This window comes from Lonchura striata, chromosome 2 (genome assembly GCF_050655825.1).
Source record: "Lonchura striata isolate lonStrDom1 chromosome 2, ASM5065582v1, whole genome shotgun sequence".
Taxonomy (NCBI): Eukaryota; Metazoa; Chordata; class Aves; order Passeriformes; family Estrildidae; genus Lonchura; species Lonchura striata.
The window spans coordinates 139,396,761-139,502,147 of record NC_140704.1 but is presented as its reverse complement, the minus strand read 5'-3'; the positions used below and the strand labels follow the sequence as shown (position 1 = coordinate 139,502,147).

At 39.1% G+C, this 105,387-nt stretch overlaps 4 protein-coding genes across 7 annotated transcripts; 1 reads left to right on the top strand and 3 right to left on the bottom strand.

Moving 5' to 3' along the window:
- Positions 1 to 1,505: 1,505 nt before the first annotated feature.
- Positions 1,506 to 19,607, bottom strand: EBAG9 (estrogen receptor binding site associated antigen 9). Of its 2 annotated transcripts, none has more exons than XM_021546464.3 (7): positions 19,449 to 19,607; positions 12,583 to 12,680; positions 9,153 to 9,231; positions 8,772 to 8,930; positions 7,011 to 7,118; positions 5,903 to 5,994; positions 1,506 to 2,038 (listed from the first exon to the last, which is right to left on the bottom strand). In XM_021546464.3, exons 2-7 carry the CDS (start codon positions 12,663 to 12,665, stop codon positions 1,918 to 1,920), a joined length of 642 nt encoding a protein of 213 aa, XP_021402139.3. In that variant the 5' UTR covers positions 12,666 to 12,680; positions 19,449 to 19,607; the 3' UTR covers positions 1,506 to 1,917. The 2 variants fall into 2 exon arrangements, with proteins under 2 accessions (XP_021402139.3, XP_021402137.3); XM_021546462.4 differs by lacking the exon at positions 19,449 to 19,607 and adding an exon at positions 13,588 to 13,761.
- Positions 19,608 to 30,179: 10,572 nt separating this feature from the next.
- Positions 30,180 to 34,699, bottom strand: ENY2 (ENY2 transcription and export complex 2 subunit). 3 transcript variants are annotated; one of them, XM_021546572.4, is made up of 5 exons: positions 34,617 to 34,699; positions 34,100 to 34,193; positions 32,206 to 32,276; positions 31,340 to 31,414; positions 30,180 to 30,411 (listed from the first exon to the last, which is right to left on the bottom strand). In XM_021546572.4, exons 2-5 carry the CDS (start codon positions 34,165 to 34,167, stop codon positions 30,335 to 30,337), a joined length of 291 nt encoding a protein of 96 aa, XP_021402247.1. In that variant the 5' UTR covers positions 34,168 to 34,193; positions 34,617 to 34,699; the 3' UTR covers positions 30,180 to 30,334. The 3 variants fall into 3 exon arrangements, with proteins under 3 accessions (XP_021402247.1, XP_021402245.1, XP_021402248.1); XM_021546570.4 differs by having other exon boundaries at positions 34,558 to 34,641; XM_021546573.4 differs by lacking the exon at positions 34,617 to 34,699 and adding an exon at positions 34,395 to 34,443.
- Positions 34,700 to 34,849: 150 nt separating this feature from the next.
- On the top strand, positions 34,850 to 70,510 carry NUDCD1 (NudC domain containing 1). Its single transcript, XM_021546568.4, has 10 exons — positions 34,850 to 35,041; positions 44,389 to 44,543; positions 53,761 to 53,946; positions 55,678 to 55,858; positions 58,221 to 58,406; positions 61,041 to 61,248; positions 63,294 to 63,438; positions 64,738 to 64,863; positions 66,564 to 66,723; positions 68,380 to 70,510. Exons 1-10 carry the CDS (start codon positions 34,924 to 34,926, stop codon positions 68,670 to 68,672), a joined length of 1,758 nt encoding a protein of 585 aa, XP_021402243.1. The 5' UTR covers positions 34,850 to 34,923; the 3' UTR covers positions 68,673 to 70,510.
- A 20,826-nt stretch (positions 70,511 to 91,336) lies between these two features.
- On the bottom strand, positions 91,337 to 103,367 carry TRHR (thyrotropin releasing hormone receptor). The gene is made up of 3 exons (XM_021546424.4): positions 102,173 to 103,367; positions 95,967 to 96,347; positions 91,337 to 95,231 (listed from the first exon to the last, which is right to left on the bottom strand). The coding sequence occupies exons 1-3, from the start codon at positions 102,965 to 102,967 to the stop codon at positions 95,226 to 95,228; spliced, it is 1,182 nt and encodes a 393-aa protein (XP_021402099.3). The 5' UTR covers positions 102,968 to 103,367; the 3' UTR covers positions 91,337 to 95,225.
- Positions 103,368 to 105,387: the final 2,020 nt, after the last annotated feature.

Here is a 105,387-nt window from a genome sequence, read left to right as displayed (position 1 = left end):
CTCAACAGTCAAATGCGTTTTCAAGATGTATTCAGGGGCTTTGTTTGCAACTTATGATTTACATATATTGTCTCAAAAATAGCAACAGTAATCACTAATTTTCTAAAAAATGAGACAGCTTCCAACAGATTTCACTTTAAACAGGGAGCAGATAGCCAGTTTACTTGACCTGTGTCAGTAATAGTTAAAAAGAATTGTGACTGGTATCTCCTTGCTTCTTGAGTGCTGTTAAAAGGACAAACACAGATTGTTATTAAAGCTTATTCATAAACTTTCTCATCTCCCATCCCTTGTCAGATACTTTGGAGGTGTGTAGTAGGAGCAGATTTGCTTGCTATACTGCTGCACTGAAGTCTACACTTGAAGTAATCTGTTCTACTCCAGCCAGCAGACTTCTGCAGAAAACATGCATGGCACTGTTGGCTTCAAAATATATTTCAAAATTTAATATCTGAAAATTGCTGAGTTGTGCAAGATTTGAACCTGTATGTCAAGCATACTTAACATTTTTTAAAACACTTTTCTCTGCAACTAAAGCAATTAAAATTAATTCTTACTGTCTTGTTTTCTCAATTATGTAGACTCTAAGCAATATTTGTGCCAGAACCTACTAGAACTTAGCTAAAAATTCTATTTTTGTAGGCAGGAAAGATCTAGTCACGTGCCCCTCCTCCCCTTCCCATTATCTTACAATTGACACTTCCTGTGCTGTCCCTGGATGAACACAAAACAAGTCTCGTGCAAAATGTGCCGACACATCTGCCGTAAGGCAAGAAATCCATACAACCCATGAATCAGGGATAACACACCCACACAACTGAACCTGGAAAAAGCATTCACTGAAGCACTGGGCTGGATGAAGCACACAGACCTTAACCCCCTCCCATACACCTCTTTCCAGCAGACACTGAACTTCATTAAAGCACTGCTGCCTTCTACTGCACATTTACCTTACACACTTCACCACGGGAATTACAGAGTAAACAAATACAGTAAGTGTGCAAAAAATGGAGTTTGAAAAGTGCTTGTAACTGAACTGAGACTTTTCACACTAGCTTTATTAGCAGGAAGACACAATTTTTCTTCTCAATTACGCTAACTATGCAAGAACTGTAAGATGTGAGGATTCCTATCTGTAGGAAAAATTTCTGCTAGAAATACAAATTTACCAATACAAATAAATTATTAAAATGCTCCCTTATATTCACATCAGCCTTTGTAGGTTGCACCACTCTTGTATAGTGATGCCACTGCTGGTAGTCATTGCAGTGTCACATGCAAATGGGAGCAAAGGAAGCTGCAAGTGACAAAGCGACAAGAAATCCACTTTCAGTGTTCAGCTGGATAACTCACCAGGAGCACATTTTGATTTGCAGGTCATCCATAATAAGTCATTCTCTTCTACACAGGTCAATACAATTTCCCATGGAGAACTTTCAAGTGTTTACAAATACTTTCATAAAAGAGCAAAAGCAGATTTTTTTTTATCAGACAGGAAACAAAGGTTCTTTAAAACTGTTTAATTACATGTTTCAGGTAAGCACAGACAATACAGGTAGATTTCCCACCACTCAATATTTACATTCTTTTCTCTAGGCTTGAACTGTTCATTAAGAGTGTTTTTCAATCAACATCCTAATCAATCACTTTTGCTGCAAAGAAGGGTGCTGGAAAATAACTATTGCAGGAACCATCCCATCAAGGCATGATATTCTGTGGCGCTTTTCTTCTTTAAGAACTACTTACTAGTAGTTCAAGATATTTTGAGAAAATCCTGGCTTCCAAGATGACCTGAAGAATGGATTGAAACCAAGCAGTGTGTTGAAGTCCTATAAATAGTTAAAATCAATACTAATACGTATGTTGTGGAGCTGAAATTCTCTTTCCACTGGCACTGCCATTGCTGCATGGCTTCTGTTAGGACAGTTTTACACCAATTTTGTTTTGTTCCTTTTTCATTAGCCTTTGTGCCTCTTTCTCCATTTTCTTTCGTTGCTGTTCTGCTGCTCTTTTTTCCCTCTCTGCTATCTTCTGTTGTCTGTAATTAAAGAAAACATGAACTGATAAAAAACACACACACAATTTTCAGCATGGTCATACCTTAAACTCCTGTCAATACATAGGTTATTACAATATATAGGTTATTAAAACCAGAGCTCCAGTTTATTGCTATTAGGCTTAGAACAGTCCTTTTTCTGTGCTGAAGTAAATGTTCAGATTAAACTAGAACTGTAGAATATTCTGAGTTTGAACCCGCAAGGATCATCAAAGTCCAACTCCTGGCCTGCACAAGACCACCCCCATGAATCACACCATCTGACTGACAGTGTTGTTGAAACAGTTCTGGCAGGCTCAGTGCTTTGACCACTTCCCTGGTGAGCCGGTTCCAGTAATCACACTCTAGGTGAAGAACCTTTTCATAACATCCAACCCAATCCAATCTAGTTTTAGGCATTAATATGTGTTAAATTATTCTGCAAGTTAAAAGCCACTAGCTTCTCAAAGATTCAGAGTAAGTGAATCAGTGAGAGAATAGGACAGTGGAAAGCCTAGAGCAAAAACTAAAAAGCTATCTAATACTTTCAGCAGCAGCTCAAAATTTTGAGGTTTTGCTGTTTTTTTTTTTTTTTTTTTGAGATTGTCACCTATTATTGTACATTTCTACCCGACAGCTGACAGAGCTGTCAATCTAGCAATACGCAGGAGTAATAATATTTGCCACATTACAGTGGCAGATTTTTATATTTCCCATATATCTGAACTGATGCAGAAGTGCTATGCACACCAACCCATATAGAGACAGTAAAGTTCCAGAAATCCACATGGTGTTAATGGTGCTGTTCACGTGCAGTTCTGAAGGGAGGGATCGTGGCAGCTCCTGTTTCTTCCCCCAGGATGGCCCGCAGGACACGGAGCTCCTGCACACAGCAGCGGCTCTGCGCCCTCTACAGTCTGGCATCCTGCACTCAGCTCTGCCCAGAGAGACCCTCACCTGCCTCAGACACAGCAACTGGCCGACAAAAATACAAGTAGCTGCTATAAACTACAACTGTGTGAGCTCAACTGCTTCCACTGGCATAAAAAACTTCATTGGTATTATAAAGTCTGGAGTTGTAGACAGGTATCTAAAATTTGCAGAAGAAACTAAGTTCCAATTAACTCAAGTTAACTGAAAATGCAGTTTATAATCCACTACATCAATTCATTACTGACTGGAAAATTTTAGTGCACCCCAGCCCAGAACCTGCTGGAAAATGGGGAAAAAAGAGACTATAGAAACTTCTCAGGCTCTGATAGCCTACTCTTGATCACTGTCTTTCTTCATGTCTTAATTCCATGGAGCATATACTGACCTACTATATGTGCTCATTTCAATTGTTATGCTTATACATAAACCCACCAGAGAAGCCACAGGACAGAGTGAGCCTTCACTGCCAGTTAGCAGGACACAGCCCACTTCTGCATAACTGATCTGCTCTCCATCGCTACACAAAAATTATTCTGGTCTTACCGAGCACCCACAGGTACCAGACACAGCAGACTAGGGAAGACCCTTGCTCTTTCTGCACACTCATTTCATTCTCAAAAAGCACCACTGGAGTATAGTCAGCATTAACACTCTGAACATTAGGGGGACTCTGTCCTCTATTTGGCAGTCTGAAATATTATAAATATTATACAGGCTTCTTCCAAGTGTTACACTTATGCATTAAGTCACCAGAGTGGCCACAGGATCTTCAAATCATTTTGCAGAACAAGATGCAGACATCTGTCATCAAAAAGAGACTCCAAGGCACTTCATTACTACACTCTGTTGAAAACAGAGCCAGGCCTGTGCAGTACTGTACTTAAATTTTATGTTAAATGTCAGATGTTAAAGACAGCAGTGATGTCTACTGCAAGAGAAACTAAATCCAGTCAGGATTTTTTATCAATCTTGCTAAAAATCAACCAGGACTCGACTAATTTACAGATAAACATTGTTATTTCTGTGTCATGAATAAAACAAAGATTTTACTTCACCCAGCTGGGATACAGCTTACATAATGACCAGCTGTATTGAGGTAGCCAGCCATAGCTGGACAAGTGGTAAGCCACAGACAGCTGGAGTTCTAATCATGTTTTATCTGCTGGAAATATTTAGACACACATCCCTTCTATAACAACTGCAGTTTGATAATTTTTAGTGAGGCCAAAAAGAAATCCTGTGAGAAGTAATCATTTGAGTTGAACCCTTTCAACAATAAAGGTGGTAAGTTGAAATCTTTAAGATAGGTTCAACCAAATATCATGACACTTTGAAAAATTAAAGTTTTTGAGAAACCTCACTGCTATCACCATGTAAGAGATCTCTCTTCCTAAGTATTCTAGAGCATGAACCTGACATTTGGCAAACAATATAACTTTGACCATCCTGGAAATTTTGCACTCCAAAAGTAAACTGGTATACACATACACTAGGTAATTTTTAGTAGTTAATTCATATACGACAAACCCCTGCTTCAGAAAGTCTGCATACTACTTTTGATAGTCCTAAGACCATCTGTAATGGAATGTGGCAAGGGCTAAGTAAATACAATGCAGCCTCTGCAGTAGCAAAAACAGGTGTTTCATTTCTCCATAAAAAAACAAACAAACATTTCATTGTCCTTCATTTAAGTCTCAGCAGACTACAATCTAGCTATTAAAGATCTTAATAAGTCTATTGATATTCTTTACAGGAAAAAGTACTATCCATGGAACAAAAGCAGCCCAAAAGCACATCTTTCATATCACAAAGCTTGTACTTCAGTACAAGACCTGAAATAGTAATGAAGTTTAAAAAAAAAAAAGACAAGCAAGCTATTGACCAGAATGTACACATAGATAACAGATAAAGTTTACAAAAATATTTGCATTACAACCCTATTCTCACATGTTAAGCTGCTGCAAAGCAAGACTGACAGAGATAATAAATTGAATAAATTCTAATTATGATTAGCACATTGAAAATGAGCTAGTAACTTCCCTCTTGTCTTATTCCACAGATTGAAAATGTAAATTTTTCAAAACATTAAAATAAATACTTGATCAGATTCCTCTTTTCTTTTCCTCACAATACCTATTTTCCTTAGAATGATTTTTGACTATATCACACCTTTATTTCATATTATCATTAATGGACGATGAAAGCCATGCACTTCTGATTTAGTGAGTAGAATTACGACAGCCCAGGAAGCTAAAGCTATCTGAGGCTGGTTACCTGATGATGTACCAAGCAATAAAGTTTGATACAACTGCAAATCACTACCAGTTCAAATCATTGTGTATGATAAACTTCATTTGCATCTCTTTACCCTCCACACCCCTTAAAGGAAAGGAAAAAAGAACACAAACTGAACGGCTGAAGTATTCACATTAACTTGTGCAAGACTTTGATTTTACATTCAGCCTTATCAGCTAGTTTAGTTAAGTTAGAAAAGCCTAGCTCCTACAGGGATTCCAAGCACATACTTTTCACTTCACCTTCTATCCAGAACTATTTTTACCTTAAACACATGGTTGTGATACTTTTCATGAGGACATCAAGTGGTATTTTACTTAATGAAGTAATGTGATCTGAACATAATAAATCGTTGGGATTGGCGCAGCACCGTTTTTTTAGCACCTGCATGCACGTGTTAATATGTTGTTCCAATGTTTCAGTCATTTTCAGATTTCCTCTAATATCTCATTTATTAAATTAATTAGATCCAAAATGTCTTCTGGTGAGTACCACTTACACAGAGATTAGATGCATAAAAATAATTTGTCTTAAGAGGCATTTAACAATTCTTGGCACTTACCAGAAAGATGTCAAATAAACAAATGTAATTCTTTTACATGTAAAACCTTTATACAGTACTATATTAATTTCAATTACCTAAGAACTTCTTCTGCCTGCCAAGCAGCGTCTTCCTCTTCTTCCCAGGCATTTGTATTTTCTTGCCAAGTATCCAAGTCTCCCAATTCAGGCTGAAACAAAAGAGAAGTTCTAAGCACATGGAAAAATTAGATAAAACACTAATTTGTGACTGACAGTGGCTCCTGATGACAGCAAAGTTTCCTTAGGATTTATGTTTAATCTTAATTCTTCAGACTTACAGAAATATTTGAGGTATGGCAGTGCTTCTCATCTTATTGTCCATGTTTCTTTTCCTGATGTAATACTGAGTTTTTTCAGTTGTCAAAGGGTTTTTTGACCAAAGACAGGAAAGAAGTAGTGGAGGGCATTTTTAGCAAGAGGAAGACAGATTGAGCAGATTATATGAATAGATAGTGTAAAGAGATTTCTGGAAGTTGCATGGACAAACCAACACATACATCCACATTTTTATGTTCAGTATCAGTTCAGTGACACTTTTACTGACTAAAAGTCCTTTCCTGAACTATTTTCATAAAGGACAGTGCAGGGAGGTGGTATGACCATTCTGTACTGCTTCCTGCCTGTACCCTTTTGTGCAAAATATTTATCAAAAGAGAAACACTGTTAAAAAAGGCTAAGGGCAAGGGAGGGAGAGTATCTCCTGCTAACTGGCCAGGCTGTTAGGCAACTAGACAATTTTTTCAAAGGCTAAGGAGCAAAAATTAGGAGACTGCCACATTACAATCCTTACAAAAAGGAAGGGAGAAGCAGGCTAAAAATGGATTTAAAACAATAAAGCAAAGGTAATTTATAAGCTTTCAAAAAAGACTTCTACTCTTTTATTAGTAACTTACAGTGTAAAATCCAAAATTATAGTTCATTGCTTTAGCAGATTTGCAAGCCCATAAGTATATGGAAACTTCCTACCTTTTTATCACTGATCTATCAAGTTTCTCAGCAGAACATATTGGACTACTTCATTCTTCATTCAAGTTTAAAACAATTTACATTACTCCCCTACTATTCCAATTACTCCCCACATTGCACACCTTAGGCAGACTATTCCTTCCACTAGAGAACATAATTTAACTGACAAATAAAAGATCAATACTTAAAGCATACTTACAGATTGGTGAAGAAAAGGAATATCTTGTGTGGCTGCTAATCTGCTAGAGAATCCTGTGTTTCCCTCTGGAATCCCAAAATTTAAAGGCTCTCGTTTTTTAATAATTATCTGAAAATATTCAAAAAAAGAAACAAAAAAGTGGTAGATCAAAGCACTGCAGGGATTCCTTGGTGATCATATAAGTCTGTGCCTGTGAAGGTTCAGCTACACAACACCTCACTGTATCTTAAACCTGGCCAGGTTCTGAAAGCTGCACAGCCAAATGAACTTGTAAGTGAAAGATAAATGCAAAAGATAAGAACTCCGCCTCCCCTCACTAGATTTTTCTTTAGCCACATAGAAACCTGTGACTGTATCAAGACAGAGAATGGGCACAAAGAATAACAGATCAAACAGCCACATCTCTCAATACGCACAGAAGCTACCAATTATGTGATATATTGCTTGGGGAAATCCTGCTTCTGTGGCAGGTCACTTTGAGGTACTTCCTTTGAGTGCTGTCTGCACAGTTGTACTGCACTGTAATGTCAGCTCTCTCAACTACTCCAACAGCGTTTCTGTGCAGTTGCAATAGCTGCAAATTCTCTGTCAACAAAAACTAGTAAAGCTCTGTACTGGTTTGGCTGAAAAGCAGTGCTTTTCCCAAAACAGGTGCTAAGATCACATATCATTTTCACTTGTCTTGACCTCAAGACACAAACTTTGTTTAGCCTACTTTGAGCTTCTTCTGCTTCCCAACGAGGCAGATCCACAGTTCCACTACCTATATGCTTGTACCAATCCAAGAAAAGATACAGGACTAGACAATCTTATTGAGCAATGACAGACTTATTTGACTGAGGTTCTATTTCCAAACAGATGAGTATAGATGAGTGACAACACGAGTAGACTGTACCTCAAATCTAAGGGTTTATATTGAGACATTCAGTGGAAATAAACACAAATTCACACTGAATGGTATTAACTTGACCAAGTTAACAGGGATGTTCTTTGCAATGCTTGCAGTCATCCCTAGAGATATATTAAAACTAAACCCAGTGTACAGTACTCAAACAGCATGGACTCTTCCCCAGTTTTGTTCTGAACCTATGAGGAAAAAAATGTCAGTAGATATAAAGGAGAAATCTACTGCACATCCTCTCTGATAACCTATAACAGTACTTGTGAAGTTTTTCCCATTGACTCAAAGACATATAAGTACCCAGCTGAAAGATTTGCACATAGAAGCAAAACCTGCAATCACCAGATTTTAGTCAGCATTTATTTACAACCTTGATGCTACTGTAGAGATGCCCTCCTGTCTTGTCTCCATAGTAAAAATGGATATTTGAAGAACAAGCTATTTTGAAATATCAGTTCCCTAATTCCAGCCTCCCCAATATAACTTGGTGAAACAAATAACCAGTGCTCTGAAACAGCAGGGCTGCTCCCTCAGACTTCAACAGAGCAAGACATTTAATGTCGTTGCTCAAATAAGGATATGAGTACAAATGACTAAAGGGTTCTCACATTATACTTCCAAGAACTCTTAGAGTATGAAACTATTCATAAGTTTCAAATATTATGAAAACTAAAGATGCAAACATGTGATAGCCTCACAACTGTTAAGATCTCAAAGGTCTTAACATTAAACATGATAAATTACACACCAGCATCTATTCTCATTTACCAATAGCACCTTCTGTAAGTTGCCAAATTACTTGCTTTTATTTTAAAGCAATGAAAACCCTCCATAAGTATAGTTGAAAATGTAATACTTACTTTTTGAGTTTTTCTTATAGTTGGTGCCATATCTTTGAAATAATCAGGCTCCATTTGTTCCAAAGAATTTTGCTGAGCAGCCACATTACCATTGCCACCTTCAATCTTCACACTTGTAGGTGCATCTTCATCCCATGAAGACCAGTCTTCTACTTCAGGCTGAATATAAGAATATGGTACAAGTTAGTATTATCTGCAAGTAAAAACTTGTCTTTTGATATCTTGCTAAGATATATACTTAATACTGAATCATATATTATTATATCTTTTGTATATATCACATTATATTATATCTTTCTTGGATATATACCAATTCAATATTGTAGGACTTCTTTAATCACCTTGTTAAGGGATTAAGTCAGCTACCACTTTAACAATTACCTGCTTAGGAACAGATGAATAATCCACTGTGGTTGGCAAAGTTATTTGGTCTCCACTTAACTTTCGCCCTCTTCCAGACCTGAAAAAAAAATGTAGGATTCCTCCAAGCTCTGAAAACATGAGCACTAAGTTTAAAAAAAAAAAAAACAAAAAAGGAAGTCTGAGAACAGCACTACTAAAAATAGTCATGGCTAAAACATTTAGTGCTTAGCAGTAAGTCTGCTAAGCAAAGGGATTTCATCATGAATTGAAAGTTGTGTTCACAAGAATATCAAAGTGCAATTTACTTTTCTAATTACAGTGAAATAGAGGAGAAATACTTCTAAGATATATGAAAATGGACTAACTCGTCTGCATAATTCAGTCACAATTTTTAGACTGTCAGTGCTTATGAAGCAAGCACTAGGGATCTATATTTGCCAAAGAGCCATTTTACTATAAAATGAGAATATTTTCTATTTGCCTTAAATTTTATGCTATATCTAACAAATAGCTTTCTGAGCTGCTTGATCTGAAAGCCCCTCTAAAGCTTTTTTCTTCAAAGTCTAAACAGAGGTAATGCAAGATTATGCAAATCAACAGCTTTAATTCAATCCATGCTTCTACTTAAAGAATACTGTTTCAATGCATTTCAGCAACTATATAAAAGAATTTTAATTGAAAACAACACTAATGCATTGCAAATAAACTACCTAGATATTTACTTCATTACAATGCTCAAAGATCAGAATAATAATTAAAGTATTCCTAGCTAACATCCACTGTATTTTGACACCTTAAAACACAAAATAATGCAATTCAGGCTCACACTTGTGTTTTCCACAAAGAATGTAAGCTCCTACAGCAAAGCAGTCATGTAACTGACCTTATGTAGCTTGCAAAATATAATGTTTTTTTCTTACTACTGATGTGAATAAACTGGGAAATTTCTATTTCTAGTTTCTATCCATTAGTTCTAGTATTAGAGAACATACTACCAACTGACAAGCTAAACTGCTTGTAATAGCACCTCTACTGTATGCTGGTGAGCGACTAGATATATCTTTTCTACTCAGGACCAAACAAACAAGGTCAGGTGCTAACATCAAATTTTCAAGTTTTATATAAGTAACTCTACTCCCTTTATAAACAGTTCCTTTAAGTTGAAAAGAAACAGATTTTAGGGGTAAAAAAAAGGTGAAAACACTGTGTCCTCAAACACATTAGACTTTTGGTTTGATGAGATTTACTTGACATCTCTAAAGGAAACCCAAGCTTAGAAATATCCTCCTTCAGACCTCTACAACATACACACCCTTAATACTGCTTACATTTAATACTAATCTTTAATACTAATTTAATACTAATCTTTAATGCATCACTTCTGCAATGACTTGCTCCACAAGACAAACAAGTAGCTTGTAACAAACATTAATCAAGTCAAAATGGTTACAGCAAGAGGGCTGAAGGTAGGAGGAAAGAGCTTTTGTCACACAACATCAGAAAAGAGGTGGTACACAGAGCAGCACCAAGGAAGGCTACAGATCTCGACTTCCTTTAGGAAGGGAACAAGATGCTCACAGGAACAGCTGCTCCACAGCCATCATTAGATACTGATCACTGCTCTGCATGCCAAATGCCTCACGAATTATTGGATTTGTTTCACCTTACTAATAAGCAGCATCCAGATTTCCCAGCTGGAGATAATTAGAGATTTTAAATGGAAGGAAGTTTCATCTTTTTATATTTACATGTTTTATTCCCTGAAAACTGGATTCAGGCAGTCTGTTGTTTATCAAGAGAATATTTAACTAAAAAAGGACTAGTAGTGTATGTAAGCTCTATGGTGCCTAGAAAGTTGCACAATCTCTATAGGCACTTGTTCAAATGAAACCTAACGTAAACTATGTTATCTATGTAAGTACTAGCTCATGTCCATTGAATTAAAATGCATGTTTAATTAAATCACATTTTCTGATTATTAGGAATAGCTATATAGAGGGGTGCATCACAGGAAAACAGAAGTTATCAAACTACACTTTGCAGATGACAGTGAACAAAAGAAACATCTGTAGCTAGTGGTCTGAATTAATGTGATCCAGTGACTTGCTTATGTGAAAGACTTAATTTTCATTTCTTTGACTAATTTTTAGTAAACAAATATAGGGTTTTCTACTTTATGTACTATGAAGCAGTTTCTCAGCTGTTCAAGATCATAGGTCTTTCAGAAGTTGGGAAAAAGAATGAAAATACTGTCATTACACCCAGAAAACAATTATCTGCTTATAAAAAGTATCTTTACACTTAAGTGAAGGATCCACCTAATATAGAAGTTATGATCAACTCAGTGTTTTGACTTCTTTCAGAACTTGAACAGCAAGTACTCTCAATTCTCGAATCACAGAACTAAGGTTGACATCTATATAACTGTATGCAGTGTTAAAATTTATCTTTTTAATGCTTCACTAAATCTGTAAGTGAATTTACCAACAAGTCAAGAGCTTCCTCTTATTCTTGGAATAAATAAAGGTGAAGAGGAAATAAACAGTTATTTTGTGTCTACTATATATTCTGCATACACTTTAATCCTCACTGGAAAAGTAGTTATCATACAAAAAAAGAGAATACATTTCTCTAGATTGGTAGTTGTTTATGTAAACAACATGCTGCAGAAGTGGTAGGAAGCACAGAATTTCATTCGACAGCACAGTGCCAAGACTTGCCTCAGGTACTCTACTACTGTATTATTGAACTCTACTACTCCACATTAGCTCTTGAGGGTTTTTAGACTGCTTCTAAGTACTATACTACAACATTAATGAGCCTACAACTCAAAAGGACACCAGATATGACTTAAAAGAGTGTAAAAAATAAAACATTCTTCATCATTAAAAAGGAAAAAAAAGCCATTCCCTTAAACTTAACCACTAGCCTCCAAACTTCTGAAAGAATCTTCAATAGGTAGAAGAATCTGAAGTCTCAGGCAATTCTTTTTTGACAAACAGGATGAGAATTGCCTACATTTGTAATGACAGCCTACTGAATGATGACAGAGTAGATGCTACCATTAACTGAATCTCTTAAAACACAAAATATCACTTGATAAGTACTTTTCAGAATTGTGCAGCACAGCTCTTCTTCAAGTTTGACACAGAACAGTTTTAAAAGCCATTTTAAAACCCTCTCATAGATATTTCAAAAACCTCATTCAGCTACCATACAACAAAATACACTCACAAATACACTACACAGACTTTTGGAACTCTGAACAAATACACAAATTAAAGAATTCACTTGATTTTGTTTTCATCTGTTTTGATTGTTTTGCAATTAGTAAAATCAGAACTGGCAAAAGTGGTGGCTGGGTGCTGGGGGAAGGGCAGAAGTGCAAGGACCTGTAATTGCAAAATTGAAAAAGAAAAGGTAACCAAATTAAGTAAGACTTGTTTACCTGCATATTAACTTTTTAATGAAAGAAAACACTGCTGCCAGGCAAGTACAGACTTTAAAGAGTCGAAACTGTGTTATGGCCATGGTAAGAAACCGTTCCTGCAAAAGAAAAAAGTTAGATGCAGAGGATTTTACAACTTTATACAGTACTTAAAGCCAATTACTTTAATTGCTACTAAGCTAGGAGCATTCCGTGAAACAGTATTAATGCAAGGAAGAGAGCAGGTACCTGGAGCAAAGATGCTACCTGCCTACTATCAGGGTATTTCACTGATGCAAATAATACAAGTATCTAATATATATAGCCTTTAAAGAAACAGCACAAAATCACAGGTAAAATCAAAGTTAAAGACACTCTTAAAGGGGAAGTGTAGGCAACCATCTGCAGTGTCTGTGCAGCCGATCCATTTCAGACACTACCAGTGGCATTGAACACTGGCAGTGCAGAACAGAATAATAATCAGAGAAAAGCTCTTGCTTGCTTGAGCATATCATGCATATACAAATTACAGATTTAGTCATTAAGTGAAATCCCAAAATTAGCTGCTTAAATTTACCTTCCATTTTGATGGAAATGTGTGATGAGAACACTGCTTATTTTAGAACTAATCTCACTGAAAAATCATAATTAAAGGGAGAGTGTTCATCCTGTGTGAACTACTGCACCAGCTAACCCCCAGAGCTACTGATATTTCTATGCCTGACTGGATCATGACAGCAAACACAGAAAAGAAAAAATTCATCTTTGGCTGAGGCCACTCCTGTTTGTAGCTATTTTTTCAATGACAATCTGATAATCTAGAGAATTTATGTTCATCATATCACATCATTCCAACGTACCACCTTGATTAGCTACAGACTGACTCAGAAAAATCTGCTGGAATCCCTTTTCTCTTCTATAGGTGAACATTTCAGAGTTAAGAATAAGAGGTTAGGCTTCACAAGTAGCTTTTAATTATAAACATCTAGACTTGTAACAACATTTTCTGTTGCAAGTTTAACATACCTTCTGGTGAGAAGAGAAGGCAGCCCTGTGACATTTTCCTCAGGCCATGAGTATTCCATGGAAGGACAGCTTGATTTCAAATATGCTATGGCATTTAAATCACTTTTTATATTCCAGGCTTTAATTAGGAAGAGTCAGGAAGGTGGATGGTAGGTAGGCTGCTCCAACACTGTCCTGAGGATTTTATTAAAAAGGTACACAATGGGATTTGTGAGCTTCATGGAGCATAGATGTATTTTTATTGGTGCTCATTTGCTAGATAATGTAACCATTATTAAACACTATATTAATATAGTACCGGAAATATTGCTTTACATGTAGTGCAGGACAGGACTTTCTGCTACTGAAAAATTATACAGAAGCTATTAAACAAACAGGTCCTTTAACTGCAAAATGGAAGGCTTAAGTTAGTAGTAAACACCAAATTACAGACTACACTACCGAGCTGTAGCTCAGGAAAAAGGCTTCATAGGACACGTATCACCTCTACCTCAACATTTGTGTTATCTTATTTCATTTCATGGGCGACTTAAAAATGTAGAGAACTTTATACAGGGTTGGATTTGGCTCTTCATCTAACATAATTAGAAAGCAGTCAGTTCCCACAAAGAAGCAAAAACAGATATGGTCTGACATATTTAGCTTTTAGTTTAAAAGACTGGACCATCATTTCATATTATGCTCAAGCACTTCCTTACCTTTCAGAATAAGCAATGCTGACAATATCTAGATGACAGAAGAATCCATCAGTCAAGAATTTGAATGATTAGGAAATAATCCAAGTTAGTGAAAGAAGAGTGAACAGGGCTAAGAGGGAAAGTTCTCGATCCTAAAGGTAGAAATTATGGCAAAGTAACACTGAATTGATGAAAGAAAATCTTATTTTTAAGAGAGGCAGCTAGAAGTTATCTGCCTGGGATGTGAGGCATGAAGAACATGTGACCTGCTGAAATGATTATAAAGGTACATCTTTTCTGAAAAGCTTGTTTAAAAGTTCACTCCACTCTACCAGAATTCACTCTTTTATCAGCTTGGAGGGGAGGAGGGAAGGAGTAGAACAGTACTCAATATTAGCAAGACTTAAGCTCTTTTCCCTTGTTCAGGCTATCTAACTGCTACACTGGACAGTACACACAGACCCTAAATTTAAAAACTCCTAGCTACTGACTGAGAAGGTTGTTTTAGGAAGCCACCAAAAATCTTTGTAGACTATACATTAATTATGCCTAAAGCCAAGGAACTAGGAAGATTACTAAGTGCAAAACTAAAACCAGAACAATGTTCAAGTGTGTCAATCACCAATATATATATTTATATATGTAAATATAAATGAGCTCAGTTTTCAATTCATCCTCATTTTTTCAGTATACTGTACTGAGTTCTCAATAGAAAGTTAAACAATTGAAAAAAAAACATAATCCACAAGAACTCTGGCTTGCAGAGTCAGTGGACTTGTGAAGCCCACAAGAACTAATCACCAAAAGTTAATCAAATTCCCAGGTCATTCCCATGTAAGAGTGACTACACTTCCAGTATCATCAGTATGCCCATTTGGCAGAGTTCAACAGTTATCATTATGTCCATGACAGCCAGATAACTTACACCTCTCCACTTTCCATGTGTCAGGCAAAGATTTCAGAATCACAATGAGACATATGGCCAGTTAACATATTTGTGATAGAGCTGCATTTCATTTCAGCTGAGCTAGAACTAGGCCCTTCAAGGGCTGACTTGATGACCTTGGAGGTCTCTTCCAACCTTAGTGACTATGATTTAAGATAGTAAGTACTATTTTGCCCACCTCTTTTCTCAGCATTGATTGCAGTCTTCCCAGTAAAGCTCCCTACACTATAAAATGTCAAATGCACAACCAGTGTTTTGTCAACAACATTCTATTAGCCATAGTAGTGTTAACAATCATTTACCTTTAAAAAGAACTTTCCACAATGTACCTGCTTTTTATACTGCTATTTATGACATGAAGCAGTATATATGTATTTATATAATGAATATTATTTTTATAAATTAATTTAAAACACAATCTTGAACCAATTATTGTCTCAAGGTAAGGACAAGTCAAGCATTTTCTGCTTTGTCTGAAACAGCACTTGAAACATGTGCATTGCTGCTCTAAGAACAGCACTACCTGAAAAGTTAAACATTTGCTAAAGGTTTTGAGTTTTATTTGGTGTCTTTTGGGGTTGAGTTCTTTTGTGCTTGGGAGTTTTTTTTATGTTAATTACATTTGTCAAGGTACACAGAAACCTAATTTTCCTCAGTTCACTGCAAACTTAATTCACACAATACCATTATACTAAACTTGTGAAGTGAAACAAGTTTTACATCCTTTTCTTGTCCATCTTTCTCACACATTGGAAAGAAGCACAGCCATTTCTCTTTCTCCTGGGAAAAAAATATTGAACAGGCTAAATGGCAAACCACAACGTTCTTTCTTTTCTTAAGCCTTTCCTTGATAAACAATCCCAAAAGAAACCATAACTGTATCTGCAGTCACTTATAAGACAGGATGACAGAGACATAATGTAAAGTTGCAGCGCTACATCAAGAATCCTAAAACATTTCTTAACAGATAAGAGTTAAATGTGAAACACTGGACTAAAATTCAGAAAATCTGGTAAGAGCTGTCTGCCAGCCTGATACATCCTTCGGCATATCACACCTCAGCCTCAGCTTTCCCTTTATAAAATGGGATAGATTTCCTTCTCCCACTACTGGAATTGCTTTGTTACATTTATGAGACTTAGGGTCAAATGAACTTCCATTACAACAGATATAAACAAGCAAATAAATCAAGACATAAATCCTAATCAATTTAATACTTGTGGTCAACTAAACAATTCAGTAACAGACTCCAAATTTAGCTGGAGATTTTGACTTCTGCATCTCATACTGCCTTCCACTGGGAAAAAGGCACAACAGGTGTTCACATGGAACATGAGCCCAGAAAGGACTAAAAGACAACAGCCACAAGATGTTAAACACTTTAGAATCAAGTCAGAAGAATGAGGAAACGTAAACATTTTAGGGACCCATAAAGGAATCAGAAGGGAGGTAAATTTCAGAATTTTATTGAACATTTTTACTTTGCTTACAGCTTGGAACAGCAGCCTCATTAGAATTCCTGGCACCTCTGATTTCACTGATAGTAGCCAGCATAGTCCACCCTCAGGTGGATTGGTCAATCAGCTATGGTGCAATAAGCAAGATTCTCACTGTTCATCGTTGTACAATAAGCACACTGGCACCTGGAGAAACACTTCCTCTTTCATATCTAACCGTACACACAAATACCACTTAAGCAGGATTTCTACAGCTAGAGCCAATTCTAAAATAAAGTCAATTTGGGGCAGTAAAATTATTTTAGAAACTTGTTTCCTGCTAGTGAACTCATCTTTTACTGTCACATCAGCTTTCTTTCACATCAGCTCACATGTAACTCTGGAATGTAAACACAAACACACCTTGGAATCAGTGATTTCAGCCTACATTAAACACAGCTAGATAAATAACCAGATGATGGTACCTAAAATAACTTGTCTGAAACTGAAAGGCTCCCCTCCAATTTACATAAGAAGACACAAAAAAAGTTTCACCCTCCTAAAGCAAAACAAGAAATTAATTTCCTAGCACTAAAGACTAACATGGCCGTTACATTTGTCAGCACCAAAAATCCATACTGGTCCAGTAGTGCTTTTGGGCTGTCACTTGAACAGCTGACAATACCCAGTAAAGTTTCAGTGATAAGGACAGAATTTCTTAAAAGGGGATCTTGTATGAAGTTCCAGTAGAATGACCACATCAAAGATCGTAAGTAGGTTTATAGGGAGATGGAATTTTATTAAGATTAGTAGATAGAGATAAAAAACCTGTTTTCAAACACATAAACCCTCCTCCAAACCATGTATGTTACAAGACATACAAAGACACTTTGTATGTTAAAAAGACAAAGCAATGATTCAAGAAGGGCTTTCAATCTGGTACTGAAAGACAAAACCAGCACTTCCTGCATTTCAAAGACAACAACCATGATTCTGTAGCCTACTGAGAGGGTCCACTGCCCTATTCCTGCTTGATTTGCTTGGTCTCTTGGTTTTTTCATCACTTTACACAGAAACATAATATTTGGAACACATGTGTGGAGGGAAAAAATCCTGTCTTGATCACTGAGCTTGATAAATACATACATTAAGTGGCACCATGACTGAACCCTAAATCCACGCTATTACAGCATTAGGGAGAGAAGCAGAATGAAAAGAGAAAATCAGTAGGCATCTCCTCTATCTAATTGTAGGTAAGTGTTGTGGGATGTGTGTAAAAGTATTGTAGTTTCAGTACTGATCTTCCAACTTTCATTGCAAATACCCTAATTAGGCAGTTGAAGTAGCTGGGACAGAAGACAGCTCACTCACATTAATCACAGACAGAGTGAAGTCATCAGAGGCACTCAAATCCAGAAAGAGACACTATCAAAAGCTGCAGAAGATACCAAAAGTCAAGGCAGAATGTCTGTCTCTCTAAATAAAGGCAGCAAAAATTGGTGACTGCTGGCAATTCCTGAGTTATTTCTAGACACTAAATACTCTGACATACAACATACAGAGTTTCAACTCTTTTTTTAAAGATGTTACTCCCAGACTCATACTCTGTAGTAATACCACCACATCTCACCCCTTCCTCTCCAAGAAACTAAATTTAGATACAAACTCACTAATGTGAACTCCTCAAGCTTTGTTTTGAATTAGAATAAATTCTGCTCTTCAAGGCAGTATTAGTTAAGACAGAAAGTCTATGTCCACTGAGTGATCAGTTACTCTTTGAGAATTCCTTACCTATATATGCCACTGTCTTGTGAAAAACAGCATACAGAACACCACTTGAAGTAATGCAATCGTGTGAGACCACACTATAACTTCATCCACCTTTACAACAAGTCTTTTACATGATGCACTAGTTCATGTAACTCACTTCACAAAACTGAAATTCTCATACATAGAACTAGAGTTTAAGGTAGCGAAGTTTTCTGTAATTACATGGAATGCCAGAGACAACAAATTAACACACATTCCTTGTTACTACTACAAAATCATCTTGCAATGCCTGTCTTGACTAGAACCAGCTATTTACAAACAATGACAGTATAAGACGGCTTGAAGAAATCTCTGCAGTGCACACGTGCATTTCCACAGAGCTATAAAGCTACGAAGAGCTATAAAGCACCAAGCTACGCCATTCTTCATTAGATATGCAACTCAGGCGCTTACACTGTGAATTCATGACCAAAAAGCAGTACCCTACCATTTTACTGACCAGCCGAGTCTTGAATTTTATTAGAGACATCACTGAAGCCAAATAGAAGCACTTATTTTTTCTGTGAGCTGTTAGAGATTCTTAAGTATTTAAAAGCGTGCTAAGAAATTTTCACACGATGTATTACTAAACGTGCCCGTCAGCGCGAACAGTAGGTAACCCCAAGCCATGCCGTCGCACCGCGAGCTCTGACAGGACAGGCGCCCTCGCCCTTTCCACAGGAGCGAAGCCGCTCAGTCCCCAGACGCCGCCTATCCACCTGCTCGCCACCCCATGTCGTTCCAGCCCATCACCCATCGCCCCGGAAGGGCCCGGGCCGGGCGGAGGCCGCGGGCCTGGCGCTGTCGGGCCGGCCGAGCGGCTCCGCCGCGGGGCGAGCGCGGCGGGGCCGGGGACCCGGGCGGGGCGCGGGCGCTGCCGCGGGAGAACCGCGCGGGCGGCTCGGCCCCGGCAGGGAGGGCGCCGAGACCGGGCCCCTGCCCGGCACGGCGGAAGCGGCACCCGGCGGCGCAGAACCGACCCTTCCCGCTCACCTGCCCCGCGGGGGAGGCCGCGCCGGGAGTCGCGGGGCTCCAGGGGCCGAGGCGGCCGCTGCCGCAGCCTCCGGCCGCCCCTCATCCAGAGCCGGGCCCGCGCCGCTCCGCCGCCGCCCCGCGCGCCGCCATCTCGGCCCCGTCACCCGGGAGACGCCCGCCCCTTCCGGCCGCGCCGCCGCCCGTGCGCTCCGCTCCGCCCGCCCCGCTCGGCCCGGGGCAGGGGCACAGCCGCGCCGAGCCGCGCCGAGCCGTGCCGAGCCGAGCCGAGCCGCGCCGGGCCGAGCCGCGCCGGACCGGGCCGGGCCGCGCCGAGCCGCGCCGGGCCGCGCCGAGCCGAGCCGGGCCGCGCCGAGCCGAGCCGGGCCGAGCCGCGCCGGGCCGGGCCGCGCCGCGCCGAGCCGAGCCGGGCCGAGCCGGGCCGAGCCGAGCCGGGCCGAGCCGGACCGCGCCGGGCCGGGCCGCGCCGCGCCGAGCCGAGCCGAGCCGCGCCGGGCCGCGCCGGGCCGGGCCGGGCCGCGCCGAGCCGGGCCGCGCCGAACCGAGCCGCGCCGAGCCGAGCCGCGCCGAGCCGCGCCGGACCGCGCCGGACCGGGCCGCTCGCGGCGCTCCCCGCCCGCGGGCTCCCCTCCCGCCCCAATGGCCGGGCCGTCTGAGCGGCTCTTCGGGCCTCCGGGGAGCTGCGAGGGAAAGGCGGTGGGCTTGAACCGTGCCGGGTTACTGCACACGTGGCAGTAAAGGTGTTCCTCTGTGGCCGATGGAATGCTGAGCTGTACATTTGGATGTGACTGAAAAACAAACATTGTTTGAAGTTGCTTGTGACAGGTGCTGCCCCAGTGTCCCGGTTTGTTCACCAACTTCATGTCCCTTTTAATGTCTGGTAAGAGATTTTAAGGTTAATGCTAAGGCATTCCAGAGCTCTGTGTAAACCCCCAGTTGTGCTACACTCGGTAGGTGAGGTAAAGGGGGTGTTTGTCTCTTTCTCCCATGGAAATCCGGTTAGTTCTAGAGCAGCACTAACACGGCATTCCGTTCAACTCGACTCTGTGGTCTTTAAATAGTTTCCAATAAAGACTTCGTGTTCTGCCACTGGATTTACTCAGCTGCTGTGTTCCCTGTGTGTATCAGGGCAGTGAGAAGATGGATGAAGAGTGATGGCTCTTGTGAGGAGGTACTAGTATCAGATAGAGTTCCTTAATTTCTCTTTTCCCATGTCCTAACAGACATCGTGTTCCACAGCTCTTCATCAGGAAGCAGGCCCCAAAGGGACAAGGAGCCAAACATGATACAGCTGACCATAGGGCAAGTACCCTTCCAGCCAGGACACGAGCAGGGTGATCTGGGGGCAGCTCAGAGTCCAGACTACCAGGCAGGTTTCTGGTGATGAGGCAGATCTGAGGACAAGCCAGTGAGTCTGCACTGGTCCAAGATCAGTAGAGTTCATAGCAAGTCAGGGCATGGTTGTAGCCAAGCTTACGGGCAGCATTCCTATGATCTTGTTGAGGTGGGGATTGACACCCTTATGCCTGCAGAACCCACCTTCAATGAGAGAAATCCATATGCAGTGCTCATTTTAATTTCAAAACTTTAATTTCAAAATTTGCTACACAAATGGTTTCAGTATAACTTTCTGTCTAAAGCAGAAACTGGAATCTTCATCTGCGTTCACACAGAAAAGCAAAACTGCAAGTGTGACACACTGGGTAAGGTCAGGTTGTGGAGATACCCAGTTACATTTCTTTTGAGAACACATTCAGATTTTGGCATTGCAATCTATATATTCAGTAAGGAATATGCCACAGTGAGAAGGTAACATATGCATATAAACATATACACTTAATATAAAAACTGACAGAAAGGCTCACCTACACTATCCACCTAAGTGCACAACCGACCTGTGTATGGCTGGTGCATTAATGAAAAAAGGCTGGAAATTGTCTGACCACTAATGGAAAATAAGTCTTCCCTAAAAACATAATTATGCAGTCTCAAAAATAGTAATAATATTAAAGTATCTTAATTTCTAAAAGCAGTGTTCACAGAGATAAGTACTTCATTGTTCAAAAATGTCATTAACCCCCAGCTCTAAAGTTTTAAACTTGGATTCCTTTGTCTCATTTAATTTTCCTAAAGAGAGCTCCTGTAATCTTGGGTATTTCATTGCCATATTGAATGCAGTACTGCTACAGTAAACTAATAAAGTTTGTTAGAGAACTATCTTTTACAGGTATTAAGACTTAAACATGTTAAATCTCATTATTTGACAATTTGCAAGTGTGCTAATGTCACTTCTTTTACATCTATGGCAATTTCAATCACTTCAACGTTTGATAGTTCCATTATCCTGATATATTAATGTCTACTTAATAAACTCATTCCATTTCTAAAAGTGATACAGTCTATTTTTCTATATGAATTCTCCCTCCTATGGGATGTTTGCTTCATTTGTTTGTTTGCTCTCTCAAGTGGTTTATTAAAGCTACAATTTAGCTAAGATTTTCCTCAACTACACTCAGTTTTACATTTACAGAATAAATTAAACCTTCAATAAGTGTTCGATTCTGGTAAGAGTTTTCTAACCTCAGATTATAATTTTCTAACCACAGAAAAAAATGGCAGATTTTTATTGTTAATTTTAGAAGTAGTTTTATACGCTGCTGCTAAAAATTTAATAATTAAAATGTCTTGAGACTTCAGATGAGAAGAGGCAGTTCCATTGTTCAATGCATTTTTCATTCCTTTGTAGTGTTGCTGAATACATATTTTGGGTAATATCTAAGTATTGTCCAATAATTTGCCTAAGTTTAGACAAATATGTATCCTAGCCAGTGTGAAAATATGACCCAAGTAAGTAGCCAAGTAGTCACAAAAGCCCATTTTATTCTCTAAAGGTCTTCCTGGCTGAAACTGTACTCTTCTGCCTCTGCTGGCATGTCTTAAATTCCTTCCCTTATTCCCACTCAGACTTGATATACCTTGTAGAGGAAAATTCCAGACCAGTGATCTTGGTTAGAGGCCTTTATAAGAAAATTCAACTGACTTTTAGCAAGCATATAATGTATAAAAATAATAATTGTAACTTTGAAATGGAGCACATTGCAAGCAGCTTTTTTTGGAAGCAGTGGCCAAAAGAGACCAAAGAGTAGCAGTGACTGCCTACGTCTCCCTGAGCTCAACCAGCTGTGTAGGTCTGGTCTTCTGCTGGACTGGGCAGTTTCATTGCACCGCTGAGAATGTTTCAGGGTTCTCTCTCCTTTAAGCATCTCTCTCTGAGGCACTGATGTTCACACTGGAGCCTGGCCAGCTGACAGGACCTTTTACAGGCAGAATCCCCAGTCAGCCTAGAGGAATACCTACCCCAGGTTGAAACAGACTGGTTTTTTCAGTGTTGTAAGAACTCAGGCGATAAGGAATGTGTGATTTTTAGCCTAGTGCTGAGTAATTTCCTCAAGAGATTATCTTGGGTTCTCCTCTCTGCTGACAGCATCAGCTCCTACAGAAACATCTGCTAAGATGTTTCTGTATTTAATATGATGAGTTAATATGCAGCATAGATGGTAGGAGTGGTACCAAAATCCAGTTTTCTTTGTCCCTGCAATATTACTCCTATTTCTCAACTAAAAATTCAGGAGAGGATAATGGGACCTCTTTTTTTATACAGATAATTTATCACTTCATTACTGAACAGAAAATCTTCCTTCCATCATGTCATATGCAGCCATTAAGTAATCTTTCTTGACTTACACAGCCTGCCTTTTGTTCTTATAAGGAAAAAAATGCATTAAGCTGAAGTTTTCAGAAACTGCATCCAAAGCACCATGGTAGCATTTAAATTAAAATCCTCTAAATACTGGAGTATCTAGCATGTTGCTTTATAAAAATATTTATTTACATGGATGTGTTTGTGTGTGCATGCCTGCAAATGTATTATTTGCAAGAAAACAGGAGACAGGGCATAGCATGGAAACAAAACATTATGAAATTTTATTGGAAAAAGCATTTAGGAAAGCAAAGGATTTTCTTCCAAGAGCTGTTTTTGGTTATTGGTTGGTTGGTTGGTTGGTCGGTTGGTATTTGAAGTTGTTTGTTTCTTCGTATTTCAGCATTTGTTAGAGGAATTTCTACAAATTTAGAAAATTCAAGTTCCTTTAATTCATGCCCTTTGCAAGATCAAATGGTCTAATTTCAAGCAGGAATACTCTGGAGTCTGGAAAAGAACTTGATAGAAAAATATTCATAATGAGTCCTCACTCTTCCCATTTTAAAACAAATCAGTTCAGCAAAAAAGACCTATATTATAGCCCAAAAACTTCAACTTGCATTCTTATCTGAACACCAGTGTGCCAAGACTAAGTGATGTTGGAAGTGTTGAGTTCCCAACATTTGTCTAAAAACAATGCCAACTTCAGACAAACATTACTGTCTCTGTAAAATTTGGACTGGGAAACTAGATCATTGTTTTGATGTGGGGGAAAAAACCAACAGCTCATTTTGAATATAACTGTGTAACCTCATGTACCAACAGTCTTAAGAAAAGAGCAATCAAAGAAGGGATATGAGGAAGTAAAATAAATACCTTTTTTCATTCGTTATATGACTTCCTCATATGAGGAGAAGAGGATGGGCAGACTCTGACCACTTCTCTGTGATGTCCAGTGACAGGAGCTGAGGGAATGGCCTGAAGCTGTGTCAGGGGAGGTTTAGGCTGGATATCAGGAAAAGGTTCTTTACCCAGAGGGTGGTTGGGCACTGGAACAGGATCCTCAAGGAAGTGGTCACAGCACCACTGACAGAGTTCAAGAAGAATTTGGAGCATGCTCTCAGACACATGGTGTGATACTTGGGGATGGTCCTTTTGAGGGCTAGGATTTTGACTTGATGATCCTTGTGGATCCCTTCCAACTCAGCTTATTCTGTGATTATCAAGATTTCCTGTGCACTTTCTGATGGTGAGTAAGCATTTTAAGTTATATTTATCATTACAGCAGTCAGTAGGCTGCAACCAGGCTTAGATCACACTCTTTTTGGTCTTTATTCAGCAAAAGAAGAACAGTCTTCTTCTGGCTATTGACTATTTCATGAAACTCCTCCTGCAAAATATGCATCAACAAATATTTTGAAATATAAGATAAACAACTCAAATATTAGCAAATTGATCCAGAGTTTGGGCAGAAACTTACCTCAGAGTGAATTGTGCCTGAAAATGTTAACAGATAGCTAGAGACAGCATTTTTCAATCCCGGTTACAAAAAAAAAAAAAAAATTTTAAAGATTTTGTAATGCTTAACTTTTATTTCCTCTTCCATTGTAGCTTCCAAGGACAATGCATTCCACCCAGCTACACCTTGTTTGAGAGCTAACAAGTTGTGCTTGTGTTCAACTAAAGCAGCATTTCTCTTTGTGGTAAGTGTTTATTCTGGCTTTCCTTTTTCTTCTGGAAGAAACTGAGCAACTGCTGCCAGACTCAGGGAGCATAAATAGGCAAGTACTGTATTCTCAGAAAGCTGGATTAACTCTGAACTAAAGCAGTTCTTTCTTAAAGGCATGTTGTACTCAGGAAAGCATTGAAAAATGAAGGATCCACCATACTTCTTCACTGTTTGTTCTAATGATTAAGCAGTTGTTCTTTTAAATCTGGATTTTGACTTCTATTTTCATCCATTCTTTAATCCTTTCTCTCTTAAAGTTTTCTTTGTTTCCTTCTTTCTCCCTGAGAAGATTATGACACATCACAACCGTATTTTGTGTCAGCTTTCTCTTCAATAGAATAACACTGCGAGATTTTTCAAGCTTAGCTAGCAGAGCTACCCCTTGATAATTCCCTGCTTCCTTTCAAAATTGCAAGTGGAGCATCAGACTCACCAATGCAGCATACAAAGCTAGGATCAGTGTTGTGCTCATCTCTGCTCATATGTATTCAAAGAACCCTTGGAAGCAGATGCTGAATTTCCCCCTGCAATTCCCAGTGTCATTGCTCTCCAGGGGATTGTGTTGCTTTTGCCCTGAGCACTGGCTGCAAAAACCAACACTGTGCTGACTTTGTACACAGACAGTGGAAGAGAGCCAGGCAGCAGAAGAGGCCAGTTTGCTCTGCCCTTGTCAGTGTTCACCCACAGGCTGCCAAACACAGATTTGATCAACAACAACTTTACATCTTACCTCAGGATCAGTGATTGACAGAATGGATGCCTCTTTTCTAGTGACTCCAGCAAACAGAAATTAGCAGGGACTTCTTAGAGGGGCATTTTTTATGATCTGTTATTAAATCACTAGTTAAAAACTAAACATAAAAAACATTTTTGAGAATAATACTGTTCAGATGGAAAGCATCATGGTAACTATGAAATATAAAGTGAGATTAGGCTTTTTATTATTCCAAGCAGAATATCAATTAACCTATTTATTACATTAAGGTGGTGAAATATAAATTATTTATGAGGAAAGGAATTTGTTTTTCCTCATTTTGAGCTCCAGTCATTACACATTTGGCTCTGGAGCCACAGCTGTTTCTTTTTTGGAAAATGAATAGCTGAGAAAAACAAGCCTTGTAGAACACAACTCAAATTTCAATTGCAAATACTTAGAAATTTAAATAAAGCCAAAGAGACCTAGCAGGTAGAAACACTCAATATTTTTCATTGCTCCAGTGAAAACCCAATCACTAAATTAAAGCCAAACTCTCAAGGTCCCACAATTGCTACAATAAACATATTCTATAAGATGATAGCATGGATGAGATAGTGCAGAGCTGTCACCTCAAAGGACCCTCAAAAGAGGAATGAGAAGCAGCAAATATTTTGTAATAGCACTGATGGAATCTTACTGGATTTAAAAAGACTTCAGATGTACTTGTTCTCCAAGTGATAAAGAGACATACTGAAATATTATGGCAGTAAACAAGAAAAAAGAAGGAATGGGGAATAAAGAAGACAAATAGTACCCCCCCAAAAAAAAAAAAATGGAAAAAACCTATGATAGCAAAATCATTCTATCTAAGATGTGAATAAAAGTTTGACATGCCAGCATAAATTATTGATGTCAATGCTTTTTAGCATTTTTTGACTGGACTATGTCAATATAGAAAAGTATTAATGGGAGAATAATTATCAAAGAAATTAGAATCAAACTAATTAGAATCAAACAAATTTCAGCTCATTGTGAATTTCAGACCCCTCAGGGCCTGACTAAGGGATAGGCTGAGCTAAATTTTTTCCACTGGCCTTCCATTGACAGCAGGAGAAATATTCAATTTGCTGTCACATAGAATTTGTAGTAGTGCACATCCAGAGCTATATCAATTTACTCTAGCTGTTATCCAACCCATTATTTCCATGTCTGTTTACAAGCTGCTTTATTTTTTGCAGACTTGTCTACAAAATAATGAAGCTGAACCAGCTACTGGAATGTATATGCACTGGGCTAGCCAAAAGAAATATATTCCCACAGCTGAGGTAATTCACATCAATCCTGAATTCTCACTTCATGGCTGCTTAGTTCTGGGGTTTTAAGTGCATTTCCTGACATTGAAAATGTGGAAATTTTGGTGAAAAATTAGTTAATGCATCTATCTGCCTGTATATGCTGGAAGCATGGAACCTTTAAAAACAAAAATCATTGTATTTTTCAGTGGGGGAAAAAAAAACCTCAGCAGGATAATGCTCTGACTGAATCCTAAATGTTACTGTTTTCAATACTCAAACAAATGAGTAGAAACTGAGCCTGTGCAGGGAACAGTTTGCAAAACAAACCAGCCTATGCATCTGAGAATAAACCTGCAGTTAAAAAAAAATAGGAGGCCACAAAGAAACCATGTCTTATTGCTGATATCACCCCAAATCAAACTTCATTCTTGGAAGATTCATCAAGATACCTCTGATCAGGAGAATCCATGGATCTGCACATGTTGTCCAACATGCTCTTTGCCTGGCTACTTAATGGAGGCTGCCCTGATGTGATTAACAGAACTCAGGTGGGGAACAAGTGGCTTTGGGCTGCTTACATCAAAGAGCAGCCAGTGGTACCCTGAGACAGGAGCCACTGGTGTATCTCTGGAATGCAGTCACTCTCCTCTTCCTTCTTGGTCTCTGAACACGCTTGTATTTTAAACCAGTCTGGGCAGAACTTTACAGCTTATTTTTGGCAGCATGTGAAAGAGTTTGTTGTCAAGCCTTTAGCTTCAGATTGGTCAGCACAATTTTTCTGAAAATTTTTACAGTGTTCAGTCTTTATTCTGTGCCAAGTATGAGCTGACTGCAAGAGGACTACGTTGCACTTACAGCAACTACACTTCAGCTGTCATGTTCTAGGTGGAACGTCAAATACTTAAGAGATAAGACAAGTCTTCCACAGTTCAGGGTATGAATACCATAAATTTGGCCCTCTCCCACTACAGTGAAGGAAATCAGTCGGTAGCTCTGGAGCAAGTTGACTGCCCATGACATGTTGCAGCCATTCATTAAGCAAAGACCTTTAAAGTTATGTGCAAAATACTGAAGAACATTAGCAAAGACCTCTAAGAACAAAAGGGTATGACTAATGATGCTAATTTACAGCTCTGACATATGAAAAACACGCTCAGGTAGCATATTTTCTGCTAGATTGTGTGAAGAAACAATGTACCCCAAGTACTAGCATTAAGTCTGGAATGAATAACTCATAAAAATTTTACATATATGCAATTCAAATAGAACATACAGCTAATAAAGTTACAAACATTGAATTAACATACTGTGCCGGTTTGGCTGAGATTCTTTATAGTAGCTATTACAGGGCTGTTTACAATTTGTGCTCAAAATATGCTAAGATAGGGCTGTTTTCATTATTGCTAAGCAGTGCTTACACATCATCAAGGCCTTTTCTCCTTCTGACCTACCCCACCAGTGAGGGGACTGGGGATGCATAAAGACTGGGGAGGGGACCCATCCAAGACAGCTGACCCCAGCTGGGGGTGAGCACATAAAGCTGGAGGAAGGAAAGGAGGAATATTTGGAATGGTCGCATTTGTCTTCATGGTAACTTAAATGGGATGGAGCCTGCTTTCCTGAAGGTATCTGAGCATCTGACTGCCAATGGGAAGTGGTAAATTAATTCCTTGTTTCATTATGCTTGTGTGCATGGCTTTTACCTTACCTATTAAACTGTCTTTATTTCAATCCACGTGTTTTCTAACTTTAACACTTCCGATTCTCTTCCTCATCCCACTGGGTGTTGGGGGGACTGAGTGAGCAGCTGTGAGGGGCTGAGTTGCCAGCAGGGGTTAATCCATGATATATACTGAATGCAAAAACACATTTTAAAAAACAAGATGGATCTTTAAGTTAAAGAATTGTCTTCTTTCCGACCTCCACCATTATTTAACAATATAGAGACAATGACATACAGGAAATACACTTAAACTGACATGAAGGTAGATTTAAAACAGCACAGGAGTATCTGCAGCAGACCCACGATCTTGGCTCCAGCATTGTTTCAGTCTTGGCAGGAACTTGCTCGTTGTAGACAAAAGATGTTGGTGACCAGTTACATCTTGTCCCGTTGATGTTGGTATTGCCCTGTTTATAGCAACTCCTATCTACTGCCAGACTTCACCTTTGGCTGTTGCCAGATTGCTGCCAGACCTGTTTCCCCGTGGAGCCGGCGCTGGAGCCCTCTCAGGCGGGCACTGGCGCTGTCGCTCTGCCCGGCCCGCGCAGGTGATGCTGCGGGCTGAGCAGCGAGGGGAGCGCTCCCTGCGCTGTGCCCGAGCGCCGCAGCTCCGCCGCAGCGCGGGGCAGAGGGACCGGGAGCCGCCGCCACCCTCCCGTGCCAAGGGCGCGGGGCCCCGAGCGGCGCCTCAGCCGGAGCCCGCAGCAGCGGCGGAACACAGCTCACTGGCACAGGAACGGCTTTTTAAGTGGTAGTTTTCACAGTATTCTTCTAATTAGGAGTATGCATATTATGTTGAGTCAGTAATTTTTCACAATGGCCACTGAGTCACAACAGTATCTGACTGCTCATTCAGTTTTTGCTCATGCTTGTGCTTCTACTCCACTTTATAGACAATTCTAAAAGATGGGAAAAAATTAAACATTCTCACTTCAAAGCCTCTTTCTTGATCCTCTGTATTCATCAAATTTATTTCTGCAGTTATGCATAGACCTGGCTGATCTTACAGTTCCAGATACAAGAATTAAAACTGCATCATGTTAGGAGACTTAGAGTGGCAAATTATTGAACTATACTTCAGTTTCAAAAGGCCCCAAAGATCCACACAAAGAATACGAGTAATATGGGCAAAGCTAGAAAACAGCAGTTGTTCAGAATTAGAATAGCGACTCAAAGTAAATGTGAAAAGAATTGCTGAGGGATTATACAGCTGATTTTTTCTTAAAGAATTCAACCTCTTATGAATTGCTGAGTAAATACTTGCAAACCATGTCAAAGACTTCAAACAACTCATTTGCTAGAAAAGTACAAAAGGAATTTCACCAACAGTTTTATGTAGTCTTAAGTTTCTCCTGCTTACTCTGGCAAAATCAGAAAGGCTATGCTCAGCAGTATGTCATATCCCATTCTCCACACTTTTTTTTACACCTTTCTGCATTTCTGGTCAACATACTTGTTAACTGTGCTTCTTTTCTGAAAATCTTTGCAAGGTTCCACAGTTGTATAAAATTACAGATTACTAAAAACTGGAACAGGTGACACCACATTACAGTCCACCGAGAGAGAGAACCCCCTTAGAACCGTGAGTCCACAAAATTTTTTATTAAAATAACACCAACTTTAAGAAATTGATGCAGTGCAAAGAAAAATTAATGATTTTTCATCTTAAGTATGTAAACTGCATTCCAATCCTGACATGACTGATGTAATGCAGGAAACTGTATCCCAGATGAATGTCAAAGTTAAAGACTGGCATGCTGAGCAAGGAAGGTTCTTATTCTTTGCAAGAGCTCCTTCTTTACACTATCTGGTACCAAAGCTGAAAACACAAATAAGAAAGCAAGAAGTAAAAAAAGACAGAAAGTATGCTAAAACCATACTTTTACAACAGCCATTTCTATTCTTTTTGTTTATTATTATTATTCTATTGTTCTTGCAATCCTGTTAATACCTAAAGTAACTGAAACAAGTTGATTTTCATTTACCCCATCTATATTTTTCCCATATAAAATAGGCTAAAATTGGGATCTCTTGAGAACAATGTTGTTACTGGTCAGTTTTTTTGCCTATTCATAGTCCAGAAAATTGCAAAGTTTGAGAAAAATTATTATTTAACAGGAAACAGGATATAATCACCAGAACAAGTGTGATTATCCTACTTTTTTCTTCACAAATTTAAGACAAAAAAAAAAAATCTCAAATCTGGTCTCTGAGTAAGGGTCTTCAGCAAGCTATTTTGAAGGCTTATTTTTATTTAGAACTTAATGAAGTTTCTACCACTAACATCAAACCCTGCTAGAGAGCCTAGAGGAACAATATAGAGAGGACTTCAGTTTCCTTAAGTGATTTCATTTTTTTGTATCTGTATGCTATGTTCTTTACTCTTCCCATTCCCATTACACTTGAACTGTTAGTTCTGATTTTCCATCTTAAAATATCTGGAATTTTAAAACATCTGTGTTGCATACACAACTCAGGACCACTAAGTCAATTATAAAAATGAATATAGACATAACTAAATAATCTGCAAAAGTAATCTAAAGGCTGCTTCACAATACAAATTCACATGTTTCATTGGTAGTTAATATTAAGCTATTAACATTTCATTTGTCATTAATATCAAGCTATTAGCATTTTTCCTTGAATCAAACACAGGCAAGCTCATGATGCTGCTTTCAAAATACTAATTAAATAGAGGTAGGCATGTTTATTGATGTACTACTCCATCCACTTTTGCATTTTCTTACCTCTGCCTTTGGGAGTGATTTCTGCCACCAAATCATCAACAGTAACATGCTCTAGTCCTTTTTCTTTAATGACATCTGGGGAAGACCAAGACCGATACTTTGAGTCCTTTAATCCATTCATAAAATGTCAGAACCTGGCTGATGATTAAACAAAACCTACCTACGTAGTTATGGGAGAATACAAAGTAGCATGGGACCTAAATATGGGTTACTAGCTCAGTACCTACTGCATTGAACAGTGAATTTTAGTCTTTCACTCATGCCATAGGTTTAAGGATGGGAACTTGTCACTGCTGATCATCTTGATCAGCTCATATTTTAAAAACAAACATTAAATTGTTTTATCTCATCTGAGCATTACTAAATGTGCCTGTTACTGGAGTGTTGGAGCAGTTCACAAGTTGGCTTACTTATCTCTTAAAACACATTATTTACACAGCAGTAAGAAAGATGCAACTGGAAAAACACTTAGGAAGATCATAGATAGTAAATCCTTATTATTTTTCCAACTGGTTTAAACAAGATTTCTGTACATATTTCAGCCAAGTCAAAAGCATATCAGAGAGAGAGAGGAATAAATCTATAGCAAAATAAAGGCTATCATTAATACACATCAGTATGTTTCATCAGTATGAAACAGCTATTTAGACTTATAGTGCCTTTCACACTACTGAAAAATACAGAAATCAAAGCTGAAAAGGAATTTCAATTCAGTGGCATGTTAAAGCATAAATGTCAAGTTGCCAGGGATGCATTCTTCTTGCCCATGTCTTATTTAAACCGTCAGTAAAACCTTCATCTGAGACTTTTATTTGGCCAGAATCTCGGTTGACTACAAAGGAAATTAATAAATTGACCACTGTTACCTTTGCAATGTGCCTTCAACTGATCCTTCCAGCCACATTCAATTAATTTGGCTCTCAGCAACTCTTTAAGGCTGTTAAAACAATACAAAACTTGTTAGAACAGCAAACATTTCTGGAGCTTAAATATGCTCCAGTTTCAAAGTCAGGCCTACAATTACTACCCAAGAGCTCTCCAGGCAGCAGCAGAAATGGCTGAAGAGCAGGTGAATCCAAACCCAAATGAGTTCCAATTTCAGGTTACCATGTTGGACTATGAGGATTTGGTGCCTCTGGAGCTAATTCACAGAACTGCTTCAGGCAATGCTGATGCTGCAGCCAGGGAGAAGCCCTTGAATTACTCAACCTGACTCAGTCTACTCTGGTAGCAGATGTATGCAAACTTTCAAACCTGGGAATATTTCCCCTGATACCATGTCTTTAAAATAAGTAAAACCTTCTCCCTCACCTTTCAAGAAGAGTTCTGCACTACTCAACTGCTGGTTTATCTCAGCAGTTACACATTACCTTGTTCTGGGTGAAAATGAAAGATCCTATATCCTAATCTTCCTAAGCATGGTTAACTATGTAAGCTTAAGCAACAAGGATTCAGACATAAATGGAAAAGACACAACAATCTGCCACAATGAAGCATCTACTCATATATCAAAATTGAATATTGAAAGTTAGCTAAAAATTGAAAATTAGTACTAAAAAAAAAGAAGGGAAAATTAAAGTAAGATATGATAAGTAACTTTAATATCTTTTACCCTTTTCTCCATTAGCTAGGAAGCCTGCTTATCTTGTACTATCCTAAACAACTCTAGCAAAACCCTGTGTTTATGAATGAAAGGATTGTAGCAAGAGACTGAACTGTGTAGGTCTAATCCCTTTTACTCAGTGAATTCTGTAGAGGGCAGATGAACTGATGACAAAAAGCAGAGTAAAAATACAGGTAAAATTTGCTGTCTGTGGATATTTTTCAGTTCAAGAAATCCAAGCTCTGCCTCTGATCATGGTACAGCTCTGATACAGTCTGCTTATAAGACAACTTTTGATGTCCTGATAAAACCCTTACTATTCTTATATTAGCATAAAATAGATCTCAATACCATTTCAAGAAATTGCTTGCTTTTCTCTAGTTCTGTGCAATCTTCAAGGGGATGGTCACAACCAGGAAAGATGTAGAGCACAGACACCAGGTCAGGCTACAAAAGGTTACACCAGGCACAAGGCTATGCCATGACCCAGGAAAAAATTTATTCTCATACAGGCCTTTAAAAATGAAGGAAACAGAACTTTTGGTGCATGGTGTTGCAAGCACAGTGAAGCAATGAGTGTCATAAACACTCTAGTGAAATGTAAATAAAAATAGACTGAAGAGACAACAATGGGCCAAACAAATTATACAATTTACTTGTTTGCCTTGAGTGGGATCTCTACAATGACTTGCACAAGTGCTGCTTTATGCATTCTGTATTCCACAACATATTGCTTTACATAACAAGAGAAAAGCTAGAAATACAAGTAAAACTTAAAAGCAAAAAGTAAAGTTTTGTTTCCTTCTCTTTGTCAGGAAACAACAAGATTTAACTGCAGCAAATTGAATGAAATGATGATTCTTACATGAATCTAGGGGATTCCAACACAAAATACCTGTGTAAGAGAAAGCTTGAGAGTTCATAAGCCAATTATCCCATCCTTATTTCCTCACTATCTCTTTTCAATTGGAAAACTAAAATAAAACTGTTCAAAAGGCATTTTTTAAATTACTTTATATGACACTCCAGACTTCCATGTGCAAGCATTTAAAGAATTTAAAACTAAGTTTACTTTATGGAGTTTACGGTACTTCTAGGTATAGTGCAGTCTGATGTATTTAAAGCCTCTCACGGCATGGAGTAGGAAGTCAACTTACCGTTCTCGCTCTCCTGTTTCTATTAGCTTTTGGTTAATGGTTGCTCTCATCTGCGCATCTTTATTCATTTTGGAAATCTGGGTTTTCCACAAACCTACACAGAGCAAAGTAGAGTTTCGACAAATGCTGGTGTCATTCACTGAACAAAAAAAAGTGACCAGAACAGAATGAATGACATGAGTGTTCTGTCCACTGACACATCCCCGCGGCTAATGACCGGAGCACCGGCGTGTGACCGGCTCAGGGGTGAGCTCGGCACGGCACCCACCCGGCTGCCCGGGCTCCGGCAGCTCACCGGGCCCCGGCAGCTCACCGGGCCGCCGCGGGCACGGCCCACCCTCTCCGCAGCCCGGCCCTCCCGCCCGGCAGTCCCGGCGCTCGGCCCGCCCAGCGGCGCCGCGGACTGAGGAGCGGCGCGGGGGAGGCTCGGCCCGTTTCGCTCCCGGCTCCCGGTTCACCTCCCGGCTCCCGGTTGGCTCCCAGCTCCCGGCTGGCTCCCGGCTCGCTCCCGGCTCACCCCCGCCGCAGCGCCGCCGGTCCGTGCAGCAGAGGCGGAGCCGCCGGCAGGACGCGCCGCGCGCCACCACCCTCAGCCCTCCTGGGCGCGGGTGCCGCCGGGAAATGCAGTCCGGGCTCGACGACTACAGCTCCCGGCGCGCCCCGGGCGTGCGGCCGCCTCCTGGCCCGGACTACGGCTCCCAGCATGCACTCCGGCGGCCGGGCTCCCGCGCGCCCTCCTCCCGTGGTGCTCCGCGTTCCCCGCCGCGTTCCCCGCGGGCCCGCGGAGTTGGCGGCGCTGCCCGGAGTTGTCCCGGGGCCGCGGGATGGCGGGCGCCGCCCACTGCTCGCTGCAGGCCAAGCGCCTGCTGCTGGACCCCAAGTTCGAGGGGTACAAGCTGTCGCTGGAGCCGCTGGCCTGCTACCAGCTGGGGCTGGACGCGGGTGAGGAGAGGGCGCGGCGCGGGGCTGATCCCGTGGGCATCCTCGGGCAGCGCGGGGACGGATCCCGCCGCGCTCCCTGCGGCGGCCCGAGGTGCAGGAGGCCCCGAGCTGGGGCAGCCCGGCCCTCAGCAGCCGGAGCCCGAGCGCTCCGTGCCGGCTCTCCCCGGTGTAATTGCTGCGGCTGGCCCGGGCCGGCCGGCGGCCTCCCCGCCTGGCGGCTCCGCGGTGCACCGAGGGGTCTGCCTTGTCACCCCTCTGCCTGAGCCTGCTCCTGCTGCGCTTAGCTCCTAAACGAGTACGGAAACCTGTCCTAAATCTGCTCTTGCGTGTACAGGCGAGGTGAGGCCAGATGACCGGCTGAGGTAGTTCACAGCGGAGCGTGACAGAGCACATGCGTTTTAGAGAAATCCGTATGAAATTCACGTCTTGTACAAACTTCAGCAAATTAGCTGTTTTTCTTTCTTACTCTGCCCAGGTGGATCTTCATGCCATGCATTCCATGCCCTGCTTTCTCTGCCAAGCATCATTAGTATTTGAGATGCTGGTCCATTAACAGGCTAATTCACTGAGGAGTACATTAGCATAAAGTCCTGTTGGGTATGTGCCTACAGTCTTAGCCATGCCCTGAAATATCTCAGCAATCTGCATTTACTGATTTGAGAAATTCAGGTCTTTTTGCAAGGTGGATAAATTAGTTTGGTTTTCTTTGTAAAGCTGAGACACAATTTGTGTGGACTAATCTATATCTCTATATATTTACAAAATAATATACCTGTCTACAGAATGACCTATTACAAGCTACTTTAGTTTTGTGTAGAACATATTGTATTTGTAGTAGATCAGGAAGGTATGTTTGCCATGCTGAGTTGTCAGCAGTAGGAAGTTTTTAGATAAATTTCATATTGACGGTTAAGTGAATGAGACTGTGAGTGCATATATGGTAGGACTGGAAAATTTAACAAGAGTAATATTTTTACTGTAAGACTGCTGTAATGGTCAGCTTTCAAAAGACAGCCAAAAAGCAGGTGAGTGTGCTGCAGTTGTGTCAGATAGCAGCAGTGTAGCATTGGTGCACTCCCTGAGTTTGTCTCTTATTTGCTGTTCTGCCTATGGTCAAGCAACCGTTGTGGTTCTTGGATAGTCAGTTGCACCTGTTCTAAATAGGTGAGGGTTACAAATCTTCATGAAAATACATGAACAATGGAGTTGCTAATGGAGAGATGGATCTACTCGGTTCTTGTCTGTACAGATATTTTATAGAGGATTGATATGTGTGACTGTGTTATTTTCTTTTCCCACTTCCCACAGCACAAGACCTTGACTTGTTTCTGTCAAACTTACTGAACTGTTCTACAGAGTCACTAATGCTAACTTATACTTCCTGTTCTGTGTGTGCATATATAGATATAGATACTGGTCTTCTAAAGAGTGGTAAGCTTTCATTGTTGTTCTTGTGTTTTGGAATTAGTAACAGGAAATGTATCAGGCCTTGTATCTGTGTTCCAGGTGTTTTGATTGCAGCTTGCTCTTCGGCCATACAGCTGTCTCTTTCTCCTTTCTGGTTTTCTTTTGTGTCCTTCAAGGCAGTTAACTCACAGTGCAGAGGTGTTCTGTACCTGACTTTTGTATTTCCTAGTGCCAGTGGTCTATACATATGTTAGATTTAGGGTATCCTTCCAAAATTTGATTTTTGTGTTGTGCAGGAGTAATGGGTTGAGTTGTAGAGACTGTGGGCGGTAGTGGATGTGTAGGCTGTGGCTTTTTCAAAATACTGTGTGGGAGAAGAGACCAGTATTGTGTGGGAAGGCCAAGAACTTCTGCTTTCCAGCACACTTGTGTGCAGATTCAAAGCTTCTAGAACATGATAGTTGGTAGTTTTTGGATTATTAACTAAATATTTGCCACTGTGTGAAGAATTTGATTTAATTTCCTCAAAGTGGGACTGAGTACAATAGCTAAAAAAGTCAAATGTTTAGGGACACTGTCAGTACAAGTATTTCTGATTTTATTCACAACTGTTTGCAAAAAATAACACAGTAGAATCTGGAAGATTAATATAAAAAGGCTCATAAAGTTCATAAGCCAATTATCCAATCCTTTATTTCCCCACTATCTCTTTTCAATTGGAAAACTAAAATAAAACTGTTCAAAAGGCATTTTTTAAGCTACTTTATATAACACTCCAGACTTTCATGTGCAAGCATTTAAAACTAAGTTTACTTTATGGAGTTTACTGTACTTCTAGGTGTAGTGCAGTCTTGATGTATTTAAAGCCTCTCACGGCATGGAGTAGGAAGTCAACTTACCGTTCTCGCTCTCCTGTTTCTATTAGCTTTTGGTTAATGGTTGCTCTCATCTGCACATCTTTATTCATTTTGGAAATCTAGGTTTTCCACAAACCTACACAGAGCAAAGCAGAGTTTCGACAAATGCTGGTGTCATTCACTGAACAAAAGAAAGTGACCAAAACAGAATGACATTTTTTTTTTGTTTGTTTTACAGAAAAAGATTGAATGAGTGTTTGTCTCAAATGACCTGAGATTTGTAGTTCTGCCTGTGTGGCATCCCAAATTTGGTGGCAGGGAGAAGAGGAATAATGTGAGTTTTAGAGTACTTGGAATACATAACAATAAAAATAAATAAGTGCTTGTTCTTAAGTAGAAGTGAGTTTTAATTCAGCTGTAGTTGAAGTATTTGAAGTTGAAGTTATTACAAACTTGCATAGTGGACTTGGGCGTATCAATCTTCTCTCAATACTTCTATCTTTGTTTTTATATTTATCTATTTTCATGAATTTCACTGCTAGCTGTTAAATAAAATGACCAAAAAACTATCCTGTGGAATTGATGCAGTCTTCAGCCTCTGGAGCGGGTGGATAGCAGCATGTGGTGTATGTCATGTTCCTGAGGACTACAGTGAGCTTCATTTTCTGACCATCATGAAAAACTTAGTGTTCAGTTCTAATATGCCTTCAGCTGGTTGACTGTGGTTGTCAGGAATTTGCTGTGGTCAGATGTGCAGCTGACAAAGAAATACATTTTAAGAAACAATTTATTTATTAGATCTGTGATAGAAGGTGATTCTGTAGTAAATTTCTTAAAATGTATGGTCTCAGTGAAGAAGATTGGGGGAAGTAAGATACCTTCCCTTCTCATTTGAATACTATGATTTGCATGTTTTTCTTTTATTTCTTCCTTATTCCATCCCATTCTGACCTAGTTAATGCTAAACTGTCACTTGTTTTCTCATCTCTCTTCCTGGTAATATATTTCAACTAGTAATGAGTCCTGTATTATGCTTTTAATTCCTAGCTCTTCACTGTAAATTTTGTCTTTCTCCTTACCTTTTAAAGATTACTTCCATACCTTATTTTCAAATGTTTCGTTTGCATTGAGTTTTGGAAAGCCTTATTTTTTAGGTCACTGAACGTTTAGGAGGTACAAATGGTTATCTCTTCTGCTCTAATCCGAGCTCAGCAGAGTCCAAAGCAGAGATTGTGGGACAAATGCTTTTCTCCAGCAAGGAACATGTCCAATTTGCACAACATTTTTAAAGGATCGAGGCCTTTGCTGTTTACTGGTTAGATGCCTCATAATTCCTTTTCCTTTCAAGAGTCTTGGAATTTATTCAGATGTGGATATCCCTGATCCCCTTCCTCTCTATCTTGTCTGTTTGGCAGGACCACTGTACCTCTAATGTAGTAGTGGATGCTTTTCAGTATCGCTTCAGCTGGAAGGCAGAGTAAGCATTGGCTCAGAGATTGAGCTGCTGATGTAGGCCAGTAGCATATAGGGAGAATATGTTCCTTTGATCACAAAGTGCATTTGTCAGTTTTGTCCCCTTTTTTGAAATAGGTTGTAATTCATGCTGCTTAGAAGGCCTGCTTCAGTGAAAAGTTGCCCATTAGTAGTGCTACATGGAAAACATATTTGTGACTTTTCATGGAGCAAAAGGCACTGGTATGTTTCAAACATTTACAGAGATTTTCATTTGCATTTTACATTTGCATTTGAAAATTTAAATATTAAAAAGAGTGTTTAAAGTAATGTATGGGAAATAGTAGGAAATGGTGAGCTTTTTGACACATTTGCAGCTGTAATTCATAGAAGTTTAGGTCTCAGGCACATATTTACTCAACAACAACGAGATGCTGCCTTTAACAATGAAGGTACATAAAAACATTGTTTTTATAACTAAAAGAAAAAGTGTTAATGCAGGGTTAGAAGGATCTTTGAATACTGATACTAGAAAATAAATTATCTCTTCCACTAATAGACCAGTGTGTCTGCAATACAAAATTGCTTCCACTGGGTGGCAGTGCAAAATAAAGCATGGCATACAAGCATATATTTGATGCCACAAAATATGGTGGTATAATTACTTTGCACGTTTTGCAGTTTTGTAAAGTTGCTTTGCTGTATTCAGGAAAACATCTAAAAATGGAGGGTCTGTTTGGTTGTTCTTCATCCTTTTTTTCTCCGTGTTTCTTTTTTTTTCATCCCAGTTCTGCTTCATAGTGTTTGGTGGCAGATGTAAGACCTCTCTATTCATTTAAAGTATAGGTTCCTTGAAGGTGTTCTTTATTCAGAGAAGAATTTTTTTTTTTTTTTTTTTTACATTGCAGACTAATAATTATAATAAGATCTAACTAGGGATCTTATAGTAACAGTTAGGTTAGGGATAGGTTACTTCTTCTGTTGGTTCTCATGAATTGCTTTGTTATTAGTGCTTTTGCATTTAAGTAAAGCATTGTGAGTGCAAAGCTTTATGTTTAAACTAATTTGAGTCCAATTATTCTTTCAAAGCATGGAACTAGTAGAGATAAATACATTTCTAGAAGATAGCATAGTTTTCTTTATACTGGTCCAAAATATCCCATGCAACTAGGGTGTTGGGAAATAACATTAAAGCTGAGATTTAGTTTATACATTCTGTATACTTACTTTCTTTTCTGGTATGAATAGCAGTGTATGAATCAATGTTGCTGGGTTATCACGGTGCAGGTGTGTTTATCAGAAATTTGAAAGAGACCATGTTCTGTTAAATAGCTGGCATTGACTGCTGCTTCTTAATTGAACCCAAACAGACTAGTGAATCCATTGAGACTGGTGCATTAGTCTGACTCTTAGAAATCATATAAAAAAAAAAAAAAAACCAAAAAAAACACCAAAAAACCAAACCAAAAACCCAGGAAAAAAATTTAAAACCTTAATACATACCCTAAAACAAACCCAAACCAAACAACAACAAATCAGAAAAAAATCCTGATAGAGCAACCAAATTACAACTCATAAAACTGTGTAACTGTGAGATTGAATAAGGTGATGATCTGATCGAAGTATTTCTTCTTTTCCATTTATATTAACTTACCTTTCTCTGAATTTACTTTATTAAAAGTCTCAATTTCTTTTCTCTTTTCTCCTTTACTTTTTTGCACTCAGCTCTATTGGTTTTCTCTTTCTTTTGAAGGACCATCAAGAAACCTTGAATCTTGAAAGCTGTAGAAAGGAAGGAATGAATTTCACCCTAGTGTAGAATTTTCTATAAACTGTGTTAAGTACATGGTATGTGATAGCAAATTGTAGTTGTGTACAGATTTTACTTGGTCACAGTATGGGTTTCAATTAATGGAAAATGGAATAGGTTCTTTAATTGCTTCATCTTGGCAGAGCTACACATGTGTATGATACGTTCTGAAAGCAGTTGGCTACCTCATTTGAAGGGTTTGGTGACAAGACAGGACACATTTGTCAGATTTCCTAGTTTAAAATCACCTATGTTTTATATAGTTTCTGACTTATGTTTATGTGGAATTAATTACATGTTGCAATAATACAAGGGATTTGGATTTCCTATTCCTGACCCCCTTTATTATTCAGGGCTTATCAGAACTACAGTCTAGAAAACTCAAGGACAGAGGGCTCATATTCTTCCAGATTTTATAAAGTTTATCACCTTACAATCTGCTAATCAATAACTTATTGTTCCAATAATCTTCATGAAAAATTGTACATTTACTTCAGGAATCATCTAGTTTGTAGTATCAAGACTGTTTAGTTACAGTTCTGACAGGTGTAACATAACTAGGGGAATGGGGAGGGAGAAGTGGAGAAAGGAAGCCTTACCATTTGAAGGGTTTTGTGCTAAAAAATCTTTACATGTTTTTACATGTATATTCTAATTTCATAGGATCAGCTATACAGGAAGTAGATGATACATGCTTGGTTTCACTGAAAAGAAATATCCTAGATTATATTTGGTTTGGTCTTTAATTGTTTACAAACATTCATATCATTTCTTGTTGTGTTGGGGAAAATATCTCTTTGATAAAGCTCAGTTACACAAACAGCTTTAAAATGCATTTTCGCAATATATTCTTTTTTTTTTTTACAGTGTAATTTAGAGTAAAATATTCTAACTAATTAAAGTAGGAGTTGGAATGAATAGCAGTCCCTGCTATTAAGGCAGGTGTATTTTCTTCTCAGTCCTTTGTTGATATTCTAGCTTGTTTTGACGAACCATAGCTTGTGGAACAGTAATTTATTAATTGCAGAGGTACGGAAATCCCTCGTGTGTGGTGAATATGAATAATGATTTGATCTGATCTGGGTGGAATTAAAACTGATGGTTTGCAAATATCAACAGTGATTAGGAGACTAATTGCTAATTATGCTGGCATTTTGCAAGCATTTTGTATAGTATGATTGGATTTTTTTATTAATCAGGCAGTATAATCTTGCATAGTTTCCTAAAGCCACTGCTATGTTAATAGCCAGTGTCTCTAATGGGGCCTGTTCAGAACCGTATAGGGATGGTCTGGTTGGTGAGTTTGTGATAGCTGTCCAATGGCACTGATGGCACTGCCAAATGAGCTGCTCTTCGCAGGAATTGGTGTTCTGCCACAGTAAACTACTTGTGCTGCAGTAGGGTTTAAGTAGATGCTAAAGAAAAGTAAGAAGTCTGAATGCTGCTGCAGAGAGTTGTGAATGGTCCCTGTTAGGGGGTGGGCTGGAAGTGAAATACTGGAAGTAGATTTGCTCTGTTTCTGTGCAGAAAAGGGAAAAAAGTAGAAGTTGAAAGATTAGGAGCTACAATAACTGTGAACTGCTTCTATGAGCAGGATTAGCCTGAAGTGCTTTCCCCATGCTCTGGGCTTGAGCACTAATCATCATGGACTGACAGAGTTTAGTGTAACTTTCTATAGGATTTTTCTTGTGTGAAGTTCAAGGTAAGTTCCCTGCAGGAAAGCTAAGAATCCTGGATTGACTGTATTGGAGAATGAAATGGAGTTCTGGTCTATCTTAGATTATTTACAGAACAATAGACTAGACCTCTGCTAATGTATTTTGAGATGTTTGGACTACAGCTGCTTCATCTCTGTATAGATATGGAATAGGAGGAAAAAAGCTGCATGTAATCTAAATAAAATCCTGGTTAGTCTTTGGCAGATAATCCAGTTCTGATTACTGGTAGTTGAGTAGATGTCTTCTGTTCAGAAAAATCTTGCTCAAGTGAATTACTGTAGGTAGCATGCTTCTTGCCTTGAAGAAGGTAGTATTCTAGTGAACAGCCATTCTTCGCAGCCTTTTTCAGTTAGAAAAACTTAGTCTGAAATTTTGATTTTATCTTGGACATTCTAGAAATTTGAACCTCAGGGTGCTACTTTGTTTTGTGCTTTTGGTGTTTTTTTTTTTTTTTTTTTTTTTTTTTTTTTGTAATTACTGTGAACTAAGTCTGCTTTGTACAGTTTTAATCTTTTGCCTTGCAAGTGTTAGTAGAGTAGTTCAGAATTTAAGACCATTAAATCCATGTGGTTTTATGTAATATTTCTTTTGGCTGCTGTTTTGCTAGAGTAACTATAGAGCAGACTTTTTTTCCCTTACTGTAATACAAAGTAGGTTTGACATTGTTGTTGCATGAGTGTAGAGGTGTGTTTCATCCTGTGAGGGTTATTGATAAATTGGACCTCAACACATGCTGGTGAGAGACAGGGTGGAGGTACTGGGTTTGCATGGCAAGGTTTTGGTACAGGGGGGCTACAAGGGATGGCTTCTGGGAGAAGCTGCTAGAAGCTTCCCCCACGTCTGACAGAGCCAATCCCAGCCGGCTCCGAGATGGACTCGACGCTGGCCAAGGTGGAGCCCATCAGCCATGGTGGTAGCATGGAAAAGTACTTGGAAAAGTATAGAAAGTTGCTGCACAAGAACTGCAGCCAGAGAGAGGAGTGAGGATGTGTGAGAGAAACCACTCTGCAGGCACCATGGTCAGTGAGGCAGAAGTGGAAGGAGGTGCTCTGGGTGCCAGAGCAGAGTCCCCTCAGCCTGTGGTGAAGACCACGGTGAGACAGGTTGTTCCCCTGCAGCCCATGCAGGCCCACAGCAGAGCAGAGATCTGCCTGCAGCTTGTGGAGGACCCCATGGCTGGAGCACGTGGATGCGTCTGACTGAGGCTGTGATGGCATGGAAAATCCATGCTGGAGCAGGCTCCAGTAGGACCTGTGACCTCATGGGGAGAGGAGTCCACACCGCAGCAGATTTGGTGGCAGGACTTGTGACCCCACTGGGTACCCATGCTGGTGTAGTCTTTCCTGAAGGACTGTGACCTGTGGAAGGGAGCCACTCTAGAGCAGTTTGTGAAGAATGCAGCCTGTGGAAACAACTCACTTTAGAGATGTTTGTGAAGGGTTGTCTCCTGTGGCAAGGACTCCATGCTGGAGCAGGAGAAGAGAACGAGGAGGAAGGAGAAGCAGAGAGGTGTGAACTGACCTCAACCTCCATTCCCTATCTCCTGTGCCACTGGAGAGGGGAGGAAGGAGTGACCAGTGGGAGTGAAGTTGAGCCTGGGAAGAAGGGAGGGTTGGGAAGGGAATGTGTTTTAAGATCTGTTTTTATTTCTCATTACCCTAGTCTGATTAGCAGTAAATTAAAGTAATTTCCCCAGATTGAGTCTGTTTTGCCTGTGACAGTAATACGTGAGTGATCTCCCCTTGTGCTCATCCTCCTCATGAGCCTCATGTTTTCTCTCCCCTGTCCAGCTAAGGAGGGAAGTGATAGAGTAGCTTTAGTGGACATCTGGCATCCAGCCAGGGCAAACCCACCACAATAGGCCGCTGTAAATGGTAATGAGATAATCAAAGCAAATTACTACATTGGCTTTCAGGGTGGATGACTTGCTTTCCAAGTTTATGGTGAAATTTTAAACTACGTATACATAATGTATTTTTCTTCAAATAAAGCAAAACTATGAAATGAAAATGGAAGAATTCTTTTTAAATTATTAGTTTGAATTGTAAATTACTAAGTTGTAAATAAATAATTGTTAAAATAGTCTTTTTCTCTTCCCTCCAGCTGTAGCAGAAGTGCAGCTTCGTGATGATCAATATACCCTTGACCACATGCGTGCTTTTGGCATGTATAATTATCTTCACCTTGATTCCTGGTACCAGGATAATGTCTACTATGTTGATCAGTTTGGAAGGGTTATGAACCTATCAGTGACTCTGGTAAGAATAAAATCTGTTTTTAAACCACTGAATTGGAAAATATGGGAGCAGATGAGATACAAAATATTGCAAGTAAGATCAAAATGCAGAAATTGGGGGAAGCTATTGTCAGGAAGATAAGTGGAAGATATTTCAATAAAAATGCATTTCACCAGGAAGAATAAAAATATTTTAAGTGAAGTTTCTGACTTCCTTGTGTTAATACTATTGCATTAGTGTTGCTGCAGTCTGTGTTGCAATAGCCCTGTCTGCTGCTTAAGGAGACAGCAGCACTCAGGAGTGGAAGATGCTTATGGCCAAAAGGAATAACGAAAGCCAGAGAGTTCACAAAAGCTTACAGAGTTTTGTAGTGAGTTTCACATTTGGTATGGAAATTGAAATGTTAGTCCCTGACCCCTTACTACAAGCACAGAGCAGTGGGCTGATGGGATGTTCAGGGTCCAGGAGGTGCTGCCTGGGCTTGGTCGTGGGGTACCTGCTTATGGGTTATTTTCTACACTTGGAAAATAGGCGAGCCACTTTCTATACAGGTTAGTTATCATGTAAAGTTTTTTCTTTCAGTCCCTTCTGGAAATAGGTTGGAGGGCTTAGGGGGTCTCTGGTGATATTACCTTCTTCCTGCAGTCCCTGTCCACATCCACTTCTCCACACTGTTCCTGCATGCTTGCTGTACAGTGCTGTGCTTATCTCTAGGAGCCAGAACAAGGACATTTATCCCAGAAAAGTGATGTCCTACCTCTGTGTGGCCCCTGTCTCCAGCCACATCCTGTTCTTTCTCACAGTGTGTATTGCTGACAAACCTTGATTGAGTCCACAGCCTATGGCTATCACTGCTGGACACATCACCTTAGCTCTTTTCTTTTAGGCTTGTACATAGAGTTACATCTGTTTCCATTCTGGGCAAGATGGACATGACAAGCTGAAGGATAGGGAAGATGTTTTTTTTCTAGTTGCTTTTCTCTTTCTCCCTGACATTACTTGATATTTGTTTGTTAGCTTGAAAACCCAGTTATTGTATGTATGTTAGAATTAGAAATGCTTAATCTAGACATCATTTGTTGGAGGTAAAAAGATGCTGGTGGCTGTGAGGGAAGTTAAAATATTGTAAGCAAGCTAGACCAAGTCTGAAATTTCTGCTTTTATACTGGTGGTCCTAAGTAATCAAACTGTATTTCTTTTAAGCAATTTTAATGCATGGATGCTTTTATTTCCTTTACAAAACTATACTTCATTTCAGAGAGGGGAGGACATGGTTCTATGGACACCATGTTTCTGGCACATACAGTTGTAGTGCTTGGGCATTAAGAAACAAGCGACTGTATGGAAAGGAAAGTACACATTGTCATACTGCCAGAGTTTGACTTGTAACCCTGTCAGACAAAAGAAAACACAGGGCTATGTGTGGGTTTTTGAGAGCATGTGGCTTAGCCTGTGCAAGGTTCTGGGGACAGAAATTACTAGGTCAGGACTAAACTAAGAGAAATTCTGCAACTATAGTTTTAGATTTTCAGGAAATAAAGGTTTCCAGAGGATGGTAGGGTGAGAACTGAAGCTGCAAGATATTCCTTTGCTTTTCACAGTATATAGCAGCTGGAGACTTTGGCAGACTCTTACTGTGACAAAATAATCTTCTAGGACTCCTTCCAAAACTTTTGAGATGATCTGGATTCCTAGTAGAAACATCTAAAAGAAAGCCTTCTCTTACCAGTGGCTTGTCATAATCTCATTTTTTGTTTTATCCTTTTATCCCTGGCTTGCTGCTGGATGCCCACCCAAATACTCTCTCATGCTCCCTATTCAACAAGATGGTGAGAAAAAAAGAGAGAAAAGCTTGTGAATGAGCATAAAACCAGGGAGATCACTTACCAATTACCACGAAAGCAGACTTGAGCTTGGGGAAAATTATTTAATTTATTGTCAATTAGTACTAGTGTAGGCTGGCAAGAAAGAAGGTCACACAAAGCTTGTACCAGGAACAAGCTCCATTGTTCAGAAACTTGTACTTGCTCCACTGTGTACTTTTTCATGGACAATAGTGTAGATATCTGTTCTCTGTGGGTTTTAGGAGGACAGCCTGCTTTTCCATGGTCTGCTCCAAGGGCTGCAGGCAAACCTCTGTTCCACACCACTGGCTTAGCTGACAAGCTCAGCTATCTCCAATGGAGAGTCCAGTGGACCCAGCTGGAAGTGGAATGTGCACTGGGCAACCCTGGCCCTTCCTCACTGAGGCCACCCCTGCAGGTCTCCTCTGCCTGCACAACACAGACACCCAATACATTCCTTCATTAGGAGGGCACTACCTGTTTAAATTTATTTCTTAGCAGATAAAAGATTTTACAACAGCCAATAAATTGACCTTAAAATTATTCTTCCCTAGGACCTATTTCGTGATAATGGCATTTGATTAATATCTGGTCACAAGTTTTGGTTCCACCTGAAGGGGGAAATAAAACTGATTAAACTGTGAAATAAATAGGCACCATCTTCTGTCCTAATACACGATACTGTGCTGTTTTGCAAAAGAAACATGTTTGCATATGAATAAAAAGGAATGTGTGTTCAGAAACGTCAACAAGGTGTCTCATTACAAATGTGCCCAGCCATATATTAGTCAAATGTATATTAAAAATAGCATTGGTTTTGGCCAAGTACAGCTTACAATTAAAATTAATGTCAGTCTTCTTTAAAACAGAAGATGAAACAGGGTAATGTGTTCATCCTAAAATCAGAGTGAAAGAACACATAGGCTTTCTAACATCATTATTTCTGGTTTTATTTCTTATTTTGGTTGTAGCTTTGGTTCTAATATGACAGTGGGTTGGCTATCCGTATATCATGAATTATCCCTGCAACTTAGATGTTTAAACAGATGTCATCTGTGAAGGAAAAGAAGTGCACATAACATCATGCACTTAAAATCACACAAAATTGAAAAAAGAAAAGTGATCAACAGAAGCAGTTCTTCTGTATTGATGGATGAGTAGTATTTAGGTGGGTTTTTATACCAGCTTGAGGAAATTGTTACCCTTACTTGGCTGGAAATGCTGTATAATAGGTTTAACCTTCTCCTGTTACAGCTGTTGGATTTTTTTCATTCGGTATGCCAGCAGCAATCAATACTTTGCTTTAAACACCCAGTGGGCAGGGTAGTGATGGGATTACTGATTTGAGATTTTTTAATTGGTCATGTTTTTATGCATCTGACTCAACTTTTTTGATTGGTGTTTGCAGCATTCATATATAGCTGCAGAACATTCAAAGTTTTCTCCTTTAGCAGCTGGACTTGGTTTCTTGACCTTAAGCTCTTCTTGCAAAGACAACTTGGTTTCTTTTTATGCTCAGATAATCAAATTGAAAAATTGTGGCAATAGGAACTCATCTCACACTTAATCAAAATCCTTAATGGCATAATCTTTTCATCTCTTTAATTTCCAATAAGAATTAGCTATGGAATACTGTTTCTGTAATTTTCAGTTAATTTCAGTTCAGAACAACTGTTAGTGGCACCAGACACAATGTGGAAATTCTGCTTGAAACAAGACAGGATAAGAAAGCAAATAGAGAACAACAAAATCTTTCATTGTTGTGTTTCAGAGTGTTAAATACTTGTCTCTTTGTTATTCAGAATGCTGGGTAAGGACATTTTTTTTCAATTAAAGAGATGTGTCAAATGCCTAGGTATTTTGATTTTTCATAAAAACTTTGTCTTGTATTTGTTACTTCTAATTTGTGGGAATTGCCACATGACTTAAAACTTCTCTTTTTCCCTTTCTTTTTTATTCCTTTATTCCTTACTTATTCCCAGTTATTTCCTTGAAAAAATTAATTTTTATTTTAAATCTTTTACAAAATATCCCATATTTGTACAGTATTGTCATTTAGCCCCAGCTGACAACTAAGTACAATGCAGCTGCTTGCTCACTGCTGCTCCTCCATCCCCAGTAGGTTGGCAAGGAGACCAGAAAAGGTAAAACCCACACACTGAGGTAAGAACAGTTTAACAATTTATATAAAGCAAAATTTAATAATAAGAACAACAAAAATAATAGTTATAGTGAAAAGAGAGAACAAGGGATGGACAATACAGTTGCTCACCAGTGCTGACCGATGCCCGAGCAGTGTCAAGTTGTTTTAGCCAGTTCTTGCTGGTATAATACATGACTACAGACTCTCACCATCCCCTCATGCTTCTAAAGCAGGGAGTTACTATGACCCCAGTTAACCACCTAGTGAACAAGGAAACAGTCAGTCAGAAAGCTAATATGACACAAGGGGATTTGAGAGGAGGTTTTGTTTCATCTTCAGGGAAGTCCATTATTTTCATTGTCAGAATGAGATTAGAGACTGTTCTAATAAATGCCTAAAGTTAAATTAGTGAACAGAAAGGTTGTGAAGAAGATAATTTCCTTTCTTGCCTATTGAAAGAAAATTTGAAAGGTTTGTAGTAAAGATTGTTTATAATTTTTTCAGGAGATTTGAGTTCTGAAATTCCTGCTCAATGCTGATAATTCTGATGTGAGCTTTAGAAAATTAAGGAGTTGATAATTTTTTATTCTAATTGCATCCAAAACTAATTGAAGCTTATTGTTAAAATGCACTTGAAGGCTGACAAAAGTGTGGTCTTCTGTAATATTATATAGTATGTCCCTATAAGTCACTGTTAAGAAGAATGATGCTTCCTTTTTCCATGATTAGATACGCAGGATTTTGACTTTTTTTCCCTCGGGTCAGTAATCATTGCTAGTTACAATGGAGAATTTTCTACTTTGTAGGGAAAAAAAAGCCTTTCAGTGAAATGTGAAAATTAAATAAAATATGAGGAAGCCAAAATTCATTGTATCTAGTGATTGTGTGATACTTTTTTGGGTTTTAGGTTTGGTTTATTTTGGGTTTTTTCATTTCAATTCTTTCATTCTCTCCTTCTGAATGTGTTATAAATTAGCAGAATAGTCCAACGGGTGTAGGTGACACAACTGACTCCAGAAACTGACTCTGAATGCTTCTAATAATTAAAAATTTGTGAATTTTCCATTGCAGGTTTCACAATCATCTTGTTGCATACAGTAATCTCTAATAGCAATTTAAGTAGGCCCAAAAGGCAGGTGGCGGGCAGACTATCTGTTTGTTATCTGGTCTTTTTTTGCTGTTGCTTATTAAAATGGTACTTACCCAAATGCAATATCTTTTGCTTACCTTTCAGGATGTGTTAAATGCACATCTGATTTTACTAACGTCTGGAAAATAGGAATGTTTTGAAATGCCCTCAAAGGCAGGGTTCTCAATAAATGAGGCTGCTGAACGCTTTACGTGCAGTGTGCTCTCTCTGTACTGCATTGACGTGCACAAGTGCAAAGGACTCTTCTGCAGATGGTCCTTTGTATGTATATTTTTGTCTGCTTTATTTCACAGGGCAGAATGAGTAAGTTTCTTTTGCTAGAAGTAGATTATTCCCCCCAAGCTACTTACTGATTATTTGAATGAAAATAGAAGGACAGAAGATGCTTAAATTATTTGTGGCTCAATATTTGAGGTCTATAATGAGACACAGTTTTAATCTTGAATGTTTTCACTGCTATTTCTTAGTCTCACGCCTTACTATGTTAAGGATGGACCTGAGACTAAGAAACATTTTCTGTTAGGGAATCAAAAATTACTTGTTTCCCACCCAGGTTATCAATACAAAAGTATGCTTCTGTTTGTGCTTCTTTTTACATACTTGTCAATATCTTCAAAACTGTCCCTGTAACATTTTTCAAATTTGTTTTTCTATTTCTATAAATACATTTCTTTGTAAATATATTTTCATCTTAGTGACAGCAATGCTGATTTTTTAGTAATGAGGGAAAATTTTCCCTCTTGTTAAACAGAGGTTTCTGATTTGTGGACCTTTAGAAATAATTGTAGATCAACTGACTCGAAATGAACCTAGTAAAATAAAACAAAATATAGTTTCATTGGTTCTATAACTTTTTTTATGTTTTCAACATTGTCTATCGGTTGTTGGATTAAGAAGATAGATTGGGTTTAAAAAGGGATGATCTCTAAAGATCAGTCAGGCACCTCTTTTTTTTCAGAAATTCAAATACCTGTGGTTACACTAGCTTGTAAAGTACCTATGAATTTATCTAATTTTGCTTCATATATGATACATATATATATATATGTACATACATACATACATATATATATATAAACACTGTAAATTAGGGGAAATAACCATAACTTCCTGTGAAATGTTTCCCCAAAGATACAGCAAAGAACAGGAATTGCTTTTCCTTGTTACTACTGAAAGACCTCTTTGAAGAAAGCAGATCAGATTCTGCAGTCTATGAATCTATAAGAGGGACAAGGTGGTGAATATGGTGTAGGTTTGGAATTTTTAAATTATATTTTTTGTTTATTTTAGAATCTTAGAACAGCCCAGATGAAGGGATCTCAAAAGATTATATAGGCCAAACTTTCATGGTGAAAGGAGCCTAGATGAGGTTATCTAGCACTCTGTCCAGTTCTGTCTCGAAAACCTGATGGAGTTTCTGCCATGTCCCTGGGGAGGTTGTTCCAGTCATTGATTTATGTCATTGTAAAACTTCTCTTATGCCTAGATGAAACCTCTCCTAATGCAACTGTTAGCTGTTGTCCATTGTCTTCTCTTCGTGGCTTCTTGTGAAGAGAGAGCCCCTGACCTCCTTGTGGCTACCCTGGAACACTGTGGTGGTGTCTCCCCTGAATCTTCTCTAGGGAGACAAGGCCTAACCCCTTCAATCTTCTCACAAAGGGGAGTTTCTCCGGTCATTTGATAGTTTTCATGGCTGTCCTTTGCACCTTTTCCAATCTCTCCATGTCTTCTTACAACATTACTCCAGGTGGGACCTGACAAGCACTGGGTAGAGTGGATGATCACATCTCATATCTCTGGCAGTGATACTTGTGCAGATGCAGCCCAGGATCCCATTTACCTTTGATGCTGCAGCATCGCCCTGCTGGCTCATGGTCAGCTTGTTATCCCTGTTGCCCTCACCAGGGCTTCTTCCTGCCACACGGATCCTGGCCGGTTCTGAGCTCTCTGGTTGTTCCATTCCAGGTGCTGGACCATGCTGGTCTTTGCTTATTTTCCCAGTATTCTTGCTGCCTCATTCTTCCAGGCTCTCTGGCTCTCTGTGCCACATGTTTCCCTTGAGGGTACATGTCTAACCTAGTTTAGTGTTATCAGCAAATGGGGTGAGGGTGCTTCCCATCCTGTCATCCAGGTACCTCATGAAGATGTTCTGTGTGTGCCTGGTATCAATCCCTGGGGACCCCACTTGTGACAGACTGCCAGCCCATTTTATTTAACAGCTTCTTAGTTCAGTTGAAAAAATTCAAATTACTACGTTCTATTTCAGTTATTTAACAGATTATAGAGATGTGACTGTGATGTTGCTGAATCTCCAGTTTGCTTCTTATATTTTTCTGTGAGAATATTTTGTTTGTGCTCTTAATGCTGCAGCCTGGTCTACTTCATAAGTAGCTGAACAAGTTGTATTGCTAATAAAGCATGTCCTGATTGTTTTTTAAACTGTGACACTAAATCATTTTCAAATCATAAAGATTTTGTTAGAGTTTTCTTTTAACCTAACAAGCCTTTTGGGTTTTTGGAGATTACTTCAACAAACAGATGGAAATAAATCTTAGTCCTAAGCAGGCAGCAGCATGGCTGACATTCAATTAGCCAAATAATGATCAGAAAGTCAGTCACAAAGCCTTATTCAGCAAAGAAAGAGCTGTATGTGAGAGTGAAGGCCGAAGATAAAGTATAATCCCTAAAAGATGTGCTGGAAGACGTGCCACTGTACTTAATGAAAACAGTTGGAAATCCAATTTTAAGCATGAAAGCAGTTTTTTTTCTGTTAGAATTATCAGGAAATTAGGAACACAACACAGAACTAAAGCAGGACTTATGGGAACAGTTACTAGAAATATAGATGAAATTGTTAATATAACATCCATTTTGCACTGTTATTGAATCAAGCTGATTTGTACAAAATTAGAGTAGAAAATAAGTTTTTTTTTTTTTTTTTTTGTAAAATGTAATGTTATGCATAATTTAAAAAAAAATGTGTATGTCTTGATTGTTTACTGTAGAATTATATCATCTGTGCATTTTTTTCACCACAGTGTCTCTGTTTATTCCTGCTCAGAAGCTATCTGTAGTTCAGCTTAAAGAAGCTTGCAGTGTGGCACTGCAATGGAATGCCATATAAAGCTATCCTGACATGTAGTAGAATCATAAAATTGTTTAGGTTGAAAAATCCTTTTAGGATCATTCAGTCCCACTAGTCACCCAGCACTGCTAAGTCCATCACTAATCTGTGTCCCTAACTGCCATATCCACATCTTTGAAATATATCCATTGATAGTGACTGCACCAACTACCCTGGGCAGCCTGTTTTATAGGTTTTCCTGTTTTCCTTCTGGTGAGGGCAGCCTGTTTTATAGCCTGTTTTCCTTCTGGTCAGGAAATTTTTCCAGTTATAGTCTAAACCTCTCCTGGAGCAACTTGAGGACATTTCGTCTTGTCCTGTCACTTATTATTAGTGAGAAGAGACCAAACTTTAACTGGCTACAACCTCCTTTCAGGTATTTGTAGAGAACCATAAGGTCCCCCCGAGCCTTCTTTTCTCCAGGCAAAACCCCAGCTCCCTCAGCTGCTCTGCTCCTCATAGGAGTTGTGCTCCAGATCCATTCTTGGCTCCACTGCCCTTCTCTGGACACGATTCAGCCCCTCAGTGTGTTTCTTATAGTGCAGGGTCCAAACCTAAACCCAGGACCTGAGGTGCAGCCTCACCAGTTTGAGTACAATTCTGTGTGGCTTTATTTCTTTTTAAGTCTCCACATTTTTCCTGGGACTAGAATTATTTGAGGTAAGTGATTATTATATAGGAATGCTAGGGGAAAATAAAAGCCTTTTATAATGCAAAATATAGTTACTGCTTAAAATTGAAGAAAAAGAGCACTGAAATATGAATTCGAAAACACTCAGAGCCAATTTGATGAATTTCCACCACCTTTTCCGCATATGTGGGAATTATGCTTGCTGCCCGCTTTTTTCCAAATATGCTCAATGATACACAACACTGGTACATTGCTACTGAGATTTATTATTTTTAATTTGCCTCTAATATTTACTGAAATTAATAAATACTTCATAAAGGCTTAGTTCATGACTCTTTATTTATAGGACACTGCTCTGCAAAAACCAAGAGAAGTTTTCAGGCTACCAACAGACTTGACTGCATGTGATAATCGCCTTTGTGCCTCAATGCATTTCTCATCCTCCACGTGGGTTACCCTTTCTGATGGTACAGGAAGACTGTATTTAATTAAATCAGGCAAGCGTGGAAGCAGTGCAACTGAAAAGTGGGAGGTATGTCCTGCAATAAATAATATATTTAGGAGGTCTACACATATCCCTATCAAAGTTATCTAACTGCATTAATAATGATATTTGTTATCCTGCTTGGACATAACAAATACAATTGTTGCATTTCTGCCTGAAGTTGTGAGTCTCGTGTTCTGTGGTTAGTTCCTCTATTTATGAAGGTGAAGCTGGTAAAAAGTGCCTGCATTTTGTATCTGTTTTCTTTATTAGAGGGTAGTTTCCTAAGAAATCACAGATGTTTTAGTATTGACAGAAACATAGGTGTATATACTGAAGTGGAAGATTTCAACATGATGGATTAGCTCCTTTCTCTACATCTTTTGAGAGTTCAGTAAAGGAAATTAATCATCCTTTTTCTAGATGCTTGGTAATAAATAACACCTAGTTTTTATTCTGTGTGAGAATGCTGACACATTAATAAGTTACACTGAAGTTGTCAGTATAACAAAAATACAAGATTTATATCTGAGGTTCTGTCATCATTTAAATTTATTTGTTGAGTATGTACAGCACACAGTGGTTTAGAATTGTTTAGAGTAATGTTTAGTCACAACCCTATAAATTCTCAAACTTTATCAGGTTTCAATAACAACAGCTGGATTGAGTCTATATTCATTCAACTGCTGCAGCTTGAATTCTTTGTAATTTATTCTTTCATTTGTTCTTTCATTTTTATGTGTTAATCTTCTAGCAAATAATGCTTATTTTCTTATTTTTCTTCTCTGTTATTTGGATTCATTTTGGTTTTATCTTCTTTAGTTTTTTGCTGAATGAGTACTTTTTGAAAAAATTTGAAATACATGGTTTTTAGACTTAAAACTTCCAACTATAGGTACAAAATGTTTCATGCTATAAGATACAGAGTCTTTCTGTATGAAATAATTTTCATATAATAGAAATATTTTTATTAATTAATGAAATGCATAACTTTAATATCATAATTAATGACATTTTATATTCACAGTGGTGCCTAATAGCCTTTCAGTATGACAGTAATAGTTATTTATTCTGCCTACCTACCTCAAATATTGGATGGACTTTTCCAATCCATGTACATAAATAAAAACTTAAGAACTTCTAACCCTAGCTTCTCCTGAACATGAATATTATTCTCCTTCATTTCATTTTTGCTTTTTATTTCTTACTTCATAGAGGAGGAAAATGAGATATCTTTGCAAAGCTAAATAATGGCACGTTTGATGATTGAACACTGGCAATGATGTTTTGGACCTTTATGTCTTCTTTGCACATGTCAAGGTCTACAAAGATTTTCAGAATGTTGAAGTATCTAGAGAATTAGTGAGGGCCTTGGGAAATGCCTGCATTTTCACCTTGAGTGTGAGACTCTTTGCCCAGTTGATAGGCAGTGTTTATAGACCCTCTTGTTCTTGTTAGTTGCTGTACCTCTGTTAATTGCAGTGCTAAACAGCCACAATGCAGACAGGTTTGGGGATTTTTGTGCTTTGTTTAATGGGCTATTACAGTGATTGTTCAATATAAACAATAACGTTTAAAAATATTTCAGTACAGCAGCCTGATAGCCACAGAAGGAGAACCAGTAATGTGTGACATTTGTGGGTTCATATTGGCAGAGAGATTTGTGGGAAACAAACTGTTACTGATTTGACATTCCTGAAACCCTCCCCTGCTTTCTGTAAAAGAGCAAGGCTTCCAGCTGTAATTGTCTGACTTTTTAATTATGTTTTTGTCTTCTAGATTGTGTTTAATGAAGAACTAGGAAGTCCATTTATTGTAGCACACAGTGTTTCATTTGTAAAATCTGATGCACATTCAGTAGCTGTGCTGCTGCTTAGGGTAGAAAAAGATGAACTAGACACAAAAGGAAGTGGATTTCATGTTACTTTGGAATGGGTTACAATTGCAAAAGGAAAAGAGGGTAAGTGTTTTTCATCTATATTACTGGTGAGTAATGTTTAAAAAAATAAAAATGTTGTTTTTATTCTTTGCTTTAGAAGTTATTTTTGCACAGGTTCTGATATTTCTTTTCCACAGCTTAGATTTTACATAGGTAATTTTTTCTTATATTTTGAGATCAAGTTATTGGTTATGGACCTAAATTTTGACAGACATTTGGAAAACAGGAAGAAGTAAAGTTTTGCACTTGCGTCATTAAGACAATTAGAAATCAAGATAGCACTTTACTTGAATGTTATGAAATGCAACTTTTGTTTAGTTTGGTCTTGCAAAATCGAGGTTATACGGAACTATTTCTAACTAATTCTATTTTTTAAAATATTGTACAGCTGGATATGGGTCTTAAGTTTTTTTTAGTTGTTTTTTTTTAGCTTCCAATTAATGATGTAGGAGATTGGAAGTAGTATGAGATAAATGAAAGACCTATAGCATAAAAAGTAAATACTGCATATTTTAGGGTTTCCTGCAATAAGAGTATGAAGTTATTCCATTAATTTTTGACAAACACATTGAAAACATACTAGTATATTAATACCTACTAATTAATATTTTATCGTAATGAAGTTTTACAAATGATACTTTATATGTTCAGTATGACTGTGATATGGTCTTCCTCATTATGTTCCAAGAAATAAAATTTTGATACTGACAGAAACAAGATTTTAAACTAGTTGAACTAAAGTATTTGAGGCATACTGTCATATTATTAGCCAAATGTTCTTCCATCTCCAACATACATGTTATGGATAACATAGCATAGAACAGAATAATTCATTTGGAAATGACCTACAACTGTCATCTGGTCCAAGAGCCTGACCAGTTAAAGCCTGTTGTTAAGAGCATTGTCCAAATGCCTCTTAAACACTGACAGATGGGGCTTTGACCATCTCTCAAGGAAGCCTGTTCCAGTGTTTAACCACTCTCTCAGGAAATAAATGCTTCCTGATGTCCAGTCTGAACCTCATCTGGTGCAGCTTTGAACCATTCCCATATGTCCTGTTCCTGGCTACCAGGAAGAAGAGCTCAGCACTTCCATCTCCACTTCCCCTCCCTAGGAAGACTGTAGGTTGACCCTCAGCCGCATTTTCTCCAACCTAGACAAGCCTCAAGTCCTCACCTAGTCTTGACAGGACATTCTTTCCAGACCTTTCACCATTTGTGTTGCCCCCAGTGGCTTTAGTTGTTTCCTGCTGTTGAAACCTTGGATGATGGAAATATTTCTCAGAAGGCCACATGAGACCAACTGCCTTATGCTTTTGTGGCAAGCTAACAATAGAAAGAAACCTCTGAACATTACTGTTTATAACTTAGAAGAAAAACTAAATCAATAACATGGCCAGTATAGAACTGAAGACTGTTACTCATGAGAGCACCAACACAGACTTTTATTATATTTTTAATACTGTACTCTTTTGTAAAAAATTCTTTTTTACATTGTGTGTTTTATAACTTATGACAAATATTCTTGGAATCCATTAAAGTGGATTTAAAAATCTTTCAGAAAGTCTTGCCAGTCCTCCAGCATTTCCAGGGAACAAAAATTGTTTGAAATTACTGTCACTAGAGATGCAAATAACAAAATTCAAAGTAATCGTTAATTATGAAGAGAGAAATAAATTTTTATTTCGTTTAAACAAACATAGCACAAATCAGACTGCTGTATGAACCAGTCTCAAAGATAAAAGTTGTTTTGAGGAATTAAAATACTCTACAATCTCTTTCATCAGTAGTCATTTACTGTTGCTTGCCTTTCCTTGAAACTTTCTATTAATGCATTTTATCAAATCAGATTTTAATAAAAGTAAGTAGTTAATCAACAAGCCATTTATTATATTATCAAAATCTATGCTTCATCAAAGCAAAGCTTTAAAACATGGTTGTGTCTCTTTGACACCAACAAATGTGAGATCTCTGCCCTGTTTGGCACACTGGACAAGGGGATCACACTCACCACTATTGTTTTACCAAAGAACAAAAAAAAGGAAGCATGAAAATAAGTCAGAATGGGGGCAGTGGTTAAGTCTTTTCATATCTTCTGTGGTACTTCGGAGAACTGTAACAAAGGTATACCCTTTCAAAGTTGGTTTTCTTTTATTAATCAAACTTTTAGGAATACTGTTTGTACAGAGGATGTGCTGAGCTAGCTGTGATCAGCAAAGACATCATAATAATAAAAGGCAGTCTTAGATTAATCTAGCATATGGAAAACCATGGTACTGTGATTTAACAGGTAGGAGTGCATAATATTTTTAAATATAATGAGTTCCTTAGATAATAATGTGTCTTCTAGAAATATATTATGACTTTAAAATTTTATTTTATAGGTGATCATAGATATGAAATCATTAAAAGGAGAGTTTTGCAAGGAAAATCAGTCCCCCATTATGCAGCAATAGAGCCAAGTGGGGATGGTCTAATGATTGTTTCCCACAAACCATTCACATCTATGCAAAGTGAAAGTGATGAATTAGAAGAAAATGATGAAGCAAATGTATCAAATGAAAAGAAAGGTAAGACTTAGGCTTCTCTCTTCTTTGACTCAGGACAAATCTTGTTTAGCATTTATTTGGAAACTATAGAAATAAATGTTTTAATATCTGTCTTATGGACAGATTGACTTTTGTTTGTTTGTTTGCCTTTGCTGTTGCAAGTTGTATTGTGCATAAACCGATATTAGGTTCTTTTTTATGGATAGGAGACCATTAAAGAATTTTGTTGTCTTAAGGAAAGGGATATTTTGCAGACAGACATATAATAAGTTTTTGGTATTAGTTGGATTGCTAATGTTTAAATTTAGGTATCTTTGTGAAGTACTCAAATTAAGAAGACAGTCTTCCTAGATGGGAGGGGTGCCTGGACCTCCCAAAACTGTTACTCATCAGAAAGCTTTTTGATATGTAATTTATTCCAGCCTTTTTAAAATTTAAATAATTATTTTGAAAAATATTTTTAAGGAATGAGATTCCTCTAAAAGATTCTCTTTTCTCCAGTGGGAAAGCAGTTCAGAAAAATTTCAACGAAATGCATTCATACTTTTTCTTTGCAGTCAAAACAAAGTATGTAAAAATCTATTAATATAGTTGTTTATTCCTAAGTATCACTAAGCTGCATAATGTCTATGTTTATGTAATTATGTTGGATTGTTTCACATTTGGTTTCTGTTTCTGCCTATGTGGCATTGGTTAGTGAACAAATTCTAACTGAAGAATAGTAGCACAATCTTTGTCAATAGTGTGAAAATCTATTTGGAAAACAATTCAAAAGGATCAAATTTCTGGAATATGTTAATGTCAAACACTGTGACAAATGTGATGTTTTATATTTTATTATATTTTATTGTTTGTTTATTTATATATATTTATATTTATATTTATTCTATACATATATTGTATATATTACATGCACATATATGTATATTATATATATCATACATATACACATTTTTATTATATATACATATATAGTATTTATTATATTTATATATACATATATTGTATATAAATATACAGTATATTATACTGTATATTTATTATATTTTATTGTATATTATATTATATTGTAATTTTATTAAGAATAGTTGTACATATAAATCTTGAGGTGAAGAAGTTCTTCAGTGCACTGAGCACCATGATATAGTTGCCTTTTGCTGAACCTAATGTAGGCTCTAGTTTTATTTGCACAGTTATATAAAATTGCAGGTAAAATGGACTTCTAATATCAGATACAGTTTGTGTCAGTGTTCACAATTTTAAAGGCTCTCATGTCTCAGACAATGATAGTTTCTGGGGAAGTATAATGATAGCACCTGTGACTGATCCATTGCAACCAGGGCAGTTGTGGCAGCAGGAAACAGTGCAAGAGTCCTTCCAGAATCACAGCTGCTGGAATGAGGTTTTGATCAGTGGAATCTTGGGTTGGGTTGTGACAACTTGAGGGCCTTCAAGGGGAACCCATACTTTACTTTTTCTCAAAATAGAAAGGTAACTTTTACAAGATTGCTCTTTTGAAAATATATTCATCTGTATTTGTATTTTCTGTGTATTACCCACTCATGGCTGTCATAGCCTTCCTTCTGTATAAACATTTCTCTTAAAAGGCCATTTCTTCTAGCAGTTTAATAATCAGACAGCTTCTAAACACAGTAGTAGAAGTCGAACCACTACCTCTGGGCAAGCAGTTCTATTTCATCTCCATTAGCTGAAGCAGATTAAGACTACCTAGTTTTATAAAATCATTTCTATTGAGTAGTCAGCATAGCTATATAAGAAAGAAGTTTTCACATCTCTGAATGATTTGTACTTCTAGCATGCAGTAGCTTTTCACAGAATGACTAGGTTGAAAGAGACCTTTAAGATCATCGAGTCCAACCCAGCCCTAACACCTCAACTGAGCCATGGCACGAGTGCCACATCCAGTCTTTGTTTAAACACATCCAGGGATGGTGACTCCACCACCTCGTCAGGCAGACAATTCCAGTACTTTACACTCTTTCCACAATAAACTTTTTCCTATCCATCCTATATTTCCCTTGGCACAGCTTTAGACTGTGTCCTCTCATTCTGTCAGCTTCTGCCTGGAGAAAGAGACCAACCCCCACCTGACTACACCCACCTGTCAGGAAGTTGTAGAGAGTGATAAGGTCACCTCTGAGTCTCCTTTTCTCCAGGCTAAACACTCCCAGCCCCTCAGCCGTTCCTCACAGGGTTTGTGTTCCAAGCTCCTCACCAGCCTCGCTGCCTCCTCTGAATGCATGCAAGTGTCTCAGTATACTGCACCTGATTCCTCAACCAAATTAATAATCATTGTTTCATTGTATTTAAGTACATTTTGCATTTCAATTTCATAATACTACAGTAAACTTAACAGTAATAATTAATGCCCATTATATATCAACATATTTGAATATAGACATGATATAAATTACTTTCCAAATGAGGGACACAAACAGGCTTGATTACTAAAAAGGTGTTTCTCCATTTTAAGTTCAGGATATATTTTGTGCAAATTGTTCAAGAGTAAAAGTTAATTTCCACTTTTTCAAAAACACACTTTCAGAACATTTCGTGTGTCTCAGCACTGAATGCTGTGGAATCCAGTAATCCTTGTAACTTAGTTTGTGTTTTGCTGCATGTTTCCAATTGTAGACCCTCTCTACTACTGGCAGCAGACGGAAGATGATGTGACCATAACAGTTCACCTGCCTCAAGACATCACGAGAGATGACATAAAAATACATTTTTCCCCTGATAATATATGTGTTACACTGAAAGACCAGCCTCCTTTGATGGAAGGGAAGCTCCATTCATCTGTGGACCACGAAAGCTGCACATGGATAATTAAAGAGGACAAAAGGTATTCTCTATATGTTTTAGTTTTTTTATTGATAGGAACTGATTTTAAAACAGACACCATATCTGACTTCTGGCCCTTCTGGGATGGTCTCATTTAATGCTACACCCCATGTCCCTTCTTGCAGGAATGCCTCCTCTGCTGAAAACAGTTCACTGGCTTTTGCTGTTATAGTACTGTTTCTTTATCTAATTGTGAAAGTAATCCCTTCCTTTTGCAGTTATTTTCCAGGAAAAAAACCCACCTAGCATCAAAATGCTAAACATAGATTTGTAGGTTCAACATATGTTTCAGGATTGATTAGTCTGAATGTACCTTGTTGTATGTAATTTCTCTTCAACTTTCCACAAACAAGCATTTTAGTAATAATACAACCAAAATTCTTTAGTCTTGACTTATAAATTCCTTAAGATAGTTTTCTAAAAAGTTATATATTATGTACATTATAGAAAATGAATCTGTGTGAACTTAACATGCTGTAGACCTCAAATAGATATGTTCCTGCTTTTATTTTGAAAGTAACTTTTAGGTGCTTTTCTCATTCTGAAATAAAAATATGAAAGAATGGAGAGGGTGCAAAAAAAGAATTCAGAGCTCCATAAAACATAGTCAGATTTTTCTTTGTGCATTGTCTAGTTTTCATACTCTGCCTGGGCTGAGCCATGTATTCACTCCCCCATGCTGGTCTGGTTATCTCAGAGATATTCACACTCTTTAATGAGCTCAAGAAGAAACATGAACACCACCAGGTGATCCACTCAACAGCTCATAGCTGTTTATCTAAAACAAAAGCTGCCCTTTACGTTGTGATAAGGTTGGCTTTTTGCAGTTTCCAAAAGGTTAACTGTAAAAGACAGTAATTCTCAAAAAAAAAAAAAATTAGAGGGACTAATATTTTTATATAGGCTATACTATTGCTGTCTATTAAAATTTGACTGTGATTAAAATATGTGGGGTTGTTGGTTTTTAATAAAACCTGCTGCTGAAAAATAACTGAGTATCTTGATGTTTTATAAGCTGAACAAGTTAATTTTTAATTACTCATTCCAGTGAGTGTTATTGCATGAATATCAGGCTTTTTCTTTAATGAAAAAGGGTAATTACATATTTCACTATAATAAGTTGCACTCAGTTCTTAATGCTTGTACTGCAACACTGATGTAAATCTATTGATTAAAAGTCAAAAACTTGCTCCAAATGTCTTCTGTAAAAGTATGATGCTCCTAATACCATTGTCATTGCTTCAGAGTTCACTAAATAGTTACTGCTAGGGTGCAGTAATGAGTAACTTAGATGGTTTTCTGTCAGGAACACTACAGCTTTCATTGCTGCAGAGCCTGTAAATGTATCTAAAAAGTGAGTATGATAAAACTGACTTCAGTTTTACCATTATATCTTTGTGTTTGTCCAACAGAGTATTTAAATAGAACTACTATGTTGGTGCATCAGGCTGTGTCTTCTATTTCATTTACTTAATTAGTTATTCCCAATAGTTTAGTGATTATACTGGGTTCTCTTTGTTGTTGTTGGGTTTTTTTTTACTTGTTATGAAAATCTTATCTCTTCTAAGGTATTATTTTAGATAGACAGTATAGATAATTAGTTGATGTATTATTTCTGAGGTCTATAAAATATAAATCTTTTTGTCCCAAATGTTATATAGAGGTAGGATGCACTTAAGTAGCCCTAAGAACTACTGATTATGTTGCAAATAAACCTCTGTAGTAAAATTCTGACACTCTTGGAACAGATTTTTTTACAAGTGATTTCCTGCCATATTTAAATATTTTAATGAGACTGCTTCAGGATAAACTACACTTACCTTGAAAACCCTGAGGTTTCTGTACTAGAAATCACATCCTTGGTCTGTTTTTCTCTAGAATAATTTATTTTGTAATTTGAATGCTAATGGTTTCTGTTATGTGATTTTCCTTATTAATTCATTTTGAAGAGAACTGTTCTTATGTACACTTAGAGCTTTTTAACTAATCTGACAAATGGATGTTGTGTTTTCACATGCTAGTCTTTGTCTTCTCTTTGCATTTCAGTTTGGAAATCTCTCTGATTAAGAAAAATGAGGGATGCCGGTGGACAGAGCTAATTGTTGGTGACACAAGAGGGGAATTCATTATGGACCCCTCCCAGTGCTCTGAAATAGCTGAAAGCCTGATGCATCTTACCTCTGAAGTAATGGTAAAGAGTCAAGAATCAAACACTTCAAATTCTTGTGCTTTTGCATGTTGTCTTTTCTTGCTACCCTTATTTGCACTGCATTGACCCAGCTCATCAATAGTTCTTTTACTATTTATTAATTTTTAATTGAAACTGTAACAAACTAATGGCACTAGAGTTGTGAATGCACTTTGAACAGTAAAACCATCTTCAAGGGAAACTCAGTTTAACTTCTGTGATGGTGTCTGTACACCAAACAGAAGCCTGATTTAACACTGAAAATAAATTTTGTTCCCACCATTTAGGATGTGCCAGTTTGTTTTAAAGCAATTAATTAAATGATTTTGAAAGATGTGTGTTTCTTGTTTATCAATTTGCTAGCAAAACTTTTTTACTGTCTTGCTAGGGTTACTGTACTTGACCTTCAGAGTGTAAATGATTACTTAAATGTTTAAAAGGAAAATTTAGGAAACTATAAATATGACTCATGTTCTTTCTGGCATTTTTGTTATACAGGAAGTCTGTTTGAACTAAAATGTAATTTTTAGCTGAAATTTGCTTGATACTTGGATTAATTAAAAAATGGCATCTCATCTGAAACTTGTGAAGTGTGCCTCCCTGTGGCTTTTGATATATTAGGTTTGGATTATTACTTTGTTTTTAAAAAGGCTCAAAACTGTTATTAAAATAAATTCTATTTAGTACTCCAGACTGATTTCTCTCCTCTCTCCCTCAGTATTTGTGAGAAAGATATTGTAGTATATCTTTTTACCATAGATTTTTTTTGAACTTTAAATTTCTTTTATTTTGTACTTCATACTGAGCTTAAAGTGATGATTTTTAATCATAAGTTTTCATTAATTTAAAATAGATTTTAATAAATTAAAATTAATAACAAAACTAAAATGTTTCATGTATTTAGAGCTGCATATCAAATTAATTAATCTATTTTTTAATAGCATTACTGATGGCAAGATGAAGCAAGCTTACACTGATGTACATTTACTAAATGTGCATATGTTTTCAGGATTGTGTGCTTTTGCCACTTAGAGAAGGGAATTTATTGTCCATGTTTTAGTGGCCTATGCACCTTTCTTCAAACTGAAATTGATTTTATTGTACTTACCACTTCTGCTGTCCTCCAGAGCAGAAATCATTCTATTAATTTTGAGTAAGTACATAATACCTTAATTTTCCAGTATGTATAGATATGCAAATAATTCTTCACATTAAATTGTTCTTTGAGTTGTTTTTTTTTTTTATAAAAAGGATTTTTTTTCAGTAGTTTCGATTTTCAGTCTAGTTCATTCTTTTTTTCAGAATCCAAACCCTGAAAAAGAAAACCCACCTTGTAATGCTCAAGAGTTAGAAGAATGCGATGCTTTTCTTGAAGATGGTGCAAGCTTGAGCAGATTTGATGGTGATACCTTGAAAGTCACTCATATAGTAAGTACTGCAAACTATTATAGAAATACTTTAAAATATTTTTTGTTTGGAAATGGACCTCTATTATGAATACAAAAATTTGTAGACTCTTGAAATCACATAATATCTCCCATAATATCAAATCACTGTAGCAACAGAAATTGTCAATTCATATGTGTCCTTCAATGTCATTTTAATATAAAAACAAAGTTCCTTTTGTTCTCATAAAAAATACATGCACTTTCACAAGTGAGCCATTTGAAAAAACAAAGTTATATCAAAGTAATTATAAGGAAAGGGTATTTTTCAGTGGCATAAAATTCTTCAGATGACTTAGTTTGCATTTTCCTCAGTAATTTTTCAGACAGCCTGGTAGAAACCTTACCGGTTTTACTAAGAAGCTGGACCATAGATCACTTCATAATACTTCTTTGTCAGTCACACTAAAAATAGCAGACTGGGGGCAAAATGCTTCAATAGCAGGCTTCATCTAGGTTCTAAGCAGTCCTGACTAACAGGAAGCTAGGATTTGATCTGGGCTGTTGCCTAGAGTTGGCAACAACAAAATAATATGAAAACATTACAGATTAACTCATTGTCATAGTGTTTTTGGGGTTTATTTTGAAACTGGATGAAAGCAAAAACTACCTTGTGGTTGTAGCATGATTGGGGTTGCCTAGGAAATTGTGCAACCTCTGTCCTTGAGATTTTCAAGACCAGACTGGATAAAGTTCTAAATAACTCAGCCTAAACTACTGCTTCTCACACTGAAGGGTAAGAAATACCCCAGAGTCCACAGATCAGGAGGAACGTAAGCTCATCACAAAAGGGATGCTTTTGTGCATCACAAAAGGCTGCTTTCTAGCAAGCAGCAAGTAATAGTAGAGCAAATTTAAACTCCACGGTTCTTGTAAAGAGTTCTTAAAATGGGTGGCATAAAAGTAAGTCAAAGGTTAATGTGTTTAAAGTATTACAGTCAAAGGACAGTTGCTGCAGGTAGGAAAAACTAAATTCAGCCCCTTCTATGGGAACTTGCAGCTTTGGTCCTTGTTAGTGTAAGTAGAAATATGAGGTTTTTCAGCATACAGGAATATATTTTCACTTTGATTTAGTGAAAATCTTTCAAGTTGACTGGGGTTTCTTGTTAGCAATTATGGGGCCTTTTCCTTCAGAAATGGGGCTGGTACAGCTCTTTAACCACAAATCCTACAAACATTTTTATTGTGCTGATCTGAAATTTAGTAATTATTTGTTTGCAAGTAAATTAAAAAATGTCAACATTTCATAATTTTAGTATTCTGTCTAATCCTTGTTTCAGTGCTTGCCATCTCTTAGCTGAGAGGGACAGTATTTCCTTCCCTCTTAGCCCTGCAGAAAACCAGATGTGATTAATTAGAGAGAATCTTTTCCTAAGATGAGAAGTTGCAGGTTAGGATCTATCCTAGAGAACCATTTCTGCCCAAAACACTTTCCCATTTGCTTGTGTAGTGGACATAATGTTTCTCTGAATATTATTCCAACAATCTTAATAGCATCTCTTTGAAATGTGTAAGGTACCTGTGTTGTATTGAGCTGTTGATCAGTGGGATGCAGCTTAATGATTTCAAACATTTTGTCAAGTAACAAACATAAAACTGTTGATCATCTGACTTTTGCAATATGTATAACAGAATCTGCTACTGATGCTTTGAATCAATATGTTGTATTTGTTTTGTTTTCAGATTAATCTTGGAAGCAACCAGTATCTTTTCTCTGTTGTTGTGAATCCCAAAGAAATGCCATGCTTCTGCCTGAGGCATGATGTTGATGCTCTTCTCTGGCAGCCTCACTCTGACCAGCCAGAGAATATGTGGGAACACATTGCAACTTTTAATGCTTTAGGTAAGAAATTAACTTCTGTGTCACACACCTCTGAGACTTTCCTATATGAACACTGCTGGTTTCGCTTATGTTGATATTTCACTTACTTAAATCTGAATTGAAAGATATAATTCTGTTGAAAGCAGCATGGTAGCTTGTTGCATATAGGTAAAACCTTATAGAAGAGAGAGGCCTTGTAAGACATGGTTTAGGCCTTGCTGTTAGCCTGTCAAGTTCCCATAAGAAAAGAATCATAAGAATGAGAATTAGTTTGACTAGCAATCTATTTTTGTAAGAAATGAGTTTGCACCTATAAAAACAAGAAGTCTATCCCATGAGAATCCGTGAAGGAAATCTGTAACCTGTCTAGAGAGGGGGAGGTTTGACTGACCATACACAGACCATATCCCTAGCAGTGAAGTGAGTTCAGTGGATTGTTAACCAGTTAGAGGCAAACACGGTGCCTTCTGATACCATGTAAAAATGAGCTGGGCACAGTAAAAATTCGGCTCTTGGGCACAAAGAAAGAAGTGTCTCATCTTATTTCTATCTCTAACACAAAGTCAACAGTGACAGTAGCTTAATTTTAGAAATAAAAGAACATAGAAAGGAGATGTTATGCCCTGGGAGGAGGACAAGCCTTTTCAGACCATGTATAGGATGTAAGCACAGAACTGCTTAGTAAAAAGGAGAACTCCTTGGATAAGTGACCTTGAGTTAGAGACTGAAAAGCATAATTACCACCATAACACTCACACAGACATCATCAGGCAATAGCTGCAGTTAATTGATTATGTGTCTCGGTGTGTGTAATGTATGGTAAGGAGTTTTAATAAGTGGCCTTTAGATTTTTTCTGTCTTGTTGACCCATGTGATAACTATTGGCATGCATTTTTCAACAGAAGTGAAACAAATAGCCTTGCAGAAATATGGCAGATCACTTTGCAAAATTGCATCTTAGTTCTCTTTACAGAATTGTAAAAGGAGATCAGTCTGAAATTAGTCAATTTGATACTAGAGTCCTGTAATGAAAGTGGAAAAGGGAGGGGTTTCTTCCAAGTGAATATTAACAGAAATTACAGTGTATTGAAAAGTAACTTATTTTTTTTTAGTCAGTTCTAAACAGAAGACAAGTTTTAAGTGTCTGTTCAAGATAAGGTAGGCTCAGAAATCCAAATTTTTAAATGTAATTACGCACTGGGAGATGAGGAGAGAGAAGAGATTTATTCTACTTAGACCGCTAATATTGGGCCAAGATTGCCCATATGGACCATGTCTGTGGCCTGCTGAGAAAATGAAGGACTTTGTGAGGCAGAAAGGAGCCAGATGTAGGAAGAGTATTTTGCTGTACATATGTATCCAAAACACCAGTTAAGATGAGGTACATGAGAATTGTATATTGCTATTAAATTGGTTAATGCATCTCTTCAGAAAGTACTGGCTTATGTAATAAGTGTGGTTTGGTAGTTTGGGTTTTTTTTTGTTGATGTTGGAGTTTTTTTGGTTGATTGTTGTTGTTTGTTTTAGGGATTTTTCTATTACAAATTGCATATTATTTTTTAACTTAAGCTTGCATTTTTATCAGTCAGTTAAACTAATTATTATAGTATTAACTATTAAAGTTCTGTTGAAACCCATATATTACTTATCCCTTCTACTTGCTTTTGGGCTATACAGGTTATGTCCAAGCATCAAAGCAAGACAAGAAGTTCATGGCTTGTGCTCCAGATTACTCCTATGCTGCTCTTTGTGAGTGCATGCGAAGAGTTTTCATCTATCGCCAGCCGACTCCTCTGGCCACAGTTCTCTACAACAGGAAGGAAGGAAGACAAGTAGGACAGGTTGCTAAGCAGCTGGTAGCAACCCTGGAAGCCAATGATCCTATCTTAGGCTTTCAAGCTACGAGTGAGAGATTATTTGTCCTCACAACAAAAACCTTGTTTTTAATAAAGGTGAACTCTGGAAATTAATTATTCAGTGTGCTCTGCTGTAATTTGTGTTAACAATTTGTTACAGAAGTGAATAGGTTGATGATCTGACAAGTTCAGTACAATTTGCTGAAAATCAAAAAGGGGATGTTTTACAGGGGAATCAAATTTCCTCATTAGAATTTTTCTGTAAGAAAGTGCATTTTTTGACTTTGCTGCCATGGAAGTAAACTTTTTCAGAGCTATGGGAAAATGTCTTCTGCATTAACATCTTTGTCAAAGTCAGATGCTGCTATTGCATAGGTGAATAAATTTATGCATTGCTTTTTCCAAGTGACTTTATTTGCTACTTCTGAGTTTTGAGTATTCAGTACTGTTTTTAAATGCCACTGTTTACCTATGAAAAAAGTAGTCAGATAAACAGTTACAAGTATATGATATGCCAAGTAGAATGTATCATAAAGAAAAAAAAATCTCCAGTTCAAATATGGTTGACCAAAAATATGATTTGATATTTTGACATTCAGCAGTTTTGAGTGAAATATGAGTGAAATGAATGGGGTATTATGTTTCTTATACAGGTAATAAAATGGAGCCATTTTACTTTATGTGCATATTTTACATTATTGGTTTGGGACTTGTTTATACTTGCAGTAAAGTCTGTTCACATTTCTAGAATACGTTTTAGTAGCTTTTTCAAGAAGTAAAGTAAGGGTCAATATATAGCTGGCAATTATAGATCAAGTGCTGTTAGTTAAGGTCTTGTCGTACTCTCAGTTGTGCCATTTTCATTTGACTTCATACTTCATTTCAAGTGACCCATTTACAATGAGAAAATGGCTGACAGAAAAAGCACTGGTATTGCAAGCTGGGATGGGACACTCAGAGGTGCTGCTTCTCCCTCAGATGCCACTGTAAATGCTGCATTGTCACTTAACTGTTGTGTCTGTGATGCCTAAGTCAAAATGTGGTATATTTGCAATGTAAGAGCACTCAGGCCAATGAGGATGCTTTGCTTTAACAAACTGCTAAGGTTAATTGAGTTGAATAGTTGTATCTGAAGATTTTTGTTTCCTATTTTAAATTGGCATTGTCAATACATTTAAACCAAAGAGTCAGTTATGACAGCTCCTTCCCTGGGTTGGGCATTTTTCATAGTTGGCTTACAAATCCATAGCAAAGGATGCCTAATGTGTTGTGTACTGACAGGAAAGCTGTTGTCATCTGTGGTACCAAAGTGCACAGAGAGACACAACTACAGACACCCTTTTAGTTTGCATCTTCCTACCAATGTTATTTCAGAACTCTGTAAGAATCTATTGAGAGAAGAGTAAGTATTTCTTCAGTTGTGATTGTTTTGACTCCTGTAAATTCTCCAGATTTGTATCAGTGAACTGATTAAATAACAAGAGGGAGACAGGCAAGCAGCTGTGGCTTGCAAAAATCATCCAAATGCAGAAGCTTTTCAAGGAACCTGATTTTCCTTCTTCTCACAGCAAGATTATATTCTATATCCAATATTGAAAAGCTTTTCTTTACTATTATTTGCGTGAGTTAAAACAGACTGGATTTGTAAATATCTTTTCATTCTGTCCTTTTACAACTATCTTGAAAATGCTTTTTGGAAAGGCTCAGTGAATGTATTACCATTGCATGACTGTTTTGCATCTAAATTTTATTTGTTGTCCAATAATACCCATCAAAGTGGTAGAATTCCTGCAGAGGTCCTATAGAAAAAAAAAAATAGGTAACTTGCTTGAAGATGTATATGAATATGTATATGAAACCTTAGTAACCTGAGGTTTAATCTTTGGGGACACAGAATTAACGTGATACTTGGGAAGCAGAGGAATGAAAGAATAAAAGAATCATAGTCAACATGCCTTTGTCACCTCTGGTCTACACCTCTCTGCAGGCAGCTTCAATATAGATGAGAATTTCAGCTGTTCTTTGTCAAATTCTTCTTGCTGTGAGTTACTTGTTTAGAAACATGCTCTGCTGTCTCCTGCAACAGAGGAAACAAAGTCAAGTAAAATGGTGACCTCTTCAGAGGTATTACAATATGCAGTAACTAGAATTCACATTCCAAATGTGTGTCTGTTTCAGGGGAGTTCTTTGCATCTGGAAATAACTGAACACAGGGAAAGGTTCCTCCCTTTTCCATGTTACTCATCTGTTTGTAATCATGGTTTCCAGGAACAATGTATCAAGTAGTCTCTCTCCTATTTTGTTTCTATGAGAGTCAAGGATATTTTATAATCTAAATTATTTTTTACCTTGAGGAACCTGGAGTGCCTGAGGCAGGGCAATCCCAAGCACAAAAGCAGGCTGGGCAGAGAGAGCAGCCCTGGAGAAAAGGACTTGGGGATGCTGGTGGATGAGAGGATGGACATGGCCCAGCAATGTTCACTTGCAGCCCAGAAACCCAAACATGCCCTGGGCTGCATCATGTGAAGCATGGCCTGTATGTCCAGAGCGGTAATTCTGCCCCTCTGCTCTGGTGAGACCCCCACCTGGAGAAATGCATCCAGCTCTGAGGACCCCAACATAACAGAGACATTCATGGTTGGAGAAAATCCAGAGGAGGGACACGAAGATCATCAGAAGGCTGGAGACCCTTGTCTAGGACAACAGGCTGAGAGAGTTTGGGTTGTTCAGCCTGGGAAAGAGAAGTCTCTGGGACACCTTAGAGCAGTCTCCAGGAGTGTAGGAGAGGGATCTTTGGACAAGGGCATATAGTAATAGGATAAGGGATAATGCCTTTAAACTGAAAGAGAGTAAGTTTAGATTAGATACTGAAGGAAATTCTTTACTGGTGAGTGGTGAGGCACTGGACAAAGTTGCCCAGAGAAGTTGTGGATGTCCTGTCCTCTGAAGGGATGAGACTGAGCAGCCTGATCTAGTGCAAGGTGTCCCTGCCCATGACAGTGGAGTGGGAACTAGATGATCTTTAAGGTCCCTTTCCAACCATTCTATAATGATTAAAGGGGCTGCAAGTCACCAGGAGACTCTGTGTGAATTACTCTCTGTGAATTACTCTTAAGGCTCATTTGTTCAGTATATCCTAAATAGTACAAAGTATAAAATGTGGATATTTAAAAGAGATGGTTTTCTGACACCATACTTCAATTTTTGTAGGATTTTGTTTCTTGAAATCTTACTTTTTCACACAATTCTTCCTAAGAGGTCCCAATCACAATCCATTTATAGAATTTCTTAAAAAATATTTGACTATTACAGGCTTACTTGGCTGTTACTGCATTATTTGATTTTAGTATTCTTTTTCAGTGCTTTCCTTGACTGCATGATTGGAATGCATCATGTATTCTACAAGTTTAAATAAATAGAAAGAAAATTAAAATTTTAAAATTATTTTTAAATATTTATATAAATTTCAAATGTGTAATCTTCCTATGCTACTAAAGTAAAATAGAAAAACAGAGATAGGAAATTCCTTAAAATAAAACTTGTTTTAAGGAGATTTCTGCTAGGGCAAAATTTTAGCAGGTGTCTGCACTGCAGGGCCGGCGGGGCTGTTGCCAAAACAAGCGCTACTGTACTCCTTGTTTATCTCTGTGAAATCCCCTGTACAGACTTGCTAATGTTCCATTTCTGCCAACACACAAATTTACAGAGGTTGTTACTGGAGAGGGTTGATAAGTATTCAGGTGTATTCTTGTCTTAAAGTGCACACTGTGCCTCTGATCCTGTGTCTTTTTTAAGTACAAAATTCAAATGATCTGGAAAAACCATTCTAGATGCAAGAGACAGATCTGTCCTTCCTTCCTTCCTCTCCCTCTACCTCAACATGGGTGCTTTTTTGCAGGAAAGTGAAGGAAAATAGGAAGGATTTGGTCTGTATGTCTGTCCTTTGTCAAAAAGTGGCTCTTCATTAGTGAAACAACAGATCCTATGAGAGTAACAAGTAAGGTTAAAGCTTATACTTTATTTCAGTTTTTTGTGCTTTGTTTCAATAATGAGCTGCTATAACTTTTTCATTTCCTTGCCTTCTGTCAATTTATGTTTTCTATTCTCATTATGCAGATTAGATGAACTTGAAGCCTGCAGTCAATCACATATTAGCCATGTAATAAAATTTTTGGTTTAAAATTTTGTGCCATCAGTCCTATTTGCTATTTGTAATGTATTTCTGGAAATCTGGTGGGATTTGTTTCCCCTCGTCCCTATGCAATACGTGTTCATTTGTGCTATGGATAAAAATCTGCAAGGTCTAAAGATAACTTGATGTCTTTGATGTAGAAGAGCCAAGTATCAAGCAGGCCTTTACATCAAGACTATTGCAATAATTTCAAACTCAAGGTGTAGTCCCTTTTTCTTACAGAAGTGTTTGCTGGAATAAGAGTTTTCCTTTATAAAATGTTTAAGGTCCTTCTGAAAAACTTTCTTTACACAAAGATCTTTGTCATGAAGTGGTAGCTGGATATTGATTAAAATAGATCTAATTAACAGTTTCAGATGCAAACCTGGAAAATATTTGTCATAGTCTTTACCAATCTAATGCTCTATGCAAAATATCCTTTATTCACCATTCCAGTGCATTTTTGCAATCTAATGTCAGTTGCAAGGAATTCTCAAGAAAAACCACAGGAGAGCAAATTTTAAAAAATTATTCATTTTGGGACATGACTTTCATTATTCTGTGATGAATATGCACTTTCTATATATACTTTAGTGTATTCCAATAATACATTTCTTAATGTATTAGTTACATTCTGAGTCTGCAGGACTTGTGTGCGTGTACATTTGTATTTTCATCTGTATGAATTCATACTGCCTTGAGGTACTGGGGAGGGTGGAGTGGCTTTTGGAGAGGAGAATCTTCTAACTTTAGTGACAGCAAAGCTTGGATTCTTTATTAACATGTTCATGAGTCTGCCATACTTACGTTGTAATGTCATGATTACTGCTTTATGTGAAAACATCAGTCATGAATCCTGTGGTGGTTTCCTCTGCTCAGGATTAAATATGAGATATTTCAGTATTTCATTCTACCCAAACTTAAACATCTCACAGGCCAAGTATTGAGTATATGCCTCCAGTTGGCAGAATTGATGCAGATGTGATAAGTATTTCTTTTTATCAAAATAAGTGATGCTTAGAAGGAAAATAAATAAGACACACTGAATGCTAATTCAGTCACTTTCAGCACTGAAATTGCAGCTGATTGGACTTTAATGATTTTTCTCTGTGAAGTTACTCATTTTTTCAGTTGCATATGTCCCCTGTAATAAATGTAGAGTAACTTATGGTAATGTAAGGTTAAGCAATTTGTGGGAATTTTCTGAAACACTGAATTATGCTTGTACATGCAGTATCTAAAATATGAGCATGAGGCACAAGATGGATGTGCCCAGTTATAGAGACCAGGAACTCAGGCTCTTGATTTGATCATCTGAGCAGAAATAAAAAATGGATGCTTTGAAGACATTTTCATGAGTTGCAATTTCAGATTCTGAAAAGAGTAAAAATGTGGGAGTCTGTGCAGAATCATTACAAAATCCTTGAGTAGTTTGGGTTAGAAAGGGCCTTGAGGATTACCTAGTTACAACACTCCTGCCATAAGCAGGGCACCTTTCACTAGACCAGGTTGCTCAGAGCTCTGTCCAACCTGCCTTGAACAATTCCAGGGATGGGGCAGCCACAGCTTCTCTGGGCAATCTGTTCCAGTGCCTCACCATCCTCACAACAAAGAATTTCTTCTTAATACCTAATCTAAACTTGCCTCTTCCAGTTTAATATCCTCACCTTTGTCCTAGGCACTGCATGTCCTTGTCCAAAGTGCCTTTCCAGCTGTCTCATGGGCTTCCTTTAGGTACTGGAAGGTGCTCTTAGATACCTCTGGAGCATCTCTTCTCTGGGCTGAACACTCTGATACTGCATGTCTTCACAGGAGAATAAGCTTGCTTAGCAAGATAAAACATACACAGGTTCCCTTTTAAAATCTAGGGATATGTGCAATGCTCTATTCAAAGCAGCTGGATCAATCAGAAAGAGAAGTTCTCAAGACCTGTTCTGTTGTCATTTTCTTTGCATGTGGCAAGAGTAAGTCATCAGTAAAACTGCCTGGATGCTGGTGTGGTTGGAGTCACTTTTTTTGTACTCTTTCTTACCTGGTGTAGATCCAGGTGGTTGCTGCTGTCTGAAAAATTCAGTTAATAATCCTGTAATACATAGTAGTTACATTAACTATAGAAATAGCTATATATATAACTATATATATATATAGTTATATAAATATGGTTACACAATATATAGTTAATAGTTATAAGCTGTAAGAACTGGCTGGTGTTAGCAACACAGTTCTGAGCCTCTTTGCATCCACTGTGGCATCTAATAAAATCTACCTTTTCAAATAGAACAAATGAACAAAAAGGAAGACAAAAAAAGACCTCCAAACAAAAATAACCCATATCAAAAAACCCAAACAAATACACAAACCCCAAAATACCTAAAACTCAGACTGCTTTATTTTTTCACTTTTTTAGAGGGAAGTACACCAATAATGCTTTTCTTTCTGCTCTTAGAAACGTTTTCCTGTGCTATAAAGAAAGATGCAATATCCTCAAAGTTTAAGCCTCATATCTCTTAATGCCATGGGGACAGCAGGATATCTGTCACCGATTCAGTTGAGTTTCAGAGACAAATTAGTGTGCAATGTGGTTAGACTGCCAGCTGTTCCCTTAGGAATTGGGGAAAAGTGAAGTCAGGTTATTTTAATAGGTTCACTGTGTTTGTTTGCATGGCTGCACTCTCTGAGGTCCATATAATTCAACATACTGGAAGGTTCAGGTGCCCAAACAGGGAGCTGTGAGCACATTTCACTGCGTGAACCCATCTGATGTATCCACAGTCTGGTGCTCTTACTCAGTTACCTGCCATCTCAAATTATTTTCCATTGTCTGTTTTCTGTGATAACAGAAATAAGTTAACTTGCTGACTGCAGTGTCTGCTGTGGAAGGAAAGAGCACACAGTAGATTCTTGAAGATATATTTCTATATCTAATGTGATTTATACCATGACAAATCAGTTACTTGGTTTTGACTACGAGTCAATTAATATTTACAGTTAATCGATTTCCACAACTCACATTTTCTGGTGGAATTATTCACAGATTTTTAAGCAAACATATGAGAACATTAATTCAGAACGGGAGATAATTAGAACTTCTCATTTAGTTTTCAGTTGCTTATTCTGCCTTCATTATATGAACTAAATTTCTTGAAACCTATAGGAACTAGTTTGCCTTGCAATCTTAAGTGATGCTGACTAAGAAAGTGGAACTTTGCCTCCTAAGGACTGGCAGGGGTCAAAGTCCACAAGGCCAGAAAGGACTAGGAAGAACTTCATGGTGCCTTAAAAGCAGCCTACCAATGCAAAGGGAGTGCAGATGCTTAAATCCCACCACTTCTGGATACTTCCTGAGTTTAGCAGCCCTCATTGTTCCAAAGCAAGATTATAGTCTAGGAAGAAGCATCCTGCAGAACCAACCCTCCCTGCTTTACAGCTCTGCAGAGATTCTGAATGTATGAATTAAAACAATAATGTCTTTGTACCAGTGATGTCCAGCTGTGTCCATACCCACAGCACGTTTCTCTGAAATGTGCGTGGTTGGATGTGAGATATGAAACATAATACAGTGGTTAGGCCAAAGCTCAATCTGTCCATCTCTTATTTCCCTTAAGCAGCTGCTTTTGGGTGTAAAATTCCTTGTGCTTTGTCATGGGCAAACAGGCAGCCAGTGCTGTCCTGAGCCCTTCAGCTTTGGGCTGCTGGCTTTGTAGCCAGCTGTGGTGCTGGTACCAAGTGGCACATCTCCAGCTTTCCTTGTCACCAGTCAGGTTGTGCCCAGCTCTTGATGTCTCTGCCATTTAGTTAGAGGAAACTGTCATGTGCTGGAAGTTACAGCTGCACTCCACAGCCACGGTTTGCCTTGTGTGGTTGTGGCTGTCATGGTTTAACAGAGCAGGGAGCTGAGCACCACACAGCCCTCCCTCACTCCCCACTGCCAGTGGGATGGAGGAGAGAATTAGGGGAAAAGAAGTAAAATTTGTGGTTTAAGATTAAAATGGCTTAATAATATAGAAACTGAAGACAAAATAATAATAATAATAATAATAACAACAACAACAACAACAACAACAATAATAATAATAATATGAAGAAGAAGAAGAAGAAGAAGAAGAAGAAGAAGAAGAAGAAGAAGAAGAAGAAGAAGAAGAAGAAGTTGGTGTGTTGTTGTTGTTGTATGGAACAAGTGATGCAAAATGCAGTTGCTCACCACTTGCTAACCAATGCCCAACCAGTTCCTGAGCAATGGTCTGCCATATTTCCCCCTGATTTATATGCTGATCATGACACCATATGATATAAAATATTATTTTGGCCATTTGGAGTCAGTTGTCCCAGTTGTGTCCCCTCCCAGCTTTTTATGCACCCTCAACCTCCTTAATGTCAGGGTAGGGTGAGAAGCTGAAAAATTCTTGCCTTAGTGTCAGCACTGCTCATCAGCAACTGAAACATCAGTGCATTATTAAAATTATTCTCATCATAAATCCAAACCACAGCACAAACAACTAGGAAGAAAATTAACTCTATTCCAAAACCAGGACAATGGCAAAACTGAGCCCTCCTGGTCTTCAGGCAGTGGGTCTGTCCATCCCAGGCACACCCAGGCAATGGGTGTGTGCTTGAACAGCCCAGAAGGAAATGCTGAATTGCACACTGTGGGGTTGCTGGAGGATTTCCTCATCTCTGTGCACAGGTAAGCTCTAAACAGGGCCAGGAGAATGAAGGCTAAGAGATGTTTGAAGAGTTATAAGAAGATGAGGCCAAAGGAAGCATGATAGGTATGAGCAGGTCTGGTCCAAAGGGTTTCTGTGAAAGACTGCAGTTTTTTGAGCCATGGCCAAGCTGCGTTGCTTTAATGTCCCTTTTGAGCCAGCTTTCACTTCCTTCTCTATTTTAATGGTGAAAACTTTTGTGCCTTCACTTGTGGTGTGGGTTACAGTTCCTGTGATAACAGCACAGAGCCCAGATTCAGGGAAATTTTTCAAAAGCCAGGGCAAGGAAGGTACATTGTCTTTAAAACTGTTTTAAATTCTTCCCATTAAAATTGAGTAGCAACAAGGTATATGATTACTGCCAACTGAGACAATTATTCAGAGGAAGACAAGGGTGCATGTTAAATAAATTGAGTATCATATGTGTTTATATGCATGCAAATGTGCACAGAAGATGAGGAGAGAAGAGAGCCATATGGCAGTGGATTACAAATGGCTCTACTGCTTAGGGAAGTTAATAACTCTAAGCTTTGGTATATATGAGTCTGCTGGGGTTGAGATGTTCTCATGCTGGTGCTTTAAGAAACCAGCTGAATGAATAAACAAACATTTGAAAGACAAAACACTTGGCCAGCATCCAGCTTAAAAATTCAGAGAAGATACCTTTAAAAAGGACTTAGAAAAAAAGATTGGGACTTCTGTTAAACTGAAAGTCATATAAGATTAAAAAAAATGTATATGAGATTCCTTCCTTTCCTCTGTGTCTTTGTCAGAAGAACAAATATTTATGAGGAAAGACATGCAGTGGAAACTGCACAAAGGTAAATTCTCCACAGCAGAACACAAACAGCCCAGCAAAGGTTCTCATTAGTGGTTTCTTTGCACTTAGGCTGAGACTTTGCAAGGCCTATAGACCCTAACCCACAAAAGTAGGACTTCTTAATGTTGTGCTTTCCTAGGAAAGAAAAGAAACAGGCATGGTAAATAGTAGTAGTGCATCACACTGTTTGTGTAGATTTACTCTGAAGGAATATTAAAAATCACATCATATTCATGTGAGACTGGAGGGTGGTATTGCTGAACTTAGAAAGAGATGTAATCAGGTATTAATTAACTGACAACCAGCAGTATTTGATGTCTCCAGTAACCTGAAGAAGTCCAAGCCATGAGCAGACAGCTTTTCCAGAGGAATGTTATTGGAAGTGGTGTCAAAGGCTTTTCTGAAGTCCAGGCACACAAAATCCACAGCCTTTCCCTCATCCACCATGCAAGTCACCTTGTCATAGGAGATCAGGTTAGCCAAGCAGGACCTGCCTCTCACAAACCCACTCCAGCTGAGAGTGATCCCCTGGTTGTTGTGCCGTGTGATGCCACTCAAGATGATCTGCTCCATGACTTTCTCTGGCACTGAGCTCAGGCTGGCAGGCCTGTAGTCCCCTGGATCCTCTTTCCCACCCATTTTTTCCCTGGCTATCACATTTGTTGATCTCTAGTCAACTGAGATGCCCTGGATTAGTCAGGATTGCTGTTAAATGATGGAGTGTTGATGCTCTTGCAAGTGCAAGAGAGTTGATGCTCTTGGTGAGTGTCTCTGCCAGCTCCAATTTGGCCTGGATAGACTTGAGTCTAAGTGGTGTATGTGAAAAATGTGCTCTAGTCTCAACACATTGCTCAAACCCATTGCTGATGTGACTGTCAATAACTTGTTTTCAAAAGCAGTCTTTCATAGATGCACATATCTGGCATTTTAATGTTTTTGTTTTTCTTAGGGAGAGGATAGGGGATGCATTTATCTTTAGATGAAATAACTGTGCATATCCATTCTGACTTCCCTTTCTACCTGTATTCTTTTACATCAAGTTCTGAGTTGTCCTGTTTGCAAAGACATACTCTGCGGCCATTGTGTACAGATGCCACCTCATGTTTTTCTTGTTGTTTGTTTTTAAATTACACTTTTTTACCATTCCAGCTGCTTGTTAGCATGTGTGGCAGGCTAAGGAGTGCCTAGCCAGGCTAAGTATCACAGCATGGATCTGTATTACCTTCCAAATTTCACTGTAATCAAGAGAAAAGAATGTGTCTGGCTTCACCTGAGAGGCAGCCATGTATTGTAAATCATTCAACAGGGACTGCAGTAAGTTGGGGGGAAAAAAAACCCACAAAATGTGATGCCCTCAAACTTCAAGGTCCTTTGGCCAGTCAATAAAAGTTTGAGTGGAAGTAGAGATATTGAAACACATTCTTTGTTGCTTCAACTTTGATTTTTTTTTTTTTTTTTTGCCCATGATATAACTAGACAGATTAATCTTTTGAGCTGCTTTCTTGACATTGAATCCCAGGAACTTATGAACCCAGTGACTTCCTCAACAAACTAAAGACTCAAAATCCATTAGAAATCTTCAGGTTAAGAGTGTGAAAATATAGGTCAAGATTCAACATGGGTAGAAAGCTCTTGCTTGTGAAGATATGACATAAATCATCAATTATTTGGTTCAATTCATATTCTCTGTATGGATCTCACTCCTTTTTGCTGCTAGGGATTTTGTCTGGCTTTCATTTACATACCAGAAAGTAAATATTGGCAAGGTTCAGACTTTCACATCATCAGCTGTTTTGGATCCATGTATTTGTAAAGTACTCTGTACACCAAGCTCTATATCTAAATAGAAATGATTTAGCTACCACTTATTGAGGATTAATACCTCAAGTTAATTACATCTTCACACTGCTTTCCAATTGGATACCTAAACTAGAGGGTTTAGTGATTCCTATTTATGTAGAGCCATTTATTTATGCTGCTTGCTGATAAACATGGAATTGGTGTCTTGCTTGGCAGAGCTTGTTTGTTTCTTCTCATTTTAGGGTTTTAAACACAGATTTGTGAGACCATGACAGGATTTCTCTGCTACAGAGGTAGCTCAAGTGGCACCTGTTTGGGCACAGCTCTCATGCTAAGTTGTATTTTGCTGGATTTTCCCTTGCGCTCAAATTCTATTGATGCAGGGTTAAAAAGTGATCCCAAAGGAAAATGCTGAACTTTTATTTTTTTTAGTCTGCTCTGGCATTGACTGAGATGAGCAGTGTGTAAGTGCTTGTGAGTCAGCTGGAGAAACGGATGCATGGGTTGCCTTTTCCCTGGCATATGCTGGCTCAGACACACCTAACACAGGGTCAATATCCCAGATTACAGTCCTTTGCTAGAGTTTCTCCTTCCTGGAAAGGATTCAGACTTACTCACAGATACACTTAGCCTTTCTAGGATGAGGCTAAAGGAGCACTAAGGAACTGACTATAGGTCAGCACTGTTAAGAGACGAGTTCTGGAGTTCATCTTTGCAGCTGTATATGAAAGAAAGAGGAAGGACTCTTTGACAAAAGCCAAGAGAGATAAAGATTTCTGCTTTCTCAATAAATCACATTTTTAAAGGTTTTTGATTTACAGTATTGAACATTTCTTAGTGGAGCAGTTACTCTTGTGGAGAATACCCAACTCCACCATAAAATTAAGTTGTGCTAAAATTTATCCTATGAGTGGAAGCAGGAGAACTTTCATCCCACCTGGTTCTCCTGGCGGGGTTTAGGTGCTTCTTTATGATTTCTCCTCAGTTAAGGAGCTGAAAAGAGATGGTGCTATTCTCCTAGAAAGCTCTGTAAACTCACAGCAAAGTTCTGTTGTGAGAGGAGTTAAACAGCACATTTTGAACCTTTGGGGTTTTTCAGTGTTTTTGAAATCTGAAAGTGCAGTTATTCTGTAAAGCTCTCCTTTTCAGTGTGTTGTTCTCCCTGCATGGATTCTGACCTGTCCCTGCTGCTGTTTGCTGTGGGGCCATGGAAATTCCTCCCAGCTCTGTTCTGCCCTCTGAGACCTTTGCTGAGACACCATCAGGTGTGCATTTGTACCAAGGGATAATTCTCTGGTAGGAGAGAATTTTCCTTTTCTGCTGCCAGAACAGAAGAAAATATTGAAGACAGTCAAAACTGAGATATAATTTTTGTGGTTTTCATGTGCCTTTAGGGGCAGCAAACCAGCCCATGAGAGATTGCTTTTTATCTGCCTGAGGTTTGTACCTGCAGTGGGCTACTAGAAACACCTGAGGGTGAAAGGGAAAAAAGATCACTCTGAACCTGAGAAGAGACACAAAAGAGAGATCTTTTATGTCCTAGAAGTATCACCTCTGTAGGAATAAAACTATTACCTTTGTTTCTGTGACACTTGGAGAAACTCTAGTTGACAGGAGTTTGTTTTCACTACATCAGTAAAGATGGATCTTGGCAGCCTGGTTTATCCATTGTCTCTTATTCAATTTTTTTTTTTTTTTGCAAAAAGGAATTGATGTGTTTTCTGTGGTAGGCTCAGTGACACCACAAAAGACCATATCTAGCATGTTGCACACTAGCCATTCATTCTCTGTGAAAGAAATCTTTGATCCTTTGATATGCCATGGCATTCAAGTGCCATTTAGAATTGTTATTCACTGAATTTTTGGAAGATATATATTTTTTCACTAAATGTAAAGAATGTTGTCAGTTTGATTGTGCTTTCAACTAAATTAAAAAACATACATTCTTACTAAATGAAAAATTAATTTAGTTTTTGCTTGGTTTTCTTCATTGATTGATTTCCAGAAAGTTCAACTGTGATATGAAGAATTTTACAAAATATATTTTCTATAAATTTTTCCAAAATAAGATCCTGAGAAGAAGAAAGAAACCCTAGTTATGCCATAGCTGAGGCAAAACTCTGACATCTTTAGTCAGAGCTACTTTTCTTTCACACCAGTGTCAGAAGTCCCTCAAAGAAATTGCTATGAAACAGGATTGACTTCTCTCTTCTTATAAGTGTGGAACAATTTGTTCCAAAGAGTATGCATATCATTAACTAAACATGTAAATACACCTAGGTGTAATCTGTGTCCAGTCTGGAGTCTGACTGAATAGCAGAGACAGCTTGGAAGAGCCTGAGGATGGGAAGGACACCAGCATGGACCTGGAGGAGAATTTCAAACAGGATGGCAGTGAGGATTGGCCATACCCAGCCCTGGCAATCGGGCTGTCTGGAAATTTTAGAAGCTGAATACTTGATATGATATCCCTGGGCCCAGTCCTGCCCAGGAGCTGGACCTCCCTGCCTGACATGTGCTGTTGGTGGTTGGCACAGGCAACGCTGGGAGCGAACGCGGCCGGACAGGGACCTGCATCTCTGGAGCACGGAGCACAGGCAGGGAGTCGTTCCCATGGGCAGAAGCAATTCCATCATGCAGGTGGAATTCTGTCCCATGTCCATCTGTGCTGGCACATCCAAAATGCAAGGGGATTTTCAGATGAGATTAGAACTGGAAAACATGAGTACATCTGCTTTAGCTAGTACTTGGCTAAATGTAGTGAAGAGGAGCTGCAGCACCCAAGTCCTCTTTGCTCAATTAGATGGATTGCCTTCATTTTCTTAGGGAGAGAGTGGGCTTGTTCAAGTTCACTTTCAGCAATGATGACAGGAAGACATCGCAAATTACACTCCAAATTATCATGGCTAAAAATCTAGCTATTTATCTGGGTTTGAAATCAATTAAACTTCTTCCTTTTCAAGTCCTGACCAAGATGCCTGTTGATGGTTTGTTGAGTTTTTGTCCTTCCATGCTGCTCTTATCTGTTTTCTGTCACTTCATATCCGGATGTTGCATGCTTTCTCTTACAGGTCTTGGGTGATGCACTGAACTGCTTTGAAGGTCCCCTTCCCCACACACACTCACTCTGTCTGCTGACCCTGTTTTGTGTCTGAAGTGAATTGAAAAGCACTCCCACAAGTACCAGCACTGGTGACAAAAATTACCAAGTCCTCCATTACTCTAATATTTACTGTGACTGAAGCAGGTGCATCTAATTGTGTAGATTTATTTTTAATCTTTCCTAGCTGAAACAGAAGGAATCTCTGAGACACTCACTGTTTAAGAGATATCTTCCCCCAACTTTGATTACTTTGAAAAGCTGAAATTCCACTGGCAGAAAAAAAATCCTAATTCAAAGCCTAGATAGTTACAGGGCTCTTTAGTTCTTCCTCTCTAGCTTCAGAGAGGATTCAAGCTCCTCATACTAAAATATTTTGCAAATTATGCCTTGAGTATCTCATTTTGCACAGGAAAATATTCAATTTTAATTATTCAGCTTAACATGAAAGCGTGTCTAGCTCTAAGCAATGGAGCAGTTTGCAGCTCTGATTAGCTACCCAAACATAAGCACTTTGCAGCTTTGATTACTCATCCAGTTAGGAATAGTTTAGTTTTAATACAGAAATATTATATTTGCAGGAATCTTAGCAAATATTTTCTTTGAAAACAGCTAACCTGTGTAAAATCAAGATGTTGCTTGATCAGTCCTTGTGCTGATTTATTCAAGAAGCAGTGGCAGCTGAAGGGAAGGAAAAGGAGCTGGAAATGGGACATGTGATGGACTCTGGTATCTTTAATTTTATCTGGTATTTTTATCTCTGGTTCACATACTTGTCTCCTCAATTTGCAAGTTCCAAACAGCATTCTTGATATAAAATTCAGATTTAAAAATATTTCTAGCCAGGTTTTATCCTCCAATTTCATGTGGCATTATTAAAGGAGATACAGCATAGTGCAATCCTGTGGTTTTCCATGGTCCAACACTGCAATTCTGAAACTCTCATCCTGAAAGGCAAATTCTGTGCTACACAAGTTTTCATTGCTGTCTTTCATTTTTATTACCAGCTGGATAACAGTCAGAGAAATTACTCTATGTATAAGTAATTAATGTTCTATTTTTCAACCAACTTGAAAAAATACCAGACAAATTTTTGACCTGTTTATTGCTGGGATTGATGGTAACAGATGAAGAAGCAGAATGTGTTTTTGCTTTGTCCTTCCATTCCTAATCAGTAAAACATGACAGCAATTTTCAATTAATTCTAATTAATTTTCAATTAATTTCTACAAATGAGTGACTATGAAAAATGACATTCTGAAGATTGTACAAATGATGGATTAGTTTGGTACAGCTCCTAGTCATGCTGACAAGGAATGATTCATGTGACATTCTCTCTTCATGTCACAAAAATTAAGTTTTGAACCCTTTAGTCATTCTGTAAAAGATGCCACAGTAACACGCCACTTCAATCTTCACAGTGGTTTATAATTTAATTAAAGATAAAATTTCCCCTTTCCCCCTCATAACTTTTTTCCCTTTTACAGAGTTACCTGGGGAAAATAAGCAGATGGATCCGAACATTACTTCTATTAATCCTTTGCCAAACGAACCTTGCAAAGGTTAAGGAGTCAAACCTCATAAAGACACAGTCCCTGGTAATGCAAAGAACCCAGAACCCATTGCATAGCCACACATTTTGCAATTCATGCATTAGCCTATTCCAGACACATTACTGGGGAAACAACAATTGAAAAACGAAAAAAAATAAGTTAAATAGAACCCAGGACATAAAAAAATGCTTTATACAGCTTCTCTAAGTAGTGGAAACTTCCCTGAAAATGAATAAATGAACTGGGAGAAATTTTCTGTCAGAAACAATTCAAAGACAATAAGAAGATAGGAAATTTTAACTGCAAGAAGAATTTGTGTTCCAATGCAATTACCTCACCCAGCATCACTAAAATTCTCCAAGAAGTTTGTTTCTTCAGGATCTTTGCACAACAGGCTCCCCTCCCCTACCCCACGGTGCAGACCTGTGTCAGTGCCTCAGCAGCAGGTTCTGCCCTGCAGCCCGGGGCTGAGGGACACTGCAGCCCGACCACTGCAGCCTGACCACTGCAGCCCGACCACTGCAGCCTGACCGCTGCAGCCTGGTCACTGCAGCCTGACCACTGCAGCCTGACCACTGCAGCCTGACCACTGCAGCCTGGTCACTGCAGCCTGACCACTGCAGCCTGACCACTGCAGCCCGGCCACTGCAGCCTGGTCACTGCAGCCCAGTCACTGCAGCATGACCACTGCAGCCTGGTCACTGCAGCCTGGTCACTGCAGCCTGGTCACTGCAGCCTGACCACTGCAGCCTGACCACTGCAGCCCGACCACTGCAGCCTGGTCACTGCAGCCTGGTCACTGCAGCCTGACCACTGCAGCCTGACCACTGCAGCCCGACCACTGCAGCCTGACCGCTGCAGCCTGACCACTGCAGCCCGGCCACTGCAGCCTGGTCACTGCAGCCTGGTCACTGCAGCCCGACCACTGCAGCCTGACCGCTGCAGCCTGACCACTGCAGCCCGGCCACTGCAGCCTGGTCACTGCAGCCCGACCACTGCAGCCTGACCGCTGCAGCCTGACCACTGCAGCCTGGTCACTGCAGCCCGACCACTGCAGCCTGACCACTGCAGCCTGGTCACTGCAGCCTGGTCACTGCAGCCCGACCACTGCAGCCTGGTCACTGCAGCCTGGCCACTGCAGCCTGGCCACTGCAGCCTGGTCACTGCAGCCTGGTCACTGCAGCCTGGCCAGTGCAGCCCGACCACTGCAGCCTGGTCACTGCAGCCTGGCCACTGCAGCCCGGTCACTGCAGCCTGGTCACTGCAGCCTGACCACTGCAGCCCGGTCACTGCAGCCCGGTCACTGCAGCCTGGTCACTGCAGCCTGACCACTGCAGCCCGGTCACTGCAGCCTGGTCACTGCAGCCTGGCCAGTGCAGCCTGGTCGCTGCAGCCCGACCACTGCAGCATGATCACTGCAGCCCGGCCAGTGCAGCCCCCCTTGCCTGACCCCACCTGGGCTGAGCATGGCTGCCGGAGCTGCCTGTGGGTCTGTGCCCGGCAGCCAGGAGGGCCAAGGGTGTCCTGGGGGCACCAGGCCCAGCATCACCAGCTGGGCAAGGAGGGGATTGTCCTGCTCTGCTCTGAGGCACTCACCTCGAGTGCTGGGGGCAGTTTTGGGTGCCACAGTATAAGAGAAATACTAAACTGTTAGAGAGCATCCAAAGGAGGGCAGCAAAGATGGTGAAGGGCCTTAAGGGGAAGGCATATGTGGAGCAACTGCAGTAACTTGGTCTGTTCAGCCTGGAGGAGAGGAGACTAAGGGGACACCTTGTAGTTACAACTTCTTGTGAGAGAAAGAGGAGGGGCAGGCACTGATCTCTGTGGTGAGCAATGAGAGGACCTGAGGGAATGGCCTGAAGCTGTGTCAGGGGAGGTTTAGGTTGGATATTAGAAAAAGGTTCTTCACCCAGAGGGTGTTTGGGCCCTGGAACAGATCCACAGGGAACCAAGCACCAAACCTGACAGAGTTCAATTGTTTGGACAGTGCTCTCAGACTCGTGGTGTGAGTCTTGGGGATGGTCCTGGCAGAGCCAGGAATTTGACTCGCTGATCCTTGTGGGCTCCTTCCAGCTCAGCTTATTCTGTGATTCTGTGTTTATAAATGTATTATGCCTTCATCATGGGCACAGTCTCAGCCCCTCTCTGCCTGTGCTGTGGCAATAAGTGCAGCCAAGATCACGAGCTTCCCAGAAACTGGGATAACCAGGTTACAAAACATCAGAGCAGCACTCATGGAAATAAATGCTCAAAGACATTTTTGCATGGGTATCCCCATAAAGACACACTGATTCTTACAACCATTATGGTGGAGTGCACTGACTGCAGGACAATGTCCCTGTGATGTCATCACTGATGCCAGAATTAAGAGGGTAGCATCTTCCATGAAACTGAGGCATAGGATTTACCAGAGACACGTACCTGTCAAGTGTAAGCCTTTTACAAAGTCAGCAGCTCCACAAAGCAGATGTTCTGGAGAGCTGAAAGGACACTTAGATTGTGAAGACTTGTGCTAATTTTAATGTGTCCCAAGTGTTTCAATATTTTGTCTTAGTGAACAAAGAAAACCATCTGAAGTCAGAAATCAAACGCTTCCTCCCAGCCAAAATCATCAAATGAGATTTGCAGCATGAACAACACAATTAGGGATAATAAATGGCCTAGAGCAAAAGGGAAAGGATGCACCAGATAGTATGCTTTGGTGGAAAAATAAAAAATAAATCCTTCTGAGCAGACTAGAGAGAAAAGCATCTTCACCCAGAAGTCTGGAGACTGAATCCCTGCTGCAGAACTCAGAGATTGCCTGTTTTTCATTTCTCCTGCTGATGTCAATGTACGTGGATTACACCCACTGCTAATAAACATAGGTTTTAGCCTTATGAGATATACATTCTAAATTTGCATTTAGCTTCTTCGCTGTTGGCAGCTGTCCTACATATCCACAGTGTTCATTTGGGTTTACTGAGGGCTATCCCTTCAAGGACTGTCTTTTGAGTATTGAAGTAGAAAGAATTAAAAGAATGTATTTCCCATTTGAGGTATTTTTGATGCAGTCTTTATTTCCCACTGTGCATTTAATATGCTCATGTAGACTTGCTGCTTCTGGCACAGTCTTAGAGATTAGATTTCTGAAATACTCACAGAAGTCCAGCTATACTGCTGAAACCATATCAGAAAAATCTGACTTTAGAGAGCTCTCATTAAGTGGGAAAAGAAAATCCATTCCATTGTCTTCTTATTTAAAAATAAATTTGTAATTAATTAGCCAGTGCTGTTCTGCAAAGCTTTTAAGCACACAGAGGTCACCAAGAGTGTATTTGTGTTTGATGAATTTGGTGGTAGAGAGAATTTTAATAGCACTTCAGCACAGTCAGAATCTTTGAGACAGGCATTTACAAGACTGTGATTATTTAGTGCTGTAATTAGATGGTATTTACCCCTTCTATACTGCTTGTTAGCCATGTCCAGTTGGTCTTTCTTTGCATTGTAATACTCATTTATATTATCCTTTCATTAGGCTCTAGTGAACAACAACAAAATCTGCAAACACTGTAAAGCACCTTTTCTGTGAAAAACATAGTTCCATATTAAAGTTTTTTTCTTGTTTATAATAGAAGAATAATATTAGAGAGAAGCAGTATCTTTTATCTCCTATTCCAGGCAGAAGACACTCTTTCTAGTGCACAAGTCAGTTTCAGATCTGGATGTGAAGGATGAAACTGCTGGCAGAGAAAAAAAAAAAAACGACTGCTCTGAGTTTAAATTTGTTATGGACATTGGGTGGAAACCTTGGGAGAAGAGGAGTCATAAATAAAGGATAGTAAAGTAATTTAGTTCCCATGGGGTAGAGTGGCTGTGCCTGTTCTAACTCTCAAACTAGACCACCATCTGTTTGCCAGCTCCAGACCCAACAGGCACCACATGGTCTGTGTCTGTACCACAGAAATTCCTTTACCCTCACAAAGAGGGTGGAACACCCAAAGTGCTTATTTGGAGTATTGCCAGGCCAGGCTATCCCCCTGTGAGTGTCACTGTGCTGGGGGTTAGATGTGCTCCAGAGGCTGAGCAACAGCTTGACAGTGTTGGTGGCAGCAGGACAGTGCCCACCCTGAGCTGCTGCTTCATTCACTACTGTTCCCTACAGGCAATTATCACCTGCAGAATAGTATTCCTTAGCACTAAAACATTTATATTAAGAAGTCAGAATAGAGTAGCCTGATGAACTTCAGCCTGACAGTCCAGAATGTCATAGCACCAGGGAAAGGCAACTAGCATTTGTAATTTAGAAAAATGCATTCTTATGATGTGAGCTCCGTCCATGGCCCCTTGTGTTTTCTAGAATATCAGACACAACATCTCTTTTCAGTCTTGTCACATGCTATTTTAGTGTAACAGCAACAACTTGTGAAGCTTCTTTGGAGTGTAACTTGTTACTAGACATGATCTCCAAAACGTTAGACTAACCTGTTCTCACTGCAGCAGACATGGCCATCTGCCTCTCCCACACATCCACTGTATCCTCTCACAGCCTTGTTCACTCTTCTAATTGTTCTGCATAAACAGAGTAGGATAAAATATAACATTTTCAAATGTCATGTTTACATGATAAAGAGTCAATTTTTGAAGACGCCTACTCCTTTCAGAGCTGTAATTTCCTGTTTCCCTCCTAAATGTGTGTCCTATATACTAAATAACTTATTAACCCTTTGTAATTTCTGCTCGTTGTTCTCCTGAATGACAATGTCTGCCTGAACATAATACAGCCTGTCTTTCAAGCTACCCTAGATCTTCCCATAATTGCCTTCTAAATGTGCTTTGCTGAATTTCAGATATAAATAAGTGGCATGAGACAAATCTGTTATCCCAATTTGCTGTTTGTACTTTCCCCAAACACTGGAAGCTGCATTGTGTTATTGTTTGTTTTCTTTCAAACATTTCTTTCAGTTATTGTCTAGAACTTGAAAGAAGAACCTGTTTGTGATCAACAGGGATTTGATCCATTGTTACAGGACCTCTTTCTGATGTGGAGCTGGCAGTAGAGTTGCATAATTGCATTCTGAAATTAATATAAGATCAAGGTATGCCCATCATAGATAAAGCTCATCTCAAAAATTACACTTTTTGGATGGGTGACACTTATTTTAGACATTACCTGTTTTCTGTGCTTCGTTTTATTAGGAGCTATGAGTTAAGTGAAGATTTTGGGTGAAAGTATATTACTATAATCTTATTTTCATTATTCCATATTTGTATATAACCAAGGTACGGGCTGTAAATAGTTGTCTTTGCTGCAGGTGGCTTTTGCTGCTTCGTGGTCAGTCTGTTCACCAGGATCCAGAGTGCCTCATGTCCCAGAGCTGCTCTGACTTCATCCCCACCACCTACCAGTGTATGGAGTTATCCAGCCCCGTGGAGACAACGTGAGTTGGGTACAAATGAAACTGTTAAGAAACCTGTTACCTGGGATTCACAGAGTCAGCAGGATCTGACTGGAGAGGGAGCCCTCTGTCTTTAGGACTAATGGTAGAGCACTTACCTAAAAAATGAGAGACATGAATTGGGCTTTAGTCTAGCTCTAGGGATTTTGGCTTTTCTGTATATCCTGATCCTCAGGAGACTCAGGTTTCTGTGCATTACCTTGAGGAAAAACAGCAGATGAAGAAATTCCACTCACCCTCTTGGGGCTGGGTTCAGGCACAAGTGGCTGACATCACCAGAAAAGCCAAGCAGTACCCATAGAGTACAGAAACCAGCTATGCTGATTGTAGTGACCAACGTGGCTTCTGGGCTCTGCCCCTACTCCCAAGATGTGGGGAGTTTTCTTCTTTTTTATGTGTTTGTTCATTTTGTTTAATGCTGTCCAATGTAATTTATGTAAAATACATAAATAATCCTTGTAACAGGGACAAGGATTCTATGAATCCCCTCCCATTTAAGCACTGTAACTGCTGCTAGACTACTGGCACACTGCTCTTCCTTCAGGAAAAAAAGACTGCATTTTTCAGGATCTCATTCTCCTTCAAATGAAAAAGGATGTTGTTATATTGTCTGTCCATTGCTAAGGACAGCAAGACAATAGGTTGTATTCAAGCAGTTGTTAAAAACATCAAATTGCAGTAGAATTATCTTGCTCAACATTTTATTAGAATAGCAACAAAAATCCATTACAAATTAATCCCCACAGTAGCATGCATCCAAGAATTACAAAATGTTTCTTTTGAACAAAAATTGTTCTACATTTCTCTGAATAATTTCACACTATTTATAATAAATAAATAAATCACATGAAGTGACAAAATGAAACCAGAATTAATCTGGGTAGGTGAAAAAAAGACTCCCTCCAAACCAGTTGCTCTTACATAGTTACATAATTTGTTAGAATTCAAAAATTTCCAAGATTCAGCTCCCAGATAAATGAATTCAGGAGTCCAAATCACTTTGAGCCAATGCACTGGCATTTGCTGTATCACTGTATCCCAGGAGTAATGAAAGAATAATGAGAAAATAAACTATTACTGAAAAGAACAAAAGAGCAAAGAAACAATTGTGTCTGAAGAAGATATAAAATATAGAAAGAGAATTTTCAAATTTCACTGCAATTTGTATAAAAATACAGCACACTGGAGCTTCTCTGATATATCCTTTATTCTGAACTCAGGGAGGTCATGTGATAATTTGAACCCAAGTGTGTTACAAATACACCTGACCTTTCTCAGCTGCACAATTTACTTTCACTGAAGGTTCTGAAATCTCAGCATTTCAGAAAGGAAGCAGCTCCCCAAGCCAGATGTGAAAGCAGCACCTCTTCTGTTACATTCTGAATAAACTTCTAAAAAAAAGTCCAATAAGAATGCAATCCCTTACTGGAAAGATGTTAAATAAGGATATAAGCATGGATTTCAATATTGCTACGAATCAGACATTTATTTCAGACTAAGTGTTGCAAGGAACTTTGCTATCCACAAAATAAATATACAAAGTTATATCACTGCAGTCAGTAGTTGACATCCAGCCACTTTCACTTCTAGCAAAAAAATTGATATAATTATCAATAAATTTAAACCCACATAATTAAAAAAAAATACATTCTCACATATATAATTTACAACATCTGGGTACAAGAAAAAAGGTTGATTGCTGTTCTAAACAAAGGGCAAACAGAAACAGTTGCATCAGCATGATATCTGACAAAGTTTTGTAGTGTTAGTGTATATCAGTATAAAATTAGCATGGATTTCACAACTAACATCTATAAAGATACAGTCACATCACGTATCAGTTAAAATCACACCTTAGCTTAAATATGCAATTATAAATATTGTGGTTTTGCACACAATTTTGTTATCATAATAATTTCTGTTAGCACAAATACATATCAGAAAGAAATAATTTCATTTTTGTTATTCCCAGTGATGGTGGATACAAAGTCAACTTCACAGATTTTAACCCTTCATGAAGCATCACAAAGAATATGGGCTTAAATATCTCACTTGAGCATCTGGTGGAGCAGAGGCTGAGAAAGCAGACAGTTACTTTTTGAGCAAAAAGGCAAATAAAGGAGAGAATTCACTTCTGGTACTGTTGGTCTATAAAATCTGTAGTTTAGCCTGTGCTCTGAAAATATTGAGATAAAAGTTTAAGTTTCACTGTTATTACACAAATACTGAGCTCGGTTTTTACCCAGCCAGTTGTGCTCCTCCCCAGAGAGTCAGGTTTCCATGGAATGCCCTCTTTGCCTGCTGCTAGACCTGCACATCTTGCTTTTTAAGTGAGAAAAGCAATTAGTTCTAGCACCTCTTGAGAAATTTTGGAAGGTAGGGCCTCCTCTGAAAGCACTGAATAGATGCCTGGCTGAAAACAGCAAGTGAAGGGCAAAGGGATTTCCAAGCACCAGCAGCCTCTGCCCCTGGGAATCAGCTCCCAGCCATCACAAGAGTTTGCAAAGTCAGACAAAGACTTTGCTCAGTCAGACACAGGAATGTGCCTTTACTTGGAATGACTCTTGGCTAAGCAACCATAAATTCCTGTGTAAGGTCCACGGATAATTTAATTTTTCTGTGACAGGTGCTTTGGAGGAAATGTTAAACATTGTGTGGTGGTATTTCTCCTTGACTTTCCCTTGTCATGGCAATCTGTAGCTTTAAGCAAGTCTAAGCAGTAAAATGCTATAAAACTCCATCTTTTCACATCTTCATACAAAGGAAAGGTTTGCCCAAAGTGTATGTCACAGCTACAGAATTGTATTTATGAGATTAATAGCTAGGTACTAATTTGAGAATACGTTGGTATCCTTCTCTCTGACTCTTGAGCCCTAGACAACTTTCCTTTATTGGCTGACACATGACTTACACTGTCATTTTAGTTCTTCTTTATTATTTTTAAAGCAGTCTGGACATTGCCCTTCCAGTCCTGTGGGGGTTCAGACATCTGCACAGACAGAGACCCCACTGTATGTGCCTGCCTGGTGGCCTGTGCTGCTTAGACAACCTGGCAAGCTGGGAGATGCAGAGGATTTGGGAAAATTGCAACATGGCTTGCATGGGTCCCGCTTCTGGCTCTGCTCCAGACAGAGCTCTGCCAGCTTTGAAATTTTGTCACACCTGCACTGCTGGTTAAAACCTTGCTGTTGGTCCCTCCCATGCCTTGCCATCACTCTGCCAAGCTGGAAAGTGCCTGTGGAGCTCTGCAAAGGTAAAACAGGAGTTAAAGCAAGGATGCAGACAGAGCAGGATACAGACTGTTTGCATAATCACAGAATCACAGAGTGAGTAAGATTGGAAGGGACAACAATTGGTCATCTGGTCCAACCTCCCTGGTCAAGCAGGGTCATCCCAGGGCACATGGCACAGGACTGAGTCCAGATGGTTCTTGAATATGTCCAGTGAGGGAGACTCCACAACCTCTCTGGGCAATTAATTTCCTTCCTCCTTGCCATGTAGAGAATGCTCAATAGAGTCCTTTGGATGCATCTGACACAGGTTCATGGTTTTAGCATTTAAATCTGAGGCCTATCAGGCTATTTTTAGTTCTCTTTAAGTTTGCAAATATAGTTGAATATTAGGGAAAGGGGCTTGAATTAGGGAAGTAGCTGTGTAGGCAAAAGAATACTGGCTAGGAAAGCCTTACAATGCTGTAGAGGCTGCCTCTTTCCCCCACACTGGGCAGGTTTGTGATTCTTGGGGATGGGCTGTGCAGGGCTGGGAGCTGGACTCGATGATCCTTCTGGGTCCCTTCTAAATCAGCCTATTCTGCAATTCTGTGAAGCAGCTTTTTACAGGTTTTAGAATGTCATGTATAAAAGCTGTGCAAAATGTTCATGGCACACAGGAATACACAGGCACTTTCATGGGCTTCGGCAGCACAGAAGTGAGAAAATGTACTTCTAGCAAGAACAAGAGCTGGTCTAGAGCAAAGCCAAAGCACGACTTGATATTTTGTCTGTAGCTACATTAGGGAGACTATGGCTCCAGGCTGCTTATCATGGGCCTGTGTGGGAAGAGCAGAGAAGGGGCTGTGCTGGCAAGTAAAAAGCCATGATGACTTTTCTTCTGACTACACTTTATGTCCTAAAGTATTTTAACAGATAAACTTTAAAAAATATTAAACATTTAAACAGTGTCATTTTTCTCTGAATTCTCCTCTTTTCCTTAGATATTATCGATATTAAATCTCTAAACCCCTTCTAGTGCTCTTAGATACAATTGGTATTGAACCAAGATAAAAGGAGCTGTTAAAAGCCTGTTACATACTCTTCAATATCTGTCAATTTCCAACAGGATTCAGTAATAGCTGAGACTTACATTTAAAGTGGTACATCTATAAACCTGATCACTGAAAAAATAAGATATTTTGAATGCTCCTGTTTTTTTAATTTGTTTGTTCCCTGCTGCAAATTCATTGAATACTCTTCCTGTTTCATACTGCTCAAGGTAAAAATAAACAAAAGAAAGGAAAGATTTTGTGCTTTTTGCCATCAGATACCTGTTTATTGAAGCATGCTGTGATGGCTGCAATGAGATTTGCACTGATATGGGATGAGGGAGTCACCGGCAGGTAATTACTGCTATTAGCAGCAATTTTGGCTGCTGTTAGAAGGTCCCCCAGGTAGTGCCCAGTGCAGGTACAGATTAGAGCAGCTCCTCTCCTCAACTCTCATCTTTACAGGGATTATCATCCCCTGCCCCACTCTGTGTCCATGGACATGTCCTGGCAAGCCTTGCTCATTCTGAGATCAGACCACTCTTTGGCCAGGCAATGGGAAGAAGGACTTAGGCATTCTCCTGGAGACAACTCCCCTGCCTAAAGTTAGGTTGTATTAAGTACTTCATTTACTTAGCCTCAATAATATACTCTTTACTCCCCAAAATGCTGCATTTTCTTGTAGGGCACAGGCAGGTATGTAAAGATTTATGGTAGCTTCTGCAATTCTGTGAGCAGAAATGTCCTTAAAATTCATACAGTTGGTGGGAACAGAGCATCCAAACATCTTATATGGCTGCACACTCAGAACAAGGTGGGCCTCAGGCCTGGAAATGAGAAGAGAAGAAGCAAACTGAGAAAAAATATTTTACACTCTCATATAATCTGCAAAAACAAATGAAAACTAAGCCTCTTTGTAGATCATCTATATTTTTAAGATCTAAATGTATGGGTTCACAAACAGAATTTAGGTAGTATTGTGTAAAAAAAGCATAATACAAACAGTAATATGCATCATCAAGAAAAGTGGGTTAAAGAGATGTGCTTCACAGTACAGAATGAAAGTGCTGGTGTGTGGGAGAGCCTCCTTAGCACCAGCTGTGTGGTGGCACCAGGCTAGTTAATCCCCAGCTGGAGTCAAGGGGGAGGCACAAGAAAATGCCCCATTGCCCTCCCTGAAGCCAGCCAGAGCGTGCCCAGAGGAATCATTGAGCTCAGACACCATCACCACCTTCCTGCCAGATGTGCACCTGAGGCACCACACCTGAGAACCACTTTCTGATGCTCCACTGGAGCTCACTGTTCAGGCTTAACCTGATGGTTTCTCCCCATCCTTCTGCATGTTTCTGATCCTCCAAGTCCCCCCACGCCTGGCACAAGCACTTTGAAAACAGAGCTTTCCAGAGCTGGGCAGCTGTCCCTGCCTGCCAGGCCCTGTCACTGGCAGCCTCTCCAGCCCTCTGCAGGGCTGCCCTGGCTGACAGCCACCCCAGCACAGCCCCATGCCCAGCAACGTGCTCTGCTCCTGGGGACCCACAGCACTGAAAGGTGTTAACTCTTACCTTGGATGACAAACATGTATCACCAATGGACAGTTTTGCAGAGGACAGGTAGGTGTTGGTAATATCTTCTAGCTCAGTGCTGAAATGATCAGAATCCTTGATGACATTATAATTGAGGGCCATGCTGTAACTGGCAGGTTTCTTCTCCTGTTTCTGCTGGTAGTTGCACAGTTTCCTGAAGGCTGCTCTGAATTTCTGGGACATGAGATTATAAATTACGGGATTGATGGCACTATTTAAATAAATACAGATTCTGCAAAATAGCAGGAACCAGTTTTCCTGGAAGGGTCTGGAAAGAAAGGAATTGACAACAACCAGGGTGCGGTAGGGCATCCACAGGAACGCAAACAGGATCACAACCACGGCCAGCATCTTGGTGACCTGAGGGAACACAGAGAGACACAGACAGGGGCACAGGGTCAGTACTCCCCTGGAATGAACATGTGCATTCTTACCCTCTAGGGCCAAACCAAACCCCTGGACAGATCCTTCAGTGGGCATTTCTGATGAATATTTGATTCAGAAAGGTTTTCTACAGTAGGGAGTACAAAAACCTTGGCTTCAAATTCTTCCTAGTTTTTGTTAAATTACTCTTTCCATATGATATCACAGTAAGCCAACTGTTGTAGACCTTAGACTTTTCCACTTCATATGCTGGAAGGGGGTGTTGATTCAAATGGGAAAAAAGGATAGAGAGTAATTTTTTTTTTCCAACATATTAGATCTCTACCTTTATACTAGTATAACCTGTAGAGTAATAGAGCATCAGGCCTTTTTTAGGTTATCTGGTTTAACAGTCAGCTACAACACTTTCCCAAAGCCAAAAATAAGGAAAAAAGGAGAACAATTAGATTAATTTATTTTCCTCAAATCCTCAATATTTAATTAGGTCTTTATTATTTGATGTTTACTCTGAAAAGTCAAAGTTTACAGAGCCTGGGAAAAAAAGGATTATCAGTCAAACTTGATTGTTATAAGAACTTTATTCTATTATGTAATTTTCTTTTGAAAAAAGAAAAGAGCAACCATTGGGAATACCCAGGATAGCTGAAATGAAGTGAATGAGAAATAATTAAAAAAATATTAAACCCACGTTAAAACTAGTCTTTCTTTTATAAATAATTTAATTCTAGTGTAGACACTATTCAACAGTCTCTACATTAAAAAAAGTTTGAAAGCTATTAACAAAGAAAATAGAAGGCACACAGAAATGTGACATGGGACAATATGTTGGTACAGCCTCATGGAAGTCAGGAGATGACTCGATTAACTATGTGAAAGTATTGGCACACATTTTGATGAGCTACAACTGTTTCTTCTGATTGTAGATTTATAAGAGTTTCAATAGGAGATAACTCCACTAAGATCACTCACACATGTTAGTTTTAGAAGTGGGCTTTAGTTTGAAGTTGTGAGTATATAATTCTATTGTCTTCTGACCAGATAAGCTCATTACATAGAAACCTGCCATCACAATGCCTCATGGATGTATTTTCTCCTATCTTTCTAGAAAGACACACTTTTAAGCCAATTTGTTTGGTTTGTTATAAGTATTACAATAAAGTATGTGATGAAAATCAAAGTTACTCTACAAATTGATATATCATTATCTATTTATTGGTCTTTAAATGTGCATATTCAAAGGCTGCCATTTTATCTTATAGTTCTTCCCTCACCCTTACTTTTGTTTTCTCTACAGCTGTGTTCAGTGAAAGTAAAAAATAAGACTGAGAAATGCTATCTCCTTTTTTGTCACTTGACTGATACATTTCATTATGACTTCTACACTGTTTCTTTTCTAATTTTCAGTGCACAATTGTTGTAATAGACAGAATACAAACATGAATGCTCCAGGTAACTCAAAGGATGATCTCTCTTTATCTCCACTTCTGAAAGGGCCATTCCTGTGAACATGGTGGCAAGGAGAGAGTTGACCCAGTACTGGCCCACTCTGGCTCTCATCCCTTCAGTTCAGCTGCAGCCTGTGCCTCCAAACTGAGCAAATCCATTCCGTGGAGAACAATCATTCACTGTAGGAAATAATCCACATTTAAAGGAAGAAAGCCACGATTTGTGGAGCCTGGGTGAACAATGGGACAGAGCCAAACCATACCAGATGTATTCCATCAGCTCAGGCACTCAGGGCATAGCAGCCTACACAGGCATCAGAGTACTTTGCTACCAGAAGCTCAGCAGGACACTCCATTATGGTACCTACCAGTCATTGGCCATTTACATTTCTTTCAGGAAAAATTGCTCAGAGGATCATTTGCAGTGTTGCAGCTATCAACTTGAATCTGGACTAGAAGTAAATTATTCTTACTGTCAAGGAGGGTCATTCAGAGTCACGCAATTAACATTGTACAGCAGTGAAAAAACCACTTTTATTCCTCAGTTGACTGTATCCCATACACTGCAAATATATATATATATATGTACTGTCTGCAGTACGTATCCTTCCAAAGCTGCCAAAAATAACAAAACTCCCACAAGATCTCTGTTGCCTGTCAGAAACTCAGTTTCCTGATCCATCTGACTGGCTGTGGCTGTCTCTGAGACACACAACGAGGCCCTGAATTCAGGTAGTGATTTGCTCATTGCCTCCTTAAGCTGGCTCTGGAAGGGCTCTTCATGCTCAGCTGCCTCAGAGCATGACCTGTGTGCAGGTCTGACGGGGTACTCTGGCAAGACTGACTTAGCCCCAGCATGGGGGTTGTCACCCCTCTGCAAGGTGAGGCACCACTTAGGGCTTTTGACACAAAGTCACCTCAATTTGCTTTATAGGTGAACCCATTATCTAAATGCATAACTGAGGCCAAAGCTCCATTCTTATCCACACCAAAAGTCATTATAGCTGAACATAAATAATTTAGAGGAAAGTTTCATCCTCTTTGTTTAAGCAAAAAGCCACATCCTTTTTAAAATCACTTCATATGAAACAGAACTAAACATATATAGGAAAGAGGCGAATTATTTGACATTAGTGGAGTGCTAAGAGGACAAATTTTAAAAGAACATGATTTTTATTAGCTGTAAGCATACACCAAAGCTCCCTGAAAGCAGCAGCATTACATTCTCAATTCACTGCTCAGGTGAAGGTAAGCATACACAGATTGATCTTTTCTTGTTGATGTGCACTGTATGTCCTATGCTCAGGGTACAAATTATTCTTAGTTAGGAAGATTGAAAATATAGTAAAAAGACTTTGAACAATTTCAGCTTAGTCCAAATTTTAAGTGTAGTTTGAATGATAACAAAAGAGCTTGAGATTGAATATGGTTCTGCCTGCATATAAACATTCTTCAAGCCTTATCTTTTTATTTCTGAGGATGTTCTAAAGAATATATAAAACATATTTTACTAATCAGAGTCTCAATATTTTGATTCTGAACTAGTATCCTCTTTTTCTTTCCTGCTCCAAAAGCTTCTTATTCTAAGGAAGGGTTTTTCTTAAACATTTTCACTATCTTGGTACAAACAATTTAGTATTGCTTACTTCTCCTTTGAGTACTAATCTTTCTTACACTGATAGGTAAAAGCAATAGTCACTCTGGTGTTTTAAAGCCATGTAATAACATCTTTCTTCTTGTGCCTGGTCGTGTTCATTGCAACACACAGAGATTGCATATCCCAGTCCATGATTTCCTAATCAAAAAGAAGTTGTGCAATAAGGAGGAGAATTAAATAAATAAAAGGATTAAGGTCTTGAAATACTAACACCACAAGTGAAACCAAGTGATAAGATTGAGGATTTAATGTAAACTGTGTAAAACTTGTCTCACACTGCAAGCTGGAATCTGTGCTTGCAGTGCTGTGAGAGAACAGAGGATTTCTCTGGTGAGCAGGTCATGACAGCAGCACTGTCTAAGAGAGGACTTTCTCCAGAGGGCAATCTGCCTGCTATTACTGACACAATAGCCATGATGACCTTAGATTATTTGCTTGGACTAATCAACTAACTGTGAGATACACATAACGTTAGGTGAGCTGGATTCCATCTCAAGTTTAAACCAACATGTTTGCTATGTAAGGCTGCATTTTATTTTTCTCAGTCACCTTGATATCTGAGGAAAGTAGGAATTCCTTTGGGGAAAGTATGAAACTCACATGCAAACATGTAATTCAATATTCATACTGTGAATGGAAAATAAAAAAAAATCTGTGATCTGTGGGCTGCAGGACCCACACTGAAACAGAGGAAAAGGGTGAGAAAGAAGGAGTGACAAGGGACCAACCTCTGCAACCTGGCTGCAGCACTCTCTGGCCCCACACTCCTGGTTGCTGCAGGGAAGGGACTGAATGTAACTCGTGGCTACAACAACAGACAATAAATTGGCAATTTTAATTTTCCCCAAGTTTAGTCTGCACTGCCCATGACAATAAGTGATAATTTGTTTCCCTGTCCTTGCCTTCGATCATGAAGAATAAGAGCATTTCCCATTTTCTCTCCCATTCTCAACTGGAGACAACCCCCCTACAGAAACATGCATATATTTAATTTCATAGAAATGTTCTTGGATAAATATGAGAACTGCTACAGAAGTAGGAAGTTCACACCACATTTTCAGACACCTTTTCTACATGCTGGATATTGTACACTGCTCAATCCCTGTAGTGCAAACACAGGTCCAGGAAGACACAGAGTTTCACATTTCAGCAGGACTCACTGTCAGGCCAGACTGTATTGTCAGCTATACGTGTCCTTGTCAGTGTGGCAGGAAATTTTCCTTTTTGTGTCTTACTAACTGTTGAGATTCTAGGTTTTTTAAATATGTACTTGGTGGTTTTTTTTCTTGTTTTTTACACCACTGCCTATCTTTTGCATGTTGCTATTATACAAAAAGTATTACTAATTATGCCATGCTGTCCTTGCTTTACTTCCTGTATTGTACTATATACAAATTCTAGCTTTACTTACAATGAAGCAGCTTTAAGCAAACAGGTTGCTTAGGCTTTTAGAGAAAGTCTTGCTGTCTTTACAAGACATAAAAGATATCACATTATAATCTTCACTTTTTGGTTTTATGATATAACAGTATCCATATTCATCAGTGTTCAGTGTAAAAGATTTGTCTATGTGTCTATGCACATGTAATCAAGTATATATCCATATTCATCAGTGTTCAGTGTAAAAGATTTGTCTATGTGTCTATGCACATGTAATCAAGTATAAAGTGATATTAACTTGAAGAGCAGGTTATCTTCTACTAATTCATGGACAAAGAAAAACAACATTACACACTTCCTGACTATTAACTATTGGCAACATAATTAAATTTAACCTAGCCCTCATAGTTCTGTTGTGTGTTTCCAAGCACAGCTCTAGTGCTCTCTGAGGGCTTGGTGCTCTAGAAGGCAACTCAGTTACCTTTTGAGGGTTTTGCCATCTCTGTGATAAGAGAACATGGTCCCTCTCATAAACAGTAGGAGTTGAAGCAAAATAAGAAGACTATTTCCAGAGCCATCTGCAAAAGATGCACTCTGTGTTTCCCATCACTGCACCAGCTGTGGTTTACTGCAAACAGCCAGCAATTAATCTGCTATGTTCCACTGGTAATGTTACACACAGCAGCATACATATTCAATAATACAAAAAGAAGCTAGTCAAACCTATGCCTCAGTTTTCAGCCATCAGTACAAAAAATATTCTCTGAGAGACAGAGAAACAAAGATATTTAGAACTTACAAAGCAATTTATATACAGACTTCCTTAAACAGACTTTTCACAGGAGAGTTGGAGACAGGAAAATTTACAGCTTGAGTGCATTTGCTAAGTGACAGAATGCCTTAGCTGGGACTCAACCTCAAGTGTCCCAGACTCCCAGGATAGTTCCTTCCCTTTAAATCTCAAAAATAAGTCAAGAGTCACTTTGTATATTTGACAAGATTACTAACAATCTGTAATGTAAAGAAATTATAGTTAAAAATGTTTCCATCATATCTGACACTTTATAATTGCTTTCTGATATAGGAAATAAAATACTGGGTTCTTCTTTGGTTTTTTTTTTTTTTTTGTCCTTGCAGTAAGTAATAATGTACAATCAAGGAAAAAATATTTATTTTTATGTATGTGTATCACTGATTTTAAACTTGACTACTTAGAAAAAAGGAAGAATATATTTTACCTCTTTCCACAGCTGCAGACAAGTGAGCTTTAAAACAAATTGTTTAGGTTTCAGAAAGCCATTTCAAATACTTGTTCCTACCTGCCTTCGAGAAGCAATAGTGCTATTGAAACTTGTGCTAGTCATCTTGGAATTCACAGACTTGCTTTGGTGAGCCACATCATTCCTCCAGGTCTTAGAGTTTTCTTTTGGGTCTGAAGAGATGGGGTTCAGGAACAGTATTCTAGCAATCAGGCCATAGAGGACAGTTGCCAATACCATTGGCACAACATAAAATATACCAAAGTCCATCATGTAGATAGGAGAGTAATAGCTCCTGGAGACCTTGTAGCCACAGGACACCACAGTAGTCTCTTTGTAGGCTACTGTATTAAGGTCTAGCAAGAAAAACCAGAGCATACAGTATATGGAGGTGAAAGCCCAAACAAAAACAATGATCTTTTTGGCTCTTGAAAAAGTGCATAGGAATTGAGCTTTGATTGGGTGGCAGATGGCTATGTACCTCTCGATGGTGAAGGCAGCGATGGAGAAAGAAGAAGCGTTGATTCCCAGGTACTGGAGATAGGTGATGCAGAGACACCCGACGTAGCCGTACACCCAGGATCTGTACAGGCTCTCTGTGATATTGGGCAGTCCTGCAGCCACAAGCACCATGAGATCTGCCACAGCCAGGCTCACCAGATAGCAGTTAGTGGGAGTTCTCATGTGCTTGGTTCTGAGGACCACCAAAACTACCATGACGTTGCCCACGATGCCCAGCCCGCAGATGAGGAGGACCAAGAGGATGGTAACCACTTGGTATTCAGCTGTAATGATCTCCCGGCTTGACAGTGGCAGCCCAGTCTGGTTCTGCTCGTCTCCTGTGCCATTCTCCATCTTCACCAGCCCGCTGCTGCTTCTCCAAGCACTCGATCTCAGCACCTGCTCTCCATGGTCCTCTGCAAAAGGGTCGCTGGAGCAGAGCGTGGGTGAACTGCCGCCCCCAGAATTTGTTCTCCATGTAGTCACAGTCCCATTCCTGTACCGTCCTCCACTTCCCCTAAGGCACCTGGACTTCCAGTCTTTGTAAAGTCAGCTATCAGATGGGTTAATCCTCTAAGGCCCCAGTTCACTTGCACAGGCTAAAAGGCTGTTTTCTCACAGCTGCTTTGAGGCATTCACGGACACCCAGCCCGCGGAGGTGGGAGTTTCCTGCCTGCAGCGGCAGGGGAAGCGGAGCCTCTGCCCTGCCCTGGCAGCTGCTGAGCGCCGCCCGGGCTCAGCCCATGCCCATGCCCGTCCCCATGCCCATCCCCATCCCCATCCCGGCCCCCATCCCCATCCCGGCCCCCATCCCCGTCCCCATCCCCGGCCCCATCCCCGTCCCCATTCCCATCCCCATCCCGGCCCCCATCCCCGTCCCCATCCCCATCCCCATCCCGCTCCCGCAGCGCCGCTCGCCAGGAGGAGCCGCCGCGCTCCGAGGGTGGAGACAGAGCAGGAGGTGAAACGAGAAGGAATCGTGAAGTTTTTCTGCTTCACGCCGCTCTCCCTCTCTGCTCTCAGGCAGCTATCATGACAGCATCGATCACATTGATCCACGCTGGCAAACAAAGGAGAGCTGACTGGCAACAAAATTGCACTGGTTTTTAAAATCCTGACTGCCGCCATGCCATTGTGAAGGTAAAGGCGATTTACACTCGCCTCCTGCTTTGCAAGGAGATGTAACAGTCCCTTCGGGGCATTACAGAAACAAATGCATCCCAGCCTTTGAAAACAGCAGGGAAAAGTGTAGGGGTCTTTGTTACTTGATAGAAAGTTCTGTTCAAAACCTCTATCTCTACTGCTGTCATCACTCCTGAGTCCTTTCAACTCTTTTGAATTGCGGCAGAGCAACAACAAAATGATCACAACACAAATTGCTTCTTAAGGAGATCACACACGTGCGCACAGTGTCACAATCTACCACTCTTTCCTCAGTGTAGATTCTCCTCTGAGTAAACTCCACGGTCAGTCAGGTTATGTCAAATCACAGACAACCCAAAGACTGGTGGAAATAACTGTTTTGAGCAGTGCAGATGAAACCCTACCAATTCAGTAGCCCAGCTGCACCTGGAGACTGCACTTTCCTGTCTCACTTGGTATCTAAATGCTTTAGTGAGAGAAACAATAGCAAACCCTTCTGTAAGGCTCTGTGAAAGTATCCTTGTCAACTCCCAATCACAGTCCTTCAGCTCACCATTTCTCCTTATACTCTTGTGTTAAAAGTTTGAAGAGCAAATTTTTCTTAAAATCCCTTATTTTTCTGCATTTAGAGCAATTAGTTTTGCTCTTTGCTTAGGAAAGGTTCAAGAAAATAAAATGTCAACAACTGAGGAAAGGCATCTTGGATTTGAAAGGAGACTGTAGTGTTTAGCACTAGCATATGTTTGCAAAACTAGGATTTTAAGTAGATTTAAGAGGTGGTGACAAAAAGAGAGTATCACCTGAATCAGAGCTGAAAATCAGACTCAAACAATTCCAGAGGTTTGAAGCTACTCAGTTAAGTTTTCCAGTAATTTTTTTCCATTTGCCTTTTTACATTCCTGTTGTGATCACATTTTATCTCTAGATCCAAAAATACCTAATGAAGTAAAGCAAATATCATTTTTCCTGTTTAATAGATTATGAAACAAGGGTGAAAAGAATTAGATTGTTTTGCCAGTGGTCTTTCAGTTACCTGGAGAAAAATGCAGGTTGTTGATTACTTGACCAAGAGTATATCAGCAGAAACATATTATCTTGATTTTCCTTCATACCATCTGCAGATCCTGTTATTTTGGACACAACTAAAAGAGGAAGAAGGTCAGTGCTACCGTAATGCCTGGGTGTCATAAAAAAATATTGCTTCTAGCCCCTCTACACTCCACAACATTTTGTCCTTCAAAATGAACAGATTTGCCCCTAGGAATCCATGCTTTTAAAGCTGTGGGACCATAGCAGGGGTAGCCCCTGATGTTCAAGCCCATAGCATAAAATGTACCACGAGGGAGCCCAGGACTGAGAGATCACAGTCAGTCAGCACTCAGGGACCCAGCAGGGATCAAATCCAGCAGGGAACTGAATCAGGGATTCAAACCAGGAAAAGGAGTGAGATAGCTCTGTGGATAAACTCCTCAACCCTCAGGGACCTCAGCTGAATGAAAAGTTTTTGGCACCTCCACAGAATGATTTATCTTTAAAGGGTGACTGATGCCTTTCTGCCACACCATCACACAGTGAATTCTTGCTGCTCCTGTTTCTGTGTATCCTGCTAGCTTTTGTAGGCAACGTGTGTG

Excerpts from the sequence above, each read along its gene's own strand:
- EBAG9 (XM_021546464.3), bottom strand. The coding sequence starts at position 12,665 with ATGGCCATAACACAGTTTCGACTCTTTAAAGTCTGTACTTGCCTGGCA. Across the intron at positions 9,232-12,582 it reads ATTAAAAAGTTAATATGCAG|GTCTGGAAGAGGGCGAAAGT; the intron begins GTAAACAAGTCT and ends TTTTTTTTTCAG. Across the intron at positions 8,931-9,152 it reads ATTCATCTGTTCCTAAGCAG|CCTGAAGTAGAAGACTGGTC; the intron begins GTAATTGTTAAA and ends TCTTATATTCAG.
- ENY2 (XM_021546572.4), bottom strand. The coding sequence starts at position 34,167 with ATGAATAAAGATGCGCAGATGAGAGCAACCATTAACCAAAAGCTAATA. Across the intron at positions 32,277-34,099 it reads GAAACAGGAGAGCGAGAACG|CCTTAAAGAGTTGCTGAGAG; the intron begins GTAAGTTGACTT and ends TTGTTTTAACAG. Across the intron at positions 31,415-32,205 it reads GTTGAAGGCACATTGCAAAG|ATGTCATTAAAGAAAAAGGA; the intron begins GTAACAGTGGTC and ends GGTCTTCCCCAG.
- NUDCD1 (XM_021546568.4), top strand. The coding sequence starts at position 34,924 with ATGGCGGGCGCCGCCCACTGCTCGCTGCAGGCCAAGCGCCTGCTGCTG. Across the intron at positions 53,947-55,677 it reads GTGCAACTGAAAAGTGGGAG|ATTGTGTTTAATGAAGAACT; the intron begins GTATGTCCTGCA and ends TTTGTCTTCTAG. Across the intron at positions 58,407-61,040 it reads TGTATCAAATGAAAAGAAAG|ACCCTCTCTACTACTGGCAG; the intron begins GTAAGACTTAGG and ends TTCCAATTGTAG.
- TRHR (XM_021546424.4), bottom strand. The coding sequence starts at position 102,967 with ATGGAGAATGGCACAGGAGACGAGCAGAACCAGACTGGGCTGCCACTG. Across the intron at positions 96,348-102,172 it reads CTATTGCTTCTCGAAGGCAG|GTCACCAAGATGCTGGCCGT; the intron begins GTAGGAACAAGT and ends GTGTTCCCTCAG.